General features: G+C 46.9%; 1 pseudogene; it reads right to left on the minus strand.

Annotated features, from left to right (window-relative positions):
- Window positions 1–17,091: 17,091 nt before the first annotated feature.
- LOC140912860 (up-regulator of cell proliferation-like) lies at window positions 17,092–112,485 on the minus strand (annotated as a pseudogene).
- Window positions 112,486–132,909: the final 20,424 nt, after the last annotated feature.

Raw genomic sequence — 132,909 nt, forward strand, 5'->3', positions numbered from 1 at the left:
GGGCCAATAGTGCAGCAGCAATTGAAAACATTTATAAAAGCCAACAACATAATAAAAAATCAGAGCAGCTAAAAAAGGCCACTAGTCTTATGACTGAAGCACAGTTAACCCAAGTGCAAGCTGAAATGGATAAATTACATGTTATCTCCGCCCTTAGGTTAATAACCCAAAAGCTATTAATAAAAATGGTATTAAATATCACTAAGGCAAAAAAAATTGCAATAAAATCTGGCATGTTCCAAATTTCCTAAATAACCAGCTAACGGCCATTCACAGTGACTTTAAGCACCAGGCCTGGCCCACTGCCCTTACTCGTGCTTCAAAAGTGCCATCTGATCTGTGGCCGTAAAAACAAACTTAAACGTTTTCAGGGTAAAGTTGCAGGCACTCACAGTGCTCCTGCCAAGCCTACGGGCCGGTGAAAGGGGTGTGGGCTCCCACATACCAAATCCTGCCGGGTCCGTAAAAACAATGCATAGAACATGAAACAATTCACGGTAATATTAAAAAAATTAATTCCCCTGGTATGCCGAGCCAATTTGTTGTCAGTGCTCCTAAAATAACACCCAATGTTTACATAAAAATAAAAAGCCAATAAAGATTTTTGGCCTTTAAAGCCCCCACAGCCTCAGTGCGTACAAAAGCTAAAGCCAAAAAAAATTTGTCACTGTTTCTAACAGCGTTTGTTAAAAAAGTAGAAAACAAACACCAACCCTAACAAAACACCTGCTCTTCCAAGCTAGTTACAGCTGTGTAAACGTTAAGGTCACCATTTGCAAAACATACATTTTAATTTCACCATTGCTGCAAAAAATCCTTATCTATTGGTCTGCAAATAAAATCCTATAATTAAATCTTAGGCTTCAAATACCCTTTCATTAAACCACCTTAATACCTGACCAATTCCAAAACCTACACTCACTGCTACCAAAGGTTCAAAAACTCTCTAAATTACAAGGCCAAATCTATGTGCTTCAAAATATATATCAAATTAAAAAACATGCCTTTCATACCATCTATAAAGCATTTATCTTATGGACTAATTATAATATATTGTGCTATGCAACTAAGGCTACAAAATAACTCCAGCATATTATTACACTAAACACATTCATGTTTGTATTGTTTTTGTTTAATTAAAAAATATGTTATTGTTGTTATAAAAAACAGAATAACAAAAATACTTTTCATGTTCATACTAATTATGCATTATCGTTACATCCAACCAAAAGTTATGGAGCCGATCCTTTTAATCTAATATCAAAAATACAAGGTCTAATAACAATAAAAGTTTAAAAATGATGGTTGGGCTAAAAGCACTGAAGAGGGGAGTGTGAAAGTAAAAAAGGGCATTTAAGTGCAGCCATCTTAGTTCTGTTTAAAAAAAAAAAAAAAAAAGCAAAAGTCAGGGTAACTCTAACCCCTAAGAATTCAAAACTTCTAAAGTCAAAACTGGTGTAAGCGTACAAAAATTGCAAAGCAAAAACCTTGCCTTAAAAGAACAATAAAATGTAATTGTAGCAAAAACATGTTAAAAACAAATACAATATAAAAAATGTATAGACAAAGCAGATTTTTATGTAATAAAAAGGTATAAATACTTGCTTTACATTGTTTATACTTTAAAAATTTGCATAAAAACAGACACCCTGTCCAAACGGCTGTCTTCCTTCTTGCAATTGCCTAAAAATAAAACTGTCTCTAACTTGTTGCATGCAAACTAAAAGTAAGAACTTGTCTTCTTCCACAGTATCCATTTGTTCTTGTGTCCACATTGGTACTGAGCTTAAAGAATTCCTCTCCCTCCATGGTATTTATCCCTCCGATGTATTTACAGAGAGCAATCACATGTTCCCTCAGCCTTCTTTTGGTTAGGCTAAAGCAGCCAAGCTCCTTGAGTCTCCTTTCATAAGACAGGTTTTCCATTTCTCGGATCATCCTAGTAGCTCTTCTCTGTACCTGTTCCTGTATCCTTCTTAAACATGGGAGATCAGAACTGCATACAGTCTTCCAGATGAGGTCTCACCAGTGCCTTGTAGAACGGTACTAACACCTCCTTATCTCTACTGGAAATACCTCACCTGATGCATGCCAAAACCGCATTAGCTTTCTTCACGGCCATATCACATTGGTGGCCCATAGTCATCCTGCGGTCAACCAATCCTCCAAGGGCCTTCTCCTCCTCTGTTACTTCCAATTGATGCATCTCCAGCTTATAACTAAAATTCTTGTTATTAATCCCTAAATGCATGACCTTACACTTCTCACTATTAATTTTCATCCTATGACTATTACTCCAGTTTACAAGGTCATTCAGGTCTTCCTGTATGATATCCCAGTCCTTCTCTGAATTGGCAATACCTCCCAGCTTTGTGTCATACACAAACATTATTAGCATACACTCACTTTTTGTGCCGAGGTCAGTCATAAAAAGATTAAATAAGATTGGCCCCAAAACCGATCCCTGAGGAACTCCACTGGTAACCTCCCTCCAGCCTGACAGTTCACCTTTCAGTAGCACCCTCTGTAATAATTTGTATTCTTGAACTAATAATTCCCCATGTGGCACCGTAACAAACGCCTTACTGAAATCTAGCTAAATTAGATCCACTGTGTTTCCTTTGTCTAAAAAATCTGTTACTGTCTCAAGGAAGGAGATCAGGTTGGTCTGGCACCATCTAACTTTTGTTAAACCATGTTGTATTTTGTCCCATTTACCATTGACCTCAATGTCCTTAACTACTTTCTCCTTCAAAATTTTTTCTATACTACAGATGTCAAACTAACAGGCCTATAGTTACCCGGATCACTTGTTTTCCTTTCTTAAAAATAGGAACTATGTTAGCAATTCTCCAGTCATGTGGTACAACCCCTGCGTTTACAAATTCATTGAACATTCTTGCTCATGGGCTTGCAAGTTCATGTGCCAATTCCTTTAATATTCTTGGATGAAGATTATCTGGGCCCCCCATTTAGTCCCATTCAGCTGTACAAGTTTGGCTTCTATCTCGGATATGGTAATCTCTACCTCCATAGCCTCATTCCCATTTGTCATGCTACCATTACCCTAAGATCCTCATTAGCCTCATTAAAGACAAAGGCAAAGTACTTGTTTAGCTATTGGGCCATGCCTAGATATTCTATGATTCTATGATTATCCTTAACTTCCATTCAGTCCTCAGTGTTTAACTGTCCCACTTCTTCTTTCTTTGTTTTCTTCTTATTTATATGGCTATAGCACCTTTTACTATTTGTTTTAATTCCCTTTGCAAGCTCCAACTCTACATGGCTTTTAGCCTTTCTCACTTTATCCCAACATGTTCTAACCTCAATAAGGTAGCTTTCCTTGCTGATCCCTCCCATCTTCCACACCCTGTATACTTTCTGCTTTGTCCTAATCACCTCTCTGAGATGCTTGCTTATCCAGCTTGGTCTACAAGTCCTGCCTATGAATTTTTTCCCCTTTCTTGGGATGCAGGCTTCTGACAGCTTCTGCAACTTTGACTTGCAGGAATCCCAGGCCTCCTCTGCCTTTAGATCCATAAGTTCTTCAGTCCAATCCACTTCCCTAACTAATGTCCTTCATTTTTTTAAAGTTAGCCCTTTTGAAATCAAAAACCCTACTCACAGATCTATTTTTTGTTATCCTTCCCTTCAGGTTAAGGTGAATTAGCTCATGATCACTGGAACCAAGGGTGTCCCCTACAACCATTTCTTCTAGGAGGTTCTCACAACTTACCAAAACCAAATCTAAAATGACATCCCCAGTTGTTGGTTCAGCAACTACTTGATGAAGGAATTCATCAGCTATCGCATCTATTAAAATCTGAGCCCTATTATTATTATTACTAGCACTTGTCCTCCAGTCTATATCTGGGAAGTTAAAGTCTCCCATGAGCTCACAGTTCCCATGAGTATTTACTTCATTAAAAACATTAAAGAGGGCAACAGTGGAAGAAAACATGAGTTTTTCATTGTGTCCCCCACCGCTTGGGTCACCACCACTGCTGCCTCTGTGTCTGCCTTTGCCTTCTCACCTCAGTCCTTCTCCTCCAGCAGAACTCCCCCTCAACCTCCCCTGTCTCCAGCTCTGGTGGCTGGCTCCTCTGCCGCTGCAGCCACCTACACTCCTTCCGGCCAGATGAGGGATTTCAAAACGTTCTGAAGAGTGCGCAGAAATGGGTAGAGGAGTTTCACACTGAAGCTATTTCCCCACCCATTCAAGAATACAAGAGTCACCAAAGAGGACGACATTTTGTATATGAGGCACGGGAGAATCTCATAAGAGACCCCAAACAACAATTCAAAGCTGAATTCTTTAACCGGGTGCTAGACTGTGCGATACAATCAGTTGCAGAATGTTTCATGCAGCTCAAGGATCACAGCAGCATATTTGGGATGTTGTAGGATGTTCCCAAACTCCTCACTGTACCTGAAGAAGACCTAAACCAGCAATGCAGGGCACTAGAGACCCTGTTGACACATGATGACATGTGTGATATTGATGCAAGTGATATAGGTGATGAACTGAAAGCCCTTTTCAGATACATTCAACAGGATCAACTCCAAAGGCTGTTCTGGAATATGCATGCACAAATAAGATGACCACCATCTTTCCAAATTATTTTGTTGCTCTGTGCATATTTCTAACACTTCCTGTAACAGCTGCCAGTGGAGAACACAGCTTCTCCAAGCTGAAATTAGTAAAAACACATCTATGCTCCACAATGACCCAGGAGAGGCTAGTCAGCCTTGCAACCATCTCAATAGAGTATGAGTTGGCCCAGACTGTGGACCTTCAGGAAGCAGAAGCAGTTCAAATCTCTGCAACCAAGAAGGCACGGAAGCACCACTTTGATTATTCAAACATCAAAATGCCAGTGTTAACTTTCAAATGCCTGAACAGCATATGTAACTTTTCTTGTCTGCATAATAAAGTGTACTGACAATTTTTGAACAAGGCATTTAAAGTTGTTAGTTCTCCTTTATTGAGGTAGGTAGCAGAGCAGTACCATGGGCGGAGTAGAACAGAAAGTAGGCAGAATTGAGACCTTTCAAAGTTTTGGCCCAAGCAAGGGGGCTTAGGGGTGTCATTTGAGCTCCCCGCCTGATAGGGTGACCAGACAGCAAATGTGAAAAATCAGGAGAGGGGGTGGGGGGTAATAGGAACCCATATAAGAAAAAGACCCCAAAGTCGGCACTGGCCCTATAAAGTTGGGACATCTGGTCACCCTAATGCCTGAGGTGCCAAAATGTTGTGGGCCGGCCCTGCCGGCAGGTGCAGTGTATTGAATAAAACAAACACATACAAAACAGGATGTGATTGAAGAGAATTAGTCATTAAATTACTTATTTCTTTTCTGTTTATCTTGATGGAGGTATTAAATCAGGAATCACAGACTCTGCAAGCCCCAATGCTGTGGGAGAAAGGTGGCATAAATCCCAAGTTGGAATTAGACTTTCAACAAACCAGAGAGCCGGAGGAGACAGACCTTCCCCAAGACAATGTCCTCTTATCGCCCTTTGTTCTGTAGTGGCAGTGAACATGGTTAGAAGAGATTGGCACTGCCAGGTGTGAATGGGGCTTGTGAGAGTGAAGTATTTTCATTGTATTCTGCAGATAATATTGCTCAGATTCAAAAGGAGATGCCGAGTTAACTCAAGCTACACCTTATGCATTGCCCTAACTCGACTCCTGTCCACATAGAAAAACCCTAAAGATGTGCTGCTTATAACTCAAGTGAGCTGGCCCCTCGGGGCACAGGCTAAAGCCTAAGTTAGCACAACTCACCAGCTAACATGATCTTTCTGTAGTATGGATGCAAGCTAGCTGCACTTGAGTGCTTCTAATTCGCCAATGCCTTCCCACTCTTCCCCCTGTGTCCCAAGAAAGGACAGACAAGTTCTCCCACCATCCACTGGGGAAGAATCCATACAGTGGCTCAGCTCACTGCTGTGCAAAGAGCCTTAGGATGAGCTCCTAAAAGTCTGAGTGCCCCACCTGAGTGAGTGCAGTGCCAGTCTGGACACAGCAGGACCTTTGTTTATTCACAGTGTGGCTCTTCTCATGTGAGAGAGGCTGATTCAAGCCCAGTAATTGAGTGTAGAAAACTCAAGTTAACTCTGCAGTGAAGACAAAGCCTCAGATCTTTCGGCTGACAGGGATCTATTCTACCACAGTGGTTCTCAACTGGGGGGGTCTGTGGCCCTGTGGGTGACGGGTGTCACAAGCAGGCTTAAGAAGATCTGCCCAAATAAACCAGAGAGCATGGCTGGCCTTAGACTCGGAGGCTTCTCTATCAAGCCTTAAAACCCACAGATTGTGTTAATCACTCCTATTTATGGACCAGGCGATTCCACAGGCTACTGCCCACTACCTCCAACTGTAACACAAACTTTAACTGTGACATCAGCAACATTAACATGAGCTTTCTAGAAACGTGAAGATACATGATCTATTCTTTTTGTGTGGGGGAAGTATGAATTCAGAGTTAAGGTTTTGTGTTGCAGTTCAAGCTAAAGGCATTTTTTTGTGTGTACTGTATTTCTTTATAGGGTTGCCTCTCGGTCCAAGTGCTTAGCAGTATTTGGGGCCTCTCCAGGTTGTTTCCATTAAGAGGAGAAATTGATTATAAATGTCCCATATTTCTTGGTACAATCTTGTTTACTTAAGAAGAAGGTGCACACAGTTCTGTTTCCCTGAACACAGTAGAAATGCAAACTTGCTTATAGCCAGTCCTGCGCCCTAACAAAGGGCTTTTTCTTGGCTTCCTCCACAGCCACATTACCAAGGCTTCTCTGGGTTTCTGCTGGCTTCCTTATTCCTTTCGATAGTTATCTGCAACATAAATCCATTCCCCAGCCCCTGCATTTTTGCAATCAGTCCTAGGGTTCTCCTCAGCCTGCTTGTCTCACCTACTACTCAGGCCTTGCCATGCTGGTCCAGGCCTTGGGTGGTGGGTTCTGTTGTTTTTGCTCCCACTAAACCATGGGGTATTTAATTGCTCCCATATTTAGCCTAACTGAAAGGGTGCGTTGTCCACACCTGAACTTCAAAGGTGGCTATCAATGGACGGGATATATTTGACCTCCTTGTAGGAGGTGAAAAGAAGAAGAAACTGCAGTCGTAGGTGGGGAGGGAGAAAGAGCACAGATCCTAGCTCAGCTGCAAAGGCCTCCTTTGCCTTTCACAAAGATCATCAGTGCTGGGATCCCCAGTGATTGAACTAAGGATCTCTTGTACCACGGGCCAATCATCAGGGAGAGAACTCCTGACTAAGGATGCATGACATTAATGGGGGGGGGCATTTACAGAGGTTATAGCTGCCCCCACCATTCCTTCTCTCCCATGTTCCTCCCAGATATTCCTGCTCCCCCAGTCCTTCCATAGCATAGGCCAGAAGGGCCTCTCCTTGCCCCCCCAGTAACCTGCCTTTGCAGCTGGGGAGGTGTCCCATCAGCACTGGCTCCTCAGAGCAGGACATCCCTTCCCGCAAGCCGCAGGAGAAGCTCTCGGAGAGCAGAACTGGCACCTGAGCTCTGGAAACCGCTTCAGGGACAAGTTTCCTCTCTCTCAATTTGACAAGGGGCAGGAAGAAGAGGCATAAATCCCTGGAGCTGTGTCGAGAGCTGGAGGAAAGGACTGTGTGTCCATGGCTGAAGGTGGGAGGGGAATGGATGGAGATGTGGTTCTCTGCTCTCTCACACGGAACGTGTCAGCCAGCACAGCTGAGCCATCGTGGGGTTCTGTTAATTTTCTGCTGTTAGATGCCTGCCCTAAATTACTGCCTCCCATCTGAATGAAGGCAAAGCAAGAGGGGCACTGTGCCCTCACCCTTGTCTGGACTTAGGGGATGTCTTCACCACCAAGCGTGGCAACGCTTTAATGTGGCTGTGTAGTCGCAGCACCAGCGCTGGGAAAGAGCTCTCCCAGTACTGTAAAAAAACCCACCCTGACCAGGGGAGTAGCTGCCAGTGCTGGGAGCATTTCCCCACCCCCGTGTCCCACCCAGCTACCAAGTGGCGGGAACTTTTACCAGCAGCGGAGGGTGGGGAACCCTGGTGGGCCAGCTTATATTCCATCTTAGTTCTGTTGAAGACTTGCCACTTTTAGGTCTGTAATCGAGTGACCAGAGAGATTGAAGTGTTCTCCAACCAGTTTTTGAATGTTATAATTCTTGACATCTGATTTGTGTCCATTTATTCTTTTACCTAGAGACTGTCCAGTTTGGCCAATGTACATGGCAGAGGGGCATTGCTGGCACATATCACATTGGTAGATGTGCAGATAAACGAGCCTCTGATAGTGTGGCTGATGTGATTAGGCCCTATGATGGTGTCCCCTGAATAGATATGTGGACACAGTTGGCAACGGGCTTTGTTGCAAGGATAGGTTCCTGGGTTAGTGGTTCTGTGGTGTGGTGTGTGGTTGCTGGTGAGTATTTGCCTCAGGTTGGGGGGCTGTCTGTAGGCAAGGACTGGCCTGTCTCCCAAGATTTGTGAGAGTGATAGGTCGTCCCTCAGGATAGGTTGTAGATCCTTGCTGATGCGTTGGAGAGGTTTTAGTTGGGGGCTGAAGATGATGGCTAGTGGCGTTCTGTTATTTCCTCATTGGGCCTGTCCTGTAGTAGGTGAATTCTGGGTACTCTTCTGTCTCTGTCAATTTGTTTCTTCGCTTCAGCAGGTGGGTATTGTAGTTGTAAGAATGCTTGATAGAGATCTTGTAGGTGTTTGTCCCTGTCTGAGGGGTTGGAGCAAATGCAGTTGTATCGTAGAGCTTGGCTATAGACAATGGATCGTGTGGTATGGTCTGGGTGAAAGCTGGAGGCATGTAGGTAGGAGCGGTCAGTAGGTTTCTGGTATAGGGTGGTGTTTATGTGACCATCGCTTATTAGCACCGTAGTGTCCAGGAAGTGGATCTCTTGTGTGGACTGGTCCAGGCTGAGGTTGATGGTGGGATGGAAATTGTTGAAATCATGGTGGAATTCCTCAAGGGCTACTTTCCCATGGGTCCAGATGATGAAGATGTCATCAATATAGCGCAAGTAGAGTAGGGGCAATAGGGGACGAGAGCTGAGGAAGCATTGTTCTAAGTCAGCCATAAAAATGTTTGCATACTGAGGGGCCATGCGGGTACCCATAGCAGTGCCGCTGATCTGAAGGTATACATTGTCCCCAAATGTGAAATAGTTATGGGTGAGGACAAAGTCACAAAGTTCAGCCACCAGGTTGGCCGTGACATTATTGGGGATAATGTTCCTGACAGCTTGTAGTCCATCTTTGTGTGGAATGTTGGTGTTGAGGGCTTCTACATCCATAGTGGCCAGGATGGTGTTATCAGGAAGATCACCGATGGATTGTAGTTTCCTCAGGAAGTCAGTGGTGTCTCGAAGATAGCTGGGAGTGCTGGTAGCGTAGGGCCTGAGGAGGGAGTCTACATAGCCAGACAATCCTGCTGTCAGGGTGCCAATGACTCAGATGATGGGGCATCCAGGATTTCCAGGTTTATGGATCTTGGGTAGCAAATAGAATAGCCCTGGTCGGAGTTCCAGGGGTGTGTCTATGAGGATTTGTTCTTGTGCTTTTTCAGGGAGTTTCTTGAGCAAATGGTGTAGTTTCTTTTGGTAACTCTCAGTGGGATCAGAGGGTAATGGCTCGTAGAAAGTGGTGTTGGAGAGCTGCCGGGCAGCCTCTTGTTCATATGCTGACCTATTCATGATGACAACAGCACCTCCTTTGTCAGCCTTTTTGACTATGCTGTCAGAGTTGTTTCTGAGGCTGTGGATGGCATTGTGTTCTGCACAGCTGAGGTTATGGGGCAAGTGATGCTGCTTTTCAACAATTTCAGCCCATGCACGTCAGCGGAAGCACTCTATGTAGAAGTCCAGTCTCTTGTTTCGACCTTCAGGAGGAGTCCACCTAGAATCCTTCTTTTTGTAGTGTTGGTAGGAAGGTCTCTGTGGATTAGTATGTTGTTCAGAGGTGTGTTGGAAATATTCCTTGAGTCGGAGACGTTGAAAATAGGATTCTAGGTCACCGCAGAACTGTATGATGTTCGTGGGGGTGGAGGGGCAGAAGGAGAGGCCCCGAGATAGGACAGAGTCTTCTGCTGGGCTAAGAGTATAATTGGATAGATTAACAATATTGCTGGGTGGGTTAAGGGAACCATTGCTGTGGCCCCTTGTGGCATGTAGTAGTTTAGATAGTTTAGTGTCCTTTTTCTTTTGTAGAGAAGCAAAGTGTGTGTTGTAAATGGCTTGTCTAGTTTTTGTAAATTCCAGCCACGAAGAAGTTTGTGTGGAGGGTTGTTTTTTTATGAGAGTATCCAGTTCTGAGAGCTCATTCTTAATCTTTCCCTGTTTGCTGTAGAGGATGTTGATCAGGTGCTTCCGCAGTTTCTTTGAGAGCGTGTGGCACAAGCTGTCCGCATAGTCTGTGTGGTATGTAGATTGTAATGGATTTTTTACCTTCAGTCCTTTTGGTATGATGTCCATCTGTCTGCATTTGGAAAGGAAGATGATGCCTGTCTGTATCTGTACGAGTTTTTTCATGAATTTCCGATCTTCCAGTTTTGGACAGTTAAGATAGCGACCCTCATGTCTGTGATTGCGTGACCAGAGAGATGGAAGTGTTCTCCGACTGGTTTATGAATGTTATAATTCTTGACATCTGATTTGTGTCCATTTATTCTTTTACGTAGAGACTGTCCGGTTTGGCCAATGTACATGGCAGAGGGGCATTGCTGGCACATGATGGCATATATCACATTGGTGGATGTGCAGGTGAACGAGCCTCTGATAGTGTGGCTGATGTGATTAGGCCCTTTGATGGTGTTCCCTGAATAGATATGTGGTAGATTGCGTGACCAGAGATCAGATATCACCATCGGCCCTTTACATGCTCCTCCTCCCACTGTCCTGTCCCTGCTTTGCCCCTTCACCCCCACAAGTCCTGCTGCTCCTCCATATCACCACCACCACCCCCCCGCACACACACACACAGCAGGACATATCCCACTCCCAGCGCTGTGCGGAGAACCAGCTCCTGTTTGGAGCACTGCACTTATTAACAGTCTGGCCGGCAGACTCCTTCCTTCCCCCACTGCCTCTGGCTGGGCCAGCACCCTGGGAAAGCCCAAGACCCTCCGGCCCGGGACACTGGCCAGGAGGAGCCGAGCCCTGCGTGTGTCAAAGCCCTGGGCAATGCATGCATGGGGAAGCCGCTAAGCTCTGGACTGGGGTGGGAAACAATTTCCAGCCTGTTCCCAACCTGACCCTGCAGGCTTCACAGCAGCCCCCGGACAGGGGTTTAGTGCCCTCTTTGCCCTGCGGTCCAGCCCCCAAGGAGCGTGGGGCTGCTCTGTCCCCTAGGCACCCTCCCCTGCTGAGCTACCTCTCTGGCCGGGTTCTCTGAAGCCTCTGCAATCAGGTTACCTGGGCCCTGGTGCACAGTGCATTCTTAAGGCTTAACCCCTTCCTTCCCACGCTGTAGCCGGGGGGGACAGAAGGCATCTAGGTTATGTTGGTGGCCAGCAGAAGCATGGAGGTCTTAGCTGCTTTATGATACTGTGTGGGCAGGAAGGGACAAGCTGCTTCCAGCCACGGTGGGGGTGGGGGGAACAAGATGAGAATAGCTCTGCAAAGACAAGGGCCAGGTCATCACTTCCTCTCTACTCCTCCCCTGTGGCTGGAAGCAGCTCCTATCCCTTCCCTCCTGCACAGTGCCAATAGGCTGCTGGTGGCCACATGCCACATTTTGGTATAAGCCCTGGCAGAAATGGGGGGAGGCATGTGAGCCTGCGTGCCCCCATCCATGTGTTGCCTTGGTAAGATGTGGCACCAGGTACCAGGAGAGGCAGGTCTGACCCGGGGGCCCAGCCAGGCATGGAGGGCAAAGAGCACCAGGCAGGGAAAGGGTCGAGTCCGTCAGTCACACACACATACACCCGTGTGAGAGAGGTGTATGGGCGTGTGTGTGCGTCACCTCACCCTGCAGGCGTGGGAAGGTGTGTGTGGGGGGGTGTCACACACCCCTAAATGTGAACCCTAAAGCCTTAAAGATAAGAAGATAAATAAAAAGAATCCAACTAGGCAGTATTTCTTTTTAATGGAGGCTCAGTCAACTTGATGCTAATTTGAATGTTTGTACTGCATAGTTCTGACTGATTGCCAGTGAACTCACGAGTAATTTTACGAGGTGTTCATATCCAGCATAGGGAAATATGGTCACCCTAATTATAAAACACACCACCATGTTGGGCTCTCTGCCCTATTTTCTGACAGTCTGCCCTGAGATTGGCACTCACAGTTGTGAGCCACTCCAGACAGCATGAAATTAGGAGAACCTGGTATAGGGGGAAGGGGGCACATAGCACCCCTAGCATGGAGGGAAGTTGGGAATGGGGGGCAGACAGAGCTCCTGGCCTGAGAGTGAAGGGAGGCCCTGGTTTAGAGGGAGGGAGTAATAGGGGGCACACAGAGCTCCTGGTGGGGGGAAGATTAGGGAAGTCTGGTATGGAGGGAGTGAAGGAAAATGGGGGGGGGTAGGGGAATGGGAGCACATTCAGAACCCCTGCTATTGGGGGAGGAATGGGGGGAGTGAGGAATGGGGTACACAAAGCCCCTGGTATGGGGGGAATGGGAGTCACACAGAGCTGCTGTCATTGGAGGGGGAAACGGGGGGTAGTATGGGAGGAGGAGGGACTTTGGGGGGCACAGAGAGCCCCTGAAATAGAGGGGCATGGGAGCGTGGCATGCAGGAAGCTTGTGCGAGGGATGTGAGGGAATGGAGGGATGTGAGGATCCTCTGGGGTGTGAAATAAGTTCACCCGACAGTAGCAACTTAGTGTGTGACCCCCTTCGACACATACACTAAACCCAGAACATAAAGTTTGCAACATCAGCCTTATCCACAGGCCTGTGTCGGGGTACTGATATGGCAGGATGTAAGAGGCTGCACAGGGTGACTGTTGAAAAAAATGAGAAAACTGAATGAGATGATGGGGCTGGCTGCCTAGACAGGGAAAGGTACTTGGACAGAGCAGTGCTGGGGAAGGTCAGGGGGAGCTAGGGTAGCTCTGGCCTGACCAACTCCCAGGCTGAGGGCCTGATACAGGGCCTTGAGGAGGTATTAGGGCTGCAGAGGGGCAGCCAGGGGAGGAAGAGGCAGCAGATCCACCCCCTTACTGATGATGAGTGGCCAGTTCAGACTGCAGTTTGCCCCTGAGGGAAGGGGGCTAGGTGAAGAACGGCAGTGGGTCACTGAGGCGAGTGGTGGGATTAGGGGTAGCCAGTTCCCTGGAGGGGCAGCACCCAGAGAGTGGGGCACCGCCAGAGGGCAGTACCCCAGGAAAGTGCACCATGGTCTGGGAGGGATGTAGGGCCTAATGTGGTGGAGCTTGGAAAAGGGCAGGTAATTGTGGGCAAGACACCACCTGCAGAGGATGCTCCTGAGTGGCGAGAGCTAATGCCCTAGCCTGGCCAGCCTCGTATCTACCTCACAGTCTGTGTGAGAATCTAAAGAGATCCCCTCCCCCAACGAAGCGTCTGTATTATGCAGTGGACGCTTATGGTAAGTCAGACATTTCAATAAGTATTCTGGGGAGAGCCGCTGGCCGGTGTCCCTCTGGGTTGACAGAAAATTGGCAGAAGAGAAGAAGTCACATCCCTAAAGAGCGCACATCATCCCCCTCTCCTGTGACCCTTGGCACCATCACAGGCTCTATTTGTATCCAGTCGTGAACCAAGAAGAAACTGAAAGGGTTTGAGCTCAGGTTCAGACTGTCCTTCATCAGAGAGCATGACTCGCAGGGCAAGAGCAGCTGCTTCGGGACACCAATATCTTTCTGCTCTCCTCCAGCTCCCAGGGACGTGCTCCCAGCCAGGAAGCTGGTATGGCAGGGCCAGGTCACTACTGAGCTGTGACTGAGAAAGGCCAAGAAACAAAACAGATCATAGCTAGAGACATAAAGGGTGACAAGAAAACATTCTACAACTACGTTAGAAGCAAGAGGAAGATCAAGGACAGGGTAGGCCCATTACTCAATGAAGAGGAAAAAAACAATAACAGAAAATGTGGAAATGGCAGCGGTGCTTAATGACTTCTTTGTTTCAGTGTTCAAGAAGAGGGTTAGTGGTAATTGGACATCTAGTATACTGAATGCCAGTGAAAGTGAGGTGGGATCCGAGGATAAAATAGGAAAAGAACAAGTAAAAAATTATTTAGACCAATTAGATGTCTTCAGGTCACCAGGGCCTGATGAAATGCATCCTAGAATACTCAAGAAGCTGACTGAGGAGATATCTGAGCCATTAGTGATTATCTTTGAAAAGTCATGGAAAACGGGAGAGATTTCAGAAGACTTGAAAAGGGCATCTATAAAAAGGGAAATAAGGACAACCTGGGGAAATACAGACCAGTCAGCTTAACTTCTGTACCTGGAAAGATAATGGAGCAAATAATTAAGCTCTAAATTTGCAAACATCTGGAAGATAATAAGGTGATAAGTAATAGTCAGCATGGATTTGTCAAGAACAAATCCTGTCAAACCAACCTGATAGCTTTCTTTGACAGGGTAACGAGCCTTGTGGATGGGGAGAAGCAGTAGATGTGGTATATGTTGACGGTAGTAAGGCTTTTGATGCAGTCTCACATGACCTTCTCATAAACAAACTAACTAGGGAAAGACAACTTAGATGGAGTTACTATAAGATGCGTGCAAAACTGGTGGAAAACCATTCCCAGAGAGTAGCTATCAATGGCTAACTTCCTGTCAGGGTGGTTAAGCACTGAAATAAATTGCCTGTGGGGTTCTGGAATCTCCATCAGTGGAGATTTTTTAGAGTAGGTTAAACAAACACCTGTCTGGGATGATCTAGATAATGCTTAGTCATGCCATGAGTGCAGGGGACTGGATTAGATCAGTGGTTCTCAGCCGGGGGTCAGTGAGCCCTTTCAGGGGGGCCGCAGAGCCCCACGGCTGAAACCTGGAGCCCCAGTGCTGAAGCCTGGGGGCCCCCCTTCCTCCTAAGCCAGGAGCAGTGCAGGTCTGAAGCCAGTGGGCCCCCTGCCCTAGTTAGGAGCAGCGCGGGGCTGAAGCCCGTGGTGCCCTCCCCATGCCCCCCAAGCCGTGAGTGTCGCAGCCAGAAGCTAGGTGAGGCTGAAGCTGGCAGGGTCCCCACATCCCCTCCAAGCCAGGAGCAACGCGGCGCTCGAGCCAGCAAACCTCCCCTCCCCCACAAGCCAGGAGCAGCAGGGAGGCTGAAGCCGGGAGTCCCAGTGCCTTGCCCCTGAAGCTGGGCATTGCACTGGAAGCCCCCCTGCATGCATACAGCCCATAGCTACCCCCTGCCCATACACAGCCCTTAGCTATTCCCTCCCTGCACCGTGAGCTACTCCCCTCATTTCACACAGCCCCTAAATAACCTCCTGCCCGCACCTGAGCGGTTTTCAAACTTTTTGAACTGAGTCCCCCCTTTCAGTTATATTTTTGGTTGCATCCCCCCAGAGCCCAGACTAGCTGGGTGACCTCCTGAGTGAGACAGGGGGTGGAGATGGCACATCCTTCCTGCACCCTGCTGTGTGGAGCTGGAATGAGCCCTGCCAGGCCTTCCTCCCCCCAACCCCCCCAAAAATAGAAGTAAAACTATGCCTATGCCCAAGTGTGTCCCCCTGGCCTGGAGCCCATGTTTCCCCGCTGCTGGGCGCTGTTGTTTTTATAGGATGTTGAATGGGGCCTCAGCAAGAAAAAGGTTGAGAACCCCTGGATTTGATGATCTCTCAAGGTCCCTTCCAGTCCTATGATTCTATGTGGAAAGGAAAAATTTCTGGAGGCCGATCAGAGTGCAGTAATGCAACACCTCGTTCACACTGACGCTGGGGCGTTTCAGCCGAGACGCACCAAGCGTTATGCTTCTGGTGGAGGTGGATTAGCAGGGGCACTCCCGCTACAAAGTCCAGGTGCTCTACGTGCCTTGCCAGTGTGGATGCGTCGTGAGTTAGGGTGCCTGGGGCTGCTTTAATGCACTCTAACTCACAAGTGTAGCCAAGTCCTTAGTGATTTTCAGCTATTAGGCTGGGCAGAAATGCTGTCCTGCCACAAGTAATTGTCAGCTCTTTTGAGCACTTAAAATAACAAAAGGCCCTATCTTCTGAACAGTGGGGAGAAACAGGTTAAACCAGACCAGGGACCCTTAGGGAGAGTTCACTCCTCCTGGCAGAGATACCTCTCCTCACCCCTCTTACCTTCACAGGAGTCAGGCATTCGAGCACCTGGCTTAATGAGTCCTTTCAGCTGTGGGTGACCCCTCATTTGAGACAGGTTAAGCACAGTTCTGCTCCCCTTTACTCATACAATAAATACAACAACACTGACAACAGCATTTCACTACCCCTTCATTCAGTACTAAAGTGATTTGTAACCCAACACAAGTCAATATTGATCACTTTGAGCAACACCTCTATATCTGATGGATATCTAGGCAGAGTAGGTGAGTTCATGTAAATACAATTTCCTCCTAAAGTCTCTCCCGCTAACAGCTAGCTGTCATGGGAGAACTCATTCGGACCCTGTTTACATAGTTATGTTAGGAAGAAGCTTCTCCTCTAAAAACGTTTCTATACAATTTCCATTAGATGGTTTCTTGCACCTCCCACTGAGACATTTTGTAATGGCCACTGTCAGAGACAGGATGGATCACTGGTTTGATCCAGTACAGCAGGGAGATGAGATACCGAGCTAGATGGCCTTTAGGTCTGATCCAATACAGCAAGGATGTGGGATACTAGGCTATATGGGTGATTGGTCTGATCCAGTACTGCAGAGAGGTGGGGATACCAGGCTAGATGGGCTGTTATTCTGGTTCAGCAAGGACACAGGGATACACGGACTATCAGTTTGCTTTGGTATGGCTGTTCCTGTGCAGCAGCCTTGCACTAACTGGAAGATGTGACCTGCAATTGATTTTTTGTTTTTAGTTTTCAATTTAAAAAATGGTACAGGCTGTCAGATTTGTTCATATTCCGTTTTTTTTTTAATTAAGGGTTTTGTTTTGTTGAAGTGTATCCTATTTAAAGAGACTCTTGGCATGTCTATTATTTCATGTAAAATGCTTCCTTTAGGCTCTTCAGCGCCTGCTCTTTCATTATATTTTTCCAGTCTCCTGGAAGTTCTGCTGCTTTAGCACCATACGCTCTAGCTAACTGGTCATTGAATGATTTGAAAACAAATTTCCGGAAATCAGAAGCATCAATGCTGGGATCAGGCTGAATGCGCCAGTCTGGGTAGTAATGGCGGTAATCTTTGTAGGGATGAAATTTCCCATCTGCGGCTGCAGTTCGGAATTCACGATTGGAAACCACATCAGAGGAGCATATGGAATGCTCAAGCTTTTGTGAATCACAATCCCTGAAGTTCCCTAACCCTTTGGGTCGATGGACTGATACAAAATGCTCTTTATGGTCAGTGCCTCCTGCTTCACAGGGGGCTTCACAGAACGGACACTGCTTCCCACAGCCAAACACTCGCTTGAAGATCTCATCCTGGGGTTTCACTGGCAGGCTGGAGAGTTTGGTCTCAAGTTCCAAATGATTAAACTGGGTTAAGATTTGTTGTTCCAGCTCCAGAAGGAAGATTTCAATGTTACCAGAAAGCTGCTCAATTTTTGCTGTGGTTTTAAACTGTACTCCAACTAAGCTATTGCTGGAAATGGCCAGGTCCTGCTGCAGCTCTTTGCAAAAGCTGTCTAAAAAGGCAGAAACTGTGTTATTGTTTTTATTTATGGAGTTTTTCAGAACTCCCTTGATTTTATTTATTATTCCGGATAGAATCCCTTTCTCCAAATCTCTCAAACTTGCCTTCCCTCCATAGTGGTCTATCAGACATCTCTGTATCCAGGATTTGACAAACTCTTCATAGTTACTTATGTATTTCACATAGTTGCCAAAGTTCATCTCTTCCAGCAGCTTCTTTAGCAAAAAGAACTGAAAGAAGCTTCGGCTGGCGTATTCAAGGGCCTGTTCACTGCTGAGAATATTGTCAACTATTTCTAGTCCGAGCCTTTTGTTGACATAACCCACCAGGGCAGGTTTGAGACACTGATCACAGAAATTCCTCACCCTTGTTTGGCTCTCTTTCTTTTCCAAATAGAGATCAGTAAATATGGAGAAATAATGAGGTTTCAGCTTCTCCAGACGTTGCTGAGGATCGCTTTCTTTGATAAAATCTTCATGCATCTTCTGAAATGCCCAAGCTGCTTCCCCCAAACGTGACGCTTCAGGTCAACTTCAAACAAAGGAGAAGTGTGAAGTTTCTCAATCTCCTCCTCTTTTAACCTCTCATTAACCATATGCAGCAGTTCTCCACAATAGGTTTCATCATAGTCTGTTTTGGATTTAACTTTTTCTTCAATGTATTTCTTGCATTCAGTCATTAAAGATAGAGCAAGCTCTTCAGTTTTACAGTAACATTCCTGTGAGAAGTATTCTACAACTGCTCTGGTCCATTTTAGGTTTAAGTATTCCTTCTTCATTGTGAAAGACTTCATTCTATAATCCAGCAGGCTTTTTGCATGTTGCAGTATCTGTCTGACAGCACCCGCTCTGTGCTTCAGATCCTTTCTCAGCTGGAGATCCATATCTTGAACAACTTGACATTTCTGTAAAGTACAGAGCGTTAACTCTGACAAGGTTTCTCGTCACATCGTTTCAAATTCTTTCTTCAGTTTCTCATGGTCGAGTTTATCTTCTCTGTTTCGGCATTCAGCCAAGAGTCTGGCAACTTCCCCTTCAATTTTCTGCTTGTACCCAGACTGGATATTGTCTATCTTGCGCTGTCCTCTTCGTATTCGAATTGCTTCCTCACAGTTACTGGTTGAATAATTTTCAAGTTCTCTTTTGAGGCTATTCGTGCTCCTTTTGAAATCTTCTCTGTACTTTTCTATCAGGTTCAAATTTGGAGCTTCACCTTTCAAATACTGTTCTAAGTTATTCAAGAGCTTCTGTTCTCCCTGCTGTAGTTTCCCTTGTGCTTCCATTTTTAAGCTGTGAAAGAGATCACCCTCTAGTGTCTCTGGCAGCTGATTCTAGATAAAAGTTTCTTTTTCAGATATCCAGAGATACATCTCCTTGCGGAAACCCCATTGCCATTCAGAATACTTCACAGACAGCAGGTTATAGGCTTCAGCTACAAGGCTGTTTCTAAAGCTAAAGATGAAGTTCTCATGTTTCACTGACTTCCACAAGCTCTTCAACCATACAATAAAATCAGGAATATCCTTTCCAGCTCTTTTCCGTGAACGGTTCTCTATGAATTCAAACAGTTATTTCTTTAGCTTTCACACCCTCTCACTGTATCCAGTGTTTACGGGAGCCATGGGAGGGACTTCATGCCACAAGCCAGGTATGTACCAATTGTGTTTTTCTGGGTCATACTCCATAATATCAGAAAATGTCATTTCCCTGCTTTGCTTTTCCATCCTTGCTGCAGCTTTGGTCATTTCATTCAGCTGCTCCAGGAGGTGTTTCCTGTCCCTCATATTTTGAACATGAGCAGACACATCACTGACGTTCTGGTGCACAAACTGGCAGTTTGGCTGTTTTCCTATTTCCTCCATTCTGAGAAATGCCTGGACCACAATTTGCAGAACATCCTTCATTTCTGTGGCATTCTCCATGGCCATGTTAACGATGGTGACGTCACTCAGTCCAATCACCAGGGTGGCCAGCTCATTGTCATGTTGATAACTGTCTTCCAGTGCTGTTAGTTCAGGGGCCTTCAGACCTTCAGTGTCTATCACCAGGATGAAATCACAGCCAAGCGGCTCCTGAACAGCTTCTGTAACTTTAATGAGCGTCATGAAGGCTCCTCGCGCACTTCGACCGCTACTCACTGCAAACTGCAGGCCGAACATGGTGTTGAGAGGATGGATTTCCCAGTGCTCTGCACTCTCAGCACTGTTATAACCACCATTCTGGATCTATCCCCTAGCCTGATATGGAGATGAGTTAGAACCTCTACTACCAAGTTCATGGGGATATTGGAGGCATCTCCATCGGTCAGCTAAACAGGAAACCCTTCCAGCATCAGGTCAGCTGCTATGCATGGGAGACGGGTGAAATGTCTTTGGCTTTCTTCCATTTTCCCTTCTTTAACCATTGAGCATTCAGCTTCATAGAACTGCCCCAACTCACGCATGAAATACTCCACCCCCAAGGAACTATCAGATATTAATTCATCTAATTCCTCCAGCTGTTTTTGGTCCACTCCTGGAGTTTCACATTTCTCTTTATAGTCCGCCCGCATTTTAGAAAGATTCGCCTCGCAATATTATCCAGGATAAATTTCATCCATTTCAGAAAGTAATGTTTCTCCACTGGCTTCAGCTGTACTATTCCCTTGATGAACTTAGTCAAACCATTAGTACGGTCACACTGATTCTGCTGTCTGCGTATCTCTAACCATTTCTGTTTCAGCGCAGATTTATAGTCTTCAATGGCCATGACCCCTTGCCTTTTCATTCGGCACATCTCTTCTTCCACTTTAGCCAAGTTTTTCCATAGGTCTCCTTGCAGGCTCAGCATTTCCCTTTTGTATTTTGCCCCATCTCTTATTTCTGCAGTGATTTCTTCAGTATATTTGCTCACACATTGACATGCCTGACAGTCCTCATTCACCAGGATTCCTAGGTCAGGTGCCGTCACAGCCATGGCTTCCAAACTCACTGTCTTCAGAGATGAATTCACTATGGTTCCTATGGTGGACTGCACCTTTTTCACAAATCCTGCATTATTCATGGTACGATCTTTCACCAGTAGCTGTGATTTGCTCAGCTTCAACACTGAGGACAGCTTATTAAGGAATCCCAGAGTTTCTTTGGGTTTCTTATTCTTGTAGTTGAGGATGAAGTAATATTTAGAGCTGGATTCTTTCCAAGATGATATCAGTGCCTATTCTCTCTCACCGATGCTCTCGGTAACTATGAACACTGCGGAGGAGACCTCTGTTCAAAAGCTAAACTGTAGCCAGTGGGACTCAATGTCTCCACGCAGATTTGTAACTGCAATGGGTTCTGGGAAAAGATCAGAATTTTCCATCCCCCCAGGGAAATACCAGGCAATCTCAACCAGCCCATCTGCGATTTTCCGAAGGAAGTTCCCAGACTCCATGTCCCGCACTGATAAAGAAATCGTGGTGCTGCTGGGAGGGGCTGAGAACCTCATTGAGGAGGTGGGACTTGGAGAAGCTGCAGCTCCCCATCCACACAAAAGAAATGGTTGGCATTGACGTGAGCATCAAGCTCTCCTCTCTGAACCCTCTGTTCTCTGCCAGGGAGTGCGGCCTCCACTTCCGCACAATGTCCCTCATGGCCCACAGTATTAGGGTGCACTTGGGGGTGTCAAGGGTGAGTAGCAGCAGAGGAAAGGCAAACTGGCACATGGACATTTTGGACAGGATCTCCTGCTTTAGGAAGCTGTCTGAGCAAAGCAGAACAGCACAGAGAACATCAAGAGGTTGCAGAGAAATTTTCATCTCAGTGTCACTAAAACAGAAAGTGCCATCAATATGCAGCTTCTCCTCATAATCACCCATTTCTTCTGCAGGAGCCTTGTGCCCAATGCTTGTATTTCTGGCCGTCCCATTCAGAGCCATGACCTTCCTCAGGAAATGCCAAGGTAAATCATCTAATGCCTCTGGAATCTTGTTCTTGATGCTTTCTGGGCAAATCTCCAGGACATCCCTCAGCCTGATCTTGATGCTTCTGTGCTTCTCCAGGTTTAATCTGGACAGAACATCTTGAAATGCTTTACTTCTTTCTGCAGAAGGAAGTTAAAACAAACCAAAATTTCAGAGTAGAAAATGGTGACTTTATATACAGTTTACTCATTCCATAGACAGCCTGATGTTTGTAATTTAAAGAAAAGCAGTACCCAGTAAGTAACAGATGACTTATACATCCTGGGTTCAATTCTTCTCTTACTTATATTGATATAACAAAAATGAAGCCAATGGGATTACTTCTATACAAATAAAACATAGTTCTGGCCCACTTTGAACTCCGCTAATGTGAGGTTGGTTTGCATTTTTTGATCCCAATCCTTATCCTCAGTGCAGTGCAGAGTCCACTTTAAAATGGCTTAAGTGGCCAACTGAGAATTTCCTAGAAAATCTTCCAGTATAACCAGCTCTATGACATCCCAGCTCACCGCTACTGGAGGAGGGGGCATAGACTCAGGACCCTGTCTCTGTGGTGATCCCAGAAGCTGGAATGATCCCTTGGCTGCTCTAAGCTGCTGCTCAGGATCAGACTGGTGCCTGGCAGTCTGAGGATCAGGTGGCTGTGATGGTAGCCTTCACCCCTCACCCTGAGCTGTGCTGGGCATCAATGGCTCATCCGGAGGATCTGACCCTTTATTTCCCTTTCAGCAGTCAGTGCAGATTACACCTTCTGGGTTACGCCTTCATTTTTGATTTTCTTCATATCTTCCTCCATCTCTTTGCTGGGACATGTCTTTTACAGGTGTAGCTAACAGCACTGTGGCTTTGCTTACCTCCCAGCGACCAAATCAGTCCCTTCACTCACGCTACTTCCTCTCTCCTTTTGGGGAGCTGTGAGGACTGTCATTACTTACAAAGCAAATTTACCCACATTGCAACCTGGGGAGCTAATGCTAAGACACCTCCAGGCCAGTCCTGGTACGGTAATGTCTCCGGTGCAGTGTTAGGGTATTTGGACCTGATAAACGATTAACCCATTTATTATGTGTTATAGAGACATTATTAAGGTCACAAGAGCAAACTATTCCACTGCACAGGAAAGATAGGAAGAATGGCAAGAGACCACCCTGGCTTAACCAGGAGATCTTCCATGATCTAAAAATAAAAAAAAGAGTCCTACAAAAAGTGGAAACTAGGTCAGATGACAAAGGACGAATACAAACAAACAACACAAGTATGTAGGGGCAAAATTAGAAAGGCCAAGGCACAAAAGGAAATCAAACAAGCTAGGGACATAAAGGGTAACAAGAAAACATTCTACAAATACATTAGAAGCAAGAGGAAGACCAAGGACAGAGTAGGCCCATTACTCAAAGAAGACAAAAAACCAATAACAGAAAATGTGGAAATGGCAGACGTGCTTAATGACTTCTTTGTTTCGGTTTTCACCAAGAAGGTTGGTGGCGATTGGACACCTAACATAGTGAACACCAGTGAAAATGGGGTAGGTTCAAAACAGGAAAGAGCAAGGTGAAAATTACTTAGACAAGTGAGATGTCTTCAAGTCACTAGAGCCCAATGAAGTGCATCCTAGAATACACAAGGAGCTGACTGAGGAGATATCTGAGCCATTAGCTATTATCTTTGAAAAGTCATGGAAGACGGGTGATATTCCAGAAGACTGGAAAAGGGCACATATAGTGCCTATCTATAAAAAGGGAAATAAGGACAACCCAGGGAATTACAGACCAGTCAGCTTAACTTCTGGACCCGGAAAGATAATGGAGCAAATAATGAAGGAATCAATTTGCAAACATCTAGAAGATAATAAGGCAATATGTAATAGTCAGCATGGATTTGTCAAGAACAAATCATATCAAACTGACTCGATAGTTTTCTTTGACAGGGTGACGGCCGTGTGGATGGGGGGAAGCGGTAGATGTGGTATATCGAGACTTTAGTAAGGCATCTGATATAGTCTCAAATGACCTTCTCATTAAAAAACTAGGGAAATACAACCTAGATGGAGCTATTATAAGGTTGGTGCATAACTGGTTGGATAACCATTCCCAGAGTAGTTATCAATGGCTCACAGTCATGCTGGAAGGGCACAACGAGTCGGCTTCTGCAAGGATCAGTTCTGGGTCTAGTTCTGTTCAATATAGTCATCAATGATTTAGATAATGGCATAGAGAGTACACTTATAAAATTTGCAGACGATACCAAGGTGGGAGGAGTTGCAAGTGCTTTGGAGGATAGGATTATAATTGAAAAAGAGCTGGACAAACTGGAGAAATGGTCTGAGGTAACTAGGACGAAATTCAATAAGAACAAATGCAAAGTATTCCACTTAGGAAGGAACAATCAGTTGTACATGTACAAAATGGAAAATGACTGCCTGGGAAGGATTACTGCAAAAAAGGGATCAAGAGGTCAGAGTGGACCACAAGCTAAATATGAGTTAACAGTGTAAGACTGTTGCAAAAAAAACCAAACATCATTCTGGGATGTATTAGCAGGAGTGTTGTAAGCAAGACATGCAAAGTAATTCTTCTGCTCCAGTCCACGTTGATTATGCCTCAGCTGGAGTATTGTGTCCAGTTCTGGGTGCCACATTTCAGTAAAGATGTGGACAAACTGGAAAAAGTCCAGAGAAGAGCAACAAAAATGATTCAAGATCTAGAAAGCATGACCTATGAGGGAAGATTGAAAAAATTGGGTTTGTTTAGTCTGGAAAAGAGAAGACTGAGAAGGGACATGATAACAGTTTTCAAGTACCTAAAAGGTTGTTTTAAGGAGGAGGAAGAAAAATTATTTTCCTATCCTCTGATGATTGGACAAGAAGCAATTGGCTTAAATTGCAGCAAGGGAAGTTTTGAGAGGAAATTTTTCCTAATGTCCGAACTGTCAGGGTGGTTAAGCACTGGAATAAATTGGCTAGGGAGGTTGTGGAATCTCCGTCATTGGAGATTTTTAAGAGCAGGTTAGACAAACACCTGTCAGGGGTGGTCTATATGGTGCTTGGTCCTGCCTTGAGGGCAGGGGACTGGACTTGATGACCTCTCAAGGTCACTTCCAGGCCTATGATTGTATAATGAAGCACCAGCTCTGCTTTAGTTTAGGTTGAGAAGCCCTTTCTACTTAAATGTTATTTCTTCTTAGTGCTGTAAGATCTGTATGCTTACTTGGACTGTCTTGAAATTTGTTGTCTCATGGGGGAACAGGATAGGGTTAGTGACCCAAATTTTGGGGTCATTTGAGCAAGGAGTTCCCTAGGCACAGCTCGTCAAAAACACAGCATTTTGCAAAATCAGCAGTCTTAGAATGGAGGGGATTGTGCACCACACAGCTCAAGATCCCCTACTTGATCTCAGTCACTCAGCATTTATTTCAGCCAGTGTGTGGCACTGACTGCCCGTTTGAGGAAGCAAAACTGAAAACATCTATTAAAGGAAACCTTTGTCTTTCTAGAACACTGCATGCAAACACTCATGAGCCAAAGAGATTGAAACGTGCATGGGCTGTGAGCCTAGGCAAGAGTCTTTCCAGACAGTCCACTCTCACAGTAGCTGGATGGCTCAAGTACATTTGAGCCCTACTCTACTCCACAGTATTAACAACCTTCCTCAGAATACCATCCTTGCCACCATGGATGTCACTTTCCTATACACCAATATCCCTCACAATGACAGGATAGCTGCCTGCCCCAAATATTTAAAAGACAATGGACAACCATCAATTATCCATCCCAAACACATAGCCAAACTCATCCAGTTCATCCTCGCCTGTCATAGATTTACCTTCAGCAATAAACATTTTGTCCAAAGCATGAGAACAGCCAGGGGTACTAGGATGGCTCCCCAATATGCTAACCTCTTCATGGGTCATCCTGAAGAAGAATTTCTGGAGAAGTGCATCATGAAACCAGTGATATACCTGAGAAATTTTCATCCTATGGGAAGACAGCTTAAACTCCCTCAGACTTCCACCACAACTTCAACAACCACCACCCATCCATTAAACTCTCTCTGGAGCTTTCCCACACTAGCATCAACTTCTGGACACCACAATCAGCTTCAGCAATGGAACCCTACAGACAACCATATACAAGAAAGCCATGGATCACCACACCTACCTTCATAGATCTAGTAACCACCCCAACCATACCAAGAAATATGTTATTGACAGCCAGGCACTCAGATACCACAGAATGTGCTCTGAGGAGAAAGTAAGTGATATATACCTTAATGAAGGGATAGCCTATTTTTGTCAAGGTCCAAATTTCTTGGTCAAGGTACAGTCAAGGTCCAGAATCCAAGAAAAAAATTTTTAAAACCCCATAATGATAATAAAGAAATAAAAACATTGTGGGGTCCATTCAAAAGCATCTCACAGTCCGGATTTGGCCCACGGTCCACCTATTGACTATTCCTGGCTTAACACACTTGTTGTCGATATTGTGAAGGCCAAAACTATAACCGTGGTCAAAAAAGACCTAGGTAAATTGATGGAAGATAGGTCCATCAATGACTATTAGCCAGGATGGGCAGGGATGGTGTCCCTAGCCTCTCTTTGCCAGAAGTTGGGAATGGGTGACAGGGGATGGATCACTTGATGATTACCTTTTTTATTCATTCCTTCTGAAGCACCTGGCATTGGCCTCTGTCAGAAGACAGAACACTGAGCTAGATGGACTTTGGTCTGACCCAGTATGGCTGTTCTTATGTTCACTTAAAACCACCTTCACCAAACAAGGACACTTCATCAGAGAAGTAGATTGCATCATGCAACAGGCCACCCAAATACCCCAGGAGAATCTGCTTCAATACAGAAATAAACCCCCTTCTGACTGCATACCCCTATTTGTCACCTACCACCCCACACTGGAACCCATACAGTAAAGCTAGTGTAACCACCAATGGGTGTAAACAACTACACCCCATACTTGATGGGTACCCCATCATGAAAGAAATATTTCAAGAACCATCTCTTCTGGTCTTCGAACAATCTCTTCAAACTCATTGTTGCCCTGGTTTGAGGGATGTGTATACCCCATTATGTGATCAAACTAATTGCAACCATATTATGTGCATTCTGCCAATAGGAATTAATGAAATAGAACACCACATAGTTAAGGGTTAATTTGGAGACAGGCTTTTAGAAGCGAGGTCATATCTAGCTGATAGTTTTTTGCTAATCAGAATGGGAGGAGGGGACAGACAAGTAAACAACTGAGACTGAAAACCTTGGTGGTTGGAAAACTTTGAATCTAGGCACCTCTGATATGAAAAGTTGACTGAAAGTTAGAAAAGAGATGATCCAGTTGGGGTCATTATGACCTATGTGTTTTGTAGAAGTTAGTTATAAAAGATTAGCTAATAGAGTATATTGTGGAGCAGTCCTCTGAAGCCATCTTGAGACACTTTTTTCTGACACCCTTTCTCCCTGGTGGGTGAGCAACTGGCCACTGCAAACCTGCTGTTAATTACACAATACCATTCCAGATCTTAGGAAAAAGATCTGGGATGTTCTAAACCTATTGCTTATGTCTCTGTATGCTTAAATCTAATAAACTGCAGTGTTAGATAAGAGCATACTTACTTGCATTTAATCCTTGATCAGACAGAAGTGCTGTGTTCCTATTGATTGATTCCTGACACTGCATGGAGTGAAATAGTTAAGTTGCCCCTGCTGTGGGTTCTCAAAACCCCAGGTAACCCTCGTCATCAAGAGCAAGCTCCCCACAGACCAGGACACACCCACTCAAAGCAGCACCAGACTCTGCCAGAACGATAGATGCAAAACTTGCAGACATATCTCCATTACTATAATGATCAACATTCCACACAAAACACCTTTCAAGATCCCAGGATCTTATACATGCCTATCACATGTAGCACACTTCATCCAGTGCACTAAATGCCTGAATAATGATTATATGGATGAAACAGATAATCATTATAAACTCAAATGAATATACACAGGAAAATGATAAAAGACAAAAACACCCTATCACCTGTGGGTGAACACTTTTCATAAAGTAATCACTCTATATCTGACCTATCAGACCCAATCCTCAAAGGCAACTTGCACAGCATTTTCAAAAGAAGAACCAGGGAGCTTACATTCATTACTCTGCTGGACACCAAATCATGGATTATGGACATCATGGATTGAACAGAGACACTAGATTTATGGTTTATTAAAACAATCTGTAATCCACTAACCCCTTCTTTTTTTCCTATGTTTGCAGAGGTGCTAATGGCCCATTCTACTTTGAATGGTCCCTTACAATATTTGCTAACTACTTATGCTAAATAATCTGTTCCATCTTGCATTTTGCTCTGACATTGGGAGTAATGTTCCCAGACCTGAAGAAGAGCTCTTTGTGGCTCAAAAGCTTGTCACTCTCACCAACAGAAGTTGGTCTAAGAAAAGATATTACCTCACCCACATTGGCTTTCCAATATCCTGGGATCTACCCAGCTACATCTACACTGCAGACAACCCTATGCTTGTCAGAAATCTGAGAATCATCTCTAGGAATATTGACAGGTTTCAGAGTAGCAGCCGTGTTAGTCTGTATTCGCAAAAAGAAAAGGAGTCCTTCTGGCACCTTAGAGACTAACCAATTTATTTGAGAATAAGCTTTCGTGAGCTACAGCTCACTTCATTGGATGCATTCAGTGGAAAATACAGTGAGGAGATTTATGTACACACAGAACATGAAAAAAATGGGTGTTATCATACACACTCACTTAAGATGAGCTATTACCAGCAGGAGAGTGGGGGCGGAGGGTGTGGGGAAGAAAACCATTCTTGATAACTTCTGGAAATGGCCCGCCTTGCTTATCACTACAAAAGGTTTTCTCCCGTGCCCCCCCCCGGTGGTAATTATTATTTTCTGCGAGTATCTGCTGCTGTTCTTGTGACACAGTGCCCTCTGGTGGGCAAAAGGTGGAATGCAGCAACATTTTGGCAGAAGCTTTTTTTTTCTACACAAAAAATTAAAGATATGCATGGCTCATTAATTATGCATGCCTACAGTAGTACAGAATTCCTCCAGGAGTAACGTTTGGTGAAAACCTGATTTCACAACAGCTGTTCCTTTGTAGAAGATTTTCTTCTTTGATGAAACACAAATGCCTCATGATTAAAAAAATCCCATTCCCCATGCACCAAGTGAACACTCCAAGGGTTGAAATGCAGGACTATTCAAGTTCAAAATCTTGGTCTTTATCTTCAAGGTGGTCAATGGCCTTGGCCTAGTGTATCTAAAAAATCAACTAACGCTACAGGACAAAGACTGTGGTCAACATTTACTCTTGTCTGCCACAATGAAATGGAATTCTTTACAAGGTAAAGCTCGTCTAGGTAGGAGACAGAGTTTCCTTGAAAAGGTGACCAATAATTTAAATCTGATTGAATATCAGATGAGGAGTGAGCAGAGGGATTCAAAGAGGAAAGTGATGGGTTCAAATCAACAGGTAGAGAACATGCTTTTAGCAGCTCAACCTCAATACATTATTTCTTTAAAAAAATGCTTATGGATACACTGGACACAGAAATATTTTGGATTGCTTTTTCCCAAAATTGGCATTTCTGAATTGTTTGGGATATATACTCAATGTGTGTCCACCTCAGATACCCATCCTACCTGACCTTCAATGAAATTGAGGAGTTCAACATTAAAAATTAAACGTTGTTTTAAAACTAAGTATTTTAAATACTTGTGGCACCTTAGAGACTAACAAATTTATTTATATGCTCAAATACATTTGTTCGTCTCTAAGGTGACACAAGTCCTCCTTTTCTTTTTGCGAATACAGACTAACACGGCTGCTACTCTGAAACCTATTTTACATACATTATTCTTCCTCTATAATGTGGTCATGGCCTTTCCAGTGTGCAGTAAATCAGTTACTGAAATTGCGAACTGATGGTAGTTGGCTTATTTAGGCACATTATGGTACCTTTCCTCAGTCCTCAAGTCCATGCAGTTCCATCCCCCCTCTTGAGTCACATGAGCTTGGGGAGGAGAGAAACTACGGAGACAACCCAGAAACTCAGCTGAGGGGGACTGGGGCATGCAGCTCTAACGAGGACCTGCAGATTCTGATGGTGTCATCAATCACACGTTCATAGAATCATAGAATCATAGAATATCAGGGTTGGAAGGGACCTCAGGAGGTCATCTAGTCCAACCCCCTGCTCAAAGCAGGACCAATCCCCAATTAAATCATCCCAGCCAGGGCTTTGTCAAGCCTGACCGTGAAAACTTCTAAGGAAGGAGATTCTACCACCTCCAAAGGGAACGCATTCCAGTGTTTCACCACCCTCCGAGTGAAAAAGTTTTTCCTAATATCCAACCTAAACCTCCCCCACTGCAACTTGAGACCATTACTCCTTCTCCTGTCCTCTTCTACCACTGAGAATAGTCTAGAACCATCCTCTCTGGAACCACCTCTCAGGTAGTTGAAAGCAGCTATCAAATCCCCCCTCATTCTTGTCTTCTGCAGACTAAACAATCCCAGTTCCCTCAGCCTCTCCTCATAGGTCATGTGTTCCAGACTCCTAATCATTTTTGTTGCCCTTCGCTGGACTCTCTCCAATTTATCCACATCCTTCTTGTAGTGTGGGGCCCAAAACTGGACACAGTACTTCAGATGAGGCCTCACCAATGTCGAATAGAGGGGGACGATCACGTCCCTCGATCTGCTCGCTATGCCCCTACTTATACATCCCAAAATGCCACTGGCCTTCTTGGCAACAAGGGCACACTGCTGACTCATATCCAGCTTCTCGTCCACTGTCACCCCTAGGTCCTTTTCCGCAGAACTGCTGCCTAGCCATTCGGTCCCTAGTCTGTAGCTGTGCATTGGGTTTTTCCATCCTAAGTGCAGGACCCTGCACTTATCCTTATTAAACCTCATCAGATTTCTTTTGGCCCAATCCTCCAATTTGTCTAGGTCCCTCTGTATCCTATCCCTGCCCTCCAGCGTATCAACCACTCCTCCCAGTTTAGTATCATCCGCAAATTTGATGAGACTGCAATCCACACCATCCTCCAGATCATTTATGAAGATATTGAACAAAACCGGCCCCAGGACTGACCCCTGGGGCACTCCACTTGACACCGGCTGCCAACTAGACATGGAGCCATTGATCACTACACGTTGAGCCCGACAATCTAGCCAACTTTCTACCCACCTTATAGTGCATTCATCCAGCCCATACTTCTTTAACTTGCTGACAAGAATACTGTGGGAGACCATGTCAAAACCTTTGCTAAAGTCAAGAAACAACACATCCACTGCTTTCCCTTCATCCACAGAACCAGTAATCTCATCATAGAAGGCGATTAGATTAGTCAGGCATGACCTTCCCTTGGTGAATCCATGCTGACTGTTCCTGATCACTTTCCTCTCATGCAAGTGCTTCAAGATTGAATCTTTGAGGACCTGCTCCATGATTTTTCCGGGGACTGAGGTGAAAACCCGTTGTGGGTTTTTTATATATTTTCACTCTAGACATTAGTAGTATACAGCTCAATAGGATTCATCAATATATATATTTTTACAGGTTTCCACACCCTCTTTTGTCCTCCAGTTTCATATGTTGACACATACACATTTGGCACTGTTGACCATTTTTGAAGGAAAAAAAAGTATTTTTTCCTTTTCACAAGGCATATTTATTAGAGATGACTTGAAGAAGTCTTCTTCTGAAAGCAGTGAAATTGAGAAAGCCTTTACAAAATACATACACCACAGGAAGCTGAGTATTTTGTACATTGTGCAAAATGTGTTTTGCCAGGGGAAAAAAGACAAATGATTATTTTAAAAACAAAGTATATGGTTCTCTTTAAAACCATGGAGATAAACTGCAAGTTACCACCCAGGCATGGCAACCGTACCCTGGGAAAACACAATTCTTTTGGGAGGCTTTTGAGGATGCTATCAAAAAGCCCAGAAGTTTCTGCTGGTGGATTTAAATGTTTTAGCACCCGAAGCCTACAGGTTAAGAACAAGCATTTCTCCCCCAGACTGGCCCTATGTATACACCTTGAAAAAAACAGAAAAGTAGTAATTTTTTTAACAATCCTTAGCCATTTTAAAAAAAAAGAGCATCCCCCTGATAAGCATGTCTAGCCATGTACACAGAAACCTAGCTCTTTTGAAACTCCTCATCAAAGCCAGACCGCATCAAAGGAAGGTTATTCTGTGCTCAGCCTCTGACAACCTGGTAGTGGCCAGCTCTGAAATAGCACTCAACTCTGTAAAAGGAAAAGTCCCCCAGAAACCCTAACAAGTAAGCATGCTAAAAAGAAAATGGGGGATTAGTAAAACACTGAGCGATTACAAAAACCTGTTCCTCAAAAGAATAAAAGATGATTGTAAAACAGATCAGGGGTTTTATCAAACATTTGTTGAGTTTTGCTGTCAGGCATTTTAAATAAAATGGTTGAAAAATTGTACCTCGTTCCTAGCCATCAGCTAGAACAAACACGCCTCTAGTGATGAAACATGCCTCTAGTGATGAAGAAAATATCAGAACCACACCTCCTCACCAATTGGATTCAGAGATGAAAGACGTTCTTGAAAGATCCAGTTTATCAGACTCTGAAAAGGCTAAACTTTACGAGAGGGTCCTACAAAGGTATCTGGTATTGGCCAAGAAGGGTGAAGAGAAAAGACTAAAAGAAGTCTCTTTCTCCCAGAGTAAGAGGAGCAGGGGGCTGGGCCCATGGCAAAAAGGCGGAGGGTCATGGCCCCTTGGCCTCCCCATCTTCCAGCATCCCTGTCACCATGTGGTCATTTTCTGGCAGGGGCATGCCTATGGACAGAACTCTAAGGCTTTCAAGCCATGTGTAGGGCAGCTTGTGTTTGGAACAAAGGAAGCACAGGCTGCATGACAAAAGACTATAAAAGGCAGCTGCATCTTCTCCATTTTGTCTTCAGTCCTGCTTCTTATCTCTGGATGAACTTTGCTACAAAATGAAGCTCTGAACAAAGGACTGAATGACCCATCCTAGCTGGGGTTGTGTTCCAGAGGGACATTCAAGCCAGCAAACTCACAAGTACTGATAGGAGCCTGATATATGGACTTTCAAATCTTTGTATATATGTAACTGCTTTACCATTTAACATCTATCTTCTTGTTCTTTCTTTTTTCTTTATAATAAACCTGGCTGGCAGAGTGGTATTTTGGGTAGTATCCAAACCTATACTGGCCTGGTGACATGGCTGACCCTTTGGGGTCAGAAGAACATTTTGTATATGTGAGCAGAGTTTTTAGATAACTTCTCACTGTACTGGACGTAGGTGTTGATTGGGAGCCAGAGACTGGAATGCAATTAAGGGGCTGTGTGATTTCATTTTTGCTTCTTGATAACCAGTGTGGGGGATTGGAAGCACAGTTTGTGACTGGTTGGGGAGTTTAACTTCAGTGTTACCCACCAGTCTGGGGAGTATCTGCTCTCCCCTTTGCAGCCTGCCCTGACATTGGCATTTCCAGTGAGGGGTTCCCCTCGCACTGCTGGTCACACCCCGTTTGGACTGTATCAGTTAGTCACCATGCCTTTTGGTTTCTGTGCGGCCGCAGCCACATTTCAGTGACTTACGGACAGGCTGCTGCAATCTCACCACCTATATGCAGCAGCCTACATAGACAATATAGTTGTAGACAGCCTCATGTGGGAAGAACATCTCCAACACCTCACAACCATCTTGCAAGCTATAGGGGAAGCCGGGCACACCATCAACCTAGTCAAGTGCCATCTTGGGCAGCGAGAGGTAACATAGTTGGGGTTCAGTGTGGACCGAGGTACCCTACACCCCCAGTTGGATAAAGTACAAGCCTTAGGGGACTGCCCGGCCCCTATGACAAAAAGGCCGGTAAGCCAAGTCTTGGGCCTAGCAGGATACTATTGCTACTTTCTGCCAAACCTTGCAACGCTCATGTCACCCTTACCCGACCTAAAAAAGAGCTTCCAGCTTCACAAGATACAGTAGTCAGCAGAGTGTGAGAGAGCTTTCCTGGAACTGAAGGATCGACTAACTAGGGATCCCATCCTATTCCACCCAGACTTTGACAGAGCCTTCATATTACAGACTGACGTGTCAGAAATGGGATTGGGAGCAGTGTTTTCTCAAGAAGCTGAGGGAGAGGAGCGTCCAGTTCTTTATTTGAGCAGGAAGTTGTTTCTCTGAGAGCAGAAGTATTCAACGATAGAAAAGGAGGTGTTGGTGGTGAAGTAGGCAATCAATGCACTTAGGTATCATCTACTGGGGAACCCCTTCCATTTGGTCACTGACCACATGCAACTTCGATTGCTTAACATTATGAAGGACATCAATGCCTGGGTCATGAGGTGGTAACTTTCACTGCAGCCCTACGATTTTCAAGTTGGCCACCGACCCGGTAAGGCCCATGCAAATGGCAGACTTCTTTTCCCGAGTGGGCAGTAAAAACCCAGAAGAGAGACCACAACCAGATTCCCTCTTAAAGAGAGGTGTGCATGACGGGGCGCAGTGGTTGCCCTTGTAAGAACCATGACAAGTGCTATGTAAGTGAACTTAGCCAGTATGCCATGTTACCAACTCTTATTGTGAATTTAGAGTTACATGGTGTCTTTGTAAAGTCCAATAGGATCTCCTTATTCCTGGCTTTAAAATCCTGAAATTTCCCATAGTAGAAATAATCGCTGTCTCCCATTATTTGAAATGAGATTGATGCCAAACTGCCCTGGGATGAGACGACTATCATTCACTACAGGCTTTGCATGTGAAAGTAAGGCTGCCCCAAATAGAGATGGCTGCCATCTCCCACAGTTTTCCATTATACTGAAGCCAGGGTGCCCTCAGAGACAATGGCCACTTTCTGGACTCTGTGGTTAATGGCTGGACAAGTAACTCTGAGGAACTGGGAGGAACGTGGGAAGCAGGAGACATCCTCATGAGGAGAAGAGGCTATTCAGAGAGGTGGGGGGGAGGACTGAGGAGATCTCAGGGAAATAGGGGGTGAAAGAGGGAAAATGTGAGGGGTAAGATATTATAAGGGCAGGGGAGAGGGTGGGAAAATGTGGGGGCAAGTGAATGCAAGGTGGCACTGGGGACAGAAGCCTCTGGGGGGCAATGGGAGGAGTGTGGAGTGGAGGAGGGGACTTAGTGGGGCAGGGAGGGGAAGGGGATAGGATAGGGGTAAAGGAGAGAGATGAAGAGGCACAAAATGGCAGCTCCACCCTTGCAGGGGTTAGGAGTAGATAAGGGGAGTCATCTTCAAGCAGATGGGGGGGAAGTCTGCAGTTTGCATATTTGTTTAGTGTTGAATTTGACCCTAAGGCACTCCACAGACTAAAGCAGGAGGCAGCTTTCCCCTAAAGGCTCACAAACCAGACAAGAAATTTACAAACCGTGAAGTATAGTATAATTATCGTTTTACTCTTGTGATATTTAGGCCAATCTCATGTGTATTTGGTTTTTGAAGGTCCTAATGGATCATTTTTGTAAACTTAAGTGAAGCATGTTGGGTGAAATTCTGGCTCCACTGAAGTCAGTGACAAATTCCTGTTGGAGGAGAGAGGTTCTTCAACAGCCACCCAATAGGAGAAGTGGGGGGAAACAACCTAACTAGTTTGAAGATGGAGCTTGAAAAGTTTATGAATGAAATGATGTCATGGGGTTGCCTATGACAGCAGGGACTGAATTCGATGACCGAGGAGATTCCTTCAAGTCCTATGTTCTATTGACTTCAAAGGCACCAGAATTTCACCCACTGAATTTAGGTACAGTGCAAAAATTATGAGAGGAAATACCGTTAAGTCCTTCTGTCTCCTCCAGCTCCAGGACCGGCTCAATGTACCCTTCTTGCTCCAGCATTAAGACATCTTTCTGCTTTGACTTTGGAGCTCTCTGTGTCGCTGAATCTTGCTCCTGATTTAAACCATCTGATAGTGAAATGAAAGAAAATAAATTATCGGTACTTCATCAATAATTGACTTTCTCACTAGACACAAACACATGTATTTTCTTCCCCGTTTGTGTGAATACAAACAAACTGAAAATGTGGAAGGATCACTGCTAATTTCCTTGTAATAATCTGAGAAGTGCAATGTATAAGATGGAGTCCTCAGCTATTTGTAGGGAATTTTACTATGAAATCCTGGGCCATATCTGAAATAGATGAAGATGCAAAAATGCAACCTTTACTTCTGCAAAAATATATTAAGTGTTGGGTTTGTTTGTGGGGGTTTTATTATTGTTTTGGTTTCACTCAAATAATTTTAAAAGCAGCTGAAGGTTGCAGGTGAAAATTTCTTAGGAGGCTTTTCTATTCCTCACTGAGGCCCAATACCCAGGTTAATTTAGAAAAAAGAGGTGTTAAATAATAACAGTTATAACCAAAAGAAAAAAAATGTTTTTGTCATACGGTAGAATGAAATGTCTTCTAAATTCAGAGGTGCTTTCCTATTTATAGGACTACTGAATGTCACACAGGTTACACATTGCTATTTTACTGGGACGTTCTGCAAGCTTCATACACTTTTGATTTTGTGCAACTGTACAAGTACATAGTGAAATCAGGATAGACCGTTTTGTTTGTTTTTTGCTTGAGTTTATTTTATTTCTTTTTTCCCTGGGGAAAAAAAAAGCACTGGGTGATATTTTCATTCCTGCTCTGGACCCTTTATGCTGGGTAAAAGGACCAGAGGAATGGTTCCAGCGGAGGGAGAATCCCCTCTATACAGGAAGTGATGCTTTGCCACTGTTAAAAAAAATTACAACTGTTTCTTTGAGAAGGTCTAACAGCTCCATACTTTAGAACAGGGATTTGACATTTGGAGCAAGGGGGCCTTTTGCTGTCTCTCAGAAAATTCTTCCAGAACTACCCAATTTATACGCCTCTGAAAATAACTCTTGGCACATGCTCAGTAGAGGCTTGTTAGAAGCTGGCAGCCAAAATCTAAGATTCCATCCTCACTGAGCATGATCCATCCCCACACAGCACCAAGTTAACCTTAGTGAATGCCCTCCATCCCTGAAATTCTCTGTGCCAACCTCACTGAGCATGATCTGCCTGCAAAGAACTCACAGAGTATGCTCTCGCCCAGGGCTTGAGGCTGACAAAAAACTTTCCCTGTAATTGCTCCTTGCAGTTGCTGGTGGCCACCGTGGCATCGGGCATTGAACTGCTAGCAGGGTGAGTGTCTGCTGTGGTCTCAAAGCTCCCCCTGCTGGCACCCTGGCAGTGAGGATGAAAGCCTGATTCCACTGTAGATGGGGTGAGAAGCAGAACAGGGACTGGGGCAGCTGGAGGATATTAATGGAATGTGGCAGAACGCAGTGTAATGGGAATCAGAGGCAGAATGGTGTAGGCGCCCCAGGTATCCGTCCCTTTTCTACCACCCCACCCAAAAAAACCTCATCCTCTTATACCCACAAGCTGCCTGTGATGGCCCCGATTTCCATGAGTTGCTTCAGGCTCCCAGCATTGCCGATAGTGCACCCGTCACAGTTCCTGGGAGTGAGGAGTAGAGCCCCAAACCAAGTGGGAAGAGTCCCGCTTACCTATAGATCCTTTGCTTTTTCTACGGAATGGGGAACATGGAAAGCATCCTTTTTTCTTCTTCCTTTTCCATTTTTCTTTGGGCTCTAGTGTCTCCTTAGCTAATAAAGAAGAACAGATTAAAAGAGTATTCAGTGGTTACCCTTGTAATAGGCATGATAAGTGAGATGTAAGTGAACTTGGCCAGTATACCATGTTGCCAACTCACATTGTGAATTTAGAGTTACATGGTGTCTTTTAAAAGTCCAATAGGATCTCCTTATTCCTGGCTTAAAAATCCTGAAATTTCCCATATTAGAAATGATTGCTGTCTCCCATTACTTTAAATGAGATTGACACCAAAATGTCCTCAGATGAGACGATTATCATTTACCACAGGCTTTGTGCTGGGTAAAATGTCCAGAGGTGTGTTTCCAGCTGGGATAGAATCCCCTCTACACAAGAACTGATGATAGCCGCAGGACCAAGGGTGTGGTCTGAATCCCTAGGGTAGGAGGCATACCCGGGGTGGAGCTGCAGGCAATCAAAACATATCAGGGATGGACCCACAAAACGTAGCTCTGCAGAGATAGTGGGAAGTCCTGCTGCTCACAGGCAGTCAGGGACAGGCTGCTATTACTTAGAAAGCCCCTGCCTTGGAAGATGTTTTGGCCCCAGAGTAGCCCACAATCAGGAGTTTGTAAAGGTGGTTTAAAGCCATCTTGTCCTCCTCTTCATGGACTGCAAATAAAGGGCAGCACGGAATCTAAACCCATATGATCAATGTTACTATTTAATATTATTAATCATGTTTATTACATCAGTAAGAAGGGCCTAAGGCAGGGGTAATCAATAGGCAGACCGCAGGCCAAATCCAGACTGCCAGATGCTTTTGAATGGAACCCCAAATCTTTTTATTTTCTTCTTCTTATAATTTTTTTTATTATTATTTCCTCTGGAGTCTGGACCGTGACAAAAAAAAATAATTGACTATCCCTGGCCTAACGTCTAACCGGAAGAAGCCCCATTGTGCTAGCAGACAGTCCCTGCCCTGAAGAGCTTGTAATTTAACTAGTCCGGACATGCCAGCAGAGTGAACAATGTAATGGCAGCAAACATGTTAGTTCCAAGATACATTTTTGAGGGGGTATTTAGGAGGGGATCAATTCAATGTAAAGAAAAGGGCACAGGGTATGGGAGAGGCAGGTAGGAGGCAGGCGTGATACTGTGGTGAACAGACTGGGAGGGAGGGTTGGAACAAACAGCCAATTAAGGGACTGCTGCACTAAGGTGAGGGGATAAAATTGGACCCCATCAAGGCTACCCCTCCCTCCAGTACCTGGACACAGAATGTGCCCTGGAAGTTAAGGTTAATATGAGAAGTTAAGGTTAATATGAGAATCTTAACTTGAGCATTTCTTGACTTTATTAAAAATTGTAACCTTAATATTACATTAATGTAATCTGTGTGTACACATAGTGATGATAATTGTGAGACAAGTTATAGAGGGAGCTAGTAACAAACCCTATATTTAGATTGCCTCACTATAAAAGATTCTCATGATTCCCTCTCCCCGACACACACAATATCTAAGACCTCCATTGTTGGAAGCAGAACAGAAAGATAGTCCCTGCCCCAAACAGCTGACAATCTAAATATAAGACAAGATAGTGCAGTAAGTACTTTAGCTTTCAGCCAAAAACTTTTTCTTTCTAATATGGACACATTTCTTTCTCAAACCTATATACAATTACTGATAGCTCAGAATTATACTGGATGAAGATCATGACAGGCAATGATAGACTTACCCCATTCGTACCTTTTACAAAAGACCAGGTCTAAACTTTTGACTGAAATGTTCCAACTGGAAAGTTTGGTTTGGATATAATCAAACTTTTTTTTTTTTTTGAAACTCAAAAGCCACTCCTGGAAAACACTATTGAGTAAGGCAACAATTACAAGGGTACTATGAAAGGAGGTTTATTAATTGATGATAGTCCTTTAACTATATCTTAAAAATACCTTTTAATATTTTATTTATATGCTAGTTTATATCATATTTGGGGAGGTGTCAAGGTTCCTTCCCCACTCTGAACTCTAGGGTACAGATGTGGGGACCTGCATGAAAACCTCCTAAGCTTACTTTTACCAGCTTAGGTTAAAACTTCCCCAAGGTACAAAATTATTTTACCCTTGGATTTCCACTGCCACCACCAAACTTTATCTTGGTTTCTGAAAAAATGGAGTTTGGACACGTCTTTCGCCCCGAAATCCTCCCAACCCTTGCACACCACTTCCTGGGGAAGGTTTGGTAAAAATCCTCACCAATGTGCATAGGTGACCACAGACCCAAAGCCTTGGATCTTAGAACAATGAAAAAGCATTCAGTTTCCTTACAAGAAGACTTTTAATAGAAGTAAAGGAATCACCTCTGTAAACTCAGGATGGTAGAAATCTTGCAGGGTAATTAGATTCAAAACATAGAGAATCCCTCTAGGCAAAACCTTAAGATACAAAAAAGACACACAGACAGGAATAGTCATTCTATTCAGCACAGCTCTTTTCTCAGCCATTTCAAGAAATCATAATTAACACATACCTAACTAGATTACTTACTAAAAGTTCTAAGACTCCTTTACTGTTCTGTCCCCGGCAAAAGCAACATACAGACAGACACAGACCCTTTGTTTTTCTCCCTCCTCCCAGCTTTTGAAAGTATCTTGTCTCTTCATTGGTCATTTTGGTCAGGTGCCAGCGAGGTTACCTTTAGCTTCTTCACCCTTTACAGGTGAGAGGATTATTCCTCTGGCCAGGAGAGATTTTAAAGGGGTTTACCCTTCCCTTTATATTTGTGACAACTATTAATCGAAAGAAAGAAAGAAATTAGTAGTCCTTACATATCCTGCTTTCTTTGTATGTGTCCGTCTTCCTTAGATCATAAGGTCTTTGTATTGTTAAGGAAAAGTTAGCACATGTGACTCCATTTTGGTTTGGGGCCCACCATTGTCTAAAAGCAAGCACATCATGCACCAGGAGGAGTGTTCCTTAGACACTGCATCCCTGTGAAAATCCTCCTCCTTGTCTCCAGCCTGTCTTGACTCCCAGTATCTGGTTTTTGTCAGTCTCTAACTCCCTATCTCCTGGCCTGTGATGTGAGGCCTCCCATCCTGATAAAAAAAGTTCCTGATGCATGGCTTTTGGACCATGCTGTGTAATTAACATACTGGTTTAGCAGGAGGAATGCACCAAGCAGGGATAGGTGGTAGATAAGAAAAGGGTTTGTTTATTGGCTAAGGTTTCTGATGCACGAGGGCAATATGCTTTGCTAAAAAGTATATAACCTTTGTATAATCTGTATTCGGGGTCCCCTCCTGGCTAGCAGGGGGGCACCACGCTCGAGCGTAATAAACTTGGTGTTTCGTGGGAACTCTGCAGTTGTGGACTTTGTTTATGTGCCTCAGCCTAGATTCGAACTGTGCGTGACCTATCAGGTATAATTCGTAACAGCATTTGTGTGCGTGTCCTACAAGGTGTAATTCGCAGCATTTGTGTGCGTGTCCTACCAGGTGTAATTCGCAGCAGTTGTGTGCGTGTCCTATCAGGTATAATTCGTAACAGTTTTAAGGAGTGTCCTTACTCTTTCTGTTTTGTAAAGCACACACGATTGGTACTGAACAGATAAATAATGGATACATCACCAAAAAACAAACAAAAAACAAAACAAAACCCACCTTTGTCATAAAGGTTTGTCTCCTCAGTAAAGTAAGCCATAAAAATTAGGACCAAGGCTACGAAGTCAAGTACTCTCAAGTTAGGAAATACCAGAATGAGTATTGCCCATGAAACATTAACTCTGCAATAAATGAGGCAGGGATCCTGCAGACAACAGACTCCTTCAATACACAGCCACAGGGCAGAGAATTCTGTGCACTGAATAAGGCAGGGGTCGCGAGGGAAAAAAATAACATGGGATCATGTAATTAACGTCTGCATCATCGGGCAAAGGCACAAGAGGACTGAATTAAGGGTGCCACGGCAACACTTATTTGGACATTTGCTAACCTGAGAATGCTAAACTTCTTAACCTTTTAATCCTTTTTAAAACCTTGACTTTGTATTTCCTAATTATTTGATGGTTTAATTTATTGATGAAAGCTAAGCTAAGAAGCGTTAAATGAAGGGTTTTTGGTTTCTTAATTTCCTTCGTTTTTGAATAGAAAGAACATCTATTATATATGTGCTGTTTAAACAATGAAGCTCTTACTCATCTGTTGTTTTCAGTATATATTTTATTGCCATTCTTATCTTTGTGAAGGTCCGTTTTCACCACTCAGTGCTGTGTTGATCAGAGTATAGAAAGTAATTAAATTAAACTGTATTAACATAAAATTCATTTTATGCAACTTCAGTATCAGTGAAAGTTCTAAGCTCTAATCCTCAATTTGTAAGAAGCAGATAAACAATATCCAAGTAAAAGAGCAGGAATTTTGCATCTTATTTTCACTGAGCCTTTACAAAGGAAAGTAGCAAACAATTGCTCTTTGAAAAGAAACACTGTACAGTACCACAGTACAAACCCAAATGAGCCCAGCAGGAGACTGTCCTGCTTATCCAAATCTGGTCCTGTTTCATTACAAACTTCCTTTCTGTGATGGTGTTCTGGTAAGAAGGGGGCAATCAGTTGTCAAAGGTAGCTGTTGCCATGGCAGCCAGGGGCTAGTCATTCTCCCCAGGTGTGACAAGGAGCTGGAGGCAGGGAGCGCTGAGTGGTGGATTATCTCTGATGTCACAATGCTACTGCTCAGGCAGCACCAGTGGGCAGCAAATGTGCAGTGTGTGTGTCGGGGGGGGGGGGGAACAGGCTTTCCCAGTGCTGCTGTTTCCCCAAATTTCCTAAAGAAACCTACAACATAACACCGAATGCACATTAGTGATTGTTCCACACACATGCTAATTAGTAGCTGAAATTTGATTCAAATTCCCGATGGCATGTTTAGAAACCAGTGTTCCAAAACAAGGAGAGACCTTGTAAAACAGAAAATTTGGATGCTCTGGTGTATTTGTGGTTGTGTTACAATTGAATACTGCGACTTTAAATTTTGGGCACGGTTCCTGGACCTACTTGCATGCTAAGCAGCTCAGTGGGGGTGTAGCAGCAGTCAGTCAGCAGGTACCCAGTGAATTGTGCCTCTCTGTTATAGGCAGAAGCTTACATTCTCTCCTTCTGATTTTGGGGTTCTTATGTGTTTTTGTTCTGGTCTTAAGAAACAAATTAGCGAGACATTGCAAACTTCCAGCAAGAATCATTTATGTTTTTCTCTAACTTCTCTGCTTGTGTGCCGGAAAACCTAAAAGACACAATCTCATAAAAACTGAAATAAAATTCTGCAGCCAAAAGTCCTAACTTCCCCCATACTAATTTCCCCCTACTCTTACTGACATCTTCTGGTCAACTGTTTGAAATGGGCCACCCTCATTGCCACGACAAAAGTGATTTTTCCTCCTCTGGTATCCTACTCTTAATTGAATTGTCTCGTTGGAACATGTCCATCTCCATGATATTTCGTTTGCTGGGAGTCCCAATGAAAATGGGATAGTGGGGGAGTTCAGAGGTTGTTGTAGGGGTGTTACAGCATTGCCACGCTCACTTCTGTGCTGCCTTCAGACCTGGGCTCTGAGGGCAGCAGCCAAGAAACTTTCTGAAGTGAGAGGAGGTTCTAAGATGTGCGGAGGGGTCCCTGCTGCTGAGAGCACCTCAGCTGGGGGCTCCTACCTACTAGTCCCCTGGCAAATTAACGCAAGGACCAATTTGGGGGCATCCAGAAAAATGGACCCCTGAGCCCCAGAAGGAACTGCAAGGGAAGCCCTGAGCCCCAGCTGCGGATGCCGGGAAGACACCCAGAGTGCCGAGAGCAGTGGGGAGGGGCATGAAAGTCCTGAGCTCAGCACCCCAGCCTTGGCTGCAGCCACGGGGGTCAGAAGCCCCTAGCCCAGACACCCAGAGATGTGGCTGGAGCAGAAGTTGCCAAGGCCAAACCCCTGAGCCCAACGCTGGGCTGATGCAGTGCACTCACTTCTGCATGCCTCTGGTGCATCTGATATCCCCAGCCCAGCAGACAAACAGCTAGGAGGCCCCTACTGGGTTCTCCTGGCTGGAGGGATCCCAGCAGGACAGGGAGATCGGATTTCATGGGGCAGGGCTAATTCGATCTTGCCAAGAAAGGCACAACAAGAACCAACAGCTGTCAGTTGAAGCCAGAGAAATTCAGATGAGAAGTAAGGCACACATTTTTGACAGTGAGGGAGACTAACCACTGGAACAAACAGAAAAGGAGGACTTGTGGCACCTTAGAGACTAACACATTTATTTGAGCATAAGCATTCGTGAACTACAGCTCACTTCATCAGATGCATGCAGTGGAAAATACAGTGGGGAGATTTCATATACACAGAGAACATGAAACAATGGGTGTTAGCATACACACTGTAATGAGAGTGATCAGGTAAGGTGAGCTATTACCAGCAGGAGAGAGGGAAAAAAACAAAAAATAAAAAATCTTTTGTTGTGATAATCAAGGTGGGCCATTTCCAGCAGTTGACAAGACCGTCTGAGGAACAGCGGGTGCTGGCGGGGGGATAAACATGGGGAAATAGTTTTATTTTCTGTAATGACCCATCCACTCTCAGGCTATATTCAAGCCTAAATTAATTGTATCCAGTTTGCAAATTAATTCCAATTCAGCAGTCTCTCACTGGAGTCTGTTTTTGAAGGTTTTTTTTGTTGAAGACTTGCCACTTTTAGGTCTGTAATCGAGTGACCAAAGAGATTGAAGTGTTCTCCAACCCAGTTTTTGAATGTTATAATTCTTGACATCTGATTTGTGTCCATTTATTCTTTTACATAGAGACTGTCCAGTTTGGCTAATGTACATGGCAGAGGGGCATTGCTGGCACATGATGGCATATATCACGTTGGTAGATGTGCAGCTGAACGAGCCTCTGATAGTGTGGCTGATGTGATTAGGCCCTATGATGGTGTCCCCTGGATAGATATGTGGACACAGTTGGCAATGGGCTTTGTTGCAAGGATAGGTTCCTGGGTTAGTGGTTCTGTGGTGTGGTGTGTAGTTGCTGGTGAGTATTTGCTTCAGGTTGTGGGCCTGTCTGTAAGCAAGGACTGGCCTGTCTCCCAAGATCTGTGAGAGTGATGGGTCATTCTTAAAGATAGGTTGTAGATCCTTGATGATGCGTTGGAGAGGTTTTAGTTGGGGGCTGAAGGTGATGGCTAGTGGCGTTCTGTTATTTTCTTTGTTGGGCCTGTCCTGTAGTAGGTAACTTCTGGGTACTCTTCTGGCTCTGTCAATCTGTTTCTTCCCTTCAGCAGGTTGGTATTGTAGTTGTAAGAATACTTGATAGAGATCTTGAAGGTGTTTGTCTCTGTGTGAGGGGTTGGAGGAAATGCAGTTGTATCGTAGAGCTTGGCTGTAGACAATGGATTGTGTGGTGTGGTCTGGATGAAAGCTGGAGGCATGTAGGTAAACATGGCGGGCAGTAGGTTTCCGGTATAGGGTGGTGTTTATGTGACCATCCCTTCTTAGCACCGTAGTGTCCAGGAAGTAGATCCATTGTGCGGACTGGTCCAGGCTGAGGTTGATGGTGGGATGGAAATTGTTGAAATCATGGTGGAATTCCTCAAGGGCTTCTTTTCCATGGGTCCAGATGTTGAAGATGTCATCAATGTAGCGCAAGTAGAGTAGGGGCATTAGGGGACGAGAGCTGAGGAAGCATTGTTCTAAGTCAGCCATAAAAATGTTGGCATACTCTCAGGCCATGCGGATACCCATGGCAGTGCCGCTGATTTGAAGGTATACATTGTCCCAAATGTGAAATAGTTATAGGTGAGGACAAAGTCACAAAGTTCAGCGACCAGGTTTGCCATGACATTATCGGTGATACTGTTCCTGATGGCTTGTAGTCCATCTTTGTGTGGAATGTTGGTGTAGAGGGCTTCTACATCTATGGTGGCCAGGATGGCCTTTTCTGGAAGATCACCGATGGATTGTAGTTTCCCCAGGATGTTGGTGGTGTCTCGAAGATAGCTGGGAGTGCTGGTAGCGTACGACCTGGGGAAGAGGTGGATTCTCTGTTTCCTGGTATCCTCCCATCACAACTGGTTATCATTCTGGAAGGTGCCATGGCACCTTTTTGTGAATTACAAGCAATTGGGCTTAATATGGTGGTAAGTGTGTGAAATGTCATAGCCAGTGAAATAGAGGCCGGATTAGGAGATCAAATAGTTTCACAATCTATGTCTGTGTGGAAAACCCAGTGTGGGGTGAGGAATAGACTCTGCTGTTTTACTGGGTGGCCTGCTCGCTCCCCAGAATCAATAATGAGCAAGCGGGGAGATCCAGGGTGCAGCTCAAACATCCAGCTGGGCTGGCCAGGGGCAGACATCAGGCCTGCAAGGGAAAGGTGAGTGTGGCAGTGACTTCACAAAGGCCTTTGGCAGGAACTCAGCCTATTGGGCAAAGATGATGAGGCGGGTGTGACCCCACAGAGCTCCCTTGACAACAGCCCGGCAGGACAGGGGTGTGGGGCAGGGGGAACCTCGGAGACCCCTGTAGCCTTGCTGCAGCAAGCCTCCATCTCGCGGTCTCTCAGTGGGGACCAAGAGACGGTTGGTGTGGAGGAGATTCTCGGGATTATTTTTATGACTGTATTGATTGTGTGGAAAGAAATCGTCATCTGTGTAGAAGGTAAGAAAAAATATAGGCTCTAAGTAGAAGATGGGGGACCCTATCCTAGCAGATTCAAAGGCATCCCCACCCTCCCAGTGAAAAAGTTTTTCCTAATATCCAAGCCTTCCACACTGCAACTTGAGATCATTGCTCCTTGTTCTGTCATCCGCCAGCTCTGTGAATTTCATGAGAATCAATCTTTCATTAGGAAAATAATTCAAAAATACAAAGACAAAAAATGTGAATTGAAATCTATCCATCCTGATCTTCAGTGTCTGGGGGGTGTGGGCCTCGGAGGCCAGACTGAGACCATCATTGGCTAGGGACACCCAGGAAGCCAGTAAAAAAATTCCAGTCCTCTTTGCAACCAAGCCTCCATAATCCAAGGAACACCTGAGGGCTGCGGGAGATAGAGGAGTGCTGAGAATGTCTAACTCATGATTGAAAATACAGAGATGTGTTATTGGCTTTGGATGGGGGACAAGTATCAAATCTGTTGGGGTTCTTGCCCCAAACAACAATCACCCATTGTCCTTTAGAGCACAAGGGCTCTAACACGCCTGACGTGCTCAAATCTCTTGCCTGCTAGGACTTAGAGAATTTTCTCCATCTCCATGATAGAGAGGGAAAGAGAAAAGAAGTGACCTCTCTTTGGTCACAAACCACGGTCATGCTGGAGCTAGAAAGAGAAGCATAAGAAAAACGTTGCATGAAAATGTTTTGCATTTAAAACTGATTTCTTAAACAAAGGAAATTTGAAGTGTGGTTAGTGAACTAAAATGATACGTTCTGGTTTTCACGTGTTTCTAGATTTATGAACTAGTATATCCATCCCCTCACACCTAGTTTTTATCCATAGATTGAGGGAGGAAAAGAAGTTGCCTGTTTTGTGAACTCTCAATGGCTTTCTTGAATTTCAACGAACGAGTCATTGAACTGAACTCTTTGAATAAACTGAAAAGAAGACAATAGTTTCTGCACCTTCCAAGGAAGCTATTGCTGTCCAAAGCTGGCTTAGCATTTCAGCTAACTTTGCTTCCAGGGCTTTAGCTATCATGTCAGTGGTGTGACTCTCTCAAAAACTTGGCAGTGAACATGTTCGATTTCATGTTATTTTTTCCTCTTCTCTTTAAATTATTGAAGAGATTTTCATAAATTTTGCCCTTAATTTAAAATAGATGATTTTTTTGGTCAAGCTGGGCCTTACAAATCTCTAAGGATGAAGATTCCACCACCTCCATAGGTCACACTCAGGGCCAGGGAGACTGGGAATAGAAGAAAATCACCAGTGAAAGCCAGGAGTCCAGATTCCCACCCCCCTGCCTCAGTCACAACAACAAGTCACACTCAGAGCCAGGGAGACTGGGAATCGAGTCCCGCTGGCACTTCCCAGCTCTGGAAGGGACTGTTCCTCTAGTGGTTAGTGCGGGAGCCTGGACAAAGGCTCCATCCCCGGCTCTATCCCTGACTCCCTCAACGACCCTGAGGCAGTGGCTTCTCCTGCCCAGGCCTCTCTTTCCCTCACTGGGGCTGGGGACACTCCCCTACAGCCCTTGGGTCATCACGCTTCAGGAATGTGCGTGAGGTACGAGGAGACCTGGAGATGGGAGGTGTGCTGCTGGCCATAGGTCAGTGTTGTGAACCCCCGGTTGCTAGGCTGAGTTTATCCATCCCCTGGCAGTAAAACATCATCTTGTTTTCACAGCCACTTTCGATCTGCAGGCTTCTACTCCCTGCTCTGCTGGCAGGGCATTGGGCAGCACCCTTACCAGCCCACCTGGGTGCAGGAGATCAAGGAGGAGGGCAAGAGACTAGGCCTCGGTGAGTATCTGCCACCCAGCGCTTTCCCATCTAGAGCAAGTGAGTGGAGTTCTCCAGAGCCATCCCCAGTGTGGTGGGAATGGGCCAGCAAGAGGGCTCCCAGGCCTTCCCTTGCAGGAGATTGTTCCCCACGTCGAGAGTCTTTGGGGAGGGCAGAACCTGCCAGGTGCTGAACACCCACAACCGCAATCAGTGGGAACTGAGGGCGACTCCTCCCTCCCAGCATTGGCACCTTGTGAACTTTTGCTGGGGACTGTCCGGGTGCTGCTCTTTCCCTGGCCTGGGAGGGAGCGGGACCTTCTGGGGTGGAGGGAGCTGCTTCTCCAAACTAACAGAGAGCCCCACTGCTCTGAAAGGACGAGACTCCCCTGGTGTCACAGGGCTCCAGGGGTGAGGGGGAACGTTGGGAGCAGCCTGTGCTGTGAGCTGCTGCCAGTGGGTGTGGACGGCAGCCCCCATGCTCTGGGGTGGGGTGTGTGGTGAGGAGAAATTGCCTCAGCGGAGGGGAGGTGGATGGAGGAACAGGCAGGCACATTAATGAGAGGCTGCCTTGAACCCAGACTCATGGCTGCTCCCCACTCATTCCCAGGATGCAGCGGCTGAGGCGGATGCTGAGGAGGAAGGCCGGGCTGGTGGCTCCCGAGCTGGTAGGGAGCAGCGGCCGGCTTTCCCAGGAGGAGAGCGGCCCCTCTGTCCCCGCGGGCGGGGAAGAGGCCAGTGGCCAGGCGAGGAGGAGGAGCTCTCTGGCTTTCTGGAGGAGGAGGAAGAAGACACCAGCTCCCTTAGCATGCCCTGAGGCCCCTTCTGGTCCCAAATGGAGGTGGCCCAGGGTGATGCTATGTAGGAGGGACCCAAGAGAGGGTGGGAGCCTGGGAAGGTGGCTCTGCAGCTTCCTTCACAGGAAGCGGAGGAGCCAGGAGCCGCACCCCAGTGCCCAACCGGAGCCATCCGCCAGCCTGGCCACCGAGGAGCCCCCAGCCAGCCCAGAGCAGGAGCTGGGCGACTCTGGCACGGGGACCAGCAGCTCCTCCTTCTCCCGAGGGGCCAGCAGCCCCTCCGTGGGGTCTGAGAGCCCTGAGGCTGAAGTCTCCCTCTGTGCAGGTGAGGGGAGACCCATGGGACAGGGGGGAGGACAGGGGCAGCGGGGGACTAGTAACACCCTGTCAAGGTTTCTTCCCTACTCTGAACTTTACGGTACAGAGGTAGGGACCTGCATGAAAGACCCCTAAGCTTATTTTTACCAGCTTAGGTTAAAAAAACTTTCCCAAGGTATAAACTTTGCCTTGTCCTTGAACAGTCTGCTGCCACCACGAAGCATTTTAAACAAAGAACAGGGAAAGAGACCACTTGGAGACGTTTTCCCCCAAAATATTTCCCCCAGCCCTACACCCCCTTTCCTGGGGAAAGCTTCATAATAATTTTTACCAACTGGTAAAGGTGAACACAGACCCAAAGTCTTGGATTTTAAGAACAATGAAAAATTAATTAGGTGTTTAAAAGATGAATTTTAATTAAAGAAAAGAGAAAAGAATAACCTATATAAAGTTAGGATGGTAAATACCTTACAGGGTAATTAGATTTAAAACAGAGAATTTCTTGAGGCAAAACCTTAAGTTACAAAAAGACACAAAAACAGGAATATACATTTCCTTCAAAGTTAGTAACAGCCCGTTTGTTGAGCCATTTATGAAACAGATTTGTTATTTGGTTTACATAAGCCACATTAGTTCAGGCCTTTTTTAAGGGTTTGAAATTTTACTTTGTAAGTTTTAGGTGTAACTTGAAATTGGCGATTTGGCTGTATTGCGCAACAAATGGCCTGTAATATCTGGCCAAGCCTAAGAAGAATTGGACCAGTTTTTTTTTTTTTTTTTTACTTTGGGACAGGCCACTTTTGGATAGCATTCACTTTGGCCTGTAGGGGGTTGATAGTTTCTTGACCCTCCTGATGTTCAAGGTAAGCTACTCTGTTTAGGCCTATTTGACACTTTTTAGTCTTAACAGTTAGTTTTGCCTCCCTTATGCGCTTGAAGACTTTTTGTAGGTGTTCCAGGTGTTTTGCCCAGGATTCCAAAAATATGGCCACATCATCAAGGTCTGTGACTGCACATTTTTCCAATTCCGCTAGGAGACCATCTACAAGTTTTTGGAAGGTGGCGGGTGCATTCTGCAGCCTGAAAGAGAGCACATTAAATTCATACAGCCCGACATGTGTGATGAAGGCGGACATTTTCTTGGCGGATTTATTTAGCGGTACCTGCCAGTACCCCTGGGTTAAGTCCAAGATAGGGATGAACTGGGCCCGTCCCAGTTTCTTCACTAGTTTATTTGTTCGTGGCATTGGATAGTTGTTTGGGAGCGTTACAGCATTCAGCTTATGGTAGTCCATGCAAAAATGTATTTCCCCATTTGGGTTGGGAACTAGAACCACTGGAGATGCCCATGCACTGCCAGAGGGGCAGATTACACCCATTTGTAGCATATCCTGGATCTTCCATTCTATAGCAGTTTTAGCTTGAGGAGACACCCGGTAAGGTCGGGCTCTAATTGGGTGAGCATTACCTGTGTCAATGGAGTTGTATGCCCGTTCAGTCAGTCCTGGGTGGCTGAGAACGTCGGCGTGTAGCTAGTGCACAGCTCCTTGATTTGCTGTCGCTGCATATGCCCAAGGGTCATGGAGAGGTTTACCTTTTCCACACCACCAGCACTTTTTCCTTTGTAGTAGACACCTTTAGGCCACTCAGCGTTATCTCCTCCCTGGGCTGTAAACTGACAAATCTTTAATTCTTTGGAATAAAAGGGCTTTAGAGAATTAATATGGTACACCTTAGGCTTTCGGTTGGAGGTGGGGAATGCTATGAGAAAATTAACAGCTCCCAGGAGCTCTTGGACCATTAATGGCCCTTCCCACAACGCTTTTATTCTGTGGGCCTAGAGTGCCTTCAAGACCATGACCTGGTCCCCTACACTGAAGGAATGCTTTCTGGCATGTTTATCATACCAGGCTTTTGGCTCTTTTTGAGCATCCTGTAGGTTTTCTTTGGCAAGGGCTAAAGAGGTTTGGCAGGTGTTTTGCAGGTTAGTTACAAAGTTCAGAATGTTAGTTCCTGGAGAAGGTGTAAACCCCTCCCATTGCTGCTTTACCAACTGTAATGGCCCCTTAACCTTGTGGCCATATACAAGTTCAAATGGTGAAAACCCTAAACTGGGATGTGGTACAGCTTTGTAGTCAAAAAGCAACTGCTGCAACACTAGGTCCCAATTATTGGAGTGCTTATTTACAAATTTACATATTATGGCCCCCAAAGTTTCATTAAACTTCTCCACCATGCCATTTGTTTGATGGTGGTAAGGAGTGGCAACCAAGTGGTTCACCCCATGAGCTTCCCAAAGGCATTCCATAGTTCCTGCCAGGAAATTAGTTCCTGCATCTGTAAGGATGTCGGAGGGCCAACTTACACTGGCAAAAATGTCTGCTAGTGCCTGGCACACACTTTTAGCCCTGGTGTTGCTTACAGCTACTGCTTCTGGCCATCGGGTGGCAAAATCCATGAAAGTCAGTATGTACTGCTTTCCTCTGGCTGTCTTTTTTGGAAAAGGAGCCAGAATATTTACAGCTACTTGCTGAAATGGAACCTCAATGATGGGGAGTGGCTGGAGAGGGGCTTTGCCCTGGTCTTGGGGTTTTCCCACTCTGTGGCACACCTCACAAGACCGGACATAGGTAGAAACATTCTTGCCCATTCCCTCCCAGTGGAACGACTTTCCCAAATGGTTTTTGGTTCTGTTCACCCCAGCATGGCCACTAGGATGATCATGGGCTAAGCTTAATAGCATTACCCGGTACTTAGTTGGAACTACCAACTGTCTCTGAGGATGCCAGTTTTCCTTGTATCCACCAGAAAGAGTTTGCTTGTATAAAAGTCCTTTTTTTACAACAAACCTGGATTGATTCGAAGAGCTGAGAGGTGGTGGGTTGTTCCGTGCCGCCGTCCAAGCTCTCTGGAGGCTTTGATCTGCTTTCTGTTCGGTCTGGAACTGTTCCCTTGATGCTGGAGACATCAATTCCTGATTGGATTGTGGACCTGGGCTTGGTCCCTCTGGAAGCGATGCAGGTGATGGGGCTGTTTTAGTTGACTGTGAACCGCTCTTGGCTGGTGCACTATGTTGGGGTTCAGGCTCTGGCTGAGCCTCTTGTGTAGGGTTATCTGCTGCTGCCAGTGCAGGTTGGGTGGGGCCCTCTGGTGTTGGGGTTGCAAGTACTGGATTCAGTGCTGGCAATGGGTCTGGTGCTGTTTTTTTTGCCGGTTCCAGTTCCGGGACTGGCTCTGTCTGGATCTCTGTGACTGGATTAACTACTGCTGTTGCAGACGTTTGTATGGGGTCTGGTTCCAATATCTTTGAGTGCGTCCTGATAGAAGTCTCCAAAATAGAGCTAGGTGTGACAGCTTGCTTAGCCTGTCTGTGGGTGACCATTCCCAACTTCTTGGCTAGCTTCACATGATTGGCCAAGTCTTCCCTCACCAGCATGGGGATGGGATAATTATCATAGACTGCAAAAGTCCACGTTCCTGACAAGCCCTTGTAGCGAACAGACAACTTGTCTGTAGGCAAGTCAAAACAGTTGGCCTTGAAGGGTTGAATTGTCACTTGGACCTCTGGGTCAATTAAATTGGGGTCCACTAAGGAAGCCTGGATAGCCAATACTCCGGTGTCCCTCCATTTTGTGACCTTCTTCCTGCCCACACTCACAGTTTCCCTCCACTCTGAGGGTGTCTGGGAGGCATCTGGGCCTGAGGACCTCTGGTGTGATTTTGGTGCAATGAACTATAATTTCCAGGGGTTCTTGGGGCAGTTGGGCTTGACATGTCCCGGCTTGTTACATTGAAAACTTTGCCCAGCTGACTGGTCACTGGGGCGACGTGGGTTGCTGGAGAACGGTGTGGTGGGACAACAAGGTGTCTGGAGTGTTCCTTGGGGTGTAGTTGGGGCCTTGGGCTGCCCCGGGTAGTAGGATGTGGTCTGAGGGTGTCCCTTCTGGTATCCGCTCCAACTGTGACCAGGGTTGTTCCTCTCTCCTCCCTCCACCCGTTTTGTTCCGGTTTGCCCCGCCTCTCTGGCAGTCTGGGACTGCTTGTATAGATCAGCATAAAAAGCAAGACTTCCTGCTGAGTCCATTTTTTTATCCCATAAACACTGCTATCTATCATCCTTGGACATATTCAGGAATTGCTCCTGTATTATCAAATCCCGTATTCCTCCAAAGCTAGTTACATCCTGTCCATTGAGCCATTTCTCAAACAGATCTGTTCTCTGGTTTACATAAGCCACATTACTTAGTCCAGGTCCTCTCTTAAGGGCTTTCACTTTTACTCTGTAAGTTTCAGGTGTAACTTGAAATTGTTTTAAAACCAAACCCTTGGATTTATTATAGTTCGAAGCCTCCTCAATCACCATCTTATTGAATATGTCCAGAGCTCTTCCAGGCAATCTTGCGGCCGATCTGGTCATCTTGTGAGCTTCAGGGATTTGATGGAGTGTGCAAAGTCTCTCAAAGGTGAGAAAATATTCAGCAATATCACTGGATTCATTATACTGTGGACATAGTGTAATGGATTGTTGGGGAAGGATTTGTGGATTGTTGGGGAAGGATTGTTAGGGTTATTTAGTATATTCTGCCGAGCCTTTGCCTTCTCCATCTCCACTGTATGCTTCCTCTCTTTTTCCTTCTTCTCCTCTGCATGCTTCTTTTCTTTTTTCCTCTCCTCCATTTCTGTTTCCTTTGCCTCCATTTCTTTTTTTGCCTTCATTTTCTCTGCCTCAGTTCGACCCATCTTTTATGTTCCTTTTGTTTTTCCTCAGCCTCAAATCTGGCTAATTGCAGCTTCTGTTGAACATGGCATTCTGTCCTCCTAACCTCTCTGTTTTTAACTCACTTTACACCCAAGAGTTAGAAATAAAGCAAAAAACCCAAAAACCCTGACTTGTAAAATTTTGCTGTGCTGTAACCCGATACCTTTTTTCTTTGATAGCTGTTCTCAGCCGACAGAAAACTCCTTTTGTTATGCCTGCTGCTCTGTCCCCCAGACAGAGAGACAAAATCTACAGCTGCAATCACTTTTTACAAAACCTTTTAAAATCCTGCTGTGCTTCTGGTCCAAAATGATCCCACCACTGCCACCATGTCAAGGTTCCTTCCCCACTCTGAACTTTAGGGTACAGATGTGGGGACCTGCATGAAAGACCCCCTAAGCTTGTTTTTACCAGTTTAGGTTAGAAACTTCCCCAAGGTACAAACTTTGCCTTGTCCTTGAACAGTATGCTGCCACCACCAAGCATTTTAAACAAAGAACAGGGAAAGAGACCACTTGGAGACATCTTCCCTCAAAATATCCCCCAAGGCTCTACACCCCCTTTCCTGCAAAGGCTTAATAATAATCCTCACCAATTGGTACAGGTGAACCGAGACCCAAGCCCTTGGTTCTTAAGAACAATGAAAAATTAGTTAGTTTTTTAAAAGAAGAATTTTAATAAAAGTAAAGGTAAAAGAATTATCTCTGTAAAATCAGGATGGTAAATACCTTACAGGATCATCAGATTTATAACACACAGAATCCCTCTACGCAAAACCTTAAGATACAAAAAGACACAAAAACAGGAATATATATTCCCTCCAACACAGCTTATTTTACCAGCCATTAAACAAAAGAAAATCTAACACATTTGCTAGTTAGATTACTTACTAACTTAACAGGAGTTGGAAGGCTTGCATTTCTGATTTGTCCCCAGCAAAAGCATTACACAGACAGACAAAACCCTTGATTAGTCCCCCGCCCCCCTCCAGATTTGAAAGTATTTTGTTCCCTCATTGGTCATTTTGGGTCAGGTGCTAGCGAGGTTATCTTAGCTTCTTAACCCTTTAGAGGTGAAAGGGTTTTGCCTCTGGCCAGGAGGGATTTTATAGCACAGTATACACAAAGGTGGTTACCCTTCCCTTGATATTTATGACACACCCTGTGCCCATTGGCTCACCAAGGCGCCAGGACGGAGCCACGGGAGCCCCACTGACACCAGTGGGAGTGGCCCAGCCACACTCCATGGCAGGAGATGCTGGGCAGAGTTGGGGGAACTCCAGCCTCCCCTGATAATGTTGGGTGGGGGCTGATGGCCACGGGGCCCTGAGGCTGATGGGGCTGAGGTCATCTCTGGGAAGGGCAGGGTGGGGACCTTGATGCCATGGGGTTCCTTGTTGAGGATGGGGGACATTGAGCCATTTCTCTACCCTGCATTCTCACAGCAGTAGCATAAATGATGCTTTTCTCCTTCTCTCCCTGGTGCAGAGACCCTCAGTGCCCAGCTGGAGGAGGAGGAGGAGGAGGAGGATGAGTCCCCTGAACAAGACACCATCAGGGTCATCCAGCAGCACCTCCAGGGCAGAGTTGAGGTACAAAAATCTTCCAGCTGCACTGCCCCCAAGTCTGTCCTGCCCCTTGTTCCATCCCCACCCACATTCGGGGTCTTGTCCCAGAGAATCCATCACCCACAATGGGGGGCACTTCTCCCCTGTTACCTGGCACCCCAAAGTGGGGGTGTTCATCTCATGCAGGCCAAGGTGTCCGCTCCCCGCAGACACTGCCCCGGTTACAACCCTAGTCTGTGCAGGGTGACACTGGTTTTGGGAAGAGGGGCGGCTTTCCCTGTCCAACTCCAGGGAGGTCCTCAGACCTGAAGCTTTTGTAGGTGGGGTGGGGAGGTCCCTACCTGACCATCTCTCTCTCTCTCTCTCTCTCTCCCACAACCCCACTCTTAGTGGGTGGAGGACAGGGCCAAACAGCTCCACTTCCTCCACGCTGTCCCACGTCTGTGCTTGTCGGCACAGCAGCAGGGGTGGGACACTCTGGAGCCGCACTTCTCCAAAGCGGCCCTTGTGGAGAGCATTGCGGTGAGTGGGACCCCGTGCCTGGCTCCTGGGGTGAGGGAGCCCAACATGGGAGGAAGAGTTAGTGGGGCTGGAGGGGGAAGCAGAGGACAGGGCTTCCTGGGGATGAGGACTGGGGAGCAGGGAAAGAGGAAATTCTGACACTGATGGGGAACTGGCAGTGGGGAAACTATAAGGCCGGAGGGGCAGCTGAGGCTGAGGGGAGGGAAGAATTGGGTGGGAGAGGAGGAAGGAAAGAGTAAGTTTGATGGATGGGAGGAATGGGGAGGCCAGCTGGTTGGGGGTGGGGGTGACACTGACTGTTTCTGCAGAGCACTTTGGCCTCCTCCCTGGGAAGCGCCTGTGGGTCTACAGGGCCTGAATCTCACATGCAATTTTATCTCCTTGGGGTCTCTCAGGAGCTGATTGAAGATCTGCCCATGGTGTCTGAGCCGAGTTCCATCGTCTCCAGCTCCATGGCCGCGGTTTGCAGCCTCAGGTACCAGGACCCTCCCATCCAGCTGCTCTAACCCTGGTGCAGATCCTCTCAGGCCTAGATTAACCCCAGCCGTGGCTGTTTGCATCCCCCAGCAGAGGAGTTGGGAACATCCCCTCTTTCCTGGCTGGGGGTGATTTCACTCCCGTAACGTTACAGTGGCCATAGGGAGGGATCATTGCAGGGGAGGAGGGTCATGTGCATGACACTGCCAGCGCCACTCCGGTGCTGCCAAGCATAACACGGGCTCCTCTTTCCCTCCAGCAAACTGAAGCCACCACTTGCCCTGGAGCTGGAGTCACGCCTCCTGCGGGCTCTACAATACACCATTTTCACCATGGGCACGGGGCAGGACACCACCCACTTCCGGGTAGGTCATGATCCTACTTCTCTGTCCCAGGAGCAGGAGCGGCCTCTGGTCCCTGCCCCCTTGGTTTGATGGAGCTGCTGAGAATAGGGGAGGGGTGAGCAGAGCGGGGGGCAAGCCCGGGTAGGGCGTGTGGGGTCGGGGGGATGACACAAACTGCAAGGGAGGGCCCCTTCCCGCCAGTGAGGATTGTGTTACCCCTCTGTGGCTGATCCCAGCCTTCCCTCTTCTCCTCATTGTGTGCTCTGCTGCCTGGACTTTCCCAGGGATCCTACCTCCCACCCATTGCGGTTTGGCTTTTCCATATTCTGCTGGGTACCAGGCCCTGCGCAGAGAACTGCTAAGGGCAAGGATTGAAGAGCCAGCAGGCATCCAGCCATGAACTCTTGCTAAGTGTCCCTGCAGTGATGTGAATGGCAGAGGCCAGGATGTACCTTTTGGGTCTGGCCAGGGCTCCCCAGAGAACCCTCCTGGTCCCCTGAGAGGGGTAGCCCCATGTCCCATGACTGACGGGTGCTCCCTCTTCTTGCAGGCTGTCAAGGTTCCTTCCCCACTCTGAACTCTAGGGTACAGTTGTGGGGACCTGCATGAAAACCTCCTAAGCTTACTTTTACCAGCTTAGGTTAAAACTTCCCCAAGGTACAAACTATTTTACCCTTTGCCCTTGGATTTCCACTACCACCACCAAACTTTATCTGGGTTTACTGGGAAAACAAAGTTTGGACACGCATTTCCACCCAAAATCCTCCCAACCCTTGCACACCACTTCCTGGGGAAGGTTTGGTAAAAATCCTCACCAATGTGCATAGGTGACCACAGACCCAAGCCCTTGGATCTTAGAAGAATGAAAAAGTATTCAGTTTCCTTACAAGAAGACTTTTAATAGAAGTAAAAAGAAAAGAATTACCTCTGTAAAATCAGGATGGTAAATACCTTACAGGGTAATTAGATTCCAAACATAGAGAATCCCTCTAGGTAAAACCTTAAGTTACAAAAAAGACACACAGACAGGAATAGTCATTCTATTCAGCAAAGCTCTTTTCTCAGCCATTTCAAGAAATCATAATCTAACACCCACCTAGCTAGATTACTTACTAAGTTCTAAGACTCCATTCCTGTTCTGTCTCCGGCAAAAGCATCACACAGACAGACACAGACCCTTTGTTTTTCTCCCTCTTCCCAGCTTTTGAAAGTATCTTGTCTCCTCATTGGTCATTTTGGTCAGGTGCCAGAGAGGTTACCTTTAGCTTCTGAACCCTTTACAGGTGAGAGGATGTTTCCTCTGGCCAGAAGGGATTTTAAAGGGGTTTACCCTTGCCTTTATATTTATGACACAGGCTCTGCACAACACCTACTTAGAGAGCCTGGACACCATGCTCGGGGGCCTGCTGGCAGAGACCCCCACCACGGACAAGCTGCAGCACCTCTTGGAGGTGAGCAGAATGGGAGGGTCTGGGGGGGAATTTACCATGAACCCCGTGGGAGGGCTGCAAAGGAGAGACTAGAAGAACCATGTTTCCATTGTGTCCTCCCAGCTTGGACCCAGATGGCCACGCTTTCCCAGAGCCATCAGTGCAGTTGAATGCTGGGACCCTTCCGCCATCCGGGGTAGCGGTGGCGGGGAAGGGGCGGGGGCAGAGGGAAGGAGCTGGGACTGTCAGCCAGAGCTCTGCATGGTTCCATTGAGCACTAACAGTGAGCACCAGGCCTGGCTGGGGACTGACAGACTGAAACCCCTGTGCGATATGGGACACAGGCCTCTGAGAAAAGTTACTGGCTCCTTTCTAGGGAGACCCTGAGATACAGGAGAAGACTGAGGGAATCAGCTCTTCTGTCCTAGGGACACGGCAGTTCCTGGAGTGATTGTCCCCACGGCCCCTCCATCCATCCTACCAAGGCCTGTGGAGCTGGGGTCTGGGGGCCCAGGGCATGTGCCTCGATCCTGATGGGCTGTTGATGGATCAGGGGTTCAGAGCAAATAGAGCAGCCCCAAGGCTGAGCTTTGTCCCAGGCTGGAGAGACAGTGGCAGCTTGTGCCCAGCAAGATGTGGGCAGTGTCACGAACCCCCACATGAGGAGTCAGATATTCCACCCTGAGCACAAGTTCTCTGCCCCATGTGGAGTGGGAGAGGCTCGTTTGTAGAGCATGTAAGCCTGCCGGCTGACCCTCCCCTGCCTTCTTCTCCCGCAGCACCTCCATTTCTGGCTCGACTCCAGAAACACCCAGGAGAGAGCTAGGGCCATACGGAGCAGCGCTGCCCTGCTCCGATTTGCCACCTCCCTCTCCGGATTTGACGTAAGTGACCTTTGACCCCAGCATCCTGCAGAGCCAGGGCTTGAGTCAAATTCCTCATCCCCTGGTTAAGTGGTCCCCCCTGGCTCCGTAAGGGACTGTGACATTCCATAGGCCACTGGCTGGCAGGGTCGTGCCTGGCCTCAGTGCCCTTGTTACTCTGGAGAAGCCTGGCAGCTAGTGCTCATAGAGGGCCCAGGCCGTGGGTCCCTTTGCTCCAAGCTCCCTTGGGGGCAGAGAGAAAGAGGGCTCTAGTTCCTCTCCCTCAGTGCCTCCTACAGATGGATGGGAGCAGAGCTCTAGCCCCGGGGAGCTGGGGAGCTGAAGGCAGAATGTTGATGGATTCCCCCCTTCTCCTCCTCCACCAGACCTCCTCCGATTTCCCCAAGGCGGGCAACTTTGTGCTGCGGCTGGGTCTCTACCTCTCTGACCCAGCCGATGACATCAGCCGGCAAGCCAGGGCTGGGATCTATTGGCTGCAGAGGCTCCTGCTGCAGAGGAGGGGTAAGAAACTCAGCTGGGCAATGGGACCCCATAGAAATGAGTCCCTTGGAGACTAGCTCCAGCTGGCCATTGGGACACCAATAGAACTAAGGCCTCTGCTCTTAGACCAACTGCAGCAGGGCAGAGGGACCCCAATGGAAAGAAGGCCCCTGTTTTGGGCCCCCCACTTACTGGCCAAGGGACCCTACAGAAAGAAGCTCCCTCCTCTGAGACTGACCCCAGCTTAGATGATGACTCACACTCATCTCCCTTATTCAGGGAGAGAGAAAGGGGACGAAGATGCCAGGGAAATTGGCTGCTTTACCTCATAGCCTGGCTCTGTCCCCCAGTCCAGAGAAATCAGCCCCCCCAGGGGGCTGCCAGCTGGTGAGGGGACAGGAATGGACCTATTGAGACACATGGAGGGAAAGAGCCCATCATGAAGGCAGGGGCAGGGACCACAGGGGATGGACACAAAGCTTGTAGAATGTCACCAGTTGGGTAGCTGGGGCCAGATCCTGAAGTCAGTGGCTGTGGGGCGTTTTCAGCATTAGCAGCCACCATTAACAGGCACCCATGCCCAGAGCACAAGGACCGTAAGGGTCACCTGATTACTGTGATGAATGAGACAAATCCCCCTTCAGGTACTAAAGCACCTGGTGGGGACCCTGCCAGTCCATTGGGCCGTGGATGCCATGAGAACCCCAGCCAGTGTTCACCCAGCAAAGGGAAGAGAAGGAAACAGGCATTAAAGCCAGATGCCAAACCTCCCCAATGGGTGTGTCTTTCTCCCCCAGGGCTGAACATCAGAGAGGAGAGCGATCTGTGGTGTCGGGACGGGCTCCAAGACACCGAGCGCCTGGCGTACAGAAACATGGCCATGGTGGGGGAGGTAAGGACTCTCCGCCAGGGCATTGCAGTAGCTCAGGTGTGGAGCTGTCTCCCCCTGCAGTGAGTGTGTTCTGTAGGGGGAGGGATAGCTCAGTGGTTTGAGCATTGGCCTGCTAAACCTAGGGTTATGAGTTCAATCCTTGAGGGGGCCATTTAGGGACCTGGGACAAAAATCTGTTGGATGATTTAGTTGGGGATTGGTCCTGCTTTGAGCAGGGGGTTGGACTAGATGAACTCCTGAGGTCCCATCCAAACCTGATATTCTATGATACTTATTTCCAGCAGACAGTGTTTGGCTGCAAGAGGCCGAGGAGCCTGGGCTGGACCCTTGCTAACGATCCAGGCTTGTGTGTGTTGCATGGATCCATGGTTACATGGCATAAAAGGGATCCTCTGGTGGGTTGAGTTAATGAAGGATTGTATCTCCAGGAATCTGGCTCTGCTCACTGTCTCCCTGGCTGACACCCTGGTGTCTGAGAGGTGAGCCCCTGGGTCAGTGAGTTGGGAAGCTCACACCAGCAATTGCTGGACCAGATCCTTGTTGGATTCCCTGCACCTCTGGAAGCACAGGCAGGGTGTGGGGTTTGCCGAGCACCAGGGCGAGCCAGGAAGCAGAACCTGCCCCTGCCCTGGGCCTTGTGTGAGGGACACTGAGCTCCTTTCCTGGGCTGAGTCACTGCAGCATATGTGATGCTCGTGGGATTGTTGGTGGGATGGGGAGCAGGAACAGAAGCAGATCGAAAAGGTCCCTAACCTCTAGCGGGTGAGCTGCAGAAAATAGCACTGCTGGGAGCAGTAGCGGGTCCTTTGTTGTCTTTGTGAGCTGGGTTCCAGACTGCGCCGACACGTTCCCAGCCTGTCATGGCACCTGTGGTGACTCCCGCTCCAGAAAGAGCTATTCCTCAGTGCCTGCAACCTCTTCCTGAAGGGGGCTCCTTGGTCCATGGGACCCCAAAAGTTGGCTGCACAAGGAGGACTCTTGTCCACCTTGTGAGATACTAGAGGGATTTGGAGCCTGGTTCTGGACAATTGACAAGGGCTCTGGTGCTGTTGGTTTTAGGTCTTTGGAGAGATCTTCACAGAAGGCCAGAAAAGATCTTTCCTCCAGGCAGCGCTTCTGGCCATACATGACCCCCAGCTCCGTGTCAGCCAGGCTGGGCTTGTGCTGACATATTCTATCCTGGGGGAAGCCGGCCAGCTGATCGGGAATGAGGTAACCAAAGAAGGATCAATTGGGGAGGGACACCCAGGGCCTTTCACCTCCAGGCCATTGACAGTCACTCCCATCCCATCCCCTTGCACTGACCCGGGCAGGTGCCATTGGTAGGTGTCAGCTTCTCCCCTGAGCAGCTCAAAGCAGAGCAGACCCAGCTTGGCTATTTCCTAACAGGTGTCACATCAACATGACACGCTGCTATTGCTCATGCTAGGGGCTGCCAACTCCCCCTGTGAGAGTTTCATACCCCTCCAGGCCTCAGGCTGGTTCCTAGGGCCCTAGTATTATGTTATCCCAGCCACCACCTGCTCTGGGAGAACTGGAGGAGTCAGTCAGCAGAGGCTGCTGAAGTGCCCCATTCCCCAGAGCTACTGTCCATGGCATCATCTTAATAACAGGGGGGGGGTCCCCTTGGGAAAGGTTTCCACCTCCTCTCACCCCATAGCACTGCTGCCCAGAGCCTTCCAGCCCCTCAGCTGGAGGGGGAGAGGGTGGATAAGGGGATTCTGGGGAGTGGAGCTTAATCCCTGGCTGGGTTGGGAGGTAGAATAGCTCTCACAGGGGGACTGAGAGGAAGGGGACAGGAGTTCATTCCACAGTGGTGGGAGTGGGGTTGGAGGTCACTCGAGAGGAGACAAGAGTTCGTCTCGGAGGGTTGGGTGCGGGAATCTGTCCCTTGGATGTGGGGAGGGTTGGGGTGGAAATTTTGCTGGCTCCCAGTGCCGTTCATGCCCTTCATTGCCATGGGTGTCGGAGGCTCTGACCGATCCTTGTTCCCTTGCAGCAGGAGGACGTGACAGCAGCGATCATGGCGCACCTGTTCTACATCCGGTGCTTGCGCCAGGTGCCCAAAGCGCTGCAGGGGCTGTGCTCCGTGGGACAGCCTTGAAGGGCCCCCCCTTCCCATGCCCAGAAGCTCCCACTCCCTGCTGCAGGTACTGCTCTTTCCTGCTGGGCCTGGGGGAGAAGGGCTAGGGGGAGGGGCCATAAACCCCACAGCACTGAGAGAAACCCAGGCTGACCATCTCGCTCTCACCACCCTGCCCCACCCTGACCCCTGGAGCTGGGGCCAGGCCAGATACGGTCCCTGCCCCCATGCCCAGAGGCCAGTTTCAGAAGCATCAGGCTTTCAGGGCCATGGGACTGGCCCAGAAATGGGAGCATCCGCAGAGCCAGGGTTTATCCTCAGTAATCATTGCATTCTGGGAGGGGTGGCCCGATGTGGAGCCCTCCCCTGTCGTCACTGCTCAGACCTCCCCATTGCCCATGTTACCCCGTCGCAGTGAATGTCTGACCATCCCCCACCTGGAGCCCAAGCCACACACATGGTATCTGAACCCTTCCCAGACAGGAATGAAACTCCCCCCTAACACCTTGGGGCAAGGAAGGATCCTCCCCATCTGGCAGGTGGGGACTGAGACACAGAAGAAGGGCTGCGATCCTGGTCACACACTCCTGGGGGTAGATCTGGGAACTGGAGTGGATCCCAGGCTAGTCCCTTTCCCCAAGAGGCAACTTCACTTTCTGCCCTTTATTCTCCCCTCCTGCTGGGGGGGCGGGTCTCTGAGTGTGAAATGAACCAGGAGGGGGATGGGGTCCTGGCACAATGCTTGGGTGGGAGCTCCCCTTGGCTTGGACCCCAGGGTCAGAGACATCTTTGTCATCTTGCTCTCCTTCTTTTATTCCTAGGAAGGGAGTCCCCCGATTAGGGGTCTCTAGGGATCCAGCTGGGCAGTGCCTAGGAGAACCTGTAAGTCATCCTGGTTCCCGCCTGCATGCACCACCCTGTCCTGCCCTGCCCTCCGGTTCTTCATTGTTGACTCTGCTTTGACCCTTGGCTCCGGTCTCTGATTATGACTTTGGCGTGACCCTTCTTGGCTCCAGATGTTGCCTGCCCACCTTGATTCCATATCTCCTTGCCCTTCTTTAGCCCCACTCCAGGCCCTCCACTGACCCGCTCCAGCATTGCCTTCTCCTCCTGATCTTCCCCAACCACTCGGACGTTGACTACCCGGCTTTGACCCTCGACCTGTATCTGGACTCTGGCTTGACACTGACTTGGCTGATCTTTGCTCTCTGACTACCGGGCTATGACCTTTGGCATGGATTTAGACTCTGGCCCTGGTTCTGCTTCTGCTTTGTCAATGGACTCTGATCTCGGTTTTGACCCTGCTGTGTCCCTGGACCTTGATTCTAGGACCACTCTTAGCCTCGGCACAATCCTGCACCTTGCTGCGACCTGTGCTCCCACCCCTGGGCATCATTATCAGATGCAATACGTGACATTAGGTGGTGCAACTTTTTGGAGAAAAGCAGGATCTCCGCAAGTCAGTGGCCTGTATGCAACAGGGACACACCACACCAGGTGTGAACCAGGGCCTCACTACATGAGCCTGGCCCGATGATGTCCCTGCTGGAGCTGCACAATGGAAATGATTGAAAATGTCGGGGTTCCTTGAACCAGCCTCTGCCTCTGGACCTACTCCACCTTCTTGACTCGGACACCCGGCATTCCTGATCAATACCCGGATTACATGGATACCTTTGAAAGAAATGGGGACTTGTTGCCTCTGCACCAGGACTATGACTGCCCCCTTGACCTGCAACCTTGGTTGAAAGTTGCCTTCACCAGTATTTACACATTGGTGGAACCAGAATTAGTGGCTCTCCCTGCGTACAGGCTTGAAAACTGGTCCTAAGAGTTTATGAGCAAATTAGCGTTTCCCACGGGTGCCCAGGCCCTTTTGGGGAAGAAGAAATGTGGGACTCTACTATGTCTCTCTTTAGACAATCAGCCCCTGAAAAAAAGGATCATTTGGAACCATAACCCCCAGTTAGGAATCCCACAATTGTTTGCTCGCAGGAAATCTGCAAAGTTGTTCATCAAACTTCATCTGTGAGGATTTCCAATCTAACACTCATTTGGGCAGGGGACAAATGGAAGGCAGATTTCAATGCACACTATGGACATTTTAACTGTCAGACATGCCATTTGAACTAACTAACGGTCCCCTGCCCTTGCAACACTTCATCAGTGATGTATTTGGGGCCATTGTGGATCTGCACAGTGTCATCTATTCAGGTGACAGACTTCTTTTTTTTTGGAGAACCAAGAGCAGCATGCGCACCATACCTGAACCTGGAGAGGTTTCGGCAGCATGGTCTCAGCACAGAATTGGAAAAGCGTAACTCCGGCCAACTCTCCACAGAGTTTTTGGGCTACATCCTCTCCCCGGAAAATGTTACGATTGATCCAAATAAGGTGGAAGCCATTCATAGATGGGACACCCGCTTTACTGCCGCTTTACTGCTGCTTCGGCCCAGGGTTCTCAGAGCCAATAACCCCCACGAGTGCTCTCCTCCACATAATGGCCACGTTTGTTTGGTCACCCAAGTTCCAAAAAGCCCACAAATAGCTCACAACTGCCTTCACTACTGCACCTATTTGGAGGCTCAGTGCTCATCCTGCAAATAGATGCATCTACTATGACCACCAGGGCCTGCTTCATTAGCTGGTGCCAGATGTGGGCTGAAATTCAGACTTAGCTTGACTGATGTGACTTCTGCGCTTTCAGCAAGGCACCACGCACCAAACTCCTTGGCATTTCAGGCCTCTGGAGACCCTGCCCTGGCCATGGGCAGTCATTGCCAGGAATTTTACCGAATCAAATGGCCACATGATGGAACTGACTCTCATAGATCACCTGACCACGATGGCGTGCTTCATCCTCTTCTGAACATGTACCGTCGATTGATAGGACAGATCAGTTCCAAATTTGCAAAGGCCATTGAAACCTTTATTTTGCTAAATGTAGATTTCCCACTGATTTCATGTCATGCTACAAATGACCTCTCCGAAATTCCCAGCTATCGACCTGGGTCAACAAATCCATCACCTGCAAGAAGAATGAAGGGAGCCCCTTCAGGACACTTGGAAGGAGTTCAGATACTGTATGGACTGCTGATGACAAGAGGGAAGCCATTTGCTGAAGGGAGGTACAAAGTCCCTGGCACTGACCAAATCCCTAAGCTCTGTCCATGGCAGCAGTTCCTGGCCCATCCCCTTTGCTGACCTTCTGATAACATCTTCCTCCCCTGGGTCTAGGGAGCAAACTCTGGGTCCCTTCCCTCACTCTGGCACAATCTGTGCCCAGAGTGTCTGAGTCCCTCACCGAAAATGGGTCTCTCCTCCCTTCTCCTCCCTGTGGGGCGGGGGAGACTTGTACCCCCATTTTAAGGACAGGGAATGAAGGTGAGGAAGTGACCTCTCCAAGGTCACACCGAGCAATGTCGGGGAGAGCTGGGAACTGACTGGGTTCTACAGGAGTGCCCTCCCCAGAGGGGCAGCTTCACTTTCTGCCCTTCCTCCTCTCCTTCCCTCTTGACCCGTCTTTGAAGGGGGCTCTGAAAGGGAAATGAGCAAGGGTTTCCTCCCTGCTCTGTCTTCCAGGTTCTGGGATCTGTCCATGTCGCCAACAGCAATGCAGCCTGCAGCTGGCCCGGCTTGGGGAGCCATGGCCTCATCCTGTGAAATCGAGAAGTACTGGCTCTCAGGGATGCTTAGATGGAAAACCACACACCCCACCCGGAGGTAGGAGCCACCCATTCCCAGGTTGTCCTGAGGAGCCGCAATTCCTCCAGGAGCTGGGGAAGGGCACAGTGATCAGTTTATCAAAAGGTAGGGAAGGATCGTGTAAGAAGAAGGTCTAAGAGAGAAGGAGCATGAGCTACTCTCTGTATTTGGGCGTGGCAGGGATCAAGAGAAGGGACAGGGGCTGTTAGAGAGCAATGGTGAGGTACAAGGGGTGTCAGAGGTGGGGGCAAGGCCTGAAAAGTTCAGATACATTAGAACAATTGTGCCAGAGACTCACCGGTTGACGTGACTGAAAGCTCTGAACTTGGGTTGGCCAAAATCATCCTCCTCAGATGGGAACATCCCAAAAGTCTGTAGAAGCTTAGCCTCTGAGGTGAACGTTGTGGCCCCAACCTCTCTGCTCTGTACCTCACAGGATTCCCACTGGCTGTTCCAATCCAGGATGAAAACTATGCCACCGAAGTCTCACAGCACCTGGGCAGTGAAGTGGCCACTTAAACCCACTGTGATGCACAGACCTTGCCCTGGCTGTCTGCACAGGGCTGAATTTCACCCATTCAGAGTGTAAGGAAATAATTGGCTGAAGGCCTTTTTCTGGTCGGATGTGGTTCTAGGGGGAAAGAACCATGGAGATTTTTAACCCGTATTGCTCCCGGGACTGGTGCTGCAGTGATGCAGAGAAGTGCTGATGCACTGGATTTTTTTGGATCCCCCCCCACTATTAATCCATTCTCTTCCTCTCTTTTAACTGGTAGTCTAAGGGCACCCCATGCTTCATGTGGGTATTCTTGGGTGGGCAGATTGCATCAGACCTGCACCGCAATAAATACTTGTGAACGACATATGCAGACACTAAAGTTCTGCAGCCTAATTCTCAGAAACTTTTCTCTTCAATGTAGAATCAGGATTTTGTTTTTAATTTATTTTTTGAAGGTGCTAAGCAGATGCTATCCTGTAATAAGAGGAAACAGAAGCAAAAACTGAAAGAATGTTACTTAAACCAATGAACAGATGCAGAGAGTGGAAACACAGGAAAGCAAACGAATGAATCCTGTGAGTAAATAACCTGGAAGCAAATGGGGGAGAAAACCTCATCTGGGTAATTGTGGTTCTTGGGATAAAGATCAGGTTCCTGGTGCGTAGCCTGGCTGAGATTCTGCCTTTTCCCTGGATCCCAGACCTGGGCTTCACATGTCATTCTCCTTATTTTATTCTTAGGGAAAAAGGATCCCCAAAGGAGGTGTGAGGATCTTCGACTAATGTCTGCAAGAAGCTTCAGCCACCTTTCCAGGTAGAAGTCACTGTCTTTCCTACAACGCCACTAGTGCCCTTTCTGCTCTCCAGACCTGCTCCCTGCAGCAGGACAGAGACACCCCTTAACTCCCCGAGTCCTGATTTCCTGCCATTCAAGGGGCTGGGGGCTTGCATTGCCCCCACCCCCACCATCAGTTACTTTTCCGATGGGAATCTCCCTAGAGCAGGGGAGAAATCTGTTCTTCCCTTAGAACCAGTCTGCTCAGTAAATCAACCCACACTGACCTCATCTTGGCTGCTTTGTTTATCCATGATTAGTGGTGTTGCCGGCACCCAGCGCCGAGAGGCTGAACAACAGCTTGAGTTGGTTCGTTACCTGGTGTGCTGCACCCAATAATCACAACGGGGTGGAGAAACAGAAAAGTTTATTTGCAGCTGCAAAAAGGTACAGGGAGAATAAAATCTCAAATCCTGCACACAGAGCAGGAAGTTACACAGGCTTTTATACATTCTTTTTTCCAGCATACTTATCCAATAGCAAGCTGCCCCAAGTATCCATATAGCCAGCCAATCCAGTTCCCAGCTAGTTCCCTGATTTTCTGTATCATTTGTTAAACTATACATAAAGCTGCTTTATTTAGCATTGTTCTTCCATCTTTCCCCTGTTTGGCCTTGCTTAGTTGCAGGCAGTCTGACTCTGCAACATATTGTTGCAGATTCTTAGCATAACTGCTGTGTGTGCCTCCAGGCGGGGGGTGGGGGGGGGCAAGGACACTTGGGCCTAGTACGCAGAGCTGCTGCGAGTGCCTCCAGGCAGGAGGGGGGGCCAAGGACACCTGGGCCTAGTGCGAGGGGGCTTTATCGACAGTCGTGGTCTTCCATCCCCTCGAGTTACCTCGTGGCCATGCCCCAGTGTCCCCAACAGTGGTATCTTTGGAAATTCCTTCGCGTGTGGGGGAGAGAGCTGGAGCGGGGGATACGGGAGCTCCAGCAGATTCCCCTGAAGAACCCCACCCTGTCTTTCTCTGGTCAGGGTCAGACTAGCCGTCCATTGCAGAGGTGAAGACCAGATGGGAGCTGCTGGATTGACCTTGATATGCCATGTCCTTGTGTGGATGAAGGACCTACATCTCAGGGATGACCAGCAGCAGATGTATCATGTGTCCAGGAATAGTCTGAACAACCTACACTGACAGGTAAGTAAAGTCGTGGCCACATGCAGTGGTGAGCTGGAGCCGGTTCGCACGAACCGGTTGTTACATTTTGAAGCCATTTTAGAACCAGTTGTTAACCCGCTTCCCTGCAGGGGGCGCTGAGGCTTTGATGGGCTCCGGCCGGGAAGTGATGTAATTCCTCCTCCGGCCGCCGGGGGCGCTGCACTGTGGGAGCCACGTGGGCTGCCGCCTGGCCCTGGGCACGAGCCCTGGGGCTGCTGCTGCTCCCCTGGCCCTGGGGCTCCCACTACTGCCTGCTGGGTCCCTGGCTGCTCTGCTGGGCCTGGGCTGCGTCCTGCTGCTCTCCCCGTGAGCACCCACCACCCTGCCTGCAGCCACCCCCTGCCGCACCCCCTGCCCGCAGCCAGCCCCTGCCGCACCCCCTGCCCGCAGCCAGCCCCTGTCTCCAGCCACCCCCTGCTGCTCCCACCCCCACATCCACTCGTGCCCTTCTGTTCCCAGGGCAGTAACCCTGCACACCTGCTTCAATGGGGGGGGGAGGGAGCAGCTGGGACCTACACATGTGCACACCCTCGGGTGACCAGACAGCAAGTGTGAAAAATCAGGACATGGGGTGGGGGGTAATAGGAGCCGGGGGGTAATAGGAGCCTATATAAGAAAGACCCCAAAATCAGGACTGTCCCTATAAAATCAGGACATCTGGTCACCCTAGCACACCCCCAGGGAGTGGCAGGGACCCACACATGTGAAACGGAGCTCATTTCTAGTACAGGCCCATCTTTTTAAAAAAGAACTTTAGGCAGGATTAATATACATCCATATTTTCCCAGACAGGTCAGGCTTTTTGGTTCTTAAATCGCCGTCCAGGAATACAGACGTATGCTGACCCTGTTTGTACAAAAAATACATACTGGGGCACATCCCTTAAATCAGAACTTTTTATAGGGAACCGGTTGTTAAGATTTTGGCAGCTCATCGCTGGCCACATGTAGACACCACAGGAATTGGGGGGATTGAACCAGGGTCCTTCAGCACAAGCTCCGCTCACTCATTGTCAACCAATCCAGCTCCACCCACTAGATCTCACCCCCTTTCACAGTCACAGAATCCAGGAGCCCTAAGTCTCAGATCCATGCCTCACATCACAAGGCCAAATATCCTCCCTTTATGGGTGCTGTAGAAGGGACCATCTGCACAGACCCCTCTACATTACCCATCAGAGACTGCAGCCACTGGTGACCAGTGAATGAGCAGAGATCTCCCCTGTGGGAATCAGAGGGGATGCACATTTGGGGTTTCACAGGGAAGGCGTCTGGCAGCCATTAACAGAGTGACCCTGTGAAGAGATTTTCCATCTCTAACGAAGGGTTTCTGTTCCCCCAGATCTCAGCCGCTCAGCAGAATGCAGGAGAGCCGAGTGCTGATGGGCTAGAGGGGTCACAGGAGTCACCGTGCAGCAGCTGTGGTGTCTACAGTCAGCATGGGCCAAACCCTGTGCTCCAGGCTGTTTCTCTGGATTGCGAAGGGGAGTTTGGCTTGGGGAATCGGTTGCTGGTGCCTGTGTCCACAACTGGGATGTTTTCAGGTGGCTACTCAATGGTCCATGAAGCGCCATCCAAGCAAGTGGAGAGTGGACATTAAAGAGCGAGGCTGGGACCTCCGCAGAGCTGCTGCAGTCCAGCATCCACAGCCAGAAGAGAGACAATGGGAAAGGTACGGAGATGGCTGGCCTCAGCAGCAGCCGCCATCTCATAAACCTCTGCTCATGCTCTACACAACAGAGGCAGGACAAAGAGCCACACAGTGAGAGCTTGGGTTGCAATGAGCAATACACGGTTTTTCAGTAGATTATGCTGCCCTGACAGTCTACTGCCTGTAATGTGCACATCCAGCCTCCCAGGCTGACCTCAGTGGGAGTTAGGTGCTCTGTGCCCACAGGACACGGCTGGCCTTACTAGGAGGTGAACTGAGGTGGTCGACTCAGGTGCCAGACTGTGGGGGGCGCCACTAGGACCCAGAGTGTAGAAAACTGTGTCTGCTGCTGGTGCATGTGGATTCTCTCTGCTCGAGATGCACAGAGAGGGTGGAGTGCTGTGCTGGAGGAAGGAGGGCACAAGAGACATAACAGGCAGGCAGGAGAAAAGGTGAGAGAGAATCACAGAAAGCAGCAGGAGCTGCAGGGAGAGAGAGGAGGAGGAGCCTCTTATGTACCTCTCTAGCATCCCCAGGAGCCTGGACTGATTAACCCCAGCTTCTCAGGGAGCTTCCTGTTTCCTGCTGCTTCCCTGAACCCACGTGAGGAGAACAGGAAGTCAGCTGAGGTAGTAGGAGCCAGTTAGGCCCTTAAGATGCTGATTTCTTCCCTCACTCAGGCCCTGCTACCAGCCTGCTTATTTGTCCCCTTCAACTGAGTGTTGAGAGCCACTATAGCTGGCACAGAACAGCAGTCATGAGTGAAAGAAGAAAACGTCCCTCTGAGGCAGCATTCAGAAAAAGAGAAATGCTTCTTTTGCTTTCTTTATCTAAGTAGGAAGGAGCTCTCCTGAGATACGTAGACACAAATGTTCACAGTGAGCCTTCCAGCCCCAGTGAGGATGTGAGTGGTGAGGAGATACCTGATCTTCCAGTTCATCAGAGTGCAGGTGACCTGGCAGCTACTGCAGCGTCCCTATCTGCATCTCCAATGGATGTAACCATGCACGTTCCTGAAGAAAAGTGTAGATCAGAGAAGAGTGTGGTGGAGGCGCAAGAAACTGCTGCTGCTGAGTTGAATTCCTTGAGTCTAGATGATCTAGGACTGTGGACCCACTTGAGCAGTAGCCTGAGGGACTTCCTTGTACTGCACGGGCCACAGCAAGTGAAAAACTTCATGTTCCCCAAAGACAATGAAAATAGTAGTTCCCATCCAACACATTACTGGCATGAAATCCCCAATGGTGAGAAAGTGGAGAGGCCACGGCTTATGTATTCAAAAATCGAGAATACTGCATTCTAATGTTCCAGCCTCTTTGGGCTCTACAGAAACAAAGGACTGGAGAAATCTGGCATGCCATGAGAAGGCAGCAAATCACCAGAGAGCATTCCATAGGTGGAAAGAGCTTGAGATGAGACTAAGGTTAAAGGCCTCCATAGATGATCAGCATCAAGAGAAGATTGCATCAGAGTCTCTTTCCTGGCAAAATGTTCGGAAAAGGCTCCTTGCCATTGTGAGAATGCTTGCTACCCAAAACCTAGCACTGCGTGGCATGTCAGATCAGCTGTATGTGCCAAACAATGAAAACTTCCTTAAAATTGTGGAGCTGATGGCTGAGTTTGGTGCTGTACTCCAGGAGCTTCTAAGAAGTGTCATCACCCAAGAAATGTACACACACTACTACCTTGGAAAACCATTCAAAATGGGATCATTCAGTTACTGGCAACAAAAGTCAAATGGATGATTGTGGGAGATCTTAAGTCAGCAAGATATTACCCTTTTATTCTGGACTGCACACCTGACATCAGCCATACGAACACATGCCTTTAATGGTGAGTGTTGTGTGCAGGCCACAGAATCTCACCCACCCACTCCTAAAATAAACCTCTCACCTGCATCTGAGCCATTGAAGTCCTCAAATCATAGTTTAAAGACTTCAAGGTGCAGAGAATCCTCCAGCAAGTGACCCGTGCCCTATGCTGCAGAGGAAGGCAAAAGAACCCCAGGGCTTCTGCCAGTCTGCCCTGGGGGAAAATTCCTTCCTGACCCCAAATATGGCAATCAGCTGAACCCTGAGCATGTGGGCAAGATTCACCAGCCAGATACTACAGAGAATTCTTTTCTGGGTAACTCAGATCCCATTCCATCCAACATCCTGTCCCAGGCCACTAGGCCCCATCTACCACAAATAGTCAAAGATCAATTAATTGCCAAAATCATGTTAACCCATCATACTATCTCCTCCATAAATTTATCAAGCTTAATCTTGAAACCAGCTAGGTCTTTTGCCCCCACTGCTTCCCTTGGAAGGCTGTTCCAGAACTTCACTCCTCTGATGGTACTCTCCTCTAATTTCAAGTCTAAACTTCCTGTGGAAGTAACAAAAAGGGATTTAAGTTCAGCCATCTTAGTTCTGTTGAAAAGAAAGCAAAAGTCAGGCTAACTCTAATGCAAAACTTGTAAAGGCAAAACTGGTAAGCGTATAAAAATTGCAAAGCAAAGCTGGTTTTAACCTTGCCTTACAATAACAATAAAATGTAATTGTTTAACATTTTTGCTACAAATAAAATATAAACAAGTATAAACAAAACAAAGCTTTATTATTACATAAATAATAAAAAGGTATAAATACTTGCTTTACATTTTTTATACTTTAAAAATTTGCGTAAGGACACTCTGTCCAAATGGACATCTTCCTTCTTGCAATTGCCCAAAAATAAAACTGTCTCTAACTTGTTGCATCCAAACTAAAAGTAAGAACTTGTTTTCTTCCACAATTTGGTGCCGTGACTCGGATAACGATGCCCGGCTAAAACAGCAGCAACTACTATAAACCTTTCCCCTTCAAAGCCCAAAGCACCAAACAAAAGGTAAAAAAAAACCTATAAAAATGGATACTGGGGTATCAAAAAAAAAATCCTAACCATGGGACTGTCTGTCCCTTTGGGCTCGCGCCATGCAAACTTATTTATTATGCAACAAGGCCAAATGCAAAGTGGTGCTGAAAAACTTTTTTCCGCACCCCCAAAATGAGGTTGAGGTCAAACCTAATCAAAGCTAAAAATTTTTGCTGCCTCAATAAGGGTGTATTACGTCCAAACATAAAACATTAAGGTTATAGATTAAAAAAATGCATCTAAATATAAAAGTAAATAAAATAAAAGTAAATAATAAATGTGTAAAAAGTAAGTGCTGTTATCGAGGTCTGGGACTTAAGCTAACCTCAGGCACACCAGGGCCCTCACTCTCTAAGTAAAAAAGTTCTAAACATAAGGGGGGAGGGGTCAGCCAAACCTCGTGACCCAGCAAACAGTGCAAAAAAGTAAAAGCCCTTCCTACTTATAAGCTGCTACCCCGCAAACCCTTTCCCTAAAGTATGTAAAAATCTTTTTAGCTTTTAAGCAGCTAACACAGCAAACAAAATAAACTGGGGAAACTATTTTATAAGCCGCTAAGTGAACAAAATACTCCCTTGTGTAATTAAAAGTTTTACATAATAATCCCTCTAAACAATTCCCACTAAAAGGTACCTTCAATTTAAATAAAATCATACACATTAAAAAAAAAAAGCTACAAAAACCTCCATAAGTCTCAAGTGCAAAAGCCAAAAAACTCCCTCCCCAAATTAAAAACTCAAGTACAAAATGTAAAAACTAAATGTAATGCAACCAAATGCCTCCCTACCCAAACTATATTGTTAACCCTCTCAGCTCTTTCATATCCCCAATTAGTTAAAGCTAAATGAAAAAAAAAAATAAAGGGGGGGGGAGGGTTAATTTAAAAGTCAGTTTGGCCTAAAAATAAAAAAAGCTGCCCTGCATTCAAAAATCAAAAAACAGAGACCAAGCCAAGTAGAAAAAAACTGCTTTCACACCCAGCTGGCTGTAAAAAAAATATAAACACACATAAAACAAAAAGCAAATAAGTTGCAAAACTAAAATTACATTTGCAAAGATTGGCTGCCCGGTAAAACCCAACAGTCTGCCTTTGCAACCCTAAAGCCAGAATGGTTTGAAAACGCTAAAAAGGCCACAAACAGCCGGCGTAAACTAAAATACCAAGCAAAGATCCCTAAAAGGAACGCCCCAAAAAACCCAGGGCATAAAAATCCCTCCGAAAAGGAAAAGCAAGTTACAAAATTTTGCAGTGTACCTCTAAACAATCTATACACAAAACAACCTACCATCCACCTCTCTCTCTCTCTCTCTCTCTCTCCTACCCCCAGGGCTGGCTAGCCCGGGCAGCGTGTGTACATGTATAAAAGTGGGTCAAGGTTTAAGTATTAACATTTTTTCTTCCTTTAAGTAACGTAAAAGCAGTTCCTACACTCACCACTGTGTTAGTTTATTAATAAAGATTTAAAATTCTGTCACATGGTGGGTGCTCTTCATCTCCGCCCCTGCGATCCTGTGGTCTTAGCCTAATTAACTAAGGCACAGGCAAATTGGTAACAAAAAATCTGAGACAGTTGAAGAAAAAATTGCAAAGGGAAAAAGCCCTGAACAGTGCACACCATCTATCTGTTTTATCCTTGTTATTTTACGCTTGCTTTGTTTGGCACTGTTGGTATTATAGGTTAAAAATTGCATAATTAAAAATAAGCCCCACTCTCCATTGTAGTATGCCTAAAAACCAAAAAAAAAAAAAAAAAAAAAAGTTTAGCATTCCGCTCTCCACCCCGGGCTGCAAACAAAGGGTGCAGGTGGGTCTACCCCAAGTCATAGCAAAACTAAGCAATAAAAAAAAATTAAAAAAATATGTGTACCCAACAGCTCAAGAAAATGAAGCAACTAAAAGCATAAATCACTATCCAAGCAGAAACTCAAACCTCCACCCCAAACAAGTTGCAAGCCTTAAAACTAAACTTCCAGGCAAAAAAAGCGGAATGCACACTCCTGAAGCCCTGGCTAAGCAAGTACCAGCCTTTCAGGAACATGTGAAAATGTAACCATGTGGGCTCAGCATATGCCGCAATGGCCGTGTGTCTGCCGTAAAAGAACATGAAACAGTGACAACGCCAATTGGCCATGCATTCTGCCCAGGTGGCCAGCCTCACACGCCACCACCCGGGTAGCCCTTGGAAATAAAAATGTTTCCAAAAAATAACCCAAAGGGGTGGGGGCTAGTTAAAAAGCCCACCCTCCTTGCTAAAGTGGTAATAAAACAAGACTTGTACCCATAAAAAGGAACAGTTCAGCAAAAAAAGCAAAATCGGGCCCAAGCAAGCAACACAACATTTTTTTTTAAAGTTAAAAACTTTAAAAGCATAGCTAATTACAAGCATCAAAAATTTAAATCCCTAGAACAATTAATTAACTTAGATTTTACTATTTTAAGTGTCATTTTAAAAAATAAGTAATTTAAAAAAACTAAAGTTAACTCTATAATTGTTAAAAAAATTAAGCAGATAAATTTTACAAAATGCTGGAAAAAAAAAGAAATTCTTGGTTTTTTTGCAGCCAGTCGGAAAAAAAAGGGGCCCTTTTCCAAAAAAAGGTCTGCAAATAAATCCAGGCAAAAAAATGATTTAATTAAAATCATTTGGCCATAAACATTTTAGTCAAATGAGCTAAAAATACATAAGGGGTTTTATTAAAACCTAACTGCCCCAAGAAAAAAACGGGGGCTTAAAATGGGTCCAAGCAGCCGTAAAATCTGCAGAACACTGCCAGGCATTAATAAAATGTGTTAGGTCTCTGTATTCACAGATAAGAAAAGTCCTGCTCCAAGAAACCTCAACCAATCTGCTATTGGTTAAAAAACAGGTAACTGGGTCTATGTACAGGTCCATCAACACAAAACTGCTCTGGCCCCACGCTAAAAAGGCCCTTAGCAAGTCCTGCTAACTACCAACACTGCTGTAAAGTGCCAAGAGCTCACTGCCTGAACCCATGCTTCTCCCTGCAAAAAAGTCCCTCGGCCTCAAAATAACTCCACTTCAACTACTAATCAGCCGCTCCCTCCTTCTCGTATTGCTTTTCCTCCTTCTGGACAGCAAAACTAACAAACAAACAAACAAATTGAAGTGCTAGTAACCGCTCACATGTCCAGTAATGAAATTACCACACAGCCAGCATTTGCCAAAAAAACCCAGACCACTGCAGGGTAACGTGCTGGTCACTTCTCCCCTGCATGGTACTAAACCACAACTGCTTCAAGCAAAAAAACCCGCTCTCTCTGCTAAAACTGCCAACGTCCAAAAATTCCTAACTACAAAAAATATTAAAAACTAGCCCTGGTAAAAAAACAAAAAATTATACACTGGCCAAAAAAGCCTTGTAAAACCCATGCTTAACAAAGTGGTGTTAATTAAATGTGGGGCTTTATTCAACAGGCTGCGCCCTATGTTTTTAAATAAGTATCTTCAGCATATATTGTCCTTTCTGATTGGCTGTTAAATAACAAATACCAGAAACGCCTTGTTTCCACTGCCCCCGCCATTTTCTCCACTATACTATCCCCCGTAACACATCCAAGTACAGACAATACCATATAGTCTAATAACACCCAATAGCCAAGGCCTTCCCACTTTAGTAATTTATTTAAATATTGTTTAAAAATATTTTTAACGTTCAAAATATCCCATATAAGCAAACAATTAAGTAATACAAACCGGTCAGTAAAAGTAAAGGTATATCACATGACTACAAATAAGCCTAAAAAATTTAAAATGTAAATTAGTGGGTTTTATAATGGGGTTAATATAATGGCCATTCCAGGGGTCTGTAGTATATATATATAAAAAATGGGTCCTTATTGATTTTGGTGACCCAATTAGAAAATAATTAAATTCATATTTAAAAAAGGTGTGTTCTGCCACCAAAAAATTACCTGTACTAAAATAGTCCCAGAAATTAATAACCTAATCTGTACCATATTGCAATATACCCCTTCCTATGCTATTCATGTCAATGCTTCTTAAAGGTACATAAAAATTTTAAACAAATGTGGTACCGTATTTATTGAAAAAAAAGTTTTAAAATACTAATTTACAGTAATTTATGTTACATTAAAAAATGTAAAATTTGTTTGGCCCTATCTCATTTCAGGTCAATTTTATATATCCAAACTGCTCCAAGGGGGCTGCTGTTCTGTTGGCACAACAAAGGCCGTGGGTCTCCTCTAGAAAAAGGAAATCTGGTAAAACACCTATAAAATGGTGCCAGGAGTGCAGCAGCAATTTAAAACATTTCAAGGCCAACAGCATAATAAAAAATTAAAACAGCTAAAAAAGGCCACTGGTCTTATTACTAAAGGACAGTTAACCCAGGTACAGGCTAAAGTTGGTAAATTACATGTTATCTCCACCCTTAGTTCAAGGACCCAAAAGCTGTTCACAAAAATGGTATTAAATATCACTAAGGCAAAAAAAAAATGCAGTAAAATCTGGCATGTTCAAACATGCAGAATTTCCCAGATAACCAGCTAACAGCCATTCAAAGTAACCTTAAGCATCAGGCTTGGTCCACTGCCCTTACTAGTGCTTCCAAAGTGCCATCTGATCTGTGGCTGTAAAAACAAACTTAAATGTTTTCAGGGTAAAGTTTCAGGCACTCTCAGTGCTCCTTCCAAGCCTACGGGCCGGTTAAAGGGGTGTGGGCTCCCACATACCAAATCCTGCCAGGTCCATAAAAAAAATGCAGGTAAAGTTAAATAATTCACCGTAATATTTAAAAAATTAAACCACCTTGTATGCCTAGCCAATTTGTTGTCAGTGCTCCTAAAATAACACCTAATGTTTAAATAAAAATAAAAAATTAATAAACACTTTGGCCTTTAAAGCCCCCACAGCTTCAGTGCGTACAAAAGCTAAAGCCAAAAAAAGTCGTCACTGTTTATAACAATGGTTGTTAAAAAGGTAGCAAACAGAAAACGACCCGAACAAAACACCGAATTTCCCAGTTAGTAACAGCTGTGTAAATGTTGAGGCCACCACTTTGTAAAATATACATTTTAATCTCATAACTGCTGGCAACAATTCCATTATTGGCCTGCAAATGAAGTCCTACATTTAAATCTTAGGTTTCAAATACCTTTGAATTAAACTACCTTCATACCAAACCAATTCCAAAACCTACACTCACTCCTACCAAAGGTTCAAAAAATTTCTAAATTACAAGGTCAAATTTATGTACTTCAAGTTATATTGTATTTATGTACTTCATTGATGTACATATATATTTATGTACTTCAAAGTATATTATATTATACTTCGAATTATATATTCAATTAAAAACCATGCATTCCACAGTTTATAAAGTGTCTATCATAATGTAGTGTGTTATGTAACTAAGGCTATAAATCAACCCCAGCAGATTGTTACAATAAAAACAGTAATGTTTATACTGTTTTCATGTAGTTTAAAAATATGTTGTTGTAAAAAATGTAATAACAAAAATACCTTTCATGTTCAAACAGTGTGCTTTGTTGTTATATCCAGTCACAGTTGATAAGGCTAACCATCAACTAAAATCAAAAATACAAAATCTAATAAAAATAAAAAATTTAAAATGGTAGTTGTGCTAAAAAATGCCCAAAAGGCGGGGGGAGAGTGTAAAACAAAATTAAAAAACATTAAATGTCGGCCTCTCAGTTGATTTAAAAACAAAGCAACAGTCAGGCTAATGCAGAACCATAATAACACAAAATTTGTAAAGGCAGACCTGGTAAAGCGTATAAAAAACTGCAAACAAAGCTGTTTAACCTTGCCTTAAAATAAAAATAAAATGTAATTGTTAGCAAAAAATTTTAAAAACAAATAAAATATCAAAAAAGTATAAACAAAGACACCATCTTATATAATCAAAGGGTATAAATACTGCTTTATATTGTTTATACTTTAAAAAACTACTAAGGCAAAGGTATTCTTCATCCATTGCATTTCTTCCCTTGCAATTGCTTAAAAATAAACTCTTTTTGGCTTGTTGCATTCAAACTAATATATTATGTGTGTATATATATATATTTATTTTCTTCCACAGTACTAAACCACAATTGCTCCAAAACAAACAAACAAACAAACAAACAAAGCCGCTCACTCTGCTAAAACCGCCAAAGTCCAAAAATTCCTAACTACAAAGAACATTAAAAACTGGCCCTGGTAAACAAGGCGAAGCGTTATACACTGGCAAAAAAAAAAAACCCTTGTAAAATCCATGCTTAATAGTGTGGTATTAATTGGGTTTGGGGGTTTATTCCAAGGCTGCGCCCTGTGTTTTTCAATAAGTACCTTCAGCATGTATTGCCCTCCCTACTTCGCTTTCAAATAACAAATACCAAAGGTGCCTTGTTGCCACTGCCCCTGCCATTCCCTCCATGATACTTCTACCCCCGTAACACATCCAAATACAAACAACACCATATATTCTAATAAAACCCAATGGCCAAGGCCTTCACATTTTAATAATGTAATTAAATATTGTTTAAAAAATTAGGTTAAAGGTTCAAAATATCCTATCTAAGAAAACAATTAAATAAAAAACAAACTAGTCCATAAAAAGAAAAGTATACAATATCACTACAAATAAGCCTCAAAAATCTAAAATTAAAATTCGTGGATTTTATAGTGGGGTTAATATAAAAGCCATCTTAGGGGTCTATAATATGTCATAAAAAAGGTCCTTATTGGTTTTGGTTGCCCAATTAGTAAATAATCAAATTCATATTTAAAAAAGGGTGTGTTCTGCCACCAAAAATTTACCTGTACTAAAATAGTCCCAGTAATTAATAACCTAATCTGTACCATATTGCAAAATACCCCTCCTATGCTATTCATGTCAATGCTTCTTAAAAGTATTTTAAATTATATAAACAACAAATGTGGTATGGTACTTTACTAAAAGAAATGTGTTAAAGTAAGAGTAATTAATGCTATATTAAAAACTATAAAATTTACTCTTCCCCTATTTAGCTTTCAGGTCACATATATCTATCCCAACTGCTCCAAAAAAGCTGCCATTCGGTTAGCAGAGCAAAGCGCCCGTGTCTCCTCTAAAAAAATATTTGGTCAAACACCTGTCAAGTGGGGCCAATAGTGCAGCAGCAATTGAAAACATTTATAAAAGCCAACAACATAATAAAAAATCAGGGCAGCTAAAAAAGGCCACTAGTCTTATGACTGAAGCACAGTTAACCCAAGTGCAAGCTGAAATGGATAAATTACATGTTATCTCCGCCCTTAGGTTAATAACCCAAAAGCTATTAATAAAAATGGTATTAAATATCACTAAGGCAAAAAAAATTGCAATAAAATCTGGCATGTTCCAAATTTCCTAAATAACCAGCTAACGGCCATTCACAGTGACTTTAAGCACCAGGCCTGGCCCACTGCCCTTACTCGTGCTTCAAAAGTGCCATCTGATCTGTGGCCGTAAAAACAAACTTAAACGTTTTCAGGGTAAAGTTGCAGGCACTCGCAGTGCTCCTGCCAAGCCTACGGGCCGGTGAAAGGGGTGTGGGCTCCCACATACCAAATCCTGCCGGGTCCGTAAAAACAATGCATAGAACATGAAACAATTCACGGTAATATTAAAAAAATTAATTCCCCTGGTATGCCGAGCCAATTTGTTGTCAGTGCTCCTAAAATAACACCCAATGTTTACATAAAAATAAAAAGCCAATAAACATTTTTGGCCTTTAAAGCCCCCACAGCCTCAGTGCGTACAAAAGCTAAAGCCAAAAAAAATTTGTCACTGTTTCTAACAGCGTTTGTTAAAAAAGTAGAAAACAAACACCGACCCTAACAAAACACCGGCTCTTCCAAGCTAGTTACAGCTGTGTAAACGTTACGGTCACCATTTGCAAAACATACATTTTCATTTCACCATTGCTGCAAAAAATCCTTATCTATTGGCCTGCAAATAAAATCCTATAATTAAATCTTAGGCTTCAAATACCCTTTCATTAAACCACCTTAATACCCGAACAATTCCAAAACCTACACTCACTCCTACCAAAGGTTCAAAAACTCTCTAAATTACAAGGCCAAATCTATGTGCTTCAAAATATATATCAAATTAAAAAACATGCCTTTCATACCATCTATAAAGCATTTATCTTATGGACTAATTATAATATATTGTGCTATGCAACTAAGGCTACAAAATAACTCCAGCATATTATTACACTAAACACATTAATGTTTGTATTGTTTTTGTTTAATTAAAAAATATGTTATTGTTGTTATAAAAAACAGAATAACAAAAATACTTTTCATGTTCATACTAATTATGCATTATCGTTACATCCAACCAAAAGTTATGGAGCCGATCCTTTTAATCTAATATCAAAAATACAAGGTCTAATAACAATAAAAGTTTAAAAATGATGGTTGGGCTAAAAGCACTGAAGAGGGGAGTGTGAAAGTAAAAAAGGGCATTTAAGTGCAGCCATCTTAGTTCTGTTTAAAAAAAAAAAAAAAAAAAAGCAAAAGTCAGGGTAACTCTAACCCCTAAGAATTCAAAACTTCTAAAGTCAAAACTGGTGTAAGCGTACAAAAATTGCAAAGCAAAAACCTTGCCTTAAAAGAACAATAAAATGTAATTGTAGCAAAAACATGTTAAAAACAAATACAATATAAAAAATGTATAGACAAAGCAGATTTTTATGTAATAAAAAGGTATAAATACTTGCTTTACATTGTTTATACTTTAAAAATTTGCATAAAAACAGACACCCTGTCCAAACGGCTGTCTTCCTTCTTGCAATTGCCTAAAAATAAAACTGTCTCTAACTTGTTGCATGCAAACTAAAAGTAAGAACTTGTCTTCTTCCACAGTATCCATTTGTTCTTGTGTCCACATTGGTACTGAGCTTAAAGAATTCCTCTCCCTCCATGGTATTTATCCCTCCGATGTATTTACAGAGAGCAATCACATGTTCCCTCAGCCTTCTTTTGGTTAGGCTAAAGCAGCCAAGCTCCTTGAGTCTCCTTTCATAAGACAGGTTTTCCATTTCTCGGATCATCCTAGTAGCTCTTCTCTGTACCTGTTCCTGTATCCTTCTTAAACATGGGAGATCAGAACCGCATACAGTCTTCCAGATGAGGTCTCACCAGTGCCTTGTAGAACGGTACTAACACCTCCTTATCTCTACTGGAAATACCTCACCTGATGCATGCCAAAACCGCATTAGCTTTCTTCACGGCCATATCACATTGGTGGCCCATAGTCATCCTGCGGTCAACCAATCCTCCAAGGGCCTTCTCCTCCTCTGTTACTTCCAATTGATGCATCTCCAGCTTATAACTAAAATTCTTGTTATTAATCCCTAAATGCATGACCTTACACTTCTCACTATTAATTTTCATCCTATGACTATTACTCCAGTTTACAAGGTCATTCAGGTCTTCCTGTATGATATCCCGGTCCTTCTCTGAATTGGCAATACCTCCCAGCTTTGTGTCATACACAAACATTATTAGCATACACTCACTTTTTGTGCCGAGGTCAGTCATAAAAAGATTAAATAAGATTGGCCCCAAAACCGATCCCTGAGGAACTCCACTGGTAACCTCCCTCCAGCCTGACAGTTCACCTTTCAGTAGGACCCTCTGTAATAATTTGTATTCTTGAACTAATAATTCCCCATGTGGCACCGTAACAAACGCCTTACTGAAATCTAGCTAAATTAGATCCACTGTGTTTCCTTTGTCTAAAAAATCTGTTACTGTCTCAAGGAAGGAGATCAGGTTGGTCTGGCACGATCTAACTTTTGTTAAACCATGTTGTATTTTGTCCCATTTACCATTGACCTCAATGTCCTTAACTACTTTCTCCTTCAAAATTTTTTCTATACTACAGATGTCAAACTAACAGGCCTGTAGTTACCCGGATCACTTGTTTTCCTTTCTTAAAAATAGGAACTATGTTAGCAATTCTCCAGTCATGTGGTACAACCCTTGCGTTTACAAATTCATTAAACATTCTTGCTCATGGGCTTGCAAGTTCATGTGCCAATTCCTTTAATATTCTTGGATGAAGATTATCTGGGCCCCCCATTTAGTCCCATTCAGCTGTACAAGTTTGGCTTCTATCTCGGATATGGTAATCTCTACCTCCATAGCCTCATTCCCATTTGTCATGCTACCATTACCCTAAGATCCTCATTAGCCTCATTAAAGACAAAGGCAAAGTACTTGTTTAGCTATTGGGCCATGCCTAGATATTCTATGATTCTATGATTATCCTTAACTTCCATTCAGTCCTCAGTGTTTAACTGTCCCACTTCTTCTTTCTTTGTTTTCTTCTTATTTATATGGCTATAGCACCTTTTACTATTTGTTTTAATTCCCTTTGCAAGCTCCAACTCTACATGGCTTTTAGCCTTTCTCACTTTATCCCGACATGTTCTAACCTCAATAAGGTAGCTTTCCTTGCTGATCCCTCCCATCTTCCACACCCTGTATACTTTCTGCTTTGTCCTAATCACCTCTCTGAGATGCTTGCTTATCCAGCTTGGTCTACAAGTCCTGCCTATGAATTTTTTCCCCTTTCTTGGGATGCAGGCTTCTGACAGCTTCTGCAACTTTGACTTGCAGGAATCCCAGGCCTCCTCTGCCTTTAGATCCATAAGTTCTTCAGTCCAATCCACTTCCCTAACTAATGTCCTTCATTTTTTTAAAGTTAGCCCTTTTGAAATCAAAAACCCTACTCACAGATCTATTTTTTGTTATCCTTCCCTTCAGGTTAAGGTGAATTAGCTCATGATCACTGGAACCAAGGGTGTCCCCTACAACCATTTCTTCTAGGAGGTTCTCACAACTTACCAAAACCAAATCTAAAATGACATCCCCAGTTGTTGGTTCAGCAACTACTTGATGAAGGAATTCATCAGCTATCGCATCTATTAAAATCTGAGCCCTATTATTATTATTACTAGCACTTGTCCTCCAGTCTATATCTGGGAAGTTAAAGTCTCCCATGAGCTCACAGTTCCCATGAGTATTTACTTCATTAAAAACATTAAAGAGGGCAACAGTGGAAGAAAACATGAGTTTTTCATTGTGTCCCCCACCGCTTGGGTCACCACCACTGCTGCCTCTGTGTCTGCCTTTGCCTTCTCACCTCAGTCCTTCTCCTCCAGCAGAACTCCCCCTCAACCTCCCCTGTCTCCAGCTCTGGTGGCTGGCTCCTCTGCCGCTGCAGCCACCTACACTCCTTCCGGCCAGATGAGGGATTTCAAAACGTTCTGAAGAGTGCGCAGAAATGGGTAGAGGAGCTTCACACTGAAGCTATTTCCCCACCCATTCAAGAATACAAGAGTCACCAAAGAAGACGACATTTTGTATATGAGGCACGGGAGAATCTCATAAGAGACCCCAAACAACAATTCAAAGCTGAATTCTTTAACCGGGTGCTAGACTGTGCGATACAATCAGTTGCAGAATGTTTCATGCAGCTCAAGGATCACAGCAGCATATTTGGGATGTTGTAGGATGTTCCCAAACTCCTCACTGTACCTGAAGAAGACCTAAACCAGCAATGCAGGGCACTAGAAACCCTGTTGACACATGATGACATGTGCGATATTGATGCAAGTGATATAGGTGATGAACTGAAAGCCCTTTTCAGATACATTCAACAGGATCAACTCCAAAGGCTGTTCTGGAATATGCATGCACAAATAAGATGACCACCATCTTTCCAAATTATTTTGTTGCTCTGTGCATATTTCTAACACTTCCTGTAACAGCTGCCAGTGGAGAACACAGCTTCTCCAAGCTGAAATTAGTAAAAACACATCTATGCTCCACAATGACCCAGGAGAGGCTAGTCAGCCTTGCAACCATCTCAATAGAGTATGAGTTGGCCCAGACTGTGGACCTTCAGGAAGCAGAAGCAGTTCAAATCTCTGCAACCAAGAAGGCACGGAAGCACCACTTTGATTATTCAAACATCAAAATGCCAGTGTTAACTTTCAAATGCCTGAACAGCAAATGTAACTTTTCTTGTCTGCATAATAAAGTGTACTGACAATTTTTGAACAAGGCATTTAAAGTTGTTAGTTCTCCTTTATTGGGGTAGGTAGCAGAGCAGTACCATGGGCGGAGTAGAACAGAAAGTAGGCAGAATTGAGACCTTTCAAAGTTTTGGCCCAAGCAAGGGGGCATGGGGGTGTCATTTGAGCTCCCCGCCTGATAGGGTGACCAGACAGCAAATGTGAAAAATCAGGAGAGGGGGTGGGGGGTAATAGGAACCCATATAAGAAAAAGACCCAAAAGTCGGCACTGGCCCTATAAAGTTGGGACATCTGGTCACCCTAATGCCTGAGGTGCCAAAATGTTGTGGGCCGGCCCTGCCGGCAGGTGCAGTGTATTGAATAAAACAAACACATACAAAACAGGATGTGATTGAAGAGAATTAGTCATTAAATTACTTATTTCTTTTCTGTTTATCTTGATGGAGGTATTAAATCAGGAATCACAGACTTTGCAAGCCCCAAAGCTGTGGGAGAAAGGTGGCATAAATCCCGAGTTGGAATTAGACTTTCAACAAACCAGAGAGCCGGAGGAGACAGACCTTCCCCAAGACAATGTCCTCTTATCGCCCTTTGTTCTGTAGTGGCAGTGAACATGGTTAGAAGAGATTGGCACTGCCAGGTGTGAATGGGGCTTGTGAGAGTGAAGTATTTTCATTGTATTCTGCAGATAATATTGCTCAGATTCAAAAGGAGATGCCGAGTTAACTCAAGCTACACCTTATGCATTGCCCTAACTCGACTCCTGTCCACATAGAAAAACCCTAAAGATGTGCTGCTTATAACTCAAGTGAGCTGGCCCCTCGGGGCACAGGCTAAAGCCTAAGTTAGCACAACTCACCAGCTAACATGATCTTTCTGTAGTATGGATGCAAGCTAGCTGCACTTGAGTGCTTCTAATTCGCCAATGCCTTCCCACTCTTCCCCCTGTGTCCCAAGAAAGGACAGACAAGTTCTCCCACCATCCACTGGGGAAGAATCCATACAGTGGCTCAGCTCACTGCTGTGCAAAGAGCCTTAGGATGAGCTCCTAAAAGTCTGAGTGCCCCACCTGAGTGAGTGCAGTGCCAGTCTGGACACAGCAGGACCTTTGTTTATTCACAGTGTGGCTCTTCTCATGTGAGAGAGGCTGATTCAAGCCCAGTAATTGAGTGTAGAAAACTCAAGTTAACTCTGCAGTGAAGACAAAGCCTCAGCTCTTTCGGCTGACAGGGATCTATTCTACCACAGTGGTTCTCAACTGGGGGGGTCTGTGGCCCTGTGGGTGACGGGTGTCACAAGCAGGCTTAAGAGGATCTGCCCAAATAAACCAGAGAGCATGGCTGGCCTTAGACTCGGAGGCTTCTCTATCAAGCCTTAAAACCCACAGATTGTGTTAATCACTCCTATTTATGGACCAGGCGATTCTACAGGCTACTGCCCACTACCTCCAACTGTAACACAAACTTTAACTGTGACATCAGCAACATTAACATGAGCTTTCTAGAAACGTGAAGATACATGATCTATTCTTTTTGTGTGGGGGAAGTATGAATTCAGAGTTAAGGTTTTGTGTTGCAGTTCAAGCTAAAGGCATTTTTTTGTGTGTACTGTATTTCTTTATAGGGTTGCCTCTCGGTCCAAGTGCTTAGCAGTATTTGGGGCCTCTCCAGGTTGTTTCCATTAAGAGGAGAAATTGATTATAAATGTCCCATATTTCTTGGTACAATCTTGTTTACTTAAGAAGAAGGTGCACACAGTTCTGTTTCCCTGAACACAGTAGAAATGCAAACTTGCTTATAGCCAGTCCTGCGCCCTAACAAAGGGCTTTTTCTTGGCTTCCTCCACAGCCACATTACCAAGGCTTCTCTGGGTTTCTGCTGGCTTCCTTATTCCTTTCGATAGTTATCTGCAACATAAATCCATTCCCCAGCCCCTGCATTTTTGCAATCAGTCCTAGGGTTCTCCTCAGCCTGCTTGTCTCACCTACTACTCAGGCCTTGCCATGCTGGTCCATGCCTTGGGTGGTGGGTTCTGTTGTTTTTGCTCCCACTAAACCATGGGGTATTTAATTGCTCCCATATTTAGCCTAACTGAAAGGGTGCGTTGTCCACACCTGAACTTCAAAGGTGGCTATCAATGGACGGGATATATTTGACCTCCTTGTAGGAGGTGGAAAGAAGAAGAAACTGCAGTCGTAGGTGGGGAGGGAGAAAGAGCACAGATCCTAGCTCAGCTGCAAAGGCCTCCTTTGCCTTTCACAAAGATCATCAGTGCTGGGATCCCCAGTGATTGAACTAAGGATCTCTTGTACCATGGGCCAATCATCAGGGAGAGAACTCCTGACTAAGGATGCATGACATTAATGGGGGGGGGGCATTTACAGAGGTTATAGCTGCCCCCACCATTCCTTCTCTCCCATGTTCCTCCCAGATATTCCTGCTCCCCCAGTCCTTCCATAGCATAGGCCAGAAGGGCCTCTCCTTGCCCCCCCAGTAACCTGCCTTTGCAGCTGGGGAGGTGTCCCATCAGCACTGGCTCCTCAGAGCAGGACATCCCTTCCCGCAAGCCGCAGGAGAAGCTCTCGGAGAGCAGAACTGGCACCTGAGCTCTGGAAACCGCTTCAGGGACAAGTTTCCTCTCTCTCAATTTGACAAGGGGCAGGAAGAAGAGGCATAAATCCCTGGAGCTGTGTCGAGAGCTGGAGGAAAGGACTGTGTGTCCATGGCTGAAGGTGGGAGGGGAATGGATGGAGATGTGGTTCTCTGCTCTCTCACACGGAACGTGTCAGCCAGCACAGCTGAGCCATCGTGGGGTTCTGTTAATTTTCTGCTGTTAGATGCCTGCCCTAAATTACTGCCTCCCATCTGAATGAAGGCAAAGCAAGAGGGGCACTGTGCCCTCACCCTTGTCTGGACTTAGGGGATGTCTTCACCACCAAGCGTGGCAACGCTTTAATGTGGCTGTGTAGTCGCAGCACCAGCGCTGGGAAAGAGCTCTCCCAGTACTGTAAAAAAACCCACCCTGACCAGGGGAGTAGCTGCCAGTGCTGGGAGCATTTCCCCACCCCCGTGTCCCACCCAGCTACCAAGTGGCGGGAACTTTTACCAGCAGCGGAGGGTGGGGAACCCTGGTGGGCCAGCTTATATTCCATCTTAGTTCTGTTGAAGACTTGCCACTTTTAGGTCTGTAATCGAGTGACCAGAGAGATTGAAGTGTTCTCCAACCAGTTTTTGAATGTTATAATTCTTGACATCTGATTTGTGTCCATTTATTCTTTTACCTAGAGACTGTCCAGTTTGGCCAATGTACATGGCAGAGGGGCATTGCTGGCACATATCACATTGGTAGATGTGCAGATAAACGAGCCTCTGATAGTGTGGCTGATGTGATTAGGCCCTATGATGGTGTCCCCTGAATAGATATGTGGACACAGTTGGCAACGGGCTTTGTTGCAAGGATAGGTTCCTGGGTTAGTGGTTCTGTGGTGTGGTGTGTGGTTGCTGGTGAGTATTTGCCTCAGGTTGGGGGGCTGTCTGTAGGCAAGGACTGGCCTGTCTCCCAAGATTTGTGAGAGTGATAGGTCGTCCCTCAGGATAGGTTGTAGATCCTTGCTGATGCGTTGGAGAGGTTTTAGTTGGGGGCTGAAGATGATGGCTAGTGGCGTTCTGTTATTTTCCTCATTGGGCCTGTCCTGTAGTAGGTGAATTCTGGGTACTCTTCTGTCTCTGTCAATTTGTTTCTTCGCTTCAGCAGGTGGGTATTGTAGTTGTAAGAATGCTTGAGAGAGATCTTGTAGGTGTTTGTCCCTGTCTGAGGGGTTGGAGCAAATGCAGTTGTATCGTAGAGCTTGGCTATAGACAATGGATCGTGTGGTATGGTCTGGGTGAAAGCTGGAGGCATGTAGGTAGGAGCGGTCAGTAGGTTTCCGGTATAGGGTGGTGTTTATGTGACCATCGCTTATTAGCACCGTAGTGTCCAGGAAGTGGATCTCTTGTGTGGACTGGTCCAGGCTGAGGTTGATGGTGGTATGGAAATTGTTGAAATCATGGTGGAATTCCTCAAGGGCTACTTTCCCATGGGTCCAGATGATGAAGATGTCATCAATATAGCGCAAGTAGAGTAGGGGCAATAGGGGACGAGAGCTGAGGAAGCATTGTTCTAAGTCAGCCATAAAAATGTTTGCATACTGAGGGGCCATGCGGGTACCCATAGCAGTGCCGCTGATCTGAAGGTATACATTGTCCCCAAATGTGAAATAGTTATGGGTGAGGACAAAGTCACAAAGTTCAGCCACCAGGTTGGCCGTGACATTATTGGGGATAATGTTCCTGACAGCTTGTAGTCCATCTTTGTGTGGAATGTTGGTGTTGAGGGCTTCTACATCCATATTGGCCAGGATGGTGTTATCAGGAAGATCACCGATGGATTGTAGTTTCCTCAGGAAGTCAGTGGTGTCTCGAAGATAGCTGGGAGTGCTGGTAGCGTAGGGCCTGAGGAGGGAGTCTACATAGCCAGACAATCCTGCTGTCAGGGTGCCAATGACTCAGATGATGGGGCATCCAGGATTTCCAGGTTTATGGATCTTGGGTAGCAAATAGAATAGCCCTGGTCGGAGTTCCAGGGGTGTGTCTATGCGGATTTGTTCTTGTGCTTTTTCAGGGAGTTTCTTGAGCAAATGGTGTAGTTTCTTTTGGTAACTCTCAGTGGGATCAGAGGGTAATGGCTCGTAGAAAGTGGTGTTAGAGAGCTGCCGGGCAGCCTCTTGTTCATATGCTGACCTATTCATGATGACAACAGCACCTCCTTTGTCAGCCTTTTTGACTATGCTGTCAGAGTTGTTTCTGAGGCTGTGGATGGCATTGTGTTCTGCACAGCTGAGGTTATGGGGCAAGTGATGCTGCTTTTCAACAATTTCAGCCCATGCACGTCAGCGGAAGCACTCTATGTAGAAGTCCAGTCTCTTGTTTCGACCTTCAGGAGGAGTCCACCTAGAATCCTTCTTTTTGTAGTGTTGGTAGGAAGGTCTCTGTGGATTAGTATGTTGTTCAGAGGTGTGTTGGAAATATTCCTTGAGTCGGAGACGTTGAAAATAGGATTCTAGGTCACCGCAGAACTGTATGATGTTCGTGGGGGTGGAGGGGCAGAAGGAGAGGCCCCGAGATAGGACAGAGTCTTCTGCTGGGCTAAGAGTATAATTGGATAGATTAACAATATTGCTGGGTGGGTTAAGGGAACCATTGCTGTGGCCCCTTGTGGCATGTAGTAGTTTAGATAGTTTAGTGTCCTTTTTCTTTTGTAGAGAAGCAAAGTGTGTGTTGTAAATGGCTAGTCTAGTTTTTGTAAATTCCAGCCACGAGGAAGTTTGTGTGGAGGGTTGTTTTTTTATGAGAGTATCCAGTTCTGAGAGCTCATTCTTAATCTTTCCCTGTTTGCTGTAGAGGATGTTGATCAGGTGCTTCCGCAGTTTCTTTGAGAGCGTGTGGCACAAGCTGTCAGCATAGTCTGTGTGGTATGTAGATTGTAATGGATTTTTTACCTTCAGTCCTTTTGGTATGATGTCCATCTGTCTGCATTTGGAAAGGAAGATGATGCCTGTCTGTATCTGTACGAGTTTTTTCATGAATTTCCGATCTTCCAGTTTTGGACAGTTAAGATAGCGACCCTCATGTCTGTGATTGCGTGACCAGAGAGATGGAAGTGTTCTCCGACTGGTTTATGAATGTTATAATTCTTGACATCTGATTTGTGTCCATTTATTCTTTTACGTAGAGACTGTCCGGTTTGGCCAATGTACATGGCAGAGGGGCATTGCTGGCACATGATGGCATATATCACATTGGTGGATGTGCAGGTGAACGAGCCTCTGATAGTGTGGCTGATGTGATTAGGCCCTTTGATGGTGTTCCCTGAATAGATATGTGGTAGATTGCGTGACCAGAGATCAGATATCACCATCGGCCCTTTACATGCTCCTCCTCCCACTGTCCTGTCCCTGCTTTGCCCCTTCACCCCCACAAGTCCTGCTGCTCCTCTATATCACCACCCCCCCCCCCCCGCACACACACACACAGCAGGACATATCCCACTCCCAGCGCTGTGCGGAGAACCAGCTCCTGTTTGGAGCACTGCACTTATTAACAGTCTGGCCGGCAGACTCCTTCCTTCCCCCACTGCCTCTGGCTGGGCCAGCACCCTGGGAAAGCCCAAGACCCTCTGGCCCGGGCCACTGGCCAGGAGGAGCCGAGCCCTGCGTGTGTCAAAGCCCTGGGCAATGCATGTATGGGGAAGCCGCTAAGCTCTGGACTGGGGTGGGAAACAATTTCCAGCCTGTTCCCAACCTGACCCTGCAGGCTTCACAGCAGCCCCCGGACAGGGGTTTAGTGCCCTCTTTGCCCTGCGGTCCAGCCCCCAAGGAGCGTGGGGCTGCTCTTTCCCCTAGGCACCCTCCCCTGCTGAGCTACCTCTCTGGCCGGGTTCTCTGAAGCCTCTGCAATCAGGTTACCTGGGCCCTGGTGCACAGTGCATTCTTAAGGCTTAACCCCTTCCTTCCCACGCTGTAGCCGGGGGGGACAGAAGGCATCTAGGTTATGTTGGTGGCCAGCAGAAGCATGGAGGTCTTAGCTGATTTATGTTACTGTGTGGGCAGGAAGGGACAAGCTGCTTCCAGCCACGGTGGGGGGAACAAGATGAGATGAGCTCTGCAAAGACAAGGGCCAGGTCATCATTTTCTCTCTACTCCTCCCCTGCGGCTGGAAGCAGCTCCTATCCCTTCCCTCCTGCACAGTGCCAAAAGGCTGCTGGTGGCCACATGCCACATTTTGGTATAAGCCCTGGCAGAAATGGGGGGAGGCATGTGAGCCTGCGTGCCCCCATCCATGTGTTGCCTTGGTAAGATGTGGCACCAGGTACCAGGAGGGGCAGGTCTGACCCGGGGACCCAGCCAGGCGTGGAGGGCAAAGAGCACCAGGCAGGGAAAGGGTCGAGTCCGTCAGTCACACACACATACACCCATGTGAGAGAGGTGTATGGGCGTGTGTGTGTGTCACCTCACCCTGCAGGTGTGGGAACGGGTGTGTGGGGGGGTGTCACACACCCCTAAATGTGAACCCTGAAGCCTTAAAGATAAGAAGGTAAATAAAAAGAATCCAACTAGGCAGTATTTCTTTTTAATGGAGGCTCAGTCAACTTGATGCTAATTTGAATGTTTGTACTGCATAGTTCTGATTGATTGCCAGTGAACTCACGAGTAATTTTACGAGGTGTTCATATCCAGCATAGGGAAATATGGTCACCCTAATTATAAAACACACCACCATGTTGGGCTCTCTGCCCTATTTTCTGACAGTCTGCCCTGAGATTGGCACTCACAGTTGTGAGCCACTCCAGACAGCATGAAATTAGGAGAACCTGGTATAGGGGGAAGGGGGCACATAGCACCCCTAGCATGGAGGGAAGTTGGGAATGGGGGGCAGACAGAGCTGGCCTGAGAGTGAAGGGAGGCCCTGGTTTAGAGGGAGGGAGTAATGGGGGGCACACAGAGCTCCTGGTGGGGGGAAGATTAGGGAAGTCTGGTATGGAGGGAGTGAAGGAAAATGGGGGGGGTAGGGGAATGGGAGCACATTCAGAACCCCTGCTATTGGGGGAGGAATGGGGGGAGTGAGGAATGGGGTACACAAAGCCCCTGGTATGGGGGGAATGGGAGTCACACAGAGCTGCTGTCATTGGAGGGGAAAACGGGGGGGGGGTAGTATGGGAGGAGGAGGGACTTTGGGGGGCACACAGAGCCCCTGAAATAGAGGGGCATGGGAGCGTGGCATGCAGGAAGCTTGTGGGTGGGAATGGAGGGATGTGAGGATCCTCTGGGGTGTGAAATAAGTTCACCCAACAGTAGCAACCTAGTGTGTGACCCCCTTCGACACATACACTAAACCCAGAACATAAAGTTTGCAACATCAGCCTTATCCACAGGCCTGTGTCGGGGTACTGATATGGCAGGATGTACAAGGTTGCACACGGTGACTGTTGAAAAAAAAATGAGAAAAGTGAATGAGGTGATGGGGCTGGCTGCCTAGACAGGGAAAGGTACTTGGACAGAGCAGTGCTGGGGAAGGTCAGGGGGAGCTAGGGTAGCTCTGGCCTGACCAACTCCCAGGCTGAGGGCCTGATACAGGGCCGTGAGGAGGTATTAGGGCTGCAGAGGGGCAGCCAGAGGAGGAAGAGGCAGCAGGTCCACCCCCCTTGCTGATGATGAGTGGCCAGTTCAGACTGCAGTTTGCCCCTGAGGGAAGGGGCTAGGTGAAGAACGGCAGTGGGTCACTGAGGCGAGTGGTGGGATTAGGGGTAGCCAGTTTCCTGGAGGGGCAGCACCCAGAGAGTGGGGCACCGCCAGAGGGCGGTACCCCAGGAAAGTGCACCATGGTCTGGGAGGGATGCAGGGCCTAATGTGGTGGAGCTTGGAAAAGGGCAGGTAATTGTGGGCAAGACACCACCTGCAGAGGATGCTCCTGAGTGGCGAGAGCTAATGCCCTAGCCTGGCCAGCCTCGTATCTACCTCACAGTCTGTGTGAGAATCTAAAGAGATCCCCTCCCCCAACGAAGCGTCTGTGTTATGCAGTGGACGCTTATAGTGAGTCAGACATTTCAAGAAGTATTTTGGGGAGAGCCGCTGGCCGGTGTCCCTCTGGGTTGACAGGAAATTGGCAGAAGAGAAGAAGTCACATCCCTAAAGAGCGCACATCATCCCCCTCTCCTGTGACCCTTGGCACCATCACAGGCTCTATTTGTATCCAGTCGTGAACCAAGATGAAACTGAAAGGGTTTGAGCTCAGGTTCAGACTGTCCTTCATCAGAGAGTGTGACTGGCAGGGCAAGAGCAGCTGCTTCGGGACACATATCTTTCTGCTCTCCCCCTTCTCCCAGGGTTGTGCTCCCAGCCAGGATGCTGGTATGGCAGGGCCACGTCACTACTGAGCTGTGACTAAGTCTACAGAATTAACAGTGATGATCAGATTGTGTCTGGCAAAACTGAACTGAGTTGATCAGAGTGGGTTCAGTCCAGACCTAGGCCAATCACATCATTCCCTTTCCCCTCAGGCACAGCCCTGGATCAGTTATTAGCAATCAGGTTAGAGTTCCACTCTTGGGGAGGTGACTCATTTATTAGCCTAGTCAGTCACTAGGGTTGCCAATTTTAGTTAGATGTATTCCTGGAGGTAAACTCCTCATGTTACATAATCTTTAATTCAAGATTAATCTTTAATTCCTGGAGACTCCAGGGCAACCCTACAGTCAATCTGTAATTATATGCTACTGACAAACCTAAGAGATGTGGGGAGTGTTTGTTCCCCACATTTCTAGTCACATGCCATCATGCCGTGCAGTAGAGAATCGTCCTTAACTTGGGGTCTTGAAACAAATGATCTGTTCTTTTATCACTGAGATCAATAACAAAGAGGAAGAAGTTTCAATCATGTGTGTTGCAGTCGTACCTGGTGACCAACTGAGATCGGGGCCCCGTTGTACTGGAAACTATACAAATAGAGGGTGGCAGACAGTGCTGGTCTGAGGAGCAATTCTAAATAGACCAGACAAAGACAGGGTAGGGGGAAGCGATATAACTCACAGACAGAACCATCAATGGGATGGCAGCAGACCCCATGTTAGTCCAGTGGGATGTGTGTTTTTTGGCAGTGGTGGTACTGGGTTTAATTAGGAAGGGAGAAACTAAACAGAAAGACAAGAGAAGGGAGGATGCAGTGAGGAGGACAGAGCAGGGGAGAAGGAAGGGAGGAAGGTCTGAGGGGCAGCGATTTTGTGATATTACAGTCATTTTCTTTTTATCTCCATTATTATTTGAATCAGGTTTCGCACAGCCCGAGTGCCTCCCTCCCACATTCCCAGCTGCAGTGTACAGCCCAGTGAGCCTTAGCCCTGCTCTGGGGAGTGGGGTACACGAGTAGGACTTAGATTTGCTCTCTAGCTAACACCTATGCTATATATTTTTATTGGAGGTCGTTGGGCTTCTTCACAAGCAATATTATCACAAGCAGTAAGGTATAAACCCTTATAACTGTTACAAAAGCTTCCTCTCCAGTCACCCACAAGGGAGAAAGCTTGGAAGCAAGTGCTGTGTTGGAGTTAACATTTTGATCCCACCAGATCTTTTATACAAATATCCATCGTCAGAGAGTTACATATTAAATATAGACACTGCAGCTGTCACTTCTCTGTCTGCTGGGCTATGGGAGCTAAGAAACCCTTGGCAAACTTCCAGCCATGTTAGACAGAAGAGGGCAGGACCAGCCGGTCAGATATAAACATTTATAAACAGCCTCAGAGTAACTGAGAATTAAGGTTCGTGTTGATGTGATTAGATCAGCCACTGACCTCGCTACTGTTGATCATGACATGCTGTGAACTCACCTGTGTATGTTATTAGTAGGTTTTCACACACTGTGGACAAAAGCAGGGGTGGTCAGGGCTGCTCTTGGGTGGCTCCATCCCCACCTTTGCTGAGAGAAAAGGAGTACTTGTGGCACCTTAGAGACTAACCAATTTATCTGAGCATAAGCTTTTGTGAGCTACAGATCACTTCATCGGATGCGTACAGTGGAAAATACAGTGAGGATGTTTTTATACACACAGACCATGAGAAAATGGGTGTTATCATACACACTCACTTAAGATGAGCTATTACCAGCAGGAGAGTGGGGGGGGGGGGAGGAAGAAAACCTTTCTTGATAACTGCTGGAAATGGCCCACCTTGCTTATCACTACAAAAGGTTTTCTCCTGTGCCCCCCCGCCCCCCCCAGTGGTAATTATTATTTTCTGCGGGTATCTGCTGCTGTTCTTGTGACACAGTGCCCTCTGGTGGGCAAAAGGTGGAATGCAGCAACATTTTGGCAGAAGCTTTTATTTCTACACAAAAAATTAAAGACCTGCATGGCTCATTAATTATGCATGCCTACAGTAGTACAGAATTCCTCCAGGAGTAACGTTTGGAGAAAACCTGATTTTCTTCTTTGATGAAACACAAATGCCTCATGATTAAAAAAATCCCATTCCCCATGCACCAAGTGAACACTCCAAGGGTTGAAATGCAGTAGTATTCAAGTTCAAAATCTTGGTCTTTATCTTCAAGGTGCTCAATGGCTTTGGCCTAGTGTATCTAAAAAATCAACTAACGCTACAGGACAAAGACTGTGGTCAACATTTAGTCTTGTCTGCCACAATGAAATGGAATTCTTTACAAGGGTAAAGCTCGTCTAGGTAGGAGACAGAGTTTCCTCGAAAAGGTGACCAATAATTTAAATCTGATTGAATATCAGATTAGGAGTGAGCAGAGGGATTCAAAGAGGAAAGTGATGGGTTCAAATCAACAGGTAGAGAACATGCTTTTAGCAGCTCAACCTCAAAACATTATTTCTTTTAAAAAAATGTTTATGGATACACTGGACCCAGAAATATTTTGGATTGCTTTTTCCCAAAATTGGCTTTTCTGAATTGTTTGGGATATATACTCAATGTGTGTCCACCTCAGATACCCATCCTACCTGACCTTAAATGAAATTGAGGAGTTCAGCATTAAAAATTAAACTTTGTTTTAAAACTAAGTATTTTAAATACTTGTGGCACCTTAGAGACTAACAAATTTATTTATATGCTCAAATAAATTGGTTAGTCTCCAAGGTGCCGCGAGTCCTCCTTTTCTTTTTGCGAATACAGACTAACACAGCTGCTACTCTGAACCCTATTTTAAATATGTTATTCTTCCTCTATAATGTGGTCATGGCCTTTCCAGTGTGCAGTAAATCTGAAATTACTAAAACTGAAAATTTCTGAAGCTTACTTTTACCAGCTTAGGTTAAAACTTCCCCAAGGTACAAAATTATTTTACCCTTGGATTTCCACTGCCACCACCAAACTTTACCTGGGATTCTGAAAAAACAGAATTTGGATACGTCTTTCCCCCAAAAATCCTCCCAACCCTTGCAACCCACTTCCTGGGGAAGGTTTGGTAAAAATCCTCACCAATGTGCATAGGTGACCACAGACCCAAAGCCTTGGATCTTAGAAGAATGAAAAAGCATTCAGTTTCCTTACAAGAAGACTTTTCATAGAAGTAAAGGAATCACCTCTGTAAACTCAGGATGGTAGAAAGCTTGCAGGGTAATTAGATTCAAAACATAGAGAATCCCTCTAGGCAAAACCTTAAGTTACAAAAAAGACACACAGACAGGAATAGTCATTCTTTTCAGCACAGCTCTTTTCTCAACCATTTAAAGAAATCATAATCTAACACATACCTAGCTAGATTACTTACTAAAAGTTCTAAGACTCCATTCCTGTTCTGTCCCCGGCAAAAGCAGCATACAGACAGACACAGACCCTTTGTTTTTCTCCCTCCTCCCAGCCTTTGAAAGTATCTTATCTCCTCATTGGTCATTTTGGTCAGGTGCCAGTGAGGTTACCTTTAGCTTTTTCACCCTTTACAGGTGAGAGGATTATTCCTCTGGCCAGGAGAGATTTTAAAGGGGTTTACCCTTCCCTTTATATTTGTGACAACTATTCATCAAAAGAAAGAAAGAAATTAGTAGACCTTACATATCCTGCTTTCTTTGTATGTGTCCGTCTTCCTTAGATCATAAGGTCTTTGTATTGTTAAGGAAAAGTTAGCACATGTGACTCCATTTTGGTTTGGGGCCCACCATTGTCTAAAAGCAAGCACATCATGCACCAGGAGGAGTGTTCCTTAGACACTGCATCCCTGTGAAAATCCTCCTCCTTGTCTCCAGCCTGCCTTGACTCCCAGTATCTGGTTTTTGTCAGTCTCTAACTCCCTATCTCCTGGCCTGTGATGTGAGGCCTCCCATGCTGATAATAAAAGTTCCTGATGCATGGCTTTAGGACCATGCTGTGTAATTAACATACTGGTTTAGCACGAGGAATGCACCAAGCAGGGATAGGTGGTAGATGAGAAAAGGGTTTGTATATTGGCTAAGGTTTCCGATGCAGGAGGGCAATATGCTTTGCTAAAAAGTATATAACCTTTGTATAATCTGTATTCGGGGTCCCCTCCTGGCTAGCAGGGGGGCACCACGCTGAGCCTAAAAACTTGGTGTTTTGTGGGAACTCTGCAGTTGTGGACTTTGTTTATGTGCCTCAGCCTAGATTCGAACTGTGCATGACCTATCAGGTATAATTCGTAACAGCATTTGTGTGCGTGTCCTACCAGGTATAATTCGCAGCAGTTGTGTGCATGTCCTACCAGGTGTAATTCGCAGCAGTTTTAGGGAGTGTCCTTACTCTCTCTGTTTTGTAAAGCACACACGATTGGTACTGAACAGATAAATAATGGGTACATCACCAAAAAACAAACAAAAAACAAAAGAAAACCCACCTTTGTCATAAAGGTTGGTCTCCTCAGTAAAGTAAGCCATAAAAATTAGGACCGAGGCTACGAAGTCAAGTACTCTCAAGTTAGGAAATACCAGAATGAGTATTGCCCATGAAACATTAACTCTGCAATAAATGAGGCAGGGATCCTGCAGACAACAGACTCCTTCAATACACAGCCACAGGGCAGAGAATTCTGTGCACTGAATAAGGCAGGGGTCGCGAGGGAAAAAAATAACATAGGATCATGTAACTAACATCTGCATCATCGGGCAAAGGCACAAAAGGACTGAATTAAGGGTGCCACGGCAACACTTATTTGGACATTTGCTAACCTGAAAATTCTAAACTTTGTAACCTTTTAATCCTTTTTAAAACCTTGACTTAGTATTTCCTAATTATTTGATGGTTTAATTTATTGATGAAAGCTTACCTAAGAAGCGTTAAATGAAGGGTTTTTGATTTCTTAATTTCCTTTGTTTTTGAATAGAAAGAACATCTATTATATATGTGCTGTTTAAACAATGAAGCTCTTACTGATATATTGTTTTCAGTATATATTTTATTGCCATTCTTATCTTTGTGAAGGTCCCTTTTCACCAATCAATGCTGTGTTGATCAGAGTATAGAAAGTAATTAAATTAAACTGTATTAAAATAAAACTCATTTTCTGCAACTTCAGTATCAGTGAAAGTTCTAAGCTCTAATCCTCAATTTATAAGAAGCAGATAAACAATATCCAAGTAAAAGAGCAGGAATTTTGCCTCTTATTTTCACTGAGCCTTTACTAAGGAAAGTAGCAAACAATTGCTCTTTGAAAAGAAACACTGTACTGTACCACAGTACAAACCCAAATGAGCCCAGCAGGAGACTGTCCTGCTTATCCAAATCTGGTCCTGTTTCATTACAAACTTCCTTTCTGTGATGATGTTCTGGTAAGAAGGGGGCAATCAGTTGTCAAAGGTAGCTGTTGCCATGGCAGCCAGGGGCTAGTCATTCTCCCCAGGTGTGACAAGGAGCTGGAGGCAGGGAGCGCTGAGTGGTGGATTATCTCTGATGTCACAATGCTACTGCTCAGGCAGCACCAGTGGGCAGCAAATGTGCAGTGTGTGTGTGTCGGGGGGGGGGGAACAGGCTTTCCCAGTGCTCCCGTTTCCCCAGATTTCCTAAAGAAACCAACAACATAACACCGAATGCACATTAGTGATTGTTCCACACACATGCTAATTAGTAGCTGAAATTTGATTCAAAGTCCCGATGGCATGTTTAGAAACCAGTGTTCCAAAACAAGGAGAGACCTTGTAAAACAGAAAATTTGGATGCTCTGGTGTATTTGTGGTTCTGTTAAAATTGAATACTGCGACTTTAAATTTTGGGCACGGTTCCTGGACCTACTTGCATGCTAAGCAGCTCAGTGGGGGTGTAGCAGCAGTCAGTCAGCAGGTACCCAGTGAATTGTGCCTCTCTGTTATAGGCAGAAGCTTACATTCTCTCCTTCTGATTTTGGGGTTCTTATGTGTTTTTGTTCTGGTCTTAAGAAACAAATTAGCGAGACATTGCAAACTTCCAGCAAGAATCATTTATGTTTTTCTCTAACTTCTCTGCTTGTGTGCCAGAAAACCTAAAAGACACAATCTCATAAAAAAATGAAATAAAATTCTGCAGCCAAAAGTCCTAACTTCCCCCATACTAATTTCCCCCTACTCTTACTGACACCTTCTGGTCAACTGTTTGAAATGGGCCACCCTCATTGCCACGACAAAAGTGATTTTTCCTCCTCTGGTATCCTACTCTTAATTGAATTGTCTCGTTGGAACATGTCCATCTCAATGATATTTCGTTTGCTGGGAGTCCCAACCAAAATGGGATCGTGGAGGAGTTCAGAGGTTGCTGTTGGGGGGTTACAGCGTTGCCACGCTCACTTCTGTGCTGCCTTCAGACCTGGGCTCTGAGGGCAGCAGCCAAGAATCTTTCTGAAGTGAGAGGAGGTTCTAAGATGTGCGGATGGGTCCCTGCTGCTGAGAGCACCTCAGCTGGGGGCTCCTACCTACTAGTCCCCTGGCAAATTAATGCAAGGACCAATTTGGGGGCATCCTTAAAAATGGACCCCTGAGCCCCAGAAGGAACTGCAAGGGATGCCCTGAGCCCCAGCTGCAGATGCCGGGCAGACACCCAGAGTGCCGAGAGCAGTGGGGAGGGGCATGAAAGTCCTGAGCTCAGCACCCCAGCCTTGGCTGCAGCCACAGGGGTCAGAAGCCCCAAGCCCAGACACCCAGAGACGTGCCTGGAGCAGAAGTTGCCAAGGCCAAACCCCTGAGCCCAATGCCGGGCTGATGCAGTGCACTCACTTCTGCATGCCTCTGGTGCATCTGATATCCCCAGCCCAGCAGACAAACAGCTAGGAGGCCCCTACTGGGTTCTCCTGGCTGGAGGGATCCCAGCAGGACAGGGAGATCGGATTTCATGGGGCAGGGCTAATTCGATCTTGCCAAGAAAGGCAAAACAAGAACCAACAGCTGTCAGTTGAAGCCAGAGAAATTCAGATGAGAAGTAAGGCACACATTTTTGACAGTGAGGGAGACTAACCACTGAAACAAATAGAAAAGGAGGACTTGTGGCACCTTAGAGACTAACACATTTATTTGAGCATAAGCATTCGTGAACTACAGCTCACTTCATCAAATGCATGCAGTGGAAAATACATTGGGGAGATTATTATTATTATTATTTTCTTTGTTGGGCCTGTCCTGTCGTAGGTAACTTCTGGGTACTCTTCTGGCTCTGTCAATCTGTTTCTTCACTTCAGCAGGTTGGTATTGTAGTTGTAAGAATGCTTGATAGAGATCTTGTAGGTGTTTGTCTCTGTGTGAGGGGTTGGAGCAAATGCAGTTGTATCGTAGAGCTTGGCTATAGACAATGGATTGTGTGGTGTGGTCTGGATGAAAGCTGGAGGCATGTAGGTAGGAAGAGCGGTCAGTAGGTTTCCGGTATAGGGTGGTGTTTATGTGACCATCCCTTCTTAGCACCGTAGTGTCCAGGAAGTAGATCTATTGTGCGGACTGGTCCAGGCTGAGGTTGATGGTGGGATGGAAATTGTTGAAATCATGGTGGAATTCCTCAAGGGCTTCTTTTCCATGGGTCCAGATGTTGAAGATGTCATCAATGTAGCGCAAGTAGAGTAGGGGCATTAGGGGACGAGAGCTGAGGAAGCGTTGTTCTAAGTCAGCCATAAAAATGTTGGCATACTGTCGGGCCATGCGGATACCCATGGCAGTGCCGCTGATTTGAAGGTATACATTGTCCCAAATGTGAAATAGTTATAGGTGAGGACAAAGTCACAAAGTTCAGCCACCAGGTTTGCCATGACATTATCGGTGATACTATTCCTGATGGCTTGTAGTCCATCTTTGTGTGGAATGTTTGTGTAGAGGGCTTCTACATCCATCGTGGCCAGGATGGCCTTTTCTGGAAGATCACTGATGGATTGTAGTTTCCCCAGGATGTCGGTGGTGTCCCGACATAGCTGGGAGTGCTGGTAGCGTAGGGCCTGGGGAAGAGGTGGATTCTCTGTTTCCTGGTATCCTCACATCACAACTGGTTATCATTCTGGAAGGTGCCATGGCACCTTTTTGTGAATTACAAGCAATTGGGCTTAATATGGTGGTAATCATGTGAAATGTCATAGCCAGTGAAATAGAGGCCGGATTAGGAGATCAAATCGTTTCACAACCGATGCCTCTATGAAAAACTCAGTGTGGGGTGAGGCATAGACTCTGCTGTTTTACTGGGTGGCCCTCTTGCTCCCCAGAATCAATAATGAGCAAGTGGGGTGATCCAGGGTGCAGCTGAAACATCCAGCCGGGCTGGCCAGGGGCAGACATCAGGCCTGCAAGGGAAAGGTGAGTGTGGCAGTGACTTCACAAAGGCCTTTGGCAGGAACTCAGCCTATTGGGCAAAGATGATGAGGCGGGTGTGACCCCACAGAGCTCCCTTGACAACAGCCCGGCAGGACAGGGGTGTGGGGCAGGGGGAACCTCGGAGACCCCTGTAGCCTTGCTGCAGCAAGCCTCCATCTCGCGGTCTCTCAGTGGGGACCAAGAGACGGTTGGTGTGGAGGAGATTCTCGGGATTATTTTTATGACTGTATTGATTGTGTGGAAAGAAATCGTCATCTGTGTAGAAGGTAAGAAAAAATATAGGCTCTAAGCAGAAGATGGGGGACCCTATCCTAGCAGATTCAAAGGCATCCCCACCCTCCCAGTGAAAAAGTTTTTCCTAATATCCAAGCCTTCCACACTGCAACTTGAGATCATTGCTCCTTGTTCTGTCATCTGCCAGCTCTATGAATTTCATGAGAATCAATCTTTCATTAGGAAAATAATTCAAAAATACAAAGACAAAAAACGTGAAGTGAAATGAATCCATCCTGATCTTCAGTGTCTGGGGGGTGTGGCCTCGGAGGCCAGACTGAGACCCTCATTGGCTAGGGACACCCAGGAAGCCAGTAAAATAATTCCAGTCCTCTTTGCAACCAAGCCTCCATAATCCAAGGAACACCTGAGGGCTGCGGGAGATAGAGGAGTGCTGAGAATGTCTAACTCATGGTTGAAAATACAGAGATGTGTGATTGGCTTTGGATGGGGGACAAGTATCAAATCTGTTGGGGTTCTTGCCCCAAACAACAATCACCCATTGTCCTTTAGAGCACAAGGGCTCTCACACGCCTGACGTGCTCAAATCTCTTGCCTGCTAGGACTTAGAGAATTTTCTCCATCTCCATGATAGAGAGGGAAAGAGAAAAGAAGTGACCTCTCTTTGGTCACAAACCACGGTCATACTGGAGCTAGAAAGAGAAGCATAAGAAAAACGGTGTATGAAAATGTTTTGCATTTAAAACTGATTTCTTAAACAAAGGAAATTTGAAGTGTGGCTAGTGAACTAAAATGATACGTTCTGGTTTTCACGTGTTTCTAGATTTAGGAACTAGTATATCCATCCCCTCACACCTAGTTTTTATCCATAGATTGAGGGAGGAAAAGAAGTTTGCCTGTTTTGTGAACTCTCAATGGCTTTCTTGAATTTCAACGAACGAATCATTGAACTGAACTCTTTGAATAAACTGAAAAGAAGACAATAGTTTCTGCACCTTCCAAGGAAGCTATTGCTGTCCAAAGCTGGCTTAGCATTTCAGCTAACTTTGCTTCCAGGGCTTTAGCTATCATGTCAGTGGTGTGACTCTCTCAAAAACTTGGCAGTGAACATGTTCGATTTCATGTTATTTTTTCCTCTTCTCTTTAAATTATTGAAGAGATTTTCATAAATTTTGCCCTTAATTTAAAATAGATGATTTTTTTGGTCAAGCTGGGCCTTACAAATCTCTAAGGATGAAGATTCCACCACCTCCATAGGTCACACTCAGGGCCAGGGAGGCTGGGAATAGAAGAAAATCACCAGTGAAAGCCAGGAGTCCAGATTCCCACCCCCCTGCCTCAGTCACAACAACAAGTCACACTCAGAGCCAGGGAGACTGTGAATCGAGTCCCGCTGGCACTTCCCGGCTCTGGAAGGGACTGTTCCTCTCGTGGTTAGTGCGGGAGCCTGGACAAAGGCTCCATCCCTGGCTCTATCCCTGACTCCCTCAACGACCCTGAGGCAGTGGCTTCTCCTGCCCAGGCCTCTGTTTCCCTCACTGGGGCTGGGGACACTCCCCTACAGCCCTTGGGTCATCACGCTTCAGGAATATGCTTGAGATACGAGGAGACCTGGAGATGGGAGGTGTGCTGCTGGCCATAGGTCAGTGTTGTAAACCCCCGGTTGCTAGGCTGAGTTTATCCATCCCCTGACAATAAAACGTCATCTTGTTTTCACAGCCACTTTCGATCTGCAGGCTTCTACTCCCTGCTCTGCTGGCAGAGCATTGGGCAGCACCCTTTCCAGCCCACCTTGGTGCAGGAGATCAAGGAGGAGGGCAAGAGACTAGGCCTCAGTGAGTATCTGCCATCCAGCGCTTTCCCATCTAGAGCAAGTGAGTGGAGTTCTCCAGAGCCATCCCCAGTGTGGTGGGAATGGGCCAGCAAGAGGGCTCCCAGCCCTTCCCTGGCAGGAGATTGTTCCCCACGTCGAGAGTCTTTGGGGAGGGCAGAACCTGCCAGGTGCTGAACACCCACAACCGCAATCAGTGAAATCAGTGGGAACTGAGGGCGACTCCTCCCTCCCAGCATTGGCACCTTGTGAACTTTCGCTGGGGACTGTCCGGGTGCTGCTCTTTCCCTGGCCTGGGAGGGAGCGGGGCCTTCTGGGGTGGAGGGAGCTGCTTGTCCAAACTAACAGAGAGCCCCACTGCTCTGAAAGGACGAGACTCCCCTGGTGTCACAGGGCCCCAGGGGTGAGGGGGAACGTTGGGAGCAGCCTGTGCTGTGAGCTGCTGCCAGTGGGTGTGGACGGCAGCCCCCATGCCCTGGGGTGGGGTGTGTGGTGAGGAGAAATTGCCTCAGCGGAGGGGAGGTGGATGGAGGAACAGGCAGGCACATTAATGAGAGGCTGCTTTGAATCCAGACTCATGGCTGCTCCCCACTCATTCCCAGGATGCAGCGGCTGAGGCGGATGCTGAGGAGGAAGGCCGGGCTGGTGGCTCCGGAGCCGGTAGGGAGCAGCGTCCGGCTTTCCCAGGAGGAGAGCGGCCCCTCTGTCCCCGCGGGCGGGGAAGAGGCCAGTGGCCAGGCGAGGAGGAGGAGCTCCCTGGCTTTCTGGAGGAGGAGGAAGACACCAGCTCCCTTAGCATGCCCTGAGGCCCCTTCTGCTCCCAAATGGAGGTGGCCCAGGGTGATGCTATGTAGGAGGGACCCAAGAGAGGGTGGGAGCCTGGGAAGGTGGCTCTGCAGCTTCCTTCACAGGAAGCGGAGGAGCCAGGAGCCGCACCCCAGTGCCCAACCGGAGCCATCCACCAGCCTGGCCACCGAGGAGCCCCCAGCCAGCCCAGAGCAGGAGCTGGGCGACTCTGGCACGGGGACCAGCAGCTCCTCCTTCTCCCGAGGGGCCAGCAGCCCCTCCGTAGGGTCTGAGAGCCCTGAGGCTGAAGGCTCCTTTTGTGCAGGTGAGGGGAGACCCACGGGACAGGGGGGAGGACAGGGGCAGCGTGGGACTAGTAACACCCTGTCAAGGTTTCTTCCCTACTCTGAACTTTACGGTACAGAGGTAGGGACCTGCATGAAAGACCCCTAAGCTTATTTTTACCAGCTTAGGTTAAAAAAACTTTCCCAAGGTATAAACTTTGCCTTGTCCTTGAACAGTCTGCTGCCACCACGAAGCATTTTAAACAAAGAACAGGGAAAGAGACCACTTGGAGACGTTTTCCCCCAAAATATTTCCCCCAGCCCTACACCCCCTTTCCTGGGGAAGGCTTCATAATAATATTTACCAATTGGTAAAGGTGAACACAGACCCAAAGTCTTGGATTTTAAGAACAATGAAAAATTAATTAGGTGTTTAAAAGACGAATTTTAATTAAAGAAAAGAGAAAAGAATCACCTATATAAAGTTAGGATGGTAAATACCTTACAGGGTAATTAGATTTAAAACAGAGAATTTCTTGAGGCAAAACCTTAAGTTACAAAAAGACACAAAAACAGGAATATACATTTCCTTCAAAGTTAGTAACAGCCCGTTTGTTGAGCCATTTATGAAACAGATTTGTTATTTGGTTTACATAAGCCACATTAGTTCAGGCCTTTTTTAAGGGTTTGAAATTTTACTTTGTAAGTTTTAGGTGTAACTTGAAATTGGCGATTTGGCTGTATTGCGGTACAAATGGCCTGTAATATCTGGCCAAGCCTAAGAAGGATTGGACCAGTTTTTTTTTTTTTTTTTTTAACTTTGGGACAGGCCACTTTTGGATAGCATTCACTTTGGCCTGTAGGGGGTTGATAGTTTCTTGACCCACCTGATGTTCAAGGTAAGCTACTCTGTTTAGGCCTATTTGACACTTTTTAGTCTTAACAGTTAGTTTTGCCTCCCTTATGCGCTTGAAGACTTTTTGTAGGTATTCCAGGTGTTTTGCCCAGGATTACAAAAATATGGCCACATCATCAAGGTCTGCGAGTGCACATTTTTCCAATTCCATTAGGAGACCATCTACAAGTTTTTGGAAGGTGGCGGGTGCATTCTGCAGCCTGAAAGAGAGCACATTAAATTCATACAGCCCGACATGTGTGATGAAGGCGGACCTTTTCTTGGCGGATTTATTTAGCGGTACCTGCCAGTACCCCTGGGTTAAGTCCAAGATAGGGATGAACTGGGCCCGTCCCAGTTTCTTCACTAGTTTATTTGTTCGTGGCATTGGATAGTTATTTGGGAGCGTTACAGCATTCAGCTTATGGTAGTCCACGCAAAAACGTATTTCCCCATTTGGGTTGGGAACTAGAACCACTGGAGATGCCCATGCACTGCCAGAGGGGCAGATTACACCCATTAGTAGCATATCCTGGATCTTCCATTATATAGCAGATTTAGCTTGAGGAGACACCCGGTAAGGTCGGGCTCTAATTGGGTGAGCATTACCTGTGTCAATGGAGTTGTATGCCCCTTCAGTCAGTCCTGGGTGGCTGAGAACGTCGGCGTGTAGCTAGTGCACAGCTCCTTGATTTGCTGTCGCTGCATATGCCCAAGGGTCATGGAGAGGTTTACCTTTTCCACACCACCAGCACTTTTTCCTTTGTAGTAGACACCTTTAGGCCACTCAGCGTTATCTCCTCCCTGGGCTGTAAACTGACAAATCTTTAATTCTTTGGAATAAAAGGGCTTTAGAGAATTAATATGGTACACCTTAAGCTTTCGGTTGGAGGTGGTGAATGCTATGAGATAATTAACAGCTCCCAGGAGCTCCTGGACCATTAATGGCCCTTCCCACAACGCTTTTATTCTGTGGGCCTAGAGTGCCTTCAAGACCATTACCTGGTCCCCTACATTGAAGGAACACTTTCTGGCATGTTTATCATACCAGACTTTTGGCTCTTTTTGAGCATCCTGTAGGTTTTCTTTAGCAAGGGCTAAAGAGGTTCGGCAGGTGTTTTGTAGGTTGGTTACAAAGTTCAGAATGTTAGTTCCTGGAGAAGGTGTAAACCCCTCCCATTGCTGCTTTACCAACTGTAATGGCCCCTTAACCTCGTGGCCATATACAAGTTCAAATGGTGAAAACCCTAAACTGGGATGTGGTACAGCTTTGTAGTCAAAGAGCAACTGCTGCAACACTAGGTCCCAATTATTGGAGTGCTTATTTACAAATGTACGTATTATGGCTTCCAAAGTTTCATTAAACTTCTCCACCATGGCATTTGTTTGATGGTGGTAAGGAGTGGCAACCAAGTGGTTCACCCCATGAGCTTCCCAAAGGCATTCCATAGTTCCTGCCAGGAAATTAGTTCCTGCATCTGTAAAGATGTTGGAGGGCCAACTTACCCTGGCAAAAATGTCTGCTGCTGCTTGGCACACACTTTTAGCCCTGGTGTTGCTTAGAGCTACTGTTTCTGGCCATCGGGTGGCAAAATCCATGAAAGTCAGTATGTACTGCTTTCCTCTGGGTGTCTTTTTTGGAAAAGGACCCAGAATATTTACAGCTACTTGCTGAAATGGAACCTCAATGATGGGGAGTGGCTGGAGAGGGGCTTTGATCTGGTCTTGGGGTTTTCCCACTCTGTGGCACACCTCACAAGACCGGACATAGGTAGAAACATTCTTGCCCATTCCCTCCCAGTGGAACGACTTTCCCAAATGGTTTTTGGTTCTGTTCACCCCAACATGGCCACTAGGATGATCGTGGGCTAAGCTTAATAGCATTACCTGGTACTTAGTTGGAACTACCAACTGTCTCTGAGGATGCCAGTTTTCCTCGTATCCACCAGAAAGAGTTTGCTTGCATAAAAGTCCCTTTTTTACAACAAACCTGGATTGATTCGAAGACCTGAGAGGCGGTGGGTTGCTCCGTGCCGCCGTGCAAGCTCTCTGGAGGCTTTGATCTGCTTTCTGTTCGGTCTGGAACTGTTCCCTTGATGCTGGAGACATCAGTTCCCCATTGGATTGTGGACCTGGGCTTGGTCCCTCTGGAAGTGATGCAGGTGATGGGGCTGTTTTAGTTGACTGTGAACCGCTCTTGGCTGGTGCACTATGTTGGGGTTCAGGCTCTGGCTGAGCCTCTTGTGTAGGGTTATCCGCTGCTGCCAGTGCAGGTTGGGTGGGGCCCTCTGGTGCTGGGGTTGAAAGTACTGGATTCAGTGCTGGCAATGGTTCTGATGCTGTTTTTTTTGCCGGTTCCAGTTCTGGGACTGGCTCTGTCTGGGTCTCTGTGACTGGATTCACTACTGCTGTTGCAGACGTTGGTATGGGGTCTGGTTCCAACATCTTTAACTGGGTCCTGGTAGAAGTCTCCAGAACAGAGCTAGGTGTGACAGCTTGCTTAGCCTGGCTGCGGGTGACCATTCCCACCTTCTTGGCTAGCTTCACATGATTGGCCAAGTCTTCCCTCAACAGCATGGGGATGGGATAATTATCATAGACTCTAAAAGTCCACGTTCCTGACAAGCCCTTGTAGCGAACAGACAACTTGTCTGTAGGCAAGTCAAAAGAGTTGGACTTGAAGGCTTGAATCATTGCTTGGACCTCTGGGTCGATTAAATTGGGGTCCACTAAGGAAGCCATGGATAGCCAACACTCCGGTGTCCCTCCATTTTGTGACCTTCTTCCTGCCAACAATCACAGTTTCCCTCTGCTCTGAGGGTGTCTGGGAGGCATCTGGGCCTGAGGACCTCTGGTGTGATTTCGGTGCAATGAACTGTAATTTCCAGGGGTTCTTGGGGCAGTTGGCCTTTACATGTCCCGGCTTGTTACATTTAAAACTTTGCCCAGCTAACTGGTTACTGGGGCGAGGTGGGTTGCTGGAGAACGGTGTAGTGGGACAACAAGGTGTCTGGAGTGTTCCTTGGAGTATAGTTGGGGCCTTGGGCTGCCCCGGGTAGTAGGGTGTGGTCTGAGGGTGTCCCTTCTGGTATCCGCTCCAACTGTGACCAGGGTTGTTCCTCTCTCCTCCCTCCACCCGTTTTGTTCCGGTTTGCCCCGCCTCTCTGGCAGTCTGGGACTGCTTGTATTGATCAGCATAAAAAGCAAGACTTCCTGCTGAGTCCATTTTTTTATCCCATAAACACTGCTTTCTATCATCCTTGGACATATTCAGGAATTGCTCCTGTATTATCAAATCCCGTATTCCTCCAAAGCTAGTTACATCCTGTCCATTGAGCCATTTCTCAAACAGATCTGTTCTCTGGTTTACATAAGCCACATTACTTAGTCCAGGTCCTCTCTTAAGGGCTTTCACTTTTACTCTGTAAGTTTCAGGTGTAACTTGAAATTGTTTTAAAACCAAACCCTTGGATTGATTATAGTTCGAAGCCTCCTCAATCACCATCTTATTGAATATGTCCAGAGCTCTTCCAGGCAATTTTGCAGCCGACCTGGTCATCTTGTGAGCTTCAGGGATTTGATGGAGTGTGCACAGTCTCTCAAAGGTGAGAAAATAATCAGAAATATCACTGGATTCATTATACTGTGGACATAGTGTAATGGATTGTTGGGGAAGGATTGTTAGGGTTATTTGGTATATTCTGCCGAGCCTTTGCCTTCTCCATCTCCAGTGTATGCTTCCTCTCTTTTTCCTTCTCCTCCTCTGCATGCTTCCTTTCTTTTTTCCTTTGCCTCCATTTCTTTTTCCTTTGCCTCCATTTCTTTTTCTTTTGCCTTCATTTTCTCTGTCTGAGTTCGACCCATCTTTTATGTTCCTTTTGTTTTTCCTCAGCCTCAAATCTGGCTAATTGCAGCTTCTGTTGAACATGGCATTCTGTCCTCCTAACCTCTCTGTTTTTAACTCACTTTACACCCAGGAGTTAGAAATAAAGCAAAAAAACCCAAAAACCCTGACTTGTAAAATTTTGCTGTGCTGTAACCTGATACCTTTCTTCTTTGATAGCTGTTCTCAGCCTACAGAAAACTCCTACAGAAAAATTAATTAGGTTTTTAATTTTAATTAAAGTAAAGGTAAAAGAATTACCTCTGTAAAATCAGGATGGTAAATACCTTACAGGGTAATCAGATTTAAAACATAGAGAATCCTTCTAGGCAAAACCTTAAGTTACAAAAAGACACAAAAACAGGAATATACATTCCCTCCAACACAGCTTATTTTACCAGGCATTAAACAAAAGAAAATCTAACACATTTGCTAGTTAGATTACTTACTAACTTAACAGGAGTTGGAAGGCTTGCATTTCTGATTTGTCCCCAGCAAAAGCATTACACAGACAGACAGAACCCTTTATTTATTTAGCCCCCCGCCCCCCTCCAGATTTGAAAGTATTTTGTTCCCTCATTGGTCATTTTGGGTTAGGTGCCAGCGAGGTTATCTTAGCTTCTTAACCCTTTAGAGGTGAAAGGGTTTTGCCTCTGGCCAGGAGGGATTTTATAGCACTGTATACACAAAGGTGGTTACCCTTCCCTTGATATTTATGACACACCCTGTGCCCATTGGCTCACCAAGGCGCCAGGACGGAGCCACGGGAGCCCCACTGACACCAGTGGGAGTGGCCCAGCCACACTCCATGGCAGGAGATGCTGGGCAGAGTTGGGGGAGCTCCAGCCTCCCCTGATAATATTGGGCGGGGGCTGATGGCCACGGGGCCCTGAGGCTGATGGGGCTGAGGTCATCTCTGGGAAGGGCAGGGTGGGGACCTCGATGCCATGAGGTTCCTTGTTGAGGATGGGGGACATTGAGCCATTTCTCTACCCTGCATTCTCACAGCAGTAGCATAAATGATGCTTTTCTCCTTCTTTCCCTGGTGCAGAGACCCTCAGTGCCCAGCTGGAGGAGGAGGAGGAGGAGGAGGATGTGTCCCCTGAACAAGACACCATCAGGGTCATCCAGCAGCACCTCCAGGGCAGAGTTGAGGTACAAAAATCTTCCAGCTGCACTGCCCCCAAGTCTGTCCTGCCCCTTCTTCCATCCCCACCCACATTCGGGGTCTTGTCCCAGAGAATCCATCACCCGCAATGGGGGGCACTTCTCCCCTGTTACCTGGCACCCCAAAGTGGGGGTGTTCATCTCATGCAGGCCAAGGTGTCCGCTCCCCGCCGACACTGCCAAGTTACAACCCCAGTCTGTGCAGGGTGACACTGGTTTTGGGAAGAGGGGCGGCTTTCCCTGTCCAACTCCAGGGAGGTCCCGAGACCTGGAGCTTTTGTAGGTGGGTGGGGAGGTCCCTACCTGACCGTCTCTCTCTCTCTCTCCCCCAACCCCACTCTTAGTGGGTGGAGGACAGGGCCAAACAGCTCCGCTTCCTCCACGCTGTCCCACGTCTGTGCTTGTCGGCACAGCAGCAGGGGTGGGACACTCTGGAGCCGCACTTCTCCAAAGCGGCCCTTGTGGAGAGCATTGCGGTGAGTGGGACCCCGTGCCCGGCTCCTGGGGTGAGGGAGCCCAACATGGCAGGAAGAGTTAGTGGGGCTGGAGGGGGAAGCAGAGGACAGGGCTTCCTGGGGCTGAGGGCTGGGAAAGAGCAGGGAAAGAGGAAATTCTGACACTGATGGGGAACTGGCAGTGTGGAAATTGTAAGGCCGGAGGGGCAGCTGAGGCTGAGGGGAGGGAAGAATTGGGTGGGAGAGGGGGAAGGAAAGAGTAAGTTTGATGGATGGGAGGAATGGGGAGGCCAGCTGGTTGGGGGTGGGGGTGACACTGACTGTTTCTGCAGAGCACTTTGGCCTCCTCCCTGGGAAGCGCCTGTGGGTCAACAGGGCCTGAATCTCACATGCAATTTTATCTCCTTGGGGTCTCTCAGGAGCTGATTGAAGATCTGCCCATGGTGTCTGAGCCGAGCTCCATCGTCTCCAGGTCCATGGCCGCGGTTTGCAGCCTCAGGTACCAGGACCCTCCCATCCAGCTGCCCTAACCCTGGTGCAGATCCTCTCGGGCCTAGATTAAGCCCAGCCGTGGCTGTTTGCATCCCCCAGCAGAGGAGCTGGGAACATCCCCTCTTTCCTGGCTGGGGGTGATTTCACTCCCGTAACGTGACAGTGGCCATAGGGAGGGATCATTGCAGGGGAGGAGGGTCATGTGCATGACACTGCCAGTGCCACTCCGGTGCTGCCAAGCATAACACGGGCTCCTCTTTCCCTCCAGCAAACTGAAGCCACCACTTGCCCTGGAGCTGGAGTCACGCCTCCTGCGGGCTCTACTCTACACCATCTTCACCATGGGCACGGGGCAGGACACCACCCACTTCCGGGTAGGTCATGATCCTACTTCTCTGTCCCAGGAGCAGGAGCGGCCTCTGGTCCCTGCCCCCTCGGTTTGATGGAGCTGCTGAGAATAGGGGAGGGGTGAGCAGAGCGGGAGGCAAGCCGGGGCAGGGCGTGTGGGGTGGGGGGGATGACACAAACTGCAAGGGAGGGCCCCTTCCCGCCAGTGAGGATTGCGTTACCCCTCTGTGGCTGATCCCAGCCTTCCCTCTTCTCCTCATTCTGTGCTCTGCTGCCTGGACTTTCCCAGGGATCCTACCTCCCACCCATTGCGGTTTGGCTTTTCCATATTCTGCTGGGTACCAGGCCCTGCGCAGAGAACTGCTAAGGGCAAGGATTGAAGAGCCAGCAGGCATCCAGCCATGAACTCTTGCTAAGTGTCCCTGCAGTGATGTGAATGGCAGAGGCCAGGATGTACCTTTTGGGTCTGGCCAGGGCTCCCCAGAGAACCCTCCTGGTCCCCTGAGAGGGGTAGCCCCATGTCCCATGACTGACGGGTGCTCCCTCTTCTTGAAGGCTGTCAAGGTTCCTTCCCCACTCTGAACTCTAGGGTACAGTTGTGGGGACCTGCATGAAGACCTCCTAAGCTTACTTTTACCAGCTTAGGTTAAAACTTCCCCAAGGTACAAACTATTTTACCCTTGGATTTCCACTACCACCACTAAACTTTATCTGGGTTTATTGGGAAAATGTAGTTTGGACACGCCTTTCCCCCCAAAATCCTCCCAACCCTTGCACCCCACTTCCTGGGAAGGTTTGGTAAAAATCCTCACCAATGTGCATAGGTGACCACAGACCCAAGCCCTTGGATCTTAGAACAATGAAAAAGCATTCAGTTTCCTTACAAGAAGACTTTTAATAGAAGTAAAAAGAAAAGAATTACCTCTGTAAAATCAGGATGGTAAATACCTTACAGGGTAATTAGATTCAAAACATAGAGAATCCCTCTAGGTAAAACCTTAAGTTACAAAAAAGACACACAGACAGGAATAGTCATTCTATTCAGCACAGCTCTTTTCTCAGCCATTTCAAGAAATCATAATCGAACACATACGTAGCTAGATTACTTACTAAGTTCTAAGACTCCATTCCTGTTCTGTCTCCGGCAAAAGCATCACACAGACAGACACAGACCCTTTGTTTTTCTCCCTCTTCCCAGCTTTTGAAAGTATCTTGTCTCCTCATTGGTCATTTTGGTCAGGTGCCAGAGAGGTTACCTTTAGCTTCTGAACCCTTTACAGGTGAGAGGATTTTTCCTCTGGCCAGGAGGGATTTTAAAGGGGTTTACCCTTGCCTTTATATTTATGACACAGGCTCTGCACAACACCTACTTAGAGAGCCTGGACACCATGCTCGGGGGCCTGCTGGCAGAGACCCCCACCACGGACAAGCTGCAGCACCTCTTGGAGGTGAGCAGAATGGGAGGGTCTGGGGGGAGGGGGGGAATTTACCATGAACCCCGTGGGAGGGCTGCAAAGGAGAAACTAGAAGAACCATGTTTCCATTGTGTCCTCCCAGCTTGGACCCAGATGGCCACGCTTTCCCAGAGCCATCAGTGCAGTTGAATGCTGGGACCCTTCCGCCATCTGGGGTAGTGGTGGCGGGGAAGGGGCGGGGGCAGAGGGAAGGAGCTGGGACTGTCAGCCAGAGCTCTGCATGGTTCCATTGAGCACTAACAGTGAGCACCAGGCCTGGATGGGGACTGACAGACTGAAACCCCTGTGCGATCTGGGACACAGGCCTCTGAGAAAAGTTACTGGCTCCTTTCTAGGGAGACCCTGAGATACAGGAGAAGACTCAGGGAATCAGCTCTTCTGTCCTAGGGACACGGCAGTTCCTGGAGTGATTGTCCCCACGGCCCCTCCATCCATCCTACCAAGGCCTCTGGAGCTGGGGTCTGGGGGCCCAGGGCATGTGATGGGCTGTTGATGGATCAGGGGTTCAGAGCAAATAGACCAGCCCCAAGGCTGAGCTTTGTCCCAGGCTGGAGAGACAGTGACAGCTTGTGCCCAGCAAGATGTGGGCAGTGTCATGAACCCCCACATGAGGAGTCAGATATTCCACCCTGAGCACAAGTTCTCCGCCCCATGTGGAGTGGGAGAGGCTCATTTGTAGAGCATGTAAGCCTGCCGACTGACCCTCCCCTGCCTTCTTCTCCTGCAGCACCTCCATTTCTGGCTCGACTCCAGAAACACCCAGGAGAGAGCTAGGGCCATACAGAGCAGCGCTGCCCTGCTCCGATTTGCCACCTCCCTCTCCGGATTTGACGTAAGTGACCTTTGACCCCAGCATCCTGCAGAGCCAGGGCTTGAGTCAAATTCCTCATCCCCTGGTTAAGTGGTCCCCCCTGGCTCCGTAAGGGACTGCGACATTCCATAGGCCACTGGCTGGCAGGGTCGTGCCTGGCCTCAGTGCCCTTGTTAATCTGGAGAAGCCTGGCAGCTAGTGCTCATAGAGGGCCCAGGCCGTGGGTCCCTTTGCTCCAAGCTCCCTTGGGAGCAGAGAGAAAGAGGGCTCTAGTTCCTCTTCCCCCAGCGCCTCCTACAGATGGATGGGAGCAGAGCTCGAGCCCAGGGGAGCTGGGGAGCTGAAGGCAGAATGTTGATGGATTCCCCCCTTCTCCTCCTCCACCAGACCTCCTCCGATTTCCCCAAGGCGGGCAACTTTGTGCTGCGGCTGGGTCTCTACCTCTCTGACCCAGCCGATGACATCAGCCGGCAAGCCAGGGCTGGGATCTATTGGCTGCAGAGGCTCCTGCTGCAGAGGAGGGGTAAGAAACTCAGCTGGGCAATGGGACCCCATAGAAATGAGTCCCTTGGAGACTAGCTCCAGCTGGCCATTGGGACACCAATAGAACTAAGGCCTCTGCTCTTAGACCAACTGCAGCAGGGCAGAGGGACCCCTGTGGAAAGAAGGCCCCTGTTTTGGGCCCCCCACTTACTGGCCAAGGGACCCTACAGAAAGAAGCTCCCTCCTCTGAGACTGACCCCAGCTTAGATGATGACTCACACTCATCTCCCTAATTCAGGGAGAGAGGAAGGGGACGAAGATGCCAGGGAAATTGGCTGCTTTACCTCATAGCCTGGCTCTGTCCCCCAGTCCAGAGAAATCAGCCCCCCCAGGGGGCTGCCAGCTGGTGAGGGGACAGGAACGGACCTATTGAGACACATGGAGGGAAAGAGCCCATCATGAAGGCAGGGGCAGGGACCACAGGGGATGGACACAAAGCTTGTAGGATGTCACCAGTAGGGTAGCTAGGGCCAGATCCTGACGTCAGTGGCTGTGGGGCGTTTTCAGCATTAGCAGCCACCATTAACAGGCACCCATGCCCAGAGCACAATGACCGTAAGGGTCACCTGATTACTGTGATGAATGAGACAAATCCCCCTTCAGGTACTAAACCACCTGGTGGGGAACCTGCGAGTCCATTGGGCCGTGGATGCCATGAGGACCCCAGCCAGTGTTCACCCAGCAAAGGGAAGAGAAGGAAACAGGCACGAAAGCCAGATGCCAAACCTCCCCAATGGGTGTGTCTTTCTCCCCCAGGGCTGAACATCAGAGAGGAGAGTGATCTGTGGTGTCGGGACGGGCTCCAAGACACCGAGCGCCTGGCATACAGGAACATGGCCAGGGTGGGGGAGGTAAGGACTCTCCGCCAGGGCATTGCAGTAGATCAGGTGTGGAGCTGTCTTCCCCTGCAGTGAGTGTGTTATGGAGGGGGAGGGATAGCTCAGTGGTTTGAGCATTGGCCTGCTAAACCTAGGGTTATGAGTTCAATCTTTGAGGGGGCCATTTAAGGACCTGGGACAAAAATCTGTTGGATGATTTAGTTGTGGATTGGTCCTCCTTTAAGCAGGGGGTTGGACTAGATGAACTCCTGAGGTCCCATCCAAACCTGATATTCTATGATACTTATTTCCAGCAGACAGTGTTCGGCTGCAAGAGGCCGAGGAGCCTGGGCTGCAGCCTTGCTAGCGGTCCAGGCTTGTGTGTGTTGCGCGGATCCATGGTTATGTGGCATAAAAGGGATCCTCTGGTGGGTTGAGTTAATGAAGGATTGTATCTCCAGGAATCTGGCTCTGCTCACTGTCTCCTTGGCTGACACCCTGGTGTCTGAGAGGTGAGCCCCTGGGTCAGTGAGTTGGGAAGCTCACACCAGCAATTGCTGGACCAGATCCTTGTTGGATTCCCTGCACCTGTGGAAGCACAGGCAGGGTGTGGGGTTTGCTGAGCACCAGGGTGAGCCAGGAAGCAGAACCTGCCCCTGCCCTGGGCGTTGTGTGAGGGACACTGAGCTCCTTTCCTGGGCTGAGTCACTGCAGCATATGTGACGCTCGTGGGATTGTCGGTGGGGTGGGGAGCAGGAACGGAAGCAGATCGAAAAGGCCCCTAACCTCTAGCGGGTGAGCTGCAGGAAATAGCGCTGCTGGGAGCAGTAGCGGGTCCTTTGTTGTCTTTGTGAGCTGGGTTCCAGAGCGCGCAGACACGTTCCCAGCATGTCATGGCACCTGTGGTGACTCCCGCTCCAGAAAGAGCTATTCCTCAGTGCCTGCAACCTCTTCCTGAAGGGGGTTCCTTGGTCCATGGGACCCCAAAAGTTGGCTGCCCCAGGACTCTTGTCCACCTTGTGAGATACTAGAGGGATTTGGAGCCTGGTTCTGGACAATTGACAAGGGTTCTGGTGCTGTTGGTTTTAGGTCTTTGGAGAGATCTTCACGGAAGGCCAGAAAAGATCTTTCCTCCAGGCAGCGCTTCTGGCCATACATGACCCCCAGCTCCGTGTCAGCCAGGCTGGGCTTGTGCTGACATATTCTATCCTGGGGGAAGCCGGCCAGCTGATCGGGAATGAGGTAACCAAAGAAGGATCAATTGGGGAGGGACACCCAGAGCCTTTCACCTCCAGGCCATTGACAGTCACTCCCATCCCATCCCATCCCCTTGCACTGACCTGGGAGCAAGGAGAGGATGAACCCGGGCAGGTGCCATTGGTAGGTGTCCGTTTCTCCCCTGAGCAGCTCAAAGCAGAGCAGACCCAGCTCGGCTATTTCCTAACAGGTGTCACATCAACATGACACGCTGCTATTGCTCATGCTAGGGGCTGCCAACTCCCCCCTGTGAGAGTTTCATACCCCTCCGGGCCTCAGGCTGGTTCCTAGGGCCCTAGTATCATGTTATCCCAGCCACCACCTGCTCTGGGAGAACTGGAGGAGTCAGTCAGCAGAGGCTGCTGAAGTGCCCCATTCCCCAGAGCTACTGTCCATGGCATCATCTTAATAACGGGGCGGGGGGGTCCCTTGGGAAAGGTTTCCACCTCCTCTCACCCCACAGCACTGCTGCCCAGAGTCTTACAGCCCCTCAGCTGGAGGGGGAGAGGGTGGATAAGGGGATTCTGGGGAGTGGAGCTTAATCCCTGGCTGGGTTGGGAGGTAGAATAGCTCTCACAGGGGGACTGAGAGGAAGGGGACAGGAGTTCATTCCACAGTGGTGGGAGTGGGGTTGGAGGTCACTCGAGAGGAGACAAGAGTTCGTCTCGGAGGGTTGGGTGCGGGAATCTGTCCCTTGGATGTGGGGAGGGTTGGGGTGGAAATTTTGCTGGCTCCCAGTGCCGTTCATGCCCTTCGTTGCCATGGGTGTCGGAGGCTCTGACCGATCCTTGTTCCCTTGCAGCAGGAGGACGTGACAGCGGCGATCATGGCGCACCTGTTCTACATCCGGTGCTTGCGCCAGGTGCCCAAAGCGCTGCAGGGGCTGTGCTCCGCGGGACAGCCTTGAAGGGCCCCCCCTTCCCATGCCCAGAAGCTCCCACTCCCTGCCGCAGGTAATGCTCTTTCCTGCTGGGCCTGGGGGAGAAGGGCTAGGGGGAGGGGCCATAAACCCCACAGCACTGAGAGAAACCCAGGCCGAGCACCTCGCTCTCACCACCCTGCCCCACCCTGACCCCTGGAGCTGGGGCCTGGCCACATACGGTCCCTGCCCCCATGCCCAGAGGCCAGTTTCAGAAGCATCAGGCTTTCAGGGCCATGGGACTGGCCCAGAAATGGGAGCATCGAGAGCCAGGGTTTATCCTCAGTAATCATTGCATTCTGGGAGGGGTGGCCCGATGTGGAGCCCTCCCCTGTCGTCACTGCTCAGACCTCCCCATGGCCCATGTTACCCCGTCGCAGTGAATGTCTGACCATCCCCCACCTGGGGCCCAAGCCACACACATGGTATCTGAACCCTTCCCAGACAGGAATGAAACTCCCCCCTAACACCTTGGGGCAAGGAAGGATCCTCCCCATCAGGCAGGTGGGGACTGAGACACAGAAGAAGGGTTGCGATCCTGGTCACATACTCCTGGGGGTAGATCTGGGAACTGGAGTGGATCCCAGGCTAGTCCCTTTCCCCAAGAGGAAACTTCACTTTCTGCCCTTTATTCTCCCCTCCTGCTGGGGGGGCGGGTCTCTGAGTGTGAAATGAACCAGGAGGGGGATGGGGTCCTGGCACAATGCTTGGGTGGGAGCTCCCCTTGGCTTGGACCCCAGGGTCAGAGACATCTTTGTCATCTTGATCTCCTTCTTTTATTCCTAGGAAGGGAGTCCCCCGATTAGGGGTCTCTAGGGATCCAGCTGGGCAGTGCCTAGGCGAACCTGTAAGTCATCCTGGTTCCCGCCTGCATGCACCACCCTGTCCTGCCCTGCCCTCCGGTTCTTCATTGTTGACTCTGGTTTGACCCTTGGCTCCGGTCTCTGATTATGACTTTGGCGTGACCCTTCTTGGCTCCAGATGTTGCCTGCCCACCTTGATTCCATATCTCCTTGCCCTTCTTTAGCCCCGCTCCAGGCCCTCCACTGACCCGCTCCAGCATTGCCTTCTCCTCCTGATCTTCCCCAACCACTCGGACGTTGACTACCCGGCTTTGACCCTCGGCCTGTATCTGGACTCTGGCTTGACACTGACTTGGCTGATCTTTGCTCTCTGACTACCCGGCTATGACCTTTGGCATGGATTTAGACTCTGGCCCTGGTTCTGCTTCTGCTTTGTCGATGGACTCTGATCTCGGTTTTGACCCTGCTGTGTCCCTGGACCTTGATTCTAGTACCACTCTTAGCCTCGGCACAATCCTGCACCTTGCTGCGACCTGTGCTCCCACCCCTGGGCATCATTATCAGATGCAGTACGTGACATTAGGTGGTGCAACTTTTTGGAGAAAAGCAGGATCTCTGCAAGTCAGTGGCCTGTATGCAACAGGGACACACCACACCAGGTGTGAACCAGGGCCTCACTACATGAGCCTGGCCCGATGATGTCCCTGCTGGTGCTGCACAATGGAAATGATTGAAAATGTCGGGGTTCCTTGAACCAGCCTCTGCCTCAGGACCTACTCCACCTTCTTGACTCGGACACCCGGCATTCCTGATCAATACCCGGATTACATGGATACCTTTGAAAGAAATGGGGACTCGTTGCCTCTGCACCAGGACTATGACTGCCCTCTTGACCTGCAACCTTGGTTGAAAGTTGCCTTCACCAGTCTTTACACATTGGTGGAACCAGAATTAGTGGCTCTCCCTGCGTACAGGCTTGAAAACTGGTCCTAAGAGTTTATGAGCAAATTAGCATTTCCCATGGGTGCCCAGGCCCTTTTGGGGAAGAAGAAATGTGGGACTCTACCATGTCTCTCTTTAGACAATCAGCCCCTGAAAAAAAGGATCATTTGGAACCATAACCCCCTGTTGGGAATCCCACAATTGTTGGCTCGCAGGAAATCTGCAAAGTTGTTCATCAAACTTCATCTGTGAGGATTTCCAATCTAACATTCATTTGGGCAGGGGACAAATGGAAGGCAGATTTCAAAGCACACTATGGACATTTTAACTGTCAGACATGCCATTTGAGCTAACTAACGGTCCCCTGCCCTTGCAACACTTCATCAGTGATGTATTTGGGGCCATTGTGGATCTGCACAGTGTCATCTATTCAGGTGACAGACTTCTTTTTTTTGGAGAACCAAGAGCAGCATGCCCACCACACCTGAACCTGGAGAGGTTTCGGCAGCATGGTCTCAGCACAGAATTCGAAAAGCGTACCTCCGGCCAACTCTCCACAGAGTTTTTGGGCTACATCCTCTCCCCGGAAAATGTTACGATTGATCCAAGTAAGGTGGAAGCCATTCATAGATGGGACGAAGTTTGAAGTCCTCAAGAAGACCAGTGCTTCCTAGACTTCACCCGCTTTACCGCTGCTTCGGCCCAGGGTTCTCAGAGCCAATAACCCCCACGAGAGCTCTCCTCCACATAATGGCCACGTTTGTTTGGTCACCCAAGTTCCAAAAAGCCCACAAACAGCTCACAACTGCCTTCACTACTGCACCTATTCGGAGGCTCAGTGCTCATCCTGGAAGTAGACGCATCTACTATGACCACCAGGGCCTGCTTCATTTGCTGGTGCCAGATGTGGGCTGAAATTCAGACTTAGCTTGAATGATGTGACTTCTGCGCTTTCACCAAGGCACCACGCACCAAACTCCTTGGCATTTCAGGCCTCTGGAGACCCTGCCCTGGCCATGGGCAGCCATTGCCAGGAATTTTACCGAATCAAATGGCCACATGATGGAACTGACTCTCATAGATCACCTGACCACGATGGCGTGCTTCATCCTCTTCTGAACATGTACCGTCGATTGATACGACAGATCAGTTCCAAATTTGCAAAGGCCAATGAAACCTTTATTTTGCTAAATGTAGATTTCCCACTGATTTCATGTCATGCTACAAATAACCTCTCCAAAATTCCCAGCTATCGACCTGGGTCAACGAATCCATCACCTGCAAGAAGAATGAAGGGAGCCCCTTCAGGTCACTTGGAAGGAGTTCAGATACTGTATGGACTGCTGATGACAAGAGGGAAGCCATTTGCTGAAGGGAGGTACAAAGTCCCTGGCACTGACCAAATCCCTAAGCTCTGTCCATGGCAGCAGTTCCTGGCCCATCCCCTTTGCTGACCTTCTGATAACATCTTCCTCCCCTGGGTCTAGGGAGCAAACTCTGGGTCCCTTCCCTCACTCTGGCACAATCTGTGCCCAGAGTGTCTGAGTCCCTCACTGAAAATGGGTCTCTCCTCCCTTCTCCTCCCTGTGGGGTGGGGGAGACTTGTACCCCCATTTTACAGACAGGGAATGAAGGTGAGGAAGTGACGTCTCCAAGGTCACACCGAGCAATGTGGGGGAGAGCTGGGAACTGACTGGGTTCCACAGGAGTGCCCTCCCCACAGGGGCAGCTTCACTTTCTGCCCTTCCTCCTCTCCTTCCCTCTTGACCCGTCTTTGAAGGGGGCTCTGAAAGGGAAATGAGCAAGGCTTTCCTCCCCGCTCTGTCTTCCAGGTTCTGGGATCTGTCCATGTCGCCAACAGCAATGCAGCCTGCAGCTGGCCCGGCTTGGGGAGCCATGGCCTCATCCTGTGAAATCGAGAAGTACTGGCTCTCAGGGATGCTTAGATGGAAAACCACACACCCCACCCGGAGGTAGGAGCCACCCATTCCCAGGTTGTCCTGAGGAGCCGCAATTCCTCCAGGAGCTGGGGAAGGGCACAGTGATCAGTTTATCAAAAGGTAGGGAAGGATCGTGTAAGAAGAAGGTCTAAGAGAGAAGGAGCATGAGCTACTCTCTGTATTTGGGCGTGGCAGGGATCAAGAGAAGGGACAGGGGCTGTTAGAGGGCAATGGTGAGGTACAAGGGGTGTCAGAGGTGGGGGCAAGGCCTGAAAAGTTCAGATACATTAGAACAATTGTGCCAGAGACTCACCGGTTGAGGTGCTGAAAGCTCTGAACTAGGGTTGGCCAAAATCATCCTCCTCAGATGGGAACATCCCAAAAGTCTGTAGAAGCTCAGCCTCTGAGGTGAACGTTGTGGCCCCAACCTCTCTGCTCTGTACCTCACAGGATTCCCACTGGCTGTTCCAATCCAGGATGAAAACTATGCCACCGAAGTCTCACAGCACCTGGGCAGTGAAGTGGCCACTTAAACCCACTGTGATGCACAGACCTTGCCCTGGCTGTCTGCACAGGGCTGAATTTCACCCATTCAGAGTGTAAGGAAATAATTGGCTGAAGGCCTTTTTCTGCTCGGATGTGGTTCTAGGGGGAAAGAACCATGGAGATTTTTAACCTGTATTGCTCCCGGGACTGGTGCTGCAGTGATGCAGAGAAGTGCTGATGCACTGGATTTTTTTGGATTCCCCCCCCTCCCGCTATTAATCCACTCTCTTCCTCTCTTTTAACTGGTATTCTAAGGGCACCCCATGCTTCATGTGGGTATTCTTGGGTGGGCAGATTGCATCAGACCTGCACCACAATAAATACTAGTGAATGACATATGCATATAAAGTTCTGCAGCCTAATTCTCAGAAACTTTCCTCTTCAATGTAGAATCAGGATTTTGTTTTTAATTTATTTTTTGAAGGTGCTAAGCAGATGCTACCCTGTAATAAGAGGAAACAGAAGCAAAAACTGAAAGAATGTTACTTAAACCAATGAACAGATGCAGAGAGTGGAAACACAGCAAAGCAAGCGAATGTATCCTGTGAGTAAATAACCTGGAAGCAAATGGGGGAGAAAACCTCATCTGGGTAATTGTGGTTCTTGGGATAAAGATCAGGTTCCTGGTGTGTAGCCTGGCTGAGATTCTGCCTTTTCCCTGGATCCCAGACCTGGGCTTCACACGTCATTCTCCTTATTTTATTCCTAGGGAAAAAGGATCCCCAAAGGAGGTGTGAGGATCTTCGACTAATGTCTGCAAGAAGCTTCAGCCACCTTCACTGGTAGAAGTCACTTTCTTTCCTACAACGCCACTAGTGCCCTTTCTGCTCTCCAGGCCTGCTCCCTGCAGCAGGACAGAGACACCCCTTAACTCCCCGAGTCCTGATTTCCTGCCATTCAAGGGGCTGGGGGCTTGCATTGCCCCCACCCCCACCATCAGATACTTTTCCGATGGGAATCTCCCTAGAGCAGGGGAGAAATCTGTTCTTCCTTTAGAACCAGTCTGCTCAGTAAATCAACCCACACTGACCTCATCTTGGCTGCTTTGTTTATCCATGATTAGTGGTGTTGCCGGCACCCAGTGCCGAGAGGCTGAACAACAGCTTGAGTTGGTTCGTTACCTGGTGTGCTGCACCCAATAATCACAACGGGGTGGAGAAACAGAAAAGTTTAATTGCAGCTGCAAAAAGGTACAGGGAGAATAAAATCTCAAATCCTGCACACAGAGCAGGAAGTTACACAGGCTTTTATACATTCTTTTTTCCAGCATACTTATCCAATAGCAAGCTGTCCCAAGTATCCATATAGCCAGCCAATCCAGTTCCCAGCTAGTTCCCTGATTTTCTGTATCATTTGTTAAACTATACATAAAGCTGCTTTATTTAGCATTGTTCTTCCATCTTTCCCCTGTTTGGCCTTGCTTAGTTGCAGGCAGTCTGACTCTGCAACATATTGTTGCAGTTTCTTAGCATAACTGCTGTGTGTGCCTCCAGGCTGGGGCGGGGGGGGGGGGGGGCAAGGACACGTGGGCCTAGTACGCAGAGCTGCTGCGAGTGCCTCCAGGCAGGATGGGGGGCCAAGAACACCTGGGCCTAGTGCGAGGGGGCTTTATCGACAGTCGTGGTCTTCCATCCCCTCGAGTTACCTAGTGGCCATGCCCCAGTGTCCCCAACAGTGGTATCTTTGGAAATTCCTTCGCGTGTGGGGGAGTGAGGTGGAGTGGGGGATACGGGAGCTCCAGCAGATTCCCCTGAAGAACACCACCCTGTCTTTCTCTGGTCAGGGTCAGACTAGCCGTCCATTGCAGAGGTGAAGACCAGATGGGAGCTGCTGGATTGATCTTGATATGCCATGTCCTTGTGTGGATGAAGGACCTACATCTCAGGGATGGCCAGCAGCAGATGTACCATGTGTCCAGGAATGGTCTGAACAACCTACACTGACAGGTAAGTAAAGTCATGGCCACATGCAGTGGTGAGCTGGAGCCGGTTCGCGCGAACCGGTTGTTACATTTTGAAGCCATTTTAGAACCAGTTGTTAACCCGCTTCCCTGCAGGGGGCGCTGAGGCTTTGATGGGCTCCGGCCGGGAAGTGATGTAATTCCTCCTCTGGCCGCCGGGGGCGCTGCACTGTGGGAGCAACGTGGGCTGCCGCCAGGCCCTGAGCATGAGCCCTGGGGCTGCTGCTGCTCCCCTGGCCCTGGGGCTCCCACTACTGCCTGCTGGGTCCCTGGCTGCTCTGCTGGGCCTGGGCTGCGTCCTGCTGCTCTCCCCGTGAGCACCCACCACCCTGCCCGCAGCCAGCCCCCGTCTCCAGCCACCCCCCACCCCCTGCCCGCAGCCAGCCCCTGCCGCACCCCCTGCCCGCAGCCAGCCCCTGCCCACAGCCAGCCCCTGTCTCCAGTCACTGCCGCTCCCCCTGCCTGCAGCCAGCCCCTGGTGCTGCTGCTGCTCCCCTGGCCCTGGGGCTCCCACTACTGCCTGCTGGGTCCCTGGCTGCTCTGCTGGGCCTGGGCTACGTCCTGCTGCTCTTCCCGTGAGCACCCACCACCCTGCCCACAGCCAGCCCCTGTCTCCAGCCACCCTCTTCCGCTCCCCCTGCCTGAAGCCACCCCCTGCCGCACCCCCTGCCCGCAGCCAGCCCCTGTCTCCAGCCACCCCCTGCTGCTCCCACCCCCACATCCACTGGTGCCCTGCTGTTCCCAGGGCAGTAACCCTGCACACCTGCTTCAATGATGGGGAGAGGGAGCAGCTGGGACCTACACATGTGCACACCCTAGGGTGACCAGACAGCAAGTGTGAAAAATCAGGACACGGGGTGGGGGGTAATAGGAGCCGGGGGGTAATAGGAGCCTATATAAGAAAAAGACCCCAAAATCAGGACTGTCCCTATAAAATCAGGACATCTGGTCACCCTAGCACACCCCCAGGGTGTGGCGGGGACCCACACATGTGAGCTCCTTTTTAGTATAGGCCCATCTTTTTAAAAAAGAACTTTAGGCAGGATTAATATACATCCATATTTTCCCAGGCAGGTCAGGCTTTTTGGTTCTTAAATCGCCGTCCAGGAGGAATTTTTAAATTTTAAAAATTCCTCCCGGGAAAATACAGACTTATGCTAACTCTGTTTGTACAAAAAATACATACTGGGGCACATCCCTTAAATCAGAACTTTTTATAGGGAACCGGTTGTTAGGATTTTGGCAGCTCATCACTGGCCACATGTAGACACCACAGGAATTGGGGGGATTGAACCAGGGTCCTTCAGCACAAGCTCCGCTCACTCATTGTCAACCAATCCAGCTCCACCCACTAGACCTCACCCCCTTTCACAGTCACAGAATCCAGGAGCCCTAAGTCTCAGATCCATGCCTCACATCACAAGGCCAAATATCCTCCCTTTATGGGTGCTGTAGAAGGGACCATCTGCACAGACCCCTCTACATTCCCCCCATCAGAGACTGCAGCCACGGGTGACCAGTGAATGAGCAGAGATCTCCCCTGTGGGAATCAGAGGGGCTGCACATTTGGGGTTTCACAGGGAAGGCGTCTGGCAGCCATTAACAGAGTGACCCTGTGAAGAGATTTTCCATCTCTAACGAAGGGTTTCTGTTCCCCCAGACCTCAGCCGCTCAGCAGAATGCAGGAGAGCCGAGTGCTGATGGGCTAGAGGGGTCACAGGAGTCACCGTGCAGCAGCTGTGGTGTCTACAGTCAGCATGGGCCAAACCCTGTGCTCCAGGCTGTTTCTCTGGATTGCGAAGGGGAGTTTGGCTTGGGGAATCGGTTGCTGGTGCCTGTGTCCACAACTGGGATGTTTTCAGGAGACTACTCAATGGTCCATGAAGCGCCATCCAAGCAAGTGGAGAGTGGACATTAAAGAGCGAGGCTGGGACCTCCACGGAGCTGCTGCAGTCCAGCATCCACAGCCAGAAGAGAGACAATGGGAAAGGTACGGAGATGGCTGGCCACAGCAGCAGCCGCCATCTCATAAACCTCTGCTCTTGCTCTACACAACAGAGGCAGGACAAAGAGCCACACAGTGAGAGCTTGGGTTGCAATGAGCAATACACGGTTTTTCAGTAAATTATGCTGCCCTGACAGTCTACTGCCTGTAATGTGCACATCCAGCCTCCCAGGCTGACCTCAGTGGGAGTTAGGTGCTCTGTGCCCACAGGACACGGCTGGCCTTACTAGGAGGTGAACTGAGGTGGTCGACTCAGGTGCCAGACTGTGGGGGGCACCAGTAGGACCCAGAGTGTAGAAAACTGTGTCTGCTGCTGGTGCATGTGGATTCTCTCTGCTCGAGATGCACAGAGAGGGTGGAGTGCTGTGCTGGAGGCAGGAGGGCACAAGAGACATAACAGGCAGGCAGGAGAAAAGGTGAGAGAGAATCACAGAAAGCAGCAGGAGCTGCAGGGAGAGAGAGGAGGAGGAGCCTCTTATGTACCTCTCTAGCACGCCCAGGAGCCTGGACTGATTAACCCCAGCTTCTCAGGGAGCTTCCTGTTTCCTGCTGCTTCCCTGAACCCACGTGAGGAGAACAGGAAGTCAGCTGAGGTAGTAGGAGCCAGTTAGGCCCTTAAGACGCTGATTACTTCCCTCACTCAGGCCCTGCTACCAGCCTGCTTATTTGTCCCCTTCAACTGAGCGTTGAGAGCCACTATAGCTGGCACAGAACAGCAGTCATGAGTGAAAGAAGAAAACGTCCCTCTGAGGCAGCATTCAGAAAAAGAGAAATGCTTCTTTTGCTTTCTTTATCTAAGCAGGAAGGAGCTCTCCTGTGATACGTAGACACAAATGTTCACGGTGAGCCTTCCGGCCCCAGTAAGGGTGTGAGTGGTGAGGAGATACCTGATCTTCCAGTTAGTCAGAGTGCAGGTGACCTGGCAGCTACTGCAGCATCCATATCTGCATCTCCAATGGATGTAACCATGCACGATCCTGAAGAAAAGTGTAGCTCAGAGAAGAGTGTGGTGGAGGCGCAAGAAACTGCTGCTGCTGAGTTGAATTCCTTGAGTCTAGATGATCCAGGACTGTGGACCCACTTGAGCAGTAGCCTGAGGGACTTCCTTGTACTGCACGGGCCACAGCAAGTGAAAAACTTCATGTTCCCCAAAGACAATGAAAATAGTAGTTCCCATCCAACACATTACTGGCATGAAATCCCCAATGGTGAGAAAGTGGAGAGGCCACGGCTTATGTATTCAAAAATCGAAAATACTGAATTCTAATGTTCCAGCCTCTTTGGGCTCTACAGAAACAAAGGACTGGAAAAATCTGGCTAGAAATCTGGCATGCCATGAGAAGGCAGCAAATCACCAGAGAGCATTTTATAGGTGAAAAATCTTGAGATGAGACTAAGGTTAAAGGCCTCCATAGATGATCAGCATCAAGAGAAGATTGCATCAGAGTCTCTTTCCTGGCAAAATGTTCGGAAAAGGCTCCTTGCCATTGTGAGAATGCTTGCTACCCAAAAACCTAGCACTGCGTGGCATGTCAGATCAGCTGTATGTGCCAAACAATGGAAACTTCCTTAAAATTGTGGAGCTGATGGCTGAGTTTGGTGCTGTACTCCAGGAGCTTCTAAGAAGTGTCATCACCCAAGAAATGTACACACACTACTACCTTGGAAAACCATTTAAAATGAGATCATTCAGTTACTGGCAACAAAAGTCAAATGGATGATTGTGGGAGATCTTAAGTCAGCAAGATATTACCCTGTTATTCTGGACTGCACACCTGACATCAGCCATACGGAACACACGCCTTTCATGGCGAGTGTTGTGTGCAGGCCACAGAATCTCACCCACCCACTCCTACAATAAACCTCTCACCTGCGTCTGAGCTATTGAAGTCCTCAAATCATGGTTTAAAGACTTCAAGGTGCAGAGAATCCTCCAGCAAGTGACCCGTGCCCTATGCTGCAGAGGAAGGCAAAAGAACCCCAGGGCTTCTGCCAGTCTGCCCTGGGGGAAAATTCCTTCCTGACCCCAAATATGGCAATCAGCTGAACCCTGAGCATGTGGGCAAGATTCACCAGCCAGATACTACAGAGAACTCTTTTCTGGTAACTCACATCCCATTCCATCCAACATCCCGTCCCAGGCCATTAGGCCCCATCTACCACAAATAGTCAAAGATCAATTAATTGCCAAAATCATGTTAACCCATCATACTATCTCCTCCACAAATTTATCAAGCTTAATCTTGAAACCAGCTAGGTCTTTTGCCCCCACTGCTTCCCTTGGAAGGCTGTTCCAGAACTTCACTCCTCTGATGGTACTCTCCTCTAATTTCAAGTCTAAACTTCCTGTGGAAGTAACAAAAAGGGATTTAAGTTCAGCCATCTTAGTTCTGTTGAAAAGAAAGCAAAAGTCAGGCTAACTCTAATGCAAAACTTGTAAAGGCAAAACTGGTAAGCGTATAAAAATTGCAAAGCAAAGTTGGTTTTAACCTTGCCTTACAATAACAATAAAATGTAATTGTTTAACATTTTTGCTACAAATAAAATATAAACAAGTATAAACAAAACAAAGCTTTATTATTACATAAATAATAAAAAGCTATAAATACTTGCTTTACATTTTTTATACTTTAAAAATTTGCGTAAGGACACTCTGTCCAAACGGACGTCTTCCTTCTTGCAATTGCCTAAAAATAAAACTGTCTCTAACTTGTTGCATCCAAACTAAAAGTAAGAACTTGTTTTCTTCCACAATTTGGTGCCGTGACTCAGATAACGATTCCCGGCTAAAACAGCAGCAGCTACTACAAACCTTTCCCCTTCAAAGTCCAAAGCACCAAACAAAAGGTAAAAAAAACCTATAAAAATCGATACTGGGGTATCAAAAAAAATATCCTAACCATGGGACTGTCTGTCCCTTTGGGCTCACGCCATACAAACTTATTTATTATGCAACAAGGCCAAATGCACAGTGGTGCTGAAAAACTTTTTTCCGCACCCCCAATATGAGGTTGAGGTCAAACCTAATCAAAGCTAAAAAATTTTGCTGCCTCAATAAGGGTGTATTACGTCCAAACATAAAACATTAAGGTTATAGATTAAAAAAATGCATCTAAATATAAAAGTAAATAAAATAAAAGTAAATAATAAATGTGTAAAAAGTAAGTGCCGTTATCGTGGTCTGGGACTTAAGCTAACTTCAGGCACACCAGGGCCCTCACTCTCTAAGTAAAAAAGTTCTAAACATAAGGGGGGAGGGGTCAGCCAAACCTCGTGACCCAGCAAACAGTGCAAAAAAGTAAAAGCCCTTCCTACTTATAAACTGCTACCCCGCAAACCCTTTCCCTAAAGTATATAAAAATCTTTTTAGCTTTTAAGCAGCTAACACAGCAAACAAAATAAATAAATAAAATCATACACGTCAAAAAAAAAGCTACAAAAACCTCCATAAGTCTCAAGTGCAAAAGCCAAAAAACTCCCTCCCCAAATTAAAAACTCAAGTACAAAATGTAAAAACTAAATGTAATGCAACCAAATGCCTTCCTACCCAAACTATATTGTTAACCCTCTCAGCTCTTTCATATCCCCAATTAGTTAAAGCTAAATGAAAAAAACAATAAGGGGGGGGAGGGTTAATTTAAAAGTCAGTTTGGCCTAAAAATAAAAAAAGCTGCCCTGCATTCAAAAATCAAAAAACAGAGACCAAGCCAAGTAGAAAAAAAACTGCTTTCACACCCAGCTGGCTGTAAAAAAAATATAAACACACATAAAACAAAAAGCAAATAAGTTGCAAAACTAAAATTACATTTGCAAAGATTGGCTGCCTGGTAAAACCCAACAGTCTGCCTTTGCAACCCTAAAGCCAGAATGGTTTGAAAACGCTAAAAAGGCCACAAACAGCCGGCGTAAACTAAAATACCAAGCAAAGATCCCTAAAAGGAACGCCCCCAAAAACCCAGGGCATAAAAATCGCTCCGAAAAGGAAAAGCAAGTTACAAAATTTTGCAGCGTACCTCTAAACAATCTATACACAAAACAACCTACCATCCACCTCTCTCTCTCAATCTCTCTCTCCTACCCCCAGGGCTGGCTAGCCCGGGCAGCGTGTGTACATGTATAAAAGTGGGTCAAGGTTTAAGTATTAACATTTTTTCTTCCTTTAAGTGACGTAAAAGCAGTTCCTACACTCACCACTGTGTTAGTTTATTAATAAAGATTTAAAATTCAGTCACATGGTGTGTGCTCTTCATCTCCGCCCCTGCGATCCTGTGGTCTTAGCCTAATTAACTAAGGCACAGGCAAATTGGTAACAAAAAATCTGAGACAGTTGAAGAAAAAATTGCAAAGGGAAAAAGCCCTGAACAGTGCACACCATCTATCTGTTTTATCCTTGTTATTTTACGCTTGCTTTGTTTGGCACTGTTGGTATTATAGGTTAAAAATTGCATAATTAAAAATAAGCCCCACTCTCCATTGTAGTATGCCTAAAAACCAAAAAAACGGTTTAGCATTCCGCTCTCCACCCCGGGCTGCAAAGAAAGGGTCTACCCCAAGTCATAGCAAAACTAAGCAATAAAAAAAAATTTAAAAAATATGTGTACCCAACAGCTCAAAAAAATGAAGCAACTAAAAGCATAAATCACTATCCAAGCAGCAACTCAAACCTCCGCCCAAAACAAGTTGCAAGCCTTAAAACAAAACTTCCAGGCAAAAAAAGCGGAACGCACATGCCTGAAGCCCTGGCTAAGCAAGTACCAGCCCTTCAGGAACATGTGAAAATGTAACCATGTGTGCTCAGCATATGCCGCAATGGCCGTGTGTCTGCCGTAAAAAAACATGAAACAGTGAGAATGCCAATTGGCCATGCATTCTGCCCAGGTGGCCAGCCTCACACACCACCACCCGGGTAGCCCTTGGAAATAAAAATGTTTCCAAAAAAATAACCCAAAGGGGTGGGGGCTAGTTCAAAAGCCCACCCTCCTTGCTAAAGTGGTAATAAAACAAGGCTTGTACCCATAAAAAGGAACGGTTCTGCAAAAAAAGCAAAATCGGGCCCAAGCAACACAATTTTTTTTTTTAAAGTTAAAAACTTTAAAAGCATAGCTAATAACAAGCATTAAAAATTTAAGTCCCTAAAACAATTAATTAACTTAGATTTTACTATTTTAAGTGTCATTTTAAAAAATAAGTAATTTTAAAAAACTAAAGTTAACTCTATAATTGCTAAAAAAATTAAGTAGTTAAATTTTACAAAATGCTGGGAAGAAAAAAGAAATTCTTGGTTTCTTTGCAGCCAGTTGAAAGAAAAAAAAAGGGCCCTTTTCAAAAAAAGGTCTGCAAATAAATCCAGGCAAAAAAAAAATGATTTAATTAAAATCATTTGGCCATAAACATTTTAGTCAAATGAGCTAAAAATACATAAGGGGTTTTATTAAAACCTAACTGCCCCAAGAAAAAAACGGGGGCTTAAAATGGGTTCAAGCAGCCGTAAAATCTGCAGAACAATGCCAGGCATTAATAAAATGTGTTAGGTCTCTGTATTCACAGGTAAGACAAGTCCTGCTCCAAGAAACTTCACCCAGCCTGCCATTGGTTAAAAAACAGGTAACTGGGTCTACGTACAGGTCCATCAACACAAAACTGCTCTGGCCCCACGCTAAAAAGGCCCTTAGCAAGTCCTGCTAACTACCAACACTGCTGTAAAGTGCCAAGAGCTCACTGCCTGAACCCATGCTTCTTTCTGCAAGAAAGTCCCTCGGCCTGAAAATAACTCCACTTCAACTACTAATCAGCCTGTCCCTCCTTCTGGTATTGCTTTTCCTCCTTCTGGACAGCAAAACTAACAAACAAATAAACAAACTGAAGTGCTAGTAACCGCTCACTTGTCCAGTCATGAAATTACCACACAGCCAGCATTTGCCAAAAAAACCCAGACCACTGCAGGGTAACGTGCTGGTCATTCTCCCCTGCATGGTACTAAACCACAACTGCTTCAAACAAAAAAAACCCGCTCTCTCTGCTAAAACTGCCAACGTCCAAAAAT

This window comes from Lepidochelys kempii, chromosome 6 (genome assembly GCF_965140265.1).
Source record: "Lepidochelys kempii isolate rLepKem1 chromosome 6, rLepKem1.hap2, whole genome shotgun sequence".
Classification (NCBI taxonomy): Eukaryota; Metazoa; Chordata; order Testudines; family Cheloniidae; genus Lepidochelys; species Lepidochelys kempii.